At 35.6% G+C, this 136,497-nt stretch overlaps 18 protein-coding genes, 3 long non-coding RNA genes and 1 pseudogene across 36 annotated transcripts; 10 read left to right on the top strand and 12 right to left on the bottom strand.

Moving 5' to 3' along the window:
- Positions 1-1,843: 1,843 nt before the first annotated feature.
- Positions 1,844-4,939, top strand: LCD (Pyridoxal phosphate (PLP)-dependent transferases superfamily protein). Its single transcript, XM_007051228.3, has 2 exons — positions 1,844-3,483; positions 4,635-4,939. Exon 1 carries the CDS (start codon positions 2,124-2,126, stop codon positions 3,477-3,479), a length of 1,356 nt encoding a protein of 451 aa, XP_007051290.3. The 5' UTR covers positions 1,844-2,123; the 3' UTR covers positions 3,480-3,483; positions 4,635-4,939.
- A 423-nt stretch (positions 4,940-5,362) lies between these two features.
- Positions 5,363-7,127, bottom strand: DGAT3 (diacylglycerol acyltransferase). Its single transcript, XM_018128070.2, has 2 exons — positions 6,653-7,127; positions 5,363-6,398 (listed from the first exon to the last, which is right to left on the bottom strand). The coding sequence occupies exons 1-2, from the start codon at positions 7,022-7,024 to the stop codon at positions 5,565-5,567; spliced, it is 1,206 nt and encodes a 401-aa protein (XP_017983559.1). The 5' UTR covers positions 7,025-7,127; the 3' UTR covers positions 5,363-5,564.
- Positions 7,128-9,571: 2,444 nt separating this feature from the next.
- LOC18613805 (NEFA-interacting nuclear protein) lies at positions 9,572-11,964 on the top strand. Its single transcript, XM_007051226.3, has 7 exons — positions 9,572-9,759; positions 9,874-9,948; positions 10,030-10,087; positions 10,170-10,225; positions 10,533-10,595; positions 11,270-11,338; positions 11,699-11,964. The coding sequence occupies exons 1-7, from the start codon at positions 9,703-9,705 to the stop codon at positions 11,945-11,947; spliced, it is 627 nt and encodes a 208-aa protein (XP_007051288.3). The 5' UTR covers positions 9,572-9,702; the 3' UTR covers positions 11,948-11,964.
- A 108-nt stretch (positions 11,965-12,072) lies between these two features.
- LOC18613804 (ABC transporter B family member 11-like) lies at positions 12,073-21,299 on the bottom strand. The gene is made up of 14 exons (XM_088807560.1): positions 20,896-21,299; positions 20,717-20,763; positions 19,787-20,182; positions 19,484-19,538; positions 19,202-19,377; positions 18,876-19,097; positions 18,548-18,786; positions 17,925-18,450; positions 17,553-17,823; positions 16,361-17,208; positions 13,591-13,857; positions 13,224-13,487; positions 12,819-13,112; positions 12,073-12,635 (listed from the first exon to the last, which is right to left on the bottom strand). Exons 3-14 carry the CDS (start codon positions 20,114-20,116, stop codon positions 12,279-12,281), a joined length of 3,849 nt encoding a protein of 1,282 aa, XP_088663686.1. The 5' UTR covers positions 20,117-20,182; positions 20,717-20,763; positions 20,896-21,299; the 3' UTR covers positions 12,073-12,278.
- Positions 21,300-23,496: 2,197 nt separating this feature from the next.
- LOC18613803 (ABC transporter B family member 11-like) lies at positions 23,497-30,053 on the bottom strand. Its single transcript, XM_018125310.2, has 13 exons — positions 29,899-30,053; positions 28,628-29,023; positions 28,423-28,477; positions 28,138-28,313; positions 27,823-28,044; positions 27,489-27,727; positions 26,873-27,398; positions 26,495-26,768; positions 25,380-26,254; positions 24,969-25,235; positions 24,601-24,864; positions 24,200-24,493; positions 23,497-24,036 (listed from the first exon to the last, which is right to left on the bottom strand). The coding sequence occupies exons 2-13, from the start codon at positions 28,955-28,957 to the stop codon at positions 23,680-23,682; spliced, it is 3,879 nt and encodes a 1,292-aa protein (XP_017980799.2). The 5' UTR covers positions 28,958-29,023; positions 29,899-30,053; the 3' UTR covers positions 23,497-23,679.
- Positions 30,054-41,449: 11,396 nt separating this feature from the next.
- Positions 41,450-43,143, bottom strand: LOC18613802 (HXXXD-type acyl-transferase family protein). Its single transcript, XM_007051218.3, has 2 exons — positions 42,649-43,143; positions 41,450-42,536 (listed from the first exon to the last, which is right to left on the bottom strand). The coding sequence occupies exons 1-2, from the start codon at positions 43,054-43,056 to the stop codon at positions 41,679-41,681; spliced, it is 1,266 nt and encodes a 421-aa protein (XP_007051280.3). The 5' UTR covers positions 43,057-43,143; the 3' UTR covers positions 41,450-41,678.
- Positions 43,144-43,777: 634 nt separating this feature from the next.
- KCO5 (Ca2+ activated outward rectifying K+ channel 5) lies at positions 43,778-46,262 on the top strand. The gene is made up of 2 exons (XM_018114362.2): positions 43,778-44,874; positions 45,815-46,262. Exons 1-2 carry the CDS (start codon positions 43,856-43,858, stop codon positions 45,960-45,962), a joined length of 1,167 nt encoding a protein of 388 aa, XP_017969851.1. The 5' UTR covers positions 43,778-43,855; the 3' UTR covers positions 45,963-46,262.
- Positions 46,263-47,865: 1,603 nt separating this feature from the next.
- LOC18613800 (uncharacterized) lies at positions 47,866-48,769 on the bottom strand (annotated as a pseudogene).
- An 8,647-nt stretch (positions 48,770-57,416) lies between these two features.
- LOC18613799 (calcium/calcium/calmodulin-dependent Serine/Threonine-kinase) lies at positions 57,417-60,355 on the top strand. Its single transcript, XM_007051214.3, has 4 exons — positions 57,417-57,760; positions 58,035-58,621; positions 59,305-59,820; positions 59,907-60,355. Exons 1-4 carry the CDS (start codon positions 57,505-57,507, stop codon positions 60,030-60,032), a joined length of 1,485 nt encoding a protein of 494 aa, XP_007051276.1. The 5' UTR covers positions 57,417-57,504; the 3' UTR covers positions 60,033-60,355.
- A 567-nt stretch (positions 60,356-60,922) lies between these two features.
- Positions 60,923-64,324, top strand: LOC18613798 (uncharacterized). 3 transcript variants are annotated; one of them, XM_007051211.3, is made up of 3 exons: positions 60,923-61,183; positions 61,596-61,991; positions 62,197-64,324. In XM_007051211.3, the coding sequence occupies exons 2-3, from the start codon at positions 61,645-61,647 to the stop codon at positions 64,118-64,120; spliced, it is 2,271 nt and encodes a 756-aa protein (XP_007051273.3). In that variant the 5' UTR covers positions 60,923-61,183; positions 61,596-61,644; the 3' UTR covers positions 64,121-64,324. The 3 variants fall into 3 exon arrangements, with proteins under 3 accessions (XP_007051273.3, XP_017969759.2, XP_017969758.2); XM_018114270.2 differs by lacking the exon at positions 60,923-61,183 and having other exon boundaries at positions 61,848-61,987; XM_018114269.2 differs by lacking the exon at positions 60,923-61,183 and having other exon boundaries at positions 61,973-62,113.
- A 979-nt stretch (positions 64,325-65,303) lies between these two features.
- Positions 65,304-66,074, top strand: LOC148764796 (uncharacterized). The gene is made up of 2 exons (XR_016024191.1): positions 65,304-65,457; positions 65,693-66,074. It is a non-coding gene; the product is annotated as an uncharacterized LOC148764796 (long non-coding RNA).
- A 248-nt stretch (positions 66,075-66,322) lies between these two features.
- LOC18613797 (protein RADIALIS-like 3) lies at positions 66,323-69,278 on the bottom strand. Of its 5 annotated transcripts, XR_016024190.1 has the most exons (4): positions 68,492-69,278; positions 67,869-68,002; positions 67,400-67,494; positions 66,323-66,748 (listed from the first exon to the last, which is right to left on the bottom strand). XR_016024190.1 is itself a non-coding variant. In XM_018114294.2 (2 exons), the coding sequence occupies exons 1-2, from the start codon at positions 68,776-68,778 to the stop codon at positions 67,467-67,469; spliced, it is 315 nt and encodes a 104-aa protein (XP_017969783.2). In that variant the 5' UTR covers positions 68,779-69,270; the 3' UTR covers positions 67,276-67,466. The 5 variants fall into 5 exon arrangements, 1 of the variants encoding a protein (XP_017969783.2); XR_016024187.1 differs by lacking the exon at positions 67,869-68,002 and having other exon boundaries at positions 66,332-66,748; positions 68,492-69,272; XR_016024188.1 differs by lacking the exons at positions 66,323-66,748; positions 67,869-68,002 and adding an exon at positions 66,789-67,138 and having other exon boundaries at positions 68,492-69,272.
- Positions 69,279-70,762: 1,484 nt separating this feature from the next.
- LOC18613796 (Peptide chain release factor 1) lies at positions 70,763-74,458 on the bottom strand. Its single transcript, XM_007051209.3, has 11 exons — positions 74,151-74,458; positions 73,963-74,063; positions 73,768-73,866; positions 73,242-73,425; positions 73,051-73,099; positions 72,880-72,958; positions 72,610-72,684; positions 72,460-72,537; positions 72,074-72,232; positions 71,257-71,352; positions 70,763-71,158 (listed from the first exon to the last, which is right to left on the bottom strand). The coding sequence occupies exons 1-11, from the start codon at positions 74,302-74,304 to the stop codon at positions 70,964-70,966; spliced, it is 1,269 nt and encodes a 422-aa protein (XP_007051271.3). The 5' UTR covers positions 74,305-74,458; the 3' UTR covers positions 70,763-70,963.
- An 822-nt stretch (positions 74,459-75,280) lies between these two features.
- VGDH2 (VANGUARD-like protein) lies at positions 75,281-77,041 on the bottom strand. The gene is made up of 2 exons (XM_007051208.3): positions 76,072-77,041; positions 75,281-75,978 (listed from the first exon to the last, which is right to left on the bottom strand). Exons 1-2 carry the CDS (start codon positions 77,039-77,041, stop codon positions 75,281-75,283), a joined length of 1,668 nt encoding a protein of 555 aa, XP_007051270.3.
- Positions 77,042-79,587: 2,546 nt separating this feature from the next.
- LOC18613794 (Chaperone DnaJ-domain superfamily protein) lies at positions 79,588-86,740 on the top strand. 10 transcript variants are annotated; one of them, XM_088806759.1, is made up of 11 exons: positions 79,588-79,905; positions 80,165-80,257; positions 81,247-81,277; positions 81,903-83,242; positions 83,342-84,028; positions 84,133-84,216; positions 84,313-84,388; positions 84,511-84,827; positions 84,920-85,142; positions 86,087-86,113; positions 86,215-86,250. In XM_088806759.1, the coding sequence occupies exons 1-9, from the start codon at positions 79,840-79,842 to the stop codon at positions 85,109-85,111; spliced, it is 2,886 nt and encodes a 961-aa protein (XP_088662885.1). In that variant the 5' UTR covers positions 79,588-79,839; the 3' UTR covers positions 85,112-85,142; positions 86,087-86,113; positions 86,215-86,250. The 10 variants fall into 10 exon arrangements, with proteins under 10 accessions (XP_088662885.1, XP_017983850.2, XP_088662878.1 ...); XM_018128361.2 differs by having other exon boundaries at positions 79,589-79,905; positions 81,927-83,242; positions 86,193-86,250; XM_088806752.1 differs by having other exon boundaries at positions 79,589-79,905; positions 86,193-86,250.
- Positions 86,741-87,502: 762 nt separating this feature from the next.
- Positions 87,503-91,095, bottom strand: LOC18613792 (uncharacterized). The gene is made up of 3 exons (XM_007051199.3): positions 90,596-91,095; positions 88,844-90,332; positions 87,503-88,728 (listed from the first exon to the last, which is right to left on the bottom strand). Exons 1-3 carry the CDS (start codon positions 90,912-90,914, stop codon positions 88,542-88,544), a joined length of 1,995 nt encoding a protein of 664 aa, XP_007051261.1. The 5' UTR covers positions 90,915-91,095; the 3' UTR covers positions 87,503-88,541.
- A 1,048-nt stretch (positions 91,096-92,143) lies between these two features.
- LOC18613791 (pto-interacting protein 1) lies at positions 92,144-96,326 on the bottom strand. Its single transcript, XM_018125395.2, has 8 exons — positions 96,187-96,326; positions 94,916-95,044; positions 94,433-94,683; positions 94,222-94,348; positions 93,725-93,998; positions 93,278-93,410; positions 93,091-93,177; positions 92,144-92,489 (listed from the first exon to the last, which is right to left on the bottom strand). Exons 2-8 carry the CDS (start codon positions 94,998-95,000, stop codon positions 92,358-92,360), a joined length of 1,089 nt encoding a protein of 362 aa, XP_017980884.1. The 5' UTR covers positions 95,001-95,044; positions 96,187-96,326; the 3' UTR covers positions 92,144-92,357.
- A 4,236-nt stretch (positions 96,327-100,562) lies between these two features.
- SPL1 (squamosa promoter binding protein-like 1) lies at positions 100,563-106,860 on the top strand. The gene is made up of 10 exons (XM_018124039.2): positions 100,563-101,815; positions 102,039-102,220; positions 102,551-103,047; positions 103,515-103,589; positions 103,670-103,777; positions 103,872-103,989; positions 104,117-104,258; positions 104,438-104,588; positions 105,199-105,834; positions 106,246-106,860. Exons 1-10 carry the CDS (start codon positions 101,229-101,231, stop codon positions 106,693-106,695), a joined length of 2,946 nt encoding a protein of 981 aa, XP_017979528.2. The 5' UTR covers positions 100,563-101,228; the 3' UTR covers positions 106,696-106,860.
- A 533-nt stretch (positions 106,861-107,393) lies between these two features.
- On the top strand, positions 107,394-115,980 carry LOC108662664 (uncharacterized). Its single transcript, XR_016028276.1, has 11 exons — positions 107,394-107,528; positions 107,607-108,254; positions 108,408-109,043; positions 111,308-111,505; positions 112,558-112,692; positions 113,071-113,139; positions 113,688-113,804; positions 114,030-114,108; positions 114,214-115,287; positions 115,505-115,650; positions 115,740-115,980. It is a non-coding gene; the product is annotated as an uncharacterized LOC108662664 (long non-coding RNA).
- On the bottom strand, positions 107,930-118,748 carry LOC18613789 (pleiotropic drug resistance protein 3-like). The gene is made up of 24 exons (XM_018124035.2): positions 118,372-118,748; positions 116,263-116,386; positions 115,779-115,864; positions 115,555-115,639; positions 115,197-115,356; positions 115,039-115,115; positions 114,889-114,942; positions 114,714-114,804; positions 114,238-114,539; positions 113,876-114,157; positions 113,464-113,777; positions 113,209-113,369; positions 113,021-113,124; positions 112,776-112,929; positions 112,534-112,674; positions 112,330-112,400; positions 111,913-112,245; positions 111,204-111,494; positions 110,675-110,758; positions 110,334-110,467; positions 109,947-110,174; positions 108,835-109,006; positions 108,481-108,735; positions 107,930-108,240 (listed from the first exon to the last, which is right to left on the bottom strand). Exons 1-24 carry the CDS (start codon positions 118,746-118,748, stop codon positions 107,974-107,976), a joined length of 4,347 nt encoding a protein of 1,448 aa, XP_017979524.2. The 3' UTR covers positions 107,930-107,973.
- Positions 118,749-121,180: 2,432 nt separating this feature from the next.
- Positions 121,181-123,147, top strand: LOC148764795 (uncharacterized). Its single transcript, XR_016024200.1, has 3 exons — positions 121,181-121,389; positions 121,473-121,561; positions 122,910-123,147. It is a non-coding gene; the product is annotated as an uncharacterized LOC148764795 (long non-coding RNA).
- Positions 123,148-125,422: 2,275 nt separating this feature from the next.
- On the bottom strand, positions 125,423-131,371 carry LOC18613787 (pleiotropic drug resistance protein 3-like). Its single transcript, XM_018120319.2, has 14 exons — positions 131,107-131,371; positions 130,697-131,010; positions 130,464-130,624; positions 130,274-130,377; positions 130,016-130,169; positions 129,692-129,906; positions 129,271-129,603; positions 128,625-128,915; positions 128,414-128,497; positions 128,105-128,238; positions 127,254-127,481; positions 126,748-126,919; positions 126,378-126,632; positions 125,423-125,914 (listed from the first exon to the last, which is right to left on the bottom strand). The coding sequence occupies exons 1-14, from the start codon at positions 131,314-131,316 to the stop codon at positions 125,648-125,650; spliced, it is 2,922 nt and encodes a 973-aa protein (XP_017975808.2). The 5' UTR covers positions 131,317-131,371; the 3' UTR covers positions 125,423-125,647.
- Positions 131,372-136,497: the final 5,126 nt, after the last annotated feature.

Genomic DNA, 136,497 nt, shown 5'->3' with positions numbered 1-136,497 from the left:
AAACAAAGCAAGAGTTTTAGTTTTAAGGCGTGGAACACTTGACATGAGTTATATCGATAGTCGAGGGTCTAGTAAAGTTCCATTTATCTCAACCCAAGGAGAAGGATAACGATGAGGGAGAAAAAGATAGTGTGTCAAAAGAAGAGGTTGAAGAAAAGTTGATATGCCACAAGACCAAGGTAGCCGCCAAGTGGAAAGGTGAGGAAAGAAAGTCGACCAAATATTTCTTGTGCAAGAGACCACATTGGGTGAGGGATTACCTAAGCGTAATAAGCTCGTGGTTATCTTGTTGGACAAATAAGATCTAGGCAAACATAGGTTGTGACTACTGTGTAGAAAGACTTGAAAAGCAATCACAATAAAGGAGTAAAATGTTGCATAGGAAAAAAAAAACCATTAGGAAGCCTAGATAATTTGAAGGAAGAGCCAGTGTTGTGGCGGGGAATGCCACCATCTATGACCAAAAGAGTCTTGGGATACACTGAAATTGGATAACATCATGTTGTACCAAGGAGAGCAACTACAAAGTGTCGTAGGGCTCAAGAGATACCAAGGTCAATGGCGACAAGACCACCATAATCGAACCAAGAGGGTCACGATTTCAGTGCGAAACTATTGAGAACTCGTGAGACTAAGAGCTCGAGGCAATTATGGATTGGCTGCAAAAAGTGTCAAAAGAGATAGCGCATATGAGAGAAGTGTGTATGACAACAGTGTCAAAATAGTGACACTTGAGGGATCAACATGCGACGAGATAGTGTGCGAGGTAAGGTGTTCGAAGCAGAAGTACGTTGAGGCAACATGCAGCGCGAAAGAGCCTAAGCTAGAAGTGCACCGAGCAAGGTCATTCGAGGCAAAATCATGTGAGATTAGAGCACGCAATGTGGCAGTGCACAACATAAAGACGTTCGTCTGCTAGCAACAAAAGCGTTGCTAAATTAAGTGGAAGAAGGTGTCATGGACTGACTGGTTAGCAGCCCAAGTAGACTAACAAACCAAGCAAGCCAACATGCTAGTAGCCTAGGCAAGTTAGAAGCCTAAATAGGCCAGCTGGTTGGCCTGCACCAAGTGGTAAAAGCGCCTGCACACTCTTTTGAAAAATGTAGATAAATTGATGTAATTTTAAATTTAAATGTAAATAAAGTAAACATTTCAATTTGATTGTTTTTCACCATTTATTTTGATTTTAAATTGTAAATAAGCTAGGTTAAGGAGCTAACAAGTCTGTAAGTACTCTTTATATTCATTTGTTAAACACATCATTAAAACTAAATACTCTTTTCTCTCAAGCGTTTTTCTTTTCTTATTTTCGTTACTTTTATGTAACTTCAAGAACTTTAATAGTATTGGTTGATTTTAGATTGATTTGAGTTAAATGAATAACGTATTTCAGAATTGAATCAAAATCTCAACACATGCCATGAAAGCACTGAAAAAGAAAAAAGAAATCATTGAGCTTACGTGCTTCACTACAGAACCATCAATGGTTGCCTAACTAAAAACCACAAATAGTCTCTTGACTAAAGAGCTCTGATCATCACCTCCACTATGAATTGGTTTTTTGGACCCATCCATCACCAACTTGGAGCCTGGCAGGAATCAAAACCGAAAATAAAGAAAAAAGAAGGAAGGAGATTAAAAATTCCAACCAAATGACAATAAAATCGGTAGAAGTCAATAAGGAAAAGTGAAAAGAAAGGGAACAAGAGAGGCATATCGGGCTTGCCAACATGTGCGGTGAGAAAATAGCTAACATGACCCGGGATGTGCACTCCTGTTTTTACATTCCTAACAAGGATGTTCCCGTAATCTAAGGACCATGTTTATAAAATTGTTTCAAGCCGCTGATTCTTTATGTCTCGTGTATATAAGCAGCCGATGGCGACACATTTCATTCCCAGTCCAACTCTTGCCCTGTATGCGATAACCTTTGATCGTAAGTAAAAACAAAGGCAGAAAAAGGGGAAAGGGGCAAAAGAAAAAGAAAAAGAAAAAAACTGTTAAATTAGAAACTCTGAGTTCGTACTGTGTGAGCTCTGTCAAGTTCCAAAAAGTCATGCCCATTTTCCTAACGAAACCCTAATCCCCTTTCATTATCTTCCGTTCGCTTCCTATCTCGGCCCATGGAGCACGAAGACCCTCGAAACGGGGAGTCGAATCACCGAAACTCTAAAAAACCCAAAATTTCCTCCAAGTTTATATCGGAATCCGAAATCCGAGACGAGTTCTCCCACCACCAGCCAGGTGTCGCTCGAATCAACAACGGGAGTTTCGGTAGCTGCCCCGGTTCGGTTCTTGAGGCTCAACGCCAGTGGCAGCTCCAGTACCTCCGACAACCTGATGGTTTTTACTTTAATACCCTTCGTAACAGAATAACGGCGTCGCGAAAAATCATTAAGGACCTCATCAACGCCGACTACGTCGACGAGGTTTCCCTCGTGGACAACGCCACAACCGCCGCCGCCATCGTCCTCCAACAGATCGGCCGTAGTTTTGCCGAAGGAAAGTTTCAGAAAAATGACACTGTTTTAATGCTCCACTGCGCATTCCAAGCCGTTAAAAAATCAATTCAAGCGTATGTCACGCGTGCCGGTGGCTCCATCACCGAGGTACGGTTACCATTCCCGGTAAATTCTGAGGAAGAAATCATTTCGGAATTCAAAAAATCAATCGAGAAAGGCAAATCTAACGGTAGAAAGATAAGGTTAGCTATTATCGACCATATTACATCAATGCCATCGGTTGTTATTCCTGTAAAAGAATTAGTTAGGATTTGTAGAGCGGAAGGAGTGGAGCAGGTTTTTGTAGATGCGGCTCATGCGATTGGGAGCGTGAAAGTAGATGTTAAAGAAGTTGGAGCTGATTTTTATGTTAGTAATTTACATAAATGGTTTTTTTGCCCGCCTTCGGTAGCATTTTTATATTGTAAAAAGTCTAATTTATCATCTGATATGCATCACCCTGTTGTTTCACATGAGTATGGAAATGGATTGCCAATAGAAAGCGCCTGGATTGGGACGAGGGATTATAGTTCTCAGTTGGTGGTTTCTGCAGTTTTGGAGTTTGTCAACCGGTTTGAAGGAGGGATTGAGGGTATAATGAAGAGGAACCATGAGGAAGTGGTGAAAATGGGAAAGATGTTGGCAGAGTCTTGGGGGACAAATCTAGGGTCGCCTCCAGAGATGTGTGCAGGGATGATTATGGTTGGTTTGCCTTCAAGGTTGTGTCTTAATAGTGAGGAGGATGCCTTGAGGCTGAGGTCACATTTACGGGATTGTTATGAGGTTGAAGTTCCAATTTTTTATCAGGCTGTGAAGGATGGGGAGGAGGGAGTTAGGGATAAGGATGGGTTTATTACAGGATATGCGAGAATTTCTCATCAGGTTTATAATACGTTGCAGGATTATGAGAAATTTAGGGATGCTATTAATCAGTTAGTTGATGATGGGAAAACTTGCAAAATGCTTTTGATTGAATGAAGAGGTATGACTTTTGACTTTGTTGCCTGTCGGATTTTTGTATGCAGTGTTTTCTGTTAAGAAGCATTACTTGTTTGTTTAAGCTGATTGTTGTTGCCCTTTTATCTTCAATGGAAACATATAATTTTGAAACTTAAGACCCAGTTGGTAGTTCTTGTAGTAATTTCTTTGTTCCAGTAGAAAGAGAATTCTATGCTGAGTTTATTGCTAGGGAAGAACAATTTTTCTTCAATGTTGTATATTGGATCAATTATTCTGATTGTGAGTTTAATTGCATCATGATGAAACTTACACTATACTTGGTTAGAAGGAAAGAAAACAGAGGGAAGAGAAAAAGGTGAAGGAAAAAAAATGAAGGAGAGAAAGGAAAGTTGTTTTGTCTTTCTTGTGTTTGTTGTGAAGGATGGAAAAATGGAGGGAAATAAAGAGATTAGGGATAAAATTTTGAATAAAATGATTGACTTAAGTAGAAAGAAGTGTTTTCGTTTCACTTTTGGAAGATCAGATTTGAAGGGAAAGGAAATGTGCAAAATTATCTATTTTCCTTTCACCTTCCTATGTCCTTCCTGCCAATTGAAGGAAAGGAAGTAAAGAAATATTGTTTTTCCTCCATTACCTTTCTTCCTTCATCTCTCACTCCTACCAAATATGGTGTTAGTGTCTTGCTTATTAAACAATTTAACTTGCCAAATCATTTAGAATAATTTCTTGGCAACGTTATTGTTTATATCACAATACTAATGTAGGAATGGAAGTAGATTAATAGACAGTAATACTATAATTTTTATGTTATTTCTAGAATGTACAAGTGTACTACTGGTGCTGATCCATTAATAGTTCTAGGAACCAAAATTCATGGGAGGTGAAAGGACAGGGACAAAGGAGAGCTGGGGCAGTTGATGGGTACACAATCGGGTCTGTGGAATATACTATGCTTTATATGCAGTAGCCCCTTAAACAGGAGTCTTTGATGAATTATGGTTGCATTTGTTGATTTCATGCCTTTTAAGGTGTAATTTAGTAACTCCGCATGCCATCGCAATCAAATAATAGTGAAATGTACTTGAGTTTTAAGTGTGCTTTTACATTTGTACGAAACTTATTCTGATCCAGAAGATTATGTATCTTAATTTTCTTCTATTTACGGTTGGGCAGGTAGTCATAAAGATTGGAGCAGCCTTCCATGGAATAACATCTGTGTTTTGCCATTTTTCCGATGCATGTGGCTTCTCACAGTTTTTAGAGAACCAAAAATTTGGCAAGGAGCACCGCGCAATAAGTGGTTATAAGTGCTTCTTACTTCTTAGAACCGCAAAAGCGTTTGTAAGAAACTTTGGCCAATGTAGTGTGACATGCTAGTGTCTGGGGCATTGTGAGTTTGTGGTCTCAATCCCTGTAGTTATGACAATAAATCTATGAATGCCAGCATTTTTTTAGCAGTTAACCTGCTTTCAAGCTAATTTGATTTTTCATTCATAGCTCAAGTGTTTGAGTGATACGTGGTTGCAATTAGTTTGTCCTTAGTTCAGACAGATTTCATAAAGCAAGCTTGTTTACCATTTTATCAAGGCATGGTAAAAATGTGTTTTGATTATCCGTCAAAACATTGTCACTGGTGAAGATGTGGAATGTGCCACCATCAAATATCAATCTCATCTATCTGCCTCGAGCTTGAGCTGCTCTATGGCATCATTTACTCAGTTCCACCAGTCCAACTTTCTACTTGAATCGGTAAAGTGCTTACCGCCAAAAAATGCAGTACCTAGTATTAAAATTTAGCGGAGCCATGGCCCATGAGACCCTGATGTAAAACTTGAGGAGCCTAACCGAAGAAGGAAAGAAGGCTAAATATGAAATTTGGCACCAATCTCGATAGACTGACGTTTTGGATAATTTTGGATGCTTGATGCATCAATATTTCCCTTAAAAATGAAAAATAAAACATTTATATGTACATTATCAGCTAAAGCCTAGAAACAGGGGTGTTACTTCTATGCCAATATCACAGACACTCTATCCCCTATTCAAACACTTTCACTCAAATATGTGACTGCTATAAAAGAAGAAAACAAATTGACCAAAGACTCAAGGAGAGAGCATCAGGCATTCATCATCAATGCCTTTGCCCAAAAGATTTGCAACAATCAGATCCACGTCTTGCAATCCAACACTAGTGCATGTAGGGTTAATCCCAATTCTGATAGAGTCTTGAATGCTTCTTGCTTCAATTCCACTTGGAGAGTCACAGACCCTTACATTTGGAGCGGTCTTGCACTTCCCCATGCATTTGCACCCAACAACAGTGCCCTCTGCACCAACCTTCCTCTCAAATTCTTCTAACAAGGCAGCAGCTCCCAGCTTCTTACACTTGCCACCCATGCAAATTTCAATCTTCTTGGTCGATGCTCCTTCCACAATTCTGTTACTTATATCATCCTTGAAGCCATTTGAACTGCAACATTCACTACCAAATCCAGAGCAAGGTTCTTGTATCCGAATTTGGGGGCTCGAATCTGAGTTTTCCAGTTCCATGAGTGAGCTAGCTAATGTTGCTTCCTCTGTTACCATTGGTGCTTCCATGTCTGCTAGTGCTCGATGCTTGTTTCCTAGTTCCATAACTGAGTTAGCTAATGTTCCTTCCTCAGTCACCGTCGGTGCTGCTTCCATGTCTTCTGTTCGTTTCAAAGCATTGTCACTCGGTGCTTCTAAGTCTTGTAATGGTTTCAAAGCATTGCTTCTCAGCCTTTTCATGTCAACTACCTTCCCACATTCGCTGTCACTTGACTCAGAGGAGGATGATGATTCTGATTTCTCCAGAGTGGCTTTGAGCCGGGCTCGTTCCTCTTTCAATTTTCCCTTCAACTCTTTTTGTTCTGATCTCAACTGTTGCAGTTGTGCCAGCAAAACATCGCTTGCTTCCTGCAAGAACAAAAGACACATAAGTTTTTCAATCCAATATATCATAAACACCCTAATTCCAAAAAAGAAAAAGTAAGACTAGATATATTTCTCAATTCCCATAAAAACAAAGAATCATAGTTTATCTGCACCAATATTCGCTGTAAACCGACGGGCTAAGAGCAACTATGAACATGTATATCAGGCAAAAGGCTATGAACCAGATCAAAACAATAACAAAAAAAAACTAAAGAAACGCCAAATTAATTTCTTACAGAAATCATCGTCGTCTTAACTTCACCCATCAATCCAATCCCAATATCCTCTCCGTCAGCCATCCGAGGAAGCATAGACAAGTCTTTGGACAATCTCTTAATAAACTTCAACTTCGTCTTGACTCTTTTAATCTCACAGCTCTTTTCCTTCTCTTTCTTCTTGGCAGCACCAGCCCTTGGCGATACATAATACTGAATATGCCCTGAATCAGAAAACTGACAACTCAATTTCCCGCAAGAATTCCTGGGCCTAACAGAAACCCTGGAATCTCCAACACCAAGATTCAATTCCCTGGAAAACCGACCACCAAAATCAACTCTAATCCCCGCCAACCTTGGAACTCTCCTGTAAACGATGCCGGAGGTCTCCATGGTCTATGAATCCGATGCTACAAATTCCCGTTCAGCCAAGAGAAATAAGAAGGGAAGGATCAAATACCGATTCCACAACGGTCTTAGTTTCCAGGAAGGAAAGGAACTAGTATGCGTGGCTGGTTATGAGTGGTTGGTTTAAAGCTAAATCTGACGTGGAAGGTTGGTTTCGTTAGGCGGTGGCGCGCTCGTGAAGATTTCGGTTTGCCACGCTTTGAGGAGCCTTTGACATGCGTTTCTTTTTAATATCAGCGGTGCGATGACATCTTCTAAATAACGATGGCTCAGATTGTGCCAGCTCAACTTTTCTTTTCTGCCACTCTGCAATATGCTTTGCCCTTTTGTTGCCACGTAAACGCGAGCCGAGCACTTCGTGTCCTTCTTGTATAAAGGGCCGGACAAGGAAAATTAGGCAGCGCATCTTTTTCAGGTTTCTATTTGGGGCTTCCTCAGTTTGTCGCGTTTCAGTTTTTTTATTTTAACACGTGGTAGCTTACAGTGTGATTAGAAAACACAAACTGTTATTGATTGAGCCAAACAAAAATAATGAAAAATGCTTTTAAAGGGTGCCCACGCCCAACTTTAAGGAAAGGGATTTTAAATGGGGTTTTAAATTTGAGGCAAGACTTTTAAAAGAAAACCCAAATTGCAGGAGGAGAACGGTGGTTAGGCTTTTTTAGATAGAGAAGAAACTGGCCGTAGAAGGAAGGGGAAGAGAAGAAACGAGGAAAGGGAAAGAAAGAGGAAGCCACTGCCGGAAAGGCTTAAGCCAACAAGGGCGACGGTGCTGGGGACTAAGTAATGGACAGAGGGTTTAGAGAAAGGGGTTGGCTGCTGCCAGTGGAAGAAGAAGAAGAGAGCAAAAATGAAGAAATGGGAAAGGGTTGGCAATTAGGGTTAGGGTAGAATTAAAATCATGTGGTTTTGTGAAAGATACAAAAAAAATGGAAGTGGGTTGGATTCATCCAAGTCCAACCCAGTTCAGGTTTAGTTAATTTTTTTTATTTGAAATTTCTTTTTTTTATATGTGAATTAAAATTATGAAAATAGGATAAGAATAAAAACTGAAATATTTTTTTTGATAAATAATAAAAAATGAACAATTAATTGAATAAAATTAATAATGACTTATCAAAATTATCGAAAGATCCCAAAATTATTTTCACAAGGTGAATTAATTCAAAATAATTAAAAGCATAAGATAAGAAAGTTGAAATTATTGAAGATAATTTAGAAAATTTCATCATTAAACCTAAAAACATTTTTATAAGTGTAATTAATATTCATTTAATTTTGACTTTTAAAAAATATTCATTTTGTTTTAATAATTTTATTGTATAAATTATGTAGCTTATCAATAATTATTTTATAAATATTATATTTTCAAAACATGAATTTTATTTTGCTATTAGAATCATGTTCTTCAAAAAATATGATTATATCAATATAAGAATATATTAAGATATAACAAATCAAATGTTTTTTAAAAAGTTTATTTAAATAAAAAATGTTGCTTAGTAAGACATCAAAAAATATTTTTAAAATATTGAATTTTTAAGAGAATTATCTTTAATTTATCATTATTACTATTACTTCTAATATTTTTAAATTTAAAATTACTTTTCTTTTATTATTATTTTTATTTATAATACTATATAATTTAAAATTAATTTTCATAACAATTCAACACCCACGCGAAGAGGGGCACCACTCTAGTATCCTAAATACGAAACAACTCTTTACTGTAAGGCAATTTGTTTTTTTACCTCAATACTTGCCATTGTCTCTCTAATATATAACTGGAAAAGTCTAGCAAAAATTAGTTTGATAAGTTAAATATCTTTATCTATCCAGTAATTATTAGTTCATTAAATCAACCTCTCTACTAATTTGTTTGACCAATGTATCAAATACTATTATATATTTTCTTTTTAAAAGTTATCATTAAATCCAATGGAATTATAAGAAAATTGATTTTCTTTTTCCTGTAAAATAATTTGAGAATGTCTGTTACGCATTTATCAAAATAATATAAAATGAATAATAATTTACTCATGAAATTAGTTTTATATTTTCATATCAACAATTTCATGGTGTATATATCAAAATTATATTTAAAAAATTCAATTCGACTCTTGTTTTATTTTTTTAAAATTGATACATATTTTTAAATAAACACTATTTATAAAATTATTACATGTCAATTTAATAATTATTAATATTAATTAATTCTTTTATATATAGTCTAATAAACATATAATAATCCTTTAAATCTATTTGTATAGGTTTATAAAAGATAATTTTGCTTAGTATTTGTTGGAATAATGTTTTATTCGTTTTTGTTTCTATAAAAAAGCCAGCAACGTAGGGAAGGCAAGCAAGCTCGACAGAAGCTTCGCCAAGGTCCAGATTCGTTTGGGCTTAATAGGCCCAACAATATATGTCAGGGGGCCCAAAATCGATTATGTGGTTTCAACATCAGGGAAGTCAATTCCGTCACCTATAGTGTTTCGCCACGTTTCAAATAAAAACATCATTGAAGGTTTGGGAGCGAAAAACAGATTTCGATTTGTAGCAACTCACTGCTTCGAAAGGAAAATAAATAAAATAAAATTCAAGTAAATTTTAGAAGGTGTAGTGACTTGAATTTCTCTTGAGTTGGAGCTCGAAGTTAAGTAATGGCAGACGAATCATCGAGTTCAATAAAGTTGATGAACTTCGTCTCGGAGCAACAGGTGATTTGATTTTACCACTCATTCATGCTAAACCCTAATTTTTTATATTCCTTGATTATGATTAAAATCTAATTTCTCGGTTCTGATTTTGGTCTGGGTGGATAACTATGGCAGTTAGATGAAGCAAAAAGAACAAGAGGTGAACGAATTGAAGATGGCACTGCCCAAAGGGATAGGCCTCTTTACGAGGTTTTTGTTTTTTCCACCCTCCAATGGAGCTCAAAAAATGTATATTTTCTTTTATTGTTTTTAAAAACCCTTTTACTGCAGATTTTGAAGGAGAATAAAGACAAGAAAGATGCAGAATTTAATGAACGGTTCAAACATAGTGAGTGCTTAACTTTTCAAATTGCTATTGTTTCGATAATGTAGCTAAGAACAAGAACTTTAGACAATTTCTTCGTTTGCAGGGCCACCCAAAGCCTTGGATGAAGACGAAACTGAGTTTCTTGATAATTTGGAGACGGTGAGGACTGATTTGATATTGGCAATGATGTCTAATTTAATACCATGGAAGCTGTTGATGTCAATAAATTTTTTTGTTTTTTCCTTTGCAATGAATGCTGACTGTTGTTCTCTCCTTTTGGTAGCATTGACCTCTAATTTTGATGTTTCGGCTGAATGCCGGAAAAATCATAGTTTTAATTCACCAATTGTTAAAGGGTTACAACATAATTTTCTTTTTTCTATTTGGTGCTGCCCCTTCCTGAATAACTGATCACTTTCCATATCTTATGCTTTCTAATTTTCTGATATTTTTCTTGTTAATGCAGTCAAGAAGGGAATATGAACAGCAAGTGGCTGATGATGAAGCTGAACAGTTGCGAAGTTTCCAAGTAATTTCTAGCCTGTCTTGAGTCACAAATGTCACTATGAAGAAGCATTAAAAACTAAGTATCTGCAATCTTGTTGTACTCAGCTGATCAACCTGTCCCTTCTCCTTGATAATTTGAGTCTTGAAGTTTATAGTTTTGTTCTAAGATCACATATAGGACTGCCAGATTACCAATTATTTAAACTTACAAGATTGCAATTTAAAATTCAATTCTTAAGGATGAGTTGATTTTATAGTTCAAACAGCAATCATATTCAACAGAAGAATCCTGCAATTATCTCTAATGTTTGACCATTAGATTTTAAAATCCATGTGCTCACCTAAAGACTGTATATTTTCCATTCAGGTCCGTAAAGACTGAATATTTCATGAGGATATTTGATTGAAGGATTCTCAAGATTTATTGTACTCTTTATTCAAGATGTTAAATTGTGTAACTTGTATTCTTCAGATAATTACAATCTTGCATCGTGTAGTGTAAGTTTTTCAGAGTGCTGTTACCATATATGGGATTATAACTACAGCTATAGTCTTCCAAAAAAATCTTCTTGAGAAGTGTGAATGCTTATGTTGCTTGTTTAGGTTAGCCATATGGATTTTTGTAAAAGCATTTTCTGAATAGTTTACTTGATTTGTATTTCATCTCAGACAGTAGTGTCTTGTTTTCCTTTTCAGGCAGCAGTGGCAGCACAGTCAAATATTGTGCATGAACTAAAAGAAACACCACCTGTCCCTGCCGACCAGGTTGGTTTTAAATCAACCAGTAACATGCTTGTACTTAATCTCATGAATGTTATATTTGGACCTGAACTCTACTTTAGAATTAACACAGCTTTGATGCCATATGGTTGAGTAATCAGTTTCTATGAATTTCCAGGTTTCATTTCCATGAAATCCAGTTAACATTGTTTTCTGTTCTCTATGACTTGAAGTTGATTAGTAGCCTTTTGCAACTTTGCCTGAATTTTCTTATCATATATTGATCACCCAGTGAAGCCCCTAATGTCGAAGGCCGTGACTCCAATCAAGTTTTATTTAACCTTATTGTGTCGTAGTTATTAGCCTTCTCAGCAGCTTGTTAACCCTTCTTGTTTCTGCTGGCAGGAACAAAAATCAGTTGGGAGGAAGAATCCAGCAGCTCGCCCTCTAGGTATGATCATAAAAGTCAAGCCACAAGCAAAAAAGGCAAAAATTGACCAGGAGCAAGAACTGCCAAACACAATGAAAGCACCTAATGTTGATACATTGAAAACTCCAAATCCAGTGAACACACTTAATGGTGATACCAATAATCCCCCTGATGTTGTTAAGACAGGTCTTGTTTCATACAGTGATGAAAGTGAAGATGATTAGTCTTTCTATTTCTGTTATTCCGGAGTGACTATTATTGATACAGTTCATTAATCTTGTTTCTAGCCTATTGAACGCACAGCACATGCCTTGCTCTGCAAAACACACAACACATGCTTTATGACATCTTTAGTCAAGGTAGGCTGAAACCTAGGAAGTTAATGTACACTAAGTTGAAAATCAAGAACAGATTTCCGCTTAAACAAAGAACTGCTAGCTACAATTGCAAAGCTATTATACCCTTTCCCTCTATTAATCAATTAAGACATATTCGATCTGCAAATTAATTACAACAAAAAGAATAAGAAAGCGATGAAAGTGACTCTTTAGTCCTTCATGCAGTTGAAGCACTAAGGTGGAGTGCCACTAAGGAAGCATAGGAACAATCTTTGATGTTTATCAACGTTTCATGCTTTCCTTTCTCTACAATAACGCCATTTCTGACTACTGCAATCACATCTGCGTTCTTGATTGTGGATAGCCGATGAGCAACAACAACGGTGGTGCGGTTCACCATGACTCTGTCTAATGCATCCTGAACCACTTGCTCCGATTCAGCATCCAATGCACTTGTGGCTTCATCTAGTAATAATATCTTTGGACTCTTAATGATGGCACGCGCAATGGCTACTCGTTGTTTCTGCCCGCCTGACAATTGAACTCCTCTCTCCCCTACTACAGTATCATAACCCTGTATTACATAAGGGGGAAAAAGAGAGGCAGACTAGTAAGCACATCTGCAAATCAGTTATGTCTATATGTAATCTTTGAAGAGTAATTTACATAATTTAACTCCGTATTTGCATCATGAAGCCAACTGAATTGCTTCTTTTGGTATCAAAATGATATAGGAGAATGCTTTAGAATGTCTAACCTGTTGTAAGCTACTAATGAACTTGTGGGCATTGGCCAACTCTGCTGCAGCTAAAATTTCTGCCTCAGTTGCATTTCCTCCCTTTCCATATGCAATGTTGGCACGGATCGTGTCATTAAACAAAACAGGTTCTTGGCTTACAAGACCCATCTGCTGCCTCAACCACTTCAATTGGAGCTTTTGTATTTCAACTCCATCCAGAGTGATATGACCTGAACCAAGATCATAAAATCTCTGCAATAATGAGATTACGGTTGACTTCCCACTCCCACTTTCCCCAACCAGAGCAACTGTCTGCGAGAAGAGATTCACACCATAAAATTTAGACCCAAGGATTAATTTTTGAAATAGCTAACTGCGTGAAAGTTGACAGAGATTGAGCTCAAAAATGCAATTGATGATTACCTTGCCAGCAGGAATAGCCAAGCACAAGTCTTGGAAAATTTGAATGTCAGGCCTTAATGGATACTTAAAGCTCACATGACAAAGCTCAATTTCTCCCTTCACATTTTCTAATGTCACCCCTGACTCGTCACCTGGGTCTATCTTAGACTTCTGATCAATAATTGAAAATATGGAAGCAGCAGCGGTCTTTGCTTTGCTGGAATCGGAACCAAAGGAGCTTGATTGAGTAATTGCAACAGCAGCTATCGTCAAAGCAAAGAAAACCTGGAAAATGGGCATTAGCTTCAGTATCAATGAAACATATTGAAAGAATTTGGTAGTCTTGAAAAGGATTTAAGAAATTGCTTGATAGAGATAGAAGAGATACTTGAAATACATCTGAGAATGTAGCATGACCATGCTCAACAAGTTGAGCTCCTGCATAGAAGCTAGCTGCATAAACAGAATACATTAAAAAGAATGAAAGCCCAAATCCTATTCCGCTGATCAACCCCCGCCTTATCCCTGTCTTCATGGGGCGTTCACATTTCTTTTTGTACAGGCGCATCACCTTCTCCTCGGCACAGAAAGAAGAAATTGTTCTTATACCCCCAACTGCATCATTAGCAACTTGGCTGGCTTCCTCGTACATCATCTGCAGCAAATTATACTTACATTAAGAAAAAACATACTGCTTTCGTTTTATGGAGAATTTACAACTATGTCTGGTGATGCAAGTTGCAGTTTCTTGATATTGAATAAACCTCTTCCCCGTTTCCACTTTTGACACGTTTGATTCGCGGAATAGATAAGAATGAAATAGAATAATTATTACGTGAGAATAGAATGAAGTGAAAATAAAATAAAATAAGTATTACGTAATTTGGTATAATAAATAGAATAGAGTAGGAATAATTATTATGATTTATTACACTGTTTGATTGTTAACAATAACTTTACAATAAAAAAGAATAAAAAATAAAAAAACAAAAATATTTATTTTTATTTTATTTTTAAATATTAATAATTAATAATTTAAATATCAATATTTTAATATAATTTAATTATTAATATTTTAATTAATAATATTTTTTTAATTTAATATTATTATGATTAAAATAGGGTTAATTTTTATTTTTTATTTATATTCATTAAAAATTTAATATATTAATAATTTAATAAATGAAACATTAATAGTTTAAAATATTAATATTTTAATATTTTAATCATATTAATATTAATAATATTTAAATTATATATAAAATATTAATATTTTAAATTTTACAAATAATTTATTTATTTTATTCTATTTTTTTTCTTCTTCATGAGTCGGTCGCCGGAAAGGCGACCGGTGTAATGAAACGCCGATCTGGAACACCATGTGACCGGATCTGGCCACTACGACTCCAGATCGGCGCTTTTTCACGGCTGGATTTGGTCATGGAGTGCCAGATCCAACTGTGAGATCTGGTCAAGAAGCACCAGATCCGGTGCTTCCCACGGCCATATTTGGCCGTTGAGTGTCAAATCTGGCTAGATCTCCCGTTTGAATCTTTTTCGACAATATTCGATCGTGAAACCTTGGTCGTCGCCGCTTTCGCCGTCGTCACTGTCGCTACAAACGTTATCTCCAGTATTGGTGCCACTTAAAGAGAGAATAAGAGAGAAAAGAACATGAGAAGAGAGAGAAAGAAGAAGAAAACATGAGAAGAAAAAAAAAATATATATATATATATATATAGGTATAAAATTGTAATATTTTTAAGCTACAATGGAGCATTTTAATCTTATCATAATTCAGAGCTATTCCTCAATCATAGAATAGCAAATACAATGGAGAAGCTCGGGTATAGCTATGCCTGAATTTTACCCCATTTCAAAGAATAGCTATTACTGGGTAATAGCTATTCCTTGTGGCGGTGCGGTACCAAACGGAGGTAAGCAGATAACGTGGGAATAGACAGGGAATAGCTTAGCTATTCCCTGTACCAAACGTGCTATTTGGAGTTCTTATAGCATGTTTGGTTGGGGGAATGGCTAAGCCATTCTCCTTTTATTCCCAATGAATTTTTGTTCCTTTGTTTGGTTGAAAAATGATCTAAGGAATAGCCATTCTTATGAAATGACTATTCTTTAAAATCCTTCAAAACCAATGAATAGCTAATACCACCCTCTTCCATGGTATTAGCTATTCCATGGTTGAAGAATAAATTCAAAAATTAATAAAGACAAAAATATCCCTTACAAGTTTAAAAATTTACAATTTTATTAGTATAAAATATTATTTTTCTCTCTCCCCTCTTTCTCTCACTTGATTCCAACTTTTAATAAAATATTAATATTAAATTATAAATAAAATATTAATATTTAAATTATCAATTATTAATAAAATAAATTATAAATTATTCCTATTTAAAAACAAAATAAATTAAAAATAAATAAACATAATATCATTTAAATTAGATAAACAATATTAATAATTAAATAATCAATTATTAATATTTAAATAAATTACCAATTATTAATATTTAAAAAATAAAATAAAAATTTAATCATAATAAAATTTAAATTAAATAAAATATTAATATTTAAATTATCTATTATTAATATTTTAAATAAATAATCAATTATTAATTTTCAAAAATAAAATAAAATAAAATAATTGATCATCATAATATTTAAATTAAATAAAATATTAATATTTTAAAATATAAATAAATATTAATATTGAAATTATCAATTATTAATATTTTAAAAATAAAATAAAATAAAATTTAATCATAATAATATTTAAATTAAATAAATGTTAATATTTAAATAATTAATTATTAATATTTTAATTAAATTCTAGATTATTAATATTTAAAAAATCTAATAAAAATAAAATATCACATAAATAATAAAGAATGTTTTTGTCTTTTTATTTTCTATTCCTTTTTTATTCCAAAATTATTGTTACCAACCAAACACTACAATAAGTCATAATAATTATTTATGTTATATTCCCTTTGTCATACCAAACTAAGTAATAACTATTCTATTCTATTCCCACCTCATTCTATTCTCACATAATAACTATTCTATTCCATTCCTGTTTATTCCGCCAACCAAACGTACCATTAATGTTAGGTGCTGGAGGTCATTAGTTTTGAGCATACCTTTGCTTCTGCACTAAATCCCTTCATGAATTTCACTTGAATGTACCCATCGATCCCTATCAGAGGAAAAAGTGCAAGGACAATCAAAGCCAACTGCCAACTTGCAACAAAAGCAATGATTAAACCCGCAACTGCTGATACTATGCTTTGAACCATCTGAGATAGTGCATCTCCAACTAGAGCACGCAGTGTTGCTGCATCTGCTGAAAGCCTTGCTCCAAGTGAACCACTTGAGTGCTCAGGTTCATCAAACCAACCAATCTCCATGTGAACCACTTTTTCAAAACACATTGATCTTACTCGCCGGATTAATTTACATCCAGCGATAGAGAAGAGGTATGTTTCTGTTGGATATGCCAATAATGAAGCCAGGCCAAGGGCCATAAATATCAGAGCCCAGAATCTTGAGTCTGTTTTGAGTTCATTAGGTGGTTTGTAAAAGGTTTTGATGACCTCGGAGAGAAGCAGAGCATAAGTTGGAAGTATAAGTCCATTGACAATTGAAGCTATAGTTCCAATTAGAAGCACGGGGATCTCTGGCTTGTTTAGAGATGCAAGCCGACAGATTGACACTTCTGAAGCCTGTACTGATGGTATTGTAGGAGGAGCTGCTGCATCTGTCAGCACACTATCAGCGACATTCTGTCCATTAGGTAAACCAGTTGATCCCCTACAGATTGATTTCTTCAATGATATTTCCAAACTTGACTGTCTAAGCAATTTCTCTGTAATGTCTGATCCATTTTTGTCATCTGGTGCCTGTTCTAACTGTTTATTTACTTCCTGTAAACGTATAAGCTGAGAGTAAGCTCCATCAGGATCCTTGAGCAATTCTGAATGAGACCCCTGATCAATTGACAACCATGTTATCAGTCAAAATGGTTTTCTTTTGGAACAGCAAGGTATGATATGCTGATAGAAGTGCGAGAAAGAATAAAATTGATTCTGATGGAACTACTAAAACAAATTCAGAGCTTTTCAGAAATATTTTACAATATTTGTGATAAATACTTAGGTCCCACACAATCATCTGCAAAATATTTTGGCCAAAAAAAAAAACATCTGGAGAATATGCCCCAATATGCCCAACAAGACAAGTTTAGTTGATTAACAATCTATGCAATGGGTGACATACACTGGTTACATTGCTCCAGACATGAATAAGTATAGTTATATGGCCATATCATACCTTTTTCAACCATCTTTCCTTGATGAACAACAGCTATCATCTGTGCATTTCTCACTGTGCTCAGACGATGAGCAACAATGACAGTAGTTCGATTGACCATTATTCTGTCTAATGCCTCTTGCACTGTCCTCTCTGATTCTGCATCTAGCGCACTTGTAGCTTCATCTAAAAGTAAAATCCGTGGGTCTTTTAGAATTGCTCTTGCTATTGCCACTCTCTGCTTCTGTCCACCAGAAAGCTGAGTTCCATGTTCACCAACCATGGTGTCCAGTCCCTACGTATAAAGTTCAGAACGCATAAGTAAGGTACAATTCATATAGTTGTAAGAATTAAGGTATGAAATAAGCAGTAGTCATTTAGAGAAGACATTAAAACCTGAGGTAGTTTGTCAATGAACTTGGCAGCATTTGCGAGTTCAGCTGCAGCTATTATCTCTTCACTTGTTGCGCCTTCCTTTCCATACGCGATATTATCCCTAATGCTTGATGTAAACAACACAGGTTCCTGGCTGACAAGGCCAATCTTTCCTCTGATCCAGTTAAGCTGAAAGTCCTTGAGGTTAATGCCATCAATAAGAACTTCACCAGCTTGTGGATCATAAAATCTTTCTATCAGACTGATTACAGTTGATTTCCCACTTCCACTTTGTCCCACCAGAGCAGCTGTTGTGCCACTTGGAATGGAAAGTGAGAACCCACTAAAAATTTGCTCCTCTGGTCTGGCTGGATAACTGAAACAAACATCCCTAAAGTCTATATCCCCTCGAATGTCCTCCAATATTTTCCCCTTTGTGTCATACGCATCAATATTGGGCTTCCTTTCAATAGTCTCAAACATCTTAAATGCTGCTGCTTGACCGGAAGCAAATGCATTTATGCAGGGAGATGCCTGCCCCAGGGACCTGAATCATCATAGAAGGCAAATACAGAGAATTACTCCCCTTCTAGCAAATTAATGCATGTTACTAGGAACAACAAATAATTAAATGTTCAACTCACATGGAACCAGTCATAATAGCAACAATCACACTAACTACTTGACCACCAGTGTAGCCTTTTTCCAGAATCATCTTCCCACCAAACCATACAGCCAAAGCATAACTGCAGAACATGATTAACATAACCATGCCGAGACCCAATCCAGAAACAGAGCCTTGGTAAACACCTGACTTGTAAGCACTGACAAGAAACTTGTTGTAATCGCTTATGGCTTGCTTTTCACCAGTAAATGATGCAACCTGGTATCAGGCAAAATAGTGGGTCATATTTTTACGAACTTAAAGAAATAAACAACAATGCTGAATATATTTCTGGCTACAAGACCTACAGTTCTAATTGAACCAATTGTCTGTTCAACAACAGTTGCTGCTTTTGCATAAGCATTTTGTCCTTGGGATGCTGTGTTGGCTATAATGAGGGACATCACTGCACCCGCTATTACAAGAAAAGGTATAGAGGACAACAAGACAAGGGTAAGAAGCCATCCTTTGATAAATGCTACTACAAAGCCTCCAATGAATAAGGACATCAGCTGCAAAAATTTTCCAACCTGCAAAAATCAAGCAGACATCTCCATGATTACACAGACAAGATGAATGAAACTTAGTGTGGTTCTTCACCTTGCAGGGTCTAGTTGTCACAGTAACATTATACCTTCTCCCCCAGGGCATCTTGTATGAGAACAGTGTCACCAGACATTCTCCCAACAACCTCTCCTGTGTTTGTTTCCACATCAAAGAAAGCAACATCTTGTCTCAATATAGTGTTCAAGTACAAGCCCCTTATTCTTGCAGCCTGTCTCTCTCCTGTGACCATCCAGCAAGTTACTTCTGGCAAATGACAAAAACACAGGCTTCTCAGTTTCTCAATGCATAACAAACACTTATGTCTTAAATAAAATACCTGACAGAAGTTTTAAATGCAAGATGCACTTACGGAGAAATCCTGCCACAGCAGCCCCTACTCCTAGGTAGACAAATTTCAGAGCAACCTAACATTTTTCCAGGAAGAAAACTATTAAATACAACAAATTGACCCAATAAAGGTGAAAACAGACAGGTATTTAGGAGCAAACCCGGATTTGACAAACTAAATTCCAGTAAATGAAAATTTTAAGATGGCATTTATGCTTTTACAAATGGAAAGCAATTTACACTTGTATTAGTAAAAATAAAACATTTAGGAACGATGAATATTGAAATAAATCTCATAAATTTAGTTCATTATACGTATTAATACCTCGGAAACCACATCAACCACCTCGTTGTTGTTCTGGTTTTCTCCAAAAGAGTCAGTTAGCTCCCCAAACAATATCGTCATAAGAGGCATACTTAAACCATTCCCAATGGCACCGATTGTACCAACAATCATTAACAAAATATCTGTTGGATCAGCAAATGCAAATAGTTTGTAAAATGGAACTGTGTTAGTTTTCTCATCTGGTTTGCCTGTCTCTGATTTTTTATTCTCTCCATTCATGCTACAGCCTTTCTCTGGCTCTTTGCAGCTTTTTGATGTGCTCGCCACCTTGAAGTCAGTGTCACCTTTCAAGCCATTCTCAGTGGCCATTGTATGACACCCAAGATACTACTTCGGTCCTTAATTGCTTCCGAAGCTTTAGAGCTAATATTGCGTCTGCAAGGAACAATTAATGCGCCAAAACTAGCAAGTTATAGAGTAACCAACGGGCAGTTGGAAAATGCTATCCAAGGATCTAAGTCTTCTAAAAAATGGAACCAAGTGTTCAAGGTTTCTTGTTGGACGGTTGAAGGATTTATAAATACAAGAGCATTTCTAATCTAAATACAAAAAGACTTTTCATTGGCAATGAAAACATTTGATTGAATGGTATCAGGCCATCAGCAGTGCTCTTTGTTGAAAATTCAATAGGTTAACTCCAAGGTTTATATTTCTAAGCTGACAAGGAAGCTAAAGCAAAACAAATGGTATCAGGCCTTCAGCATCATCGTTGAAAATTCAACAGGTTGACTCCAAGGTCTAAATTGCTTAACTAGCAAGGAAGCAAAAGCCCTTTGAGAATTCAAGAATTCGTTAGCTCCTACAAACTCAATTTACAACAGACAAAAAAGCAAAACGCTTTGTCAATCACCCCTTGGCAAAAACCTCCATTATAACACTATGTAAATGCAATATTTCGTAAACAAATACCTGGTGCCAAGCGATACTCATTCATTCTCCATATGCGCCAATGTTTGCTACAGAAAGATAATAAACCATCCAAAAATCAGAACCAATCAGCTATCTATCTGGCAAAGGACACAAAACAGAGAGGGCAAAATACATAAATAAAACAGAATTTACTGTAAGAAAAATAACAAAAGGGATACCAATTCAACTCTTATAGAAATGAGATTCCCCCTTAGATCCACCCAGTTTCCTTGCTGTAAGATACTTGAGGAAGCAAGGGCAAGTCCTTGGACAGAAACTTCGTTTTCTTCGTCATCTTCTAATGCTCACAGCTTTTTTTTCTTTTTCCTTCCCTTTCTTGTTGGCGTCATCACAGAATCAGAGAGCTCAAAATTCAATAGCTGACATGGATTTCTGAGCCTCGCTGAAACCCAGGAATCCCCAAGACCCAGTAACTATAGAACTCCCATGTAATTGTAAACAACGCTGGTAACCTCCATTGTCCACTTAACAGTGAGAAACAGTTGGGTAACTGCACAACTGACCCAGCTAAATTCTGATAAACAATTTAGGGTTGTTGTAAAATTGTTTTAAATTTTAGTGAAAAATCTCCATCACACACCCCCCCCCCCCCCCCCCCCCCCCCCCCCACCCCCAACTAAATAGGAAAAAAAATGAAGGCAAACAATTAAATAGGATTTGTCTCTTTTATGGTTTTTCCCTAACAAAACTAACTGCTGAAAGTTGCAAATTTTACTTCCTCAACTGTTTTGGCTTTGTCATACATCACAGTCAAAGAAGGCAAGAATGAATCATAACAGTAAAGAACCTTCAGACTCCAAACAGTGAACCAAATAAACTTGCTTCGATTTTGCTAAGACAGATCTTTTTTGCATACAATAATAACGATCAGTAGTTTCACTTCTAATGTCATGGTCCCGATTACTTGACATCCTTTAGTTTCTCCTTTTTTTTCTGTTTTTTTATTCATTCCTGCAATTGCATGAACATGTTATCCGTCAAGGAGAGCTGAAACCTGAAGCTATTTTACCCGCCAAATGGGTTATGGTATTCCTGCCTCTTGGAGGGTCAATGCAGTGCTCTTGATCATTAATTTTAAAGAGTATAAGAGATTAAGGATTGATTGCGATATTGACTGTTAGCCTCAAATCTTTTTTCCTGCCAATATACAAGAATGCAAACGAAATAAATCTGTTACTCGGTCTTTGATTATAACAATCTCTATCTGGAGACCATTCGCTCATAATTCATCCCAAAGAAATATCTCAAGGAAGGCTTTTTGAGTAGTCCTACCTTGACATGCAAGGTGTGGAAAATTCAGTCAAGAAAACAAACTAAAACCGAAGTTTAAGTTTTGATATGCTAGGCTTCCATATCGGTAGGCCGCGGCGCCGTGGGCTTTTTTTCTTTGTCTCTTAAAACTTATCCCTGTTTGCATGGAATAATCAACTACGAACGACCACGATAACCGGAAGCACTTTCCTTTTCAGCTAGTAAAAAGGGCAGTGGTTGATTGTTCACGTGCGTATGTTAGACAACCAACCGCGTATAGTAGCCACAAAGGGTAACCTTGCAATGTCCAGGATTCACGAATTTACACTTTTAATTTAAAAGATTTATTTATTAGACGGAGGAAAATTCAATATTTTATTTCATCCAATTTCACCAGCTTTTTTATTCATAAATGAAAAAAATAACTTTGATTTGGACCTAATTCAATTATGATATCTCTTTTGGAGATCTCATATAAGTGAATAGTTAGATATGTTTAGTTTATGTTTTCAATTTAAAAAATATGTTTAATAAGTAAAGAAAGATTTTTATTTATAAATTCAAAATCTGTCACATTTAGAATCCGTGACACTAATATGAGATAATCGATTTGATTTTTTTTGGATTGAATCAAAGTTTTGAGTTTTAGGTAGACAATGTTGAATGAAAGGATATTTAAAAATTCAAAATTTTCAACCACTAAATCAAATTTTAATTACCTTTTGATTTGAAAAAAAGAGAAAATTGAACCTTAATTTTTAAGTAGAAGTTAGTGAATTAAATTTTTTTAGATATCAAATTTTAATTATTTAAAAATGATAAATATATATATATATTTAATTATTAATTTATTCGAAGGTGAAATGAATTAATTATGGATCTACATTTGTTACCGAATCGTCCCTTTCTAGAAGATATTAATTTAGGTTATAAGAGGATAATGTAAATTACCAAACACGTAAACATGAATTAGTATAGAATTTAACGTAAGCTGACAAATGTGGTCGACACCTACAACGGCTGTCGTTTTTGCCAAGGACAAAAAAAATATATTCAAAGCCTCTACTTGCTTCTAAGAATATATTTATTAATTGCCCATCCTTCATAGATTCCGATGGTTTTAAATATTCAGTACATCCAGCTTCGGCACTACTTAAATCTTTCCTACTGTTGTAATTAATACGCTTTTCTAAACTACAAGACAAATGGCTGTGAGAGCATTCCCAACTACTTAGCAGTTGCTTGCGGAAACTGGATTCCTGTATTAATTAAATTATGTGTAATCATTTTCTTCGATAGTCTATTTAATATGAAAAGGGTACGTATAAGAGTGGAACATGGATTTCTCATCTGTGCCATCATCCATGACGTTGGCAGCATCATCTGGCATTAATATATTGTTGACATATTCTTTTTATAATCGTGCTCAACATCAGAAAAAGTCAAATAGCAATCCTGTTGTCTGCTGCGTCAGGCTGATGTCAAGCTTAAAGGCATGCAAGTTGAACTTCAAAAGCTATAATACTTTTCGCTTTTCTCTTATTAATTCATTGCAAGATTACAAATCATACAATTGATCATACAGATTAGGTTTGCACAATAAATTGGAGCCGGAAAAGAATTAAGGAAGTGACCCTTTACTGAAATTCATGATTACAGCAGAAAAAAAAAAAAAAAACTATAGAATAAGTTTATGCAGTGGAAGCACTCATGTGGAGTGAAACCAAGGAAGCATAGAAACCATCTTTGATGTTTATCAAAGCGTCGTGCTTTCCTTTCTCTACGATGACGCCGTTCTTAACCACGGCGATGACATCTGCATTCTTGATTGTGGATAGCCTATGAGCAACTACAACGGTCGTGCGGTTGACCATGACTCTATCTAGTGCATCCTGAACCACTCTCTCTGATTCAGCATCCAACGCACTAGTAGCCTCATCTAATAGCAGTATCTTTGGACTCTTAACTATGGCACGCGCAATGGCTATGCGTTGCTTCTGTCCTCCTGACATCTGAACTCCTCGCTCTCCTACTACAGTATCATAACCCTGCATTATAGATTTTTAAGGAAACGGATTAGTATTTAGTAACTAATATAGCATATTTTCCAATTGTTTTCTGTACTATCAGAAAGGGTTTAATGGAGGTTAGATAGTTTTGTACAAGCGTTGCATTACTAAGCCAATTCGGGGACTGTTTATAGTTTCTAACCTGTTGTAAGCTACTAATGAACTTGTGAGCATTGGCCAACTCTGATGCAGCTAAGATTTCAGCCTCTGTTGCATTTCCTCCCTTTCCATATGCAATGTTGGCACGGATTGTATCATTAAACAAAACAGGTTCTTGGCTCACAAGACCCATCTGTTGCCTCAACCACTTCAACTGGAGCTTTTGGATTTCAACTCCATCAAGAGTAATACGACCTGAATCAGGATCGTAAAATCTCTGCAATAATGAGATAACTGTAGATTTCCCGCTCCCACTTTCTCCTACCAGAGCAACAGTCTGAAGAAGAAGGATTGATGTTAGTATGAATTAGTCTCTACAATATTGTTGATAAATGTTGATACGACTATTTGAAGAGAAATTTAATTCAAAATTAGGATCATTACCTTGCCGGCATGAATAGACAAACTCAAATCTCGTAAAATTTGAATATCCGGCCGTAGTGGATACTTAAAACTGACATGACGAAACTCAATATCTCCTTTCACATTCTCTAGTGTCGTCCCAGACTCATCGCTTGGGTCTATCTTAGACTTACGATCAATAATTGCAAATATGGAAGCAGCAGCAGTCTTGGCTTTGCTGGAATCAGGAGCAAAGGAGCTTGATTGAGAAATTCCAACAGCTGCCATGGTCAACGCAAAGAAAACCTGAAAAACAATGTTAATCTCAGTATCTTAGGAACATGCATAGTAAATTGAAGGTCTTAAAATGTTTTTAAGAGAAACTTGATAGAGCTGGAACTTAGACTCACTCGAAAAACATCTGAGAATGTTGCATGGCCATGCTTAACAAGTTGAGCTCCTGCATAGAAACTGGTTGCGTAAACACAAAACAGCAAGAAGAATGAAAGTCCAAATCCTGATCCACTGATCAACCCCTGCCTTATCCCTGTTTTCATAGGACCCTCGCATTTCTTTTTATAGAGCTGCATCACCTTTTCCTCAGCACAAAAGGAAGCAACTGTTCTTATACTCCCAACTGCATCATTAGCTACTTGGCTGGCCTCCTCATACATCATCTGCAACCATTTATATTTAAAACTAAATCAATAATATGCTTGACAACATATTGCTTTTACTTTTTTAAAAAAAAATTATGAAAGCAATATAGTAAAATTCAAATGGCAAATTTTAGATACCAAAGTCCTTAGTTTTGAGCATACCTTTGCATCTGCACTAAATCCCTTCATGAATTTTACTTGAACATATCCATTGACCCCTATCAGAGGGATTAGTGCTAGGATAATAAAAGCCAACTGCCAACTTGCAACAAAAGCGATGACCAAACCAGCAACTGCTGATGCAAGGTTTGAGACCATCTGAGCTAGTGCATCTCCAACCAGGGCACGTATCGTGGCTGCATCTGCTGAGAGCCTTGCACCAACTGAACCACTTGAGTGAGCTGGTTCATCAAACCAACCAACTTCCATGTGGACCACTTTCTCAAAACACATTGATCTGATTCGTTGGATTAATTTACATCCAGCGATAGAAAAGAAGTATGTTCGCGCTGGCAATGCCAATAATGATGCCAGGCCAAGGACCATAAATATCAGTGCCCAGAATCTTGAATCCTTTTTCAGTTCATCAGGTGGTTTAAAGAACGTTTGGATTACGCTGGAAATTAGGATACCAAAAATTGGAAGTATCACACCATTGGCAGCCGCGGCTACAGTTCCAAGTAAAATCACAGGAATCTCTGGCTTGTTGAGGTAAGCAAGCCGGCGGATGGGGACCTCTGGAGCCCGTTCTGATGATAGTTCAGCAGGGTCTTCTGTATCTAGCATTGCAGGATCGGTGACATTCATTCCAGTAGGCAAACCAAAAGATACAGAGAAAGAATGGCGGCTGCTATTTCCCATAGATGATCCCCTGCTGATTGAACGCTTCAATGACCTTCTTAGGCTTGACTGTCTAAACGATTCTGGATTAATGTCTGATACATCTGCCACATGTTCTGACTCTTTATTTACTTCTTGTAATCGAATAAGCTGAGAGTAAGCTCCCTCAGGATCCTTGAGTAGTTCTGAATGTGACCCTGCTCAGTTGGCAAAAATGTTATCAACGGTCATCAATGGTTTTGATGTGGAGCAAAGTATGGTAATGCTTATGCAGAGTGCAAGAAAGAATTAAGAACTATTAAGAATAAGTTGATTGTTTTACCAAACTTGTTTTATAATATTCAATATATAGACTCTAATTTACAAAATATCCAATTATTGTAGATGATGATGATGATGAAAATCTGCATGCCTTTTTGTAATATCCAATCTAATACCTTTTTCAACCATCTTTCCACGATGAATTACAGCAATCATATCTGCATTTCTCACAGTACTCAAACGATGAGCAACAATGACAGTAGTCCTATTGCCCATTATCCTGTCCAATGCCTCTTGCACTACCCTTTCAGATTCTGCATCTAGTGCACTTGTAGCTTCATCTAAAAGCAAAATCCGTGGATCCTTCAGAATTGCTCTTGCTATTGCCACTCTCTGCTTTTGTCCACCAGAAAGCTGGGTTCCATGTTCCCCAACCATGGTATCTAGTCCCTATATATGGAGTTTGAAGTTCAAAAGTAAATGTACAATTCAAATATAACTATAAGAGTTGAGATATAAAATAAGAAATAATCATGTGCACTAGAAATTAAAACCTGAGGTAGTTTATCAATGAACTTAGAAGCATTTGCAAGTTCCGCTGCAGCTCTTATCTCTTCTGTGGTTGCATTTTCCTTTCCATACGCAATATTATCCCTAATGCTTGATGTAAACAACACAGGTTCCTGGCTAACAAGACCAATCTTTCCCCTGATCCATCTAAGCTGAAAGTCCTTGAGATTAATGCCATCAATAAGAACTTCACCAGCTTGTGGATCATAAAATCTCTCTATCAGACTGATCACAGTTGATTTCCCACTTCCACTCTGTCCAACCAAAGCAGATGTTGTGCCACTTGAAATAGCAAGAGAGAATCCACTGAAAATTTGCTCATCTGGTCTGGCAGGGTAACTGAAATTAACATCCCTTAGTTCTATATCCCCACGAATGTCCTCAAAAATTTTTCCCCTGGTGTCATAGGAGTCAATCTCTGGCTTCCTTTTGATAGTCTCAAACATCTTAAATGCTGCAGCTTGACCAGCAGCAAATGCACTCATGCATGGAGATGCCTGCCCCAGGGACCTGAAACATCCATAAGTACAATGAATTTAGGCCTCAAAGCATTCATACGCATAATAGTATTAGACAAACGAAATTCAAAATTTAACTTACATGGAACCGGTTAATACAGCGATAATCACGTTAAGTACTTGACCACCAGTGTACCCTTTCTCCAAAATCATCTTCCCACCAAACCATACGGCCAAAGCATAACTGCAGAATATAATTAGCATAACAACGCCAAGACCTAGTCCAGCAGCAGCGCCCTCATGAACGCCTGATCTATAAGCAGTAACAAGAAACTTGTTGTAATTGCTGATGGCTTGCTTCTCACCAGTAAATGATGCAACCTGGAATCAGATCAAATAGTTGGTCATATTATTTTCACCCAAAAAAAAGCAAAAATTGACGAACTCTGCTGCAAATATTGTGACATAAAACATACAGTTCTGATTGAACCAATTGTCTGTTCAACTACAGTGGCTGCTTTAGCGTAAGCTGTTTGTCCACGGGATGCCATCTTGGAGATTAGAATGGCCATGACTGCACCAGATATTACAAGAAGAGGGATAGAGGACAACATGACGAGGGTAAGAAGCCATCCTTTGATAAACGCTATTATGAAGCCTCCAAAGAATGTGGATATCAGTTGTAAAAACTTCCCGACCTGCAAAACAAGGCAAATATTTCCATGATTAAATGTTTACGATGTGGTACTTTTTACTTTATAAGGATTCTAATCGTCACAAAGTCATGATACCTTCTCGCCCATGGCATCCTGTATGAGAACAGTGTCCCCAGACATTCTTCCAACAACCTCCCCTGTATTTGTTTCCACGTCAAAGAAAGCAACATCTTGCCTCAATATGGTTTTCAAGTACAATCCTCTTATTCGTGCAGCCTGTCTCTCACCAGTGACCATCCAGCAACTAACCTCTGAAAATAACAAAAACAAGCTTTTCAGGCTCGGAGCGTGCCCACATTAAATACTTCAGCTACGTGATAAAACATCAGGCGATAGGGTTCAAACAAGGTATGTACTTACGGAGAAACGCTGCCGCCGCCGCTCCCACAGCCAGGTAGACAAATTTCAAAGCAACCTAAGATTTTCCAAGTATCCAGTTATTAAAGTCTTCATTTTAGAAATTCAACAAAATAATAAACTAAAATAATTAAAAAAAAAACTTTCTATGCAAAGATTAAATTGCTATAAATCTTACAAGCTAAGTTTATGCTACATGTTATAGTACCTCGGAGACCACATCAACCACTTTGTCGTTGCTCTGGTTTTCTCCAAAAGCGTCAACAAGATCCCCAAACAGGATTGTCATAAGAGGCATACAGACACCGTTCCCAACGGCACCGATCGTGCCGATGATCATTAACAAGATATCCGTTGAATCGGCAAACGCAAACAGCTTGTAAAACGGAACCTTGTTAGTTTTCTCATCTCCTTTGCTGCTTTCTGAATCTTGATTTTCTCCATTCACGCCAGAGACTTTCTCTGGCTCTTCCTGGCTTTTTGATGTGCTGGCCTCATGCAAGTCAGTATGACCATTGAAGCCATTCTCAGCGGCCATTGTGCGGCTCCCTTGCTATTACTTTGATACTCAACAACTTCAGAATCTATACGATATATATTGTGGCTGCAAGAAACAATCGAATCAAATGGTCAAAACTGTGTAAGTAAATCCAGAATAAGCAGAACAACTGAACGGTTGTTGCAAAAATACTAGCTAAGGATCCGAAACTCTTGACAGAATGAAACTAGCCATTTGGGATTCAAGGATTTCTAATTCTGTGAGCAGCTAAAAGAATTGCTTTTGACAAAAAAAAAAGTCTAAATACTCTGTTCATTGGTATTGAAAGCTTTTGACTTAAATAACTCAACAACCTCAGTTTTTCAATTCCACAGATTCATCAAACAAACTCCAAGGGCTAACCGGCCAAAGTTTGAAATGTATAACAGAGATGAAAGCAAAAGCAGATAAAAGAAATCAATGTTTTACAACGTCCTGGAAAATCAGGCAGACAAAAAAGGCAAACCAATGGCTCAAATCAATTCACAATCAAGAAACTTTCTTGAGGACGTGCAAATTTAGTACCTCTACTAAAATTTTCCATCAGCAAAAGACAGACAACAAAGAACGCAGAGAAGGAAGAGAGAAAGAGAGAGAAAAGGTTCTTTCGTATTGTAAGAAGAAGGGAATTAAAAAAGACTTAAAAACCTTTCCCCTGTTTTTGACAAAAAAAATTTCTCTGCAACGACGACTCCCTGGCTCCCCATATAAATAGAAATAACTCTGCTAAAGCTGAAGTTTTCAATACAAAGCTTCCTCATTGTTACACTGACTGTAGAACATACCATCGACAAAGCCATCATTTGAGCATAACCAAATCCCATAAAGCCCTCAACTCACCAAAGAAAAAAGAGAAGCACAGAATAGTGAAAAGAGCCGAATAAATCTAATACTTTTCAAAAAAAAAAAATGAAAAGATTCGTGGAGAAGCATTTACCTACCAAAAGTTCAAAAGGGTTGTTGAAATGAAGCACTCTCAGTGATTCAGAGTTGTCCAATTAATTCCAACTCTGTGGCCGGCTCTGGCTTCTCTTTGCTTTTGAGCTGTTTAGAAACATATTTATATGGCTCGTTGGTGAGCCTTTCCTTGAACAACAAGTATTTTGCCTTGCAGAATAGTTAGCCTGCAACCGAGTCAAAATTTTCGAGTTTGTCACATTGTCAACCATAACCCAATTGTTTTTCTCTCTTCTCGAAGCAATACAATATGCAATTTAAGATTTACCTATGTATACGTATCTTCCTGGAATACATGCAACCATGACAATTTATTATAGAGTACACTCTATACCGGAAAACTACAATTTTGGATATTAACCCTTCAACTTCCAAGTTTTCCTTCATTTGAAACAATCTAGAACTTCAACTTTCTTGTTTCATTTTCACGTTAAACTGCAAAAAACATTTCGAAATTGTTGGGAAGTTTCGATTCTATTTATTCGGTAATTTTTTATTAGGTTGTTGGCTTGGCCTGGGCCCTGGTTTTATGACTTCGCCACTGACAAAGACAATCATAAAATAAGCGGCCGAAGGGAATCAATGATGTAGAAAAGAGCCAAAGGCTAAACCAACTTGACTTGTTAGGCTAAATCATCTCTTTTGAATTAAGTGAGATTTTGTTTCATTTTATCACTATTTAGTATTAAAGCGTAATAATGTCCAAAAAATACAAACAAAACAAAAAGGGAATATCCAAACTTTAATTTACATGCAATAAGTATCTGAAATCCAATTTCTCATATTTTATACTTCACAAATTATTATGTATTTAAAAATATGTACATGGAAAGATCTTTAAAGAAATTAAGTCAATTTCTTTTTAATTCAAGGAAACAGATTTAATCAACATTCCTGTATTTGACTCTATAATTAGTGCCTGATTCTCTGCTTAAAAGGTTAAAAAAATGAGTTCGACCACATTAACCGATAATCTTTTACAATAATTGAGTCAGTAATCTACATTAACACAATCATTTCTCATGTGAATCAGATTTTTGAGGTCCCATGTCTTTGCTTTTGAAACATTATTGCACTAAATAATCAGGAAAAAAAATCAGACTTTTGATGTAAGAGGCGTAAGTCTCCTATGTTCAATAGGAAATGAGTTTCAAGTGATACAGACGTGCATGATAGGAGACGTAAAAGAAAGTAGCCGCCCGCCTACTTCTCCATTATCTTGGTATTTGCAACAGGAAGATAATCGTTTCCTCAGTAAAACTTAACTAAGTAACCTATTGTTTTGTTGGTACTAAATTAGTAGTTGAGGGATTTTATCGGTAAAACAGGGAGAAAATAGCTGAGGGTTTTTACTAAAAGATTCTGGACCAAGGCGTATTTTGTCAATTTTGACGTCTGACTTTTGAGTCTCCTTTTGGAGGTGGCCAACTATCTTCCACGATATTCAACTTTTATGCTCACATGCTGCTTTATGAGGATTGAGTTGGAGAACAGAGAAAGTGTATGGGTTGCCTTCCATGCAACTCTCACAAGGAGTCCGGGGGTTCTGAGAAGGTCTGGTGAGAATTCCTTATCAAAGTAATATCTACTTTTGAAAATGAAGACTGGATTACAGTTCAACGACCCTAATTTCATTCTAATTTGTTTTAATTAAAATTAAGGAAAGAATGAGGATTCATTTATAATGGAGTCAAGAAACTGCAAAAGGATGCTTCACATTTTGAGTTTTTTAAGGTATATAAAATTAATTATAATTGGAAGATTAAGGTAATCAACCTTGCTAAGGTATTCCTCATGAATCGTTATTTATGAATATTGTAAAGATTAAATTAAGAATGGCATGACCAGTGCATCTTTGATTCTTTCTTTACTTTTTTTTTTTTTTGAAAAGTATGGTTCTTTCTTTATTTGAATGTATTTATTTTGGTCATACCATGGTTTGAAATCATTCAGTGTTATTGTCAAACTTAAATGTAGACCAGATTGGCTGCATAATTTGTCAAATCTTATCGATTAAGAATATGAAGTCAAACAAAATGAAATCTTTTCAATTGGTCACATATAAATAAATATATTATATATATTTCTAGATTTTTTTGCCATTAAATGGTAGTAAAAATCAAACTATTTCAACTTGAACAAAATGTTACCTTAACTACTTTGATTAAAAGCTTTCACGGGTATAAACATGTCACTCCTTTTCTTTGAATTATTCTTACTAATTTCTTGTTAATGTGAGAGATTTATTATCTTTCCGCATAAAACAAAAAATAATAATTTCTTCTCATCGGACTATACATTCGACTTCTTCACCGGCGAGTTGATATGCAACAAGAACAATTTTGTTATATATATCGTTCTTAGTTCTTGCACGGTTAGCAGCAGATCAAAACAGTTATGATTGATTCAATTTAGACAAAATATATATATATATATATATATATATATTGTATTAAATGAGAAGTAATTTGATAAGTCATGAAAATGATGTTATAGCATGGCAAATAAAGACTGGGACACGGGGGGAAGGAATAAATATATTCAAGGCATCCGTTAACCACTTGAAGGATAGATTGTGTGGTTGATGGGATCAATATTCCCATTTCCGTATCGATGTGGAGTTCTAGAACATTACAAAAACTATTTGAATAACTATAAAGTGTATCGCTATGTTGTTGGAGGGCTTGAAGCCGGCTTGGGCTTGAACATTAATGTCCATAGTTGTCAAACATTGCTACCAACATAAACATAAGAAACAGAGGAGGGGAAGTCTTTGCTTTTGGCCATACCAGAAGGGTTTGTCTCCATTTGGACCGGTTTTCATCTCGTAAATTATTGTATCCCAAGGATGAATATATATTTGGCCATTTCCTTCTGTTCAAAGACAGGGAATAAGACAGGGAACACATATAATCAAATCAAGCAAGTAATACGGAGAGCTTGCTGCCATCACTACGACCATTTGGATTAATCACCACCTGTTAAAACCTAAACACAACTGGTGTTCTATGTTTCACAATGGATGTTTGGACTTCAAAAAAGAGAAGAAGAGTATAGCAGGGAGGCTAACCTAAAATCCGCAATATTCAAAATCAATCTCCAACCAACAGGAGTCCAAGTCAAAAACATCTACAGGAACGAACGATAGCCAGAAAGCAAAATTGGGCAATCCGATATTCCCAAAAAGAAGCATGATAGGCTAAAAGGAGAGAGAGTAGATGCATGAACTATGACGCCTCCCAGATGGAGCACGACTACTTTTAATTTTTTTACGGTTAAATATGGGCAGAAAAGCTATAGAGCCGGGTCAACCGCAATCATTCTGTTCCCCAACACCACCAGGGTTAGAGATCAGAATAGTGTAAGGCACTTTCTCGTTAGGGTGGACAGAGCTAGAAAGCCAGACAAGTGGGCAAGAATTTGATTAGGGATTTGGCAGTGGCAGTGGCAGTGGCAGTGGGGACCTAAGATGAAGTTCGTTAATTTCGCAAAATTTTCTGACTTTTTGTTTTTTTGTCAGTCAGCGTACTTAATCTGTCTCCAGTGAAGAGATAAAAGTTCCTCAAATTAAGACAGAGAGCAGGTTCCCTGGCAGTGCTGGAGGGGAAAAAAAATTGCCCGTACAAGTTCTCCTTGGTTTTAAAATGTGGGTTATTTCTTAAATTAATAGGTACTAATTAATAAGTTAATGAGTTTGGTTTTTTTTTCCCTTTTAGGGACGACGTACACTAAATTAATGTTCAACTTACAAGAAAATTTGGCAATGCCTAGCCTAGGTTGGGCAATCAATTAAGGAAATATGATGGCTCCCCAATGGGTGTTGCAGGCTTGCAGCCCAAATTAACAAACAATTAGTACTATAAATAGTCGACGTTAGGCCCAATTAATGCAGAGTCCACACTTTTTCTATGGCGTTTTAAATTGTAACTAATTCAAGTCGGCAACAGCCGCAAGAGTCAAGACCTGGCATCATATATGACTATTTTCTAATCCTCTCTTTATGCAATCTAGATCTTAAAATTATGTCATTTGTAGAATTTAAAAAGCTAAGGGCATGTATGTTATGTACATTTTCCATTGGATCATTTAATTTTTGCCTGTATCTCTTAGTTAAATATTATAGTTATCAATATCGTACAATACGTTATATATATCGTATTATATGTTATTAATATAAAATTATATGTATAAATAATTATATTATATTTAATTAAGTATTGAAAACATATCATACAATAAGTGATATGTATAGTATAATATAGTTTTTTTATTAAATTATGTAATTAGTTCTTACACTTTGACAAAGTGGTAGATTTACTCTTTGTATAATAATTTGTAAAAACTGAACTTTGTATTTTTTAAAATTGATAATATTAGCCCAATTATTAACAGTATTAAATTTTTTTATATTTATGTTGAAATAGTATTATCTTGCTAATGTGACATTAAATAAGATGATCTCTTAATGATGATATGATTTTATCCATCTTACAATATTTTTTTCACTGCTTTAAATTATGAAGCACAAAAATTCAATTTTTCTTTATCTCACAACATTTTTTTCCTAAATGCTTGAAACCTATTCATATTTTTTATTTATTTTTTTTCAATATTGTTTTAAAATCATTAGCTCACATTAAATAATCCTATTACTATACTTGTAAAACCCATGTCAATACGTGGTCACGTTATATCAATACTATTGTTCCTGTCATTTTTATAATGCTATATTATTATTGTCATGTCTTTATGTTCAATGTTACATCAATAAAAAAATATCACATCAATAAAAAAATAACATATCAACACAATCAAACGTCATATTAATAAAAATAATGAAAACTTTTTAACATATTAAAATGACATTGTCACTTTTAAAAAATATAAAAGTTTAATTTTTAAAAGTTATTATACAAAGATAAAATCTATCATTGTGATAAAATATAAAAACTAATTATATTATTTGACTTTTTTTTAGAACAAGATCATTCCATTTTTTTTTACCCTTTTCTCAACTGAAGAAATCTTCAAAAGGGTGTATTAAATCAGAGCAAAAGAATAAGATGGGTAAACAAGCAGGATTCTATATATACGCATTTAACAAGCTTATTGGCCAACGACAGTACACAACACCCGTACAAGCACAAACCTCAAATGTCCCACTCTAAATTGCTGTTTGCTGATAAGAATCTTGATGTATCTTGACTGTATCTTTCTTTATCTTCAACATTACCATCTTTAAGAAAAATAAATTAAAAATATTTAAGAAAATATATCGTTTGAGTGCTGAGAATAAAGAAAAATATAGCAGTAAGTATAACGGTAAAGTAACGTTTAGTACTGGGGTGGAAGTATAATTTTTTTAATATATTTAATTAAATTATATTATGATATTTATTTTATAACAAATCACTATAATGTAATATTGTATTGTAATCACATTATAATTAATGAATATAATGTGATTGCAATATAAAACCAATATAATCAGATTGTATTGTACTCTATAATGTTTTTAAAAATATTTTTATTTTTTAATTTTGTTATTTTATTAAAAATTTTTTATAATGTTATAATTAGTTTGTTTATATAAATTTCGAGGATGTCTTCTTATTATTTCTAATAGTGACAATCAATAAAATTTATAATGTCTTTTAAAGGAAATACAAATTAAAAATATATAATGTAGAAAATTATATTAAAACATGAAAATAAAATATATAAGATTATAATAAAAAATAAAAAAATATGACATTAAAAATATATTTAAAAGATGATATTATATAAAAATTAACAATAAAAAATATAAGTATATTAAATTTATATTTTAATAAATAAAGATAATTTTAAAAATTAGTATTACATTTTTGTTAAAATACTTGTAAACCAAACGCTACAATGTTATTTTCTTTACATTTTGATTATTACTTTACTTATATATAAAATACTATAATATTATTTTTTTATAATCATATTATATTATAAAGTATCAAATATCAACTAATTGTAATAGTGATAATTAACTTCAAGCAACCCTACTCCCATTCCAACATATACTGATAAAAATAGATAAAAAAAAACCAGTAAACAGGCCCAACAACATCAGTCCATGACCTACGGCAAATTGAAGCCCAAGAAGTAGACGGAAGTATTTAATAATGCCACGTGCTAAGCGGTCCAAGGTAACTAGCAACTTCGTCAGTATTCCAGGTTGAAGCAACACATACTTATTTTCTTGGGTACCAATGAAGCCAGCCATTTCTCGACAAAGGAGAACAAATTACGCGAGAAGCGGAAAAGAAAAATTGGACCTTGCTTTAGCCAAGGGCTATCTTGCTTTGGTTTTTAAACCTGAGACATACCCAACCGAAAGCATTTACCAAAATTCAAAAACAATGCTTTACTTTAAGAAATGTTTGAAAATGATAGTTCAAATAAGAAGGTTTTTCATTAGATGGATGAAGGTTTGGAGATAGGCCTCTTCTTCAAAACACCAAGTCATCAAGGGGACAACTTTCTTTGGCAATGGAGGCGACCCTATAATACCACTGTATGGGCATGCCGATGGTGGCTGGTATTTCGCAAGGGTAAGTGAAAACCAATTGTCAAGAACAAGCTACTTAACCCCCAAAACAAGCTAAATATAAATATGAATACAAGTGGATGTTTGATATTTCAAAGTAGAAGGAAGAGTGAATGCATTCTGAACACTTTGTTTAACCCAAAATTCAGAATTAAGTTTCAACCTGAAATTTCTTTAAGTTTGACAAAAGCTAGATTCTGTCTCTAGTTACATCAAGAAATCTGAAATCGGAGACCAAAATGTAGAAAACCAGTATCTGATGAGAAGGGAGTTTATGGCCAGATGCCACAATATAGTATCAACTATCCAGTATTAGTGCCGTTTCAATTGGGGCTTGGTCTGGCATTTGTGAATTGTGACTAGGCAGGCTGTCATTAAGGATTAAGAAGCATCCAATGAGGATATGAGATTCGGAGCTCTCAGTTAATGCCATCGCCGGAAGCAAAAACAAAGGATTACTACCTTCACAAGGGAATCAAACAGCACAAGGTTTCTTTATCCTGTTAATCGTGTATTGCAGTAAAGCAATTGCTCAAGCCCTAACTTGGCAGCCTAGACCTCGATCACAATCTCAATTTATTAATGGAAAATTGAAAACCCATATATATATATATATATGTATTGTAGATACCTAAATAAAAAAAAAAATAATAATAATAATTAAATAAAATAAAATAAATAAAAAAATAATAATTAAAAAAAAAATTGGGCGTGATGGGGGTTCTGGCCACCAACTCCAGGGGTGCCAAAACCCCCTCGTCGGGTTGTCCAAATTTTTGGACAACCCGGCTTTTTAAAGAGCCTGAACCTGCAAAAGAAAGAGGGGGGAGATCTACCAGCAGTTAGCCACAGAAAAAGAAAAACAAAAGAAAGAAACAAAACAAAGAAAAACAAGGAGAGGGGGTGAGATCTGAGAGGAGAGAGAGAGAGAGAGAGAGAGGGGTGAGATCTGAGAGGAGAGAGAGAGAGGCCGACGAAAGACAGGGATCGTCCGACAGAAGGCGAAGAGATCTGCCGGGAGAGAGAGAAGACAAAGAGAAGCCGACGGGAAGAGAGGGGAGGACGTCGGTGCCGGCGAAGAAAAGGAAGAAAACTTTTTAGAGAGAAGGGAGAGGGTGCGGCTAGAGAGAGAAACAGAAATGAGAAAATGAATAAAACAGGCTAAAAAAGAGCTTTTATACCCAGAGGAAGGAGGGCAAAACGGTGTCGTTTCAGAGGAAGGAGGGCAAAACGGCGTCGTTTCAGAGAGGCAAGCAGAAGCTGAAAGGTCCAGGCCAAACGGCGTCGTTTTGAGTGGCTTTGCAGGCATCAAACAGTGCGTTTTGGGTCCTACCTCGTGGGCTTTCAGAAACAAGCCGGGTGTTAGACTTGGGCTCCCGCGGACCGTCGAGTTGGGCCAATCGCAGCCCAACAAGGTATAACCTTTTTTTGTTTTGTTTTGCTTGGGTTTCTTAGTGTTGGGTCTAGCCCATTTTAATTAAAATACATTTTTTTTTAGGAAAGAAATATTTATATAATATGTACACTTATATTTAATATTAAAAATCAAAAATAAAATAAAAAATAATGATAGTAATAAAAAATAATGGTAAAAATGCATAATCTAAAAGAACATATATATCAAATAAGTAAATAAATAAAAAAATTCATAAAAACAAAAATTAAAATATATATGTAAATAATAACAATGACAAATAATAAAAAATGTTAATATTATAAATATATTTAGAGGCTTGCAAAAAAATAAAATAATAATAATAATAATTCATGATGCAAATATATGTATATATATATTATATTATACTTTTTAAATAAAAAATATAAAATAATGATAATAATAAAATAAACAAATAAACAAATAATAATAATAAATAATATAATTGGAATAAATATTTGAGTATTACCACCAAAAAGGGGCAAAGAGTTGCCTCTTTCCGGTGGATATTTTCGGGTGCGAAGTTAGAGACGGATTTTCACCGAAGCGTCTGGATAAATCTGAACTCTAAACTCCAATACCCGTTAAGTCAAATAGTTATTGTTAAAAAATAATATATGTAAGAAAATTTTGTTACTAAATAATCCAATCGTTTAAAAATTAATTAATTATTTATTAGATAAGCTTTGTAACCAAGTAAAAAATTGGCCAACAACAAATATGGATTTAAATAGAAAACAAAAAAATAAAATATATATAAAAATAAAAATAAATAATAAATAATTCAAAATTTTTTAAACACCTAAAAACAATAAACGCGTGCATGTAGATACCATCATTTTATACTGTCATTGCATGCCACTCTTATTTTGCAAATGGCGCGGGAATCCCGATGATGGGATTTCCTCGAAGAGCTTGTAGAGACGAGTTCTTCCGGGGATATCTCTAGGTGAGGAGGACTTCGAGACTTCACCAAAGCGTTGGGATAGTCTTCGAATAATTTTCCAATAAAAGATTACCGACTCCATCATTTAAAATAAACAAGTCACGACATCATTCTACGCTTGCATCATATGCATACGTAAGACCAAGTGAAAAACTCAGTCTGACAATTCAATAAAAAAATTTAATTAATAAAATAGGGATTAAACTAAGAAAAGGCTATATTAAGATAACTTAAGATTAAATGGTACCGTTCGTAGAACGGGCGTCACGGAGGTGTTAACCCTTCTCCGTGCGTAACCGCACTCCCGAACTCATCTCTAAAAAATGTGGACCAGTTCTCGTTCTTTCGACGGACCTAAAATTAATTTAGGACTTCGTCGATCAAGAATCGGGTTAATAGGTGACCAATCACACCTTAGATAAAAAAAAAGATTGGTGGCGACTCCCACACCTTGAGATTTTTAATTTTCACCCCGCGTCTGGCGGACGAGTTCCCGGACCTGCACGTCACGACATGTATATATATAATCGATATCTAAGCAGTACACTGATTAAAACTTTTTCATGTGTTTCTTAGTAATTTTATAAATTAGTAGTGAATTATATAACTCTTTGTTCAATTAAAATATGAAGGACGAAGGTAATCACTAATTATAATATACATTTTTTCTTTTGTAATTTTCAAACCAAAAGATCAAACATAAAAAGAAGATAAATTTTTATGAGTTTCAAAATACAAAGACAGTCATATCTATATATCTATATCTATATATGTGAAAAATAATAAAAAAAATTAGATCCCATAAAAGAGATTGGAGTAATACTGAAATAAAAAATACAGTAAAGCATTGTTTTTGAGACTTATTAATATTTAGTTTTGACCTTTTAATAATTTTCGAAAACCATAATCTCAATTATTATCAAGAGAAAGGAAGCTAAAAAAGACACCACGAATTGCTTATTTTGAGCTTCTTCTTTTATTATGTAGCTGTGGTCTTCCATTTATTTCAAACCTTTAATAGCATGTTTGGTTGGCCATCCCCTTTTTATTCTTAAGGAACTTTTGCTCTTTTATTTGATTGTGAAATAGTCCAACGAATAGTCATTTCACAAAAATAATTATTCTCCAAAATCTTCTAAAACTAAAGAATAGTTAATACCATTCTCCCTATGGTATTAGTTATTTCATGATTGAAAAATAAACTCAAAAAATAATAAAAATTAAAATACTCATTACAAGTTTAAAAAATTACAACTCTATTTGTATAAAATATTACTTTTCTTCTCTCTCTTCCTCTCCTTTGATTCCAAATTTTAATAAAATATTAATAGTTTAAGATATTAAAAATTAAATTATAAATAAAATATTAATATTTAAATGATCATTTATTAATAAAATAAATTATAAATTATTACAATTTAAAAATAAAATAAAATAAAAATAAATAAGCATTATGACATTTAAATTATATATAAAATATTAATAATTAAATTATCAATTATTAATATGTTAAATAAATTACCAATTATTAATATTTAAAAAATAAAATGAAATAAAAAATTAATCACAATAATATTTAAATTAAATAAAATATTAATATTTTAAAATATCAATGATTAAATTATAACTAAAATATTAATATTTAAATGATCTATTATTAATATTTTAAATAAATAATAAATTATTAATATTTAAAACTAAAATAAAATGAAAGAATTGATCATAATAATATTTAAATTAAATAAAATATTAATATTTTAAAATATTAATGATTAAATTATAAATAAAATATTAATGATTAAATTATAAATAAAATATTAATATTTAAATGGCCAATTATTAATATTTTAAATAAATGATCAATTATTAATATTTAAAATAAATAAATAATTAATCATAATAATATTTAAATTAAATAAATTATTAATATTTTAAATATTAATAATTAAATTATAAATAAAATATCAATATTTAAATTATCAATTGTTAATATTTAAAAATAGAATAAAATAAAAAATTGATAATAATAATAATTAATAAAATAAAATGTTAATATTTTAAAATATTAATGATTAAATTATAAATAAAATATTAATATTTAAATTATAAATTATTAATATTTTAATTAAATTATAAATTATTAATATTTAAAAAATTTAATAAAAATAAATAATAATATAAATAATAAAATGTATTTTTATCTTTTTATTTTCTATTTCTTTTTTATTCTAAAATTGTTGTTACCAACCAAATACTGCAGTAAATCATAATAATTATTTATATTTTATTCTATTCGTCGTACCAAACTAATTAACAACTATTTTATTTTACTCTCGACTCATTTTATTCTTACATAATAACTATTCTAGTTTGTTTTTATCTATTTCGTCAATAAAATGTATCTTAATTTTGATCCGGCATCCAAACTCTTGTGTATCTATCTCTGGCCCAATAGTTTTCTGATCCATAAAGTCCACTAATTAATGCTAACACTCATGACTCGACCCTGAGGCCCAATATGCAGATTCCTTAGTACATTCAAAACCATTGCAGTGTGCACAGACAAAATAGTTGAACGTAATTCAATACTTTACCTTGAAACAACCTAAATTCTTCCCTACTTTTGTGTCAGTGAAGCCACCGACTACGCAGCAAACCCGAACAAAGTTGGGACAAAAAGCATAAGGGAAAAGAAAAATCACATCACTGTTTAAAACATGTCTTGCCATCTTGTTTTATTTTTACACTTTGTCCCTAAACAAAGCAATAGGAGTTCAAGCATTCTTTAGTTCTTTAATTGTTAGACTAGTTTTGCAATCAGATCCAGGAAGGGCCGGCGATGGTCCTTCTCGACACACCATGTCATCAAACGGATACCTTTCTTGGGCAATGGCAGTGACCCCATTATGCCAACAGGGATGATACCAGAGCCAGGAACTGGAACCAAGTGGACCGGAGGGCCCCATCCAAAGTCAACCTGGTTGAATCCCAGTCTACCCCATTCTGATATAAACAAAGTGGTGTACCCTAGAGGTGGTGCAAAGGGGTCTTTACCATTTCTGAAGTAGTCACCATCCTTGAATTTGGCAAAATCAACAGGTAGCTTAGTCTTTGCTTCTTGTATCAGTTTAATCACCTCAATGATTGATGCTTGTTTAAGCAACTCACATGGAGCTGCGATTGTTATTGGAAAGAAACAGTTGCCATAGAAGCCTTTAGGCAAAGGAGGGTCCAAAAGCTGGCGGCAATTTGCAAAGAAAAGAAGCCGTACTTCAGTGTTTGGCTTGAAGTTTATTGCTCTTGTTCGGAGGCTCCAAAAATTGGCAGCTACAATTTCGAAGGCAGAGCAACCTTGCCCTGTCGATTCATGGAATTCTCGCTTTAGCCGACTGATTGCATCCATGGAAATGTCTATATTCACATGCTCTAGTCGGTAGCCAGGCATTAGGGGTGGCAAGTTTGGCAGTACGTTGGTATTTGCTTGTTGCGGCGGAGTTGGGAAAAAGTCTCTATACCATACTGGCGCAGTGCTCAGATGTTCCATACCTCTAGCGAACTCTCCTACAGCGTTCAGGAATTGTGCAGATCCTAGGCCATCACATATGGTGTGACAAAATATGAGGCCTATGACAAAACCGCCACATGCAAATTGTGTCACCTGAAATAAAAATAATGCATATCCCAACAAAAACATTTCTTAGGCTTCGTCATATTATTGGTATTGTTGCGTAGAAATCAATTTTTTTATATATACAACTAGTAAGTAATACCTGCATTTGTACAAGGGGTTCCATGCCTTGACGTTTTGGAACTTGATCAGGGAGAAGTTCATCACAAGGAATGGACAAAGCATTATCAAAGTAATTAACGGAATCGAGGGTACAATCAGCTGATGCCTCAACAAACCACGCGCCTTCTCCTGAACATTCAACCTGAACTTGATTTTCACCGGACTCCTTCAGCCGTCCTGCAAGGGGGTGGTAGGGTACCAAGGCCTTTGACAAGGCTTCCCTAATGACTTTCGGTGCTTTAGGGCCATGTCTATAGACATGCAATGTGCGAGTATAGCATCTGAGAACCGGTACTTTATCAATGAATGATAACTCAAGAACGTCAGAAGGTGTTTGCCGAGATGGAGTTACTAGGCTTCGACTTGATCTGATAACAGAGAGAGCCATTGGGAAGAATATGGCTAGGAACTGAAAGGCCTAATGATGATTGTCCTGTTACAACCTTTGTAACAGAACATCTTTTTATACACACAAAGGAAATATTGAATGTCTGTATTTTAAATACTAGACAAACTTCTTGGCTTTGAAGTTCAATTTGGCAAAGAAAGAAGATAAGTTTGCCCAATATATGTTGCGTGTATAATATATTTTACTATACTATGCTATATGTTAGGTGATTTATAAATTTAATAAAAGTATGATGTACATTACTAAAGCTTGTTATAATAGGACAAATTACACGTTTGAACCTCGCTGTCAATACTGTCCATTTGATAAAGTTATTAGCACCGCAATTAGTGTTAACGCATAATAATCTTTTTTAAATTTTACTGCATTAAGGACACATACCTTGTAATTAAGCCTAGAGATGGAAATGCTCTAGTTTGTATAATCTTTCTAAACTGAAGTAAGATATTAAAATTTAGGGGACACACCAGTTGTGTCATGAAGCCTAGAGGTAGAGTCTGGATTTTGTAGTAGTAATTTTTTATTTTTCTAAACCAAGTTGCGGCCAGATAATGATTGGTCGCAAAGAGGCAGCAGACCAGGTGCCTGGTTTCTACAAGCAAGCTGTCCCTATTGGCAAACTTGGGCCCCAGTAACCAAGGTTGGACGACCCTTTAGCGTCTGACAAGATACAAAACAAAACCCCACATTGGCAGCCGAAACCAACTACCTCTCAACAGCCACCACAAACTCAAAGTTCTGTCTCCCTGGCAAAGTAAAAGGCTTTTCTTTGTCTCCGATGGAAGATGAGCCTTTTCTCTCCCCCAAAACAAAATCCCAACTTCTACCCATCCTTGAAGATGACCATCATGACTACTATTTCACAGCCCCACAAGCAATCTCCACACCAGCCATCTTCCCCTCGGAAATTCAAGACCACCCACAGATTCAACCCCCTTCCCATCTTGAATATCCCAGTACCGGGTCAAAGAAATTCGGTTCTCTCCACCGTTGTAAAACGGCTCCTGCCATGGCTGTGATGCGCGACCTGAAGCCTAAAACACCCCAAGTGCCTAAACCTCAATCTGAGTCCAGCACCATTATCAGGCAAGCTGTGTTCTTGCTATCCATTTATTTATTACTTGGTGTTGCTATTTATTCTTTTAACAGAGATGAATTCTCGGGTATTGAGACTCACCCAGTTGTTGATGCTCTTTACTTCTGTATAGTCACCATGTGTACTATTGGTTATGGTGATATAGCTCCTTTAACCCCAGCTACCAAGATTTTTGCTTGTGTTTTTGTATTGGTAGGTTTTGGTTTTATAGATATATTGTTAAGTGGGGTAGTCAGTTATGTTCTTGACTTGCAAGAGAACATGATTTTAACTGGGATTCATATGGAGAAAACACAAGAAGGGTTTTCAGCTAAGAATTACATTGTTGATGTGGAGAAGGGAAGGATGAGGATAAGACTTAAAGTTGGCTTGGCACTTGGGGTTGTGGTGTTGTGTATTGGAATTGGAACTTTGGTGTTGTACTTTGTCGAGAATTTGGACTGGATTGATGCTGTTTACTTGTCTGTTATGTCAGTTACTACAGTTGGGTATGGGGATAGGGCGTTTAAGACTCTGCCTGGAAGGTTGTTTGCTGGTATTTGGCTTCTGATTTCGACGCTAGCCGTGGCTAGGGCGTTTTTATATTTGGCAGAAGCAAGGGTTGACAAGAGGCACAGGAGGATTGCCAAGTGGGTGTTGCATAGAGATATCACTATTGAGGATTTGCTAGCTGCTGACATCAATAACAATGGTTTTATCAGGTTGAATTTCAATTTTCTAACCTACTTGTGGTATGAACTTCAGGTGTTGCTTGTTATGGAGTTCTCGTAGTCTATGAATTTATGATGAGGTCAATTACTCTCTCTATTGCAATCACACAAGCACCTAGGTTTATATTTATTATAGGTGTTAATTGTTGGGTTGGTTGAGTCGGGAACCTAGGCCATTATTGGAACTAGGAGATACTTCATAATGCATATGGAGGGTTAACTTTGATTTGGACTTGTTTATATTTTTCAGATTAAAATGATCCGTGACTAATGAATTGACTCATGGTTGTACTACTCTTGAGAGGTCATTCATCTTGCAGAATCAAAAGACAAATATATTATAGAGGCTGTATTGTAGTTTCTATTGTGTGTGTGAATTCATGCAACTTTTCTTAATGAAAATTCAATAAAGATCGTTGTAGTATAAATTTAGAGAAAGAAAAGGAAAGATAAGGGAAAACATAATACGAGTGATAATTTTCCTATTTTATTTTACTTAGAAAAGAAAGAACGAGAATAGGCACTTGATACTGTTGCTGCCAAAGGACAGAGATCTTATGAGTAATATCTAGGGAGGGTGACGAACTCATAATATTCATTTTGGTTACTGCCTAACTTTTCAAAACAAATAGATGTTATGAATACATTTTTCTACTGAACAATGGGTTTAGAACTTTAGATCATGTATTATATCAATGAAAATTCAATTACAGATTCATGCCCTCAATCTGCACCGTTGTAGTTTATCTTTAAAATTTGATACTTAAACCCCAATATCTTTCCATCTTTGCTGCATATGAGTGTACCATTTTTTTCTTTAAATTTATGATTTAAGCGTGCACTGAAGGAGACTTATGGGCTTGTTTGTGGTTCATTTCCTGGTAATGATTGCTATTTTTTTCTTTTTCCCCCTTGAAAATTCTTGTTGCAGTAAATCAGAGTATGTCATCTACAAGCTCAAAGAGATGGGAAAGATTGGGGAGAAAGATATATTGCAGATCTGCAATCAGTTCAGCAAGCTTGACCCAAATAACTCGGGGAAAATAACCCTGCCTGATCTCTTAGAAAATCGCTTGTGACATTGTGCAGACAAGGTTACTTATATTCTTTTGAGTAGAGATGGAAGATTTATCTGTCCCTTCTTGGAAATGGGCATTGCATGGGAAATTGTATATTCATTCAGGTTAGGAAATCTCAATTCTATACTTTTACAAGCTGTGGTGATGTCAGAAGAAAAAGGAATTAGCAAAGATAGAAAGGGCAACAAGATGCTTTTAATCTTATTAAAATTTTGAATTGTAAATTCTTTGTTGCCAATGTATTCATCCAGACATGCAATGAAAGCTGAAAAGTAAATATATCATGTTATTGGCTCTCTACTTTCTGTCATACTGCTAAATGATGTTTTCTGTTTTCCCGTTCTTCATTTGGCTGCAGCTAAATTATCAATTTTTGTATACAAGATGAAAAGAAATTATGCATTAAGGAATTAATGGTGGAGGAGTTTAACTTTGGTGTTAGTTGTTTGGCTTAGTTGAGTATGGAATGCAGCTCAATGTCAGAACTAGGCTGTACTTAAGTACTTGTATAGACTATGGAAGACTAACTTTGACTTAGGCTTGTTTATGTTTTTCAGCTTAAAACAAATCTGTGAATTAACTTACAGTTGTTCTACTCTTCAGATGTCATTCATCTCATAGTGAACATCAAAAGGTCAAGACTATTGATGGCACTGCAGGGCCCTATTCGTTATTGTTGCTTTTATAGTATGAGTTCATAAGACTTTTCTAATGGAAAATTCAATAAATATCTTGATAATGCAAAATCTAGAGAATAAATAAAGAGTGAGAAAGGAAAGAAGTTAATTAGGTTTATGTTATTGTAACCACAACATAAAGAACGCGCAGAGGCTCTTGCTTGTATTGCTGCTAAAGGCCAGAGATCTTGCAGGTAATATATCGAGAAATTGAGGGATTCATAATATGCATTTTCTTTATTATCTAGCTTTGTTAAAAATATAAATTAAATGATTGGTTGAGCTCGTATATGATGGACCTATTCAATTATGGATTTATATCCACAGTACTTTGTAGTTACCTTTGTGGCATATCTTTAGGATAAAGCTTGTAGTCCATCAGTGCCTTTCTTGCTTCGTATGAAACCTATTGTTGAAGTTGTGAGTTAACTTCAAAGGGCACAAAAACTGATCAGATATTGTAGCACTAGCATGCAATGCAGGTTGCAGCTCATTTCCAAGTAATAAATCTCAGTATCCTTTTCCCCCTCCACTTAAACCTATTGTTTCAGTAAAATCAGAACAGTTGTTTACAAGCTTAAAGAGATGGAAGAGACTGGAGAGAAAGAAATACGGCATATTGGCATTTGGTTCAGCAAGCATGTCCTGAACAGCTATGCCTTATCTCTTAGAAAGCTTGTTTATGATAATGACTAGGACAAGGTTGTTCATGTTCTTTCAACTAGAGATGAGATGTTCATCTTTTCGTTCTTGGAGAGGGGCATACATAACAGAGATTAAAATTAAAATGGTTGGCATCTTCCTGCATTAACTTTGCAGGAGCACATGCCAGTCATAATATTGCAGCAAACTTTCGCAAGAGGAAAGCCATATACATTTAGTTTAGGAAAGTTATTGGCAGTAATATTTGATCTTACACACTGCAAGGACTAGCAAGAAACATCCTGTTTTGAGAATTGACATACCTCAAAAGTCAAAACCATAAGCGCAAATAAATGAGCCATCAAACAAAGAGAACAGCCAAAAGTAATCCAGTTTCGGATGTGTGACTCATTCCCTGCAATGCCACTAAATGTTTTTGATCAATAAACACCCATTGAAAGGAAACCACAAAAGAGCTCGTTGCCAAGTCTACTGTGCAGTTGTTTGGTAAAAGTAATTAATTTTGTAATCTGAGTCCGTACTTCCTATTTTCACCTTCCTCCACCAAAGGGTAAAGCCCGTCCTTATTTATTGTTGACGTCTCCTAGCATATTCTTGTAAATGGCCATAGCCTGAGCCACCATGTTGGCAGGATCAGCTGCGTTGCTAGGAAGCAACACTGTCGAGCCCTCCTTGGCAAGTTTTCTGAAAGCATCAATGTACTTATCAGCAACCCTCAAACTCACTATCTCGATGCCCCCACTTTCTTGAATAGCTTGTGACACTATCTGGATTCCTTTCGCCGTTGCATTAGCCTTAGCAAGGATGGCCTCTGCTTCTCCGTCTGCCCTGTTAATCTGGTCCATCCGTGCAGCCTCAAAAGCCAAAATCACAGAGCTTTTCGTCCCATCCGCCATGTTGATATTTGCTTGCCTCTCTCCTTCTAATTCAAGAATTTGAGCCCTCTTCTTGCGCTCTGCTTCTGCTTGCATCTTCATAGCTCTCTCCACTCCACTAGGTGGCGATATGTCCCAAATCTCATATTTAAGACACTTAGGCCCCCATTTTTCAGCCGCTTCATCGATAGCCCTCACAATTTTTTCATTCAATTCATCTCTGTCGGCAAAAGTCTTGTCAAGAGTAATCATTCCCAAGCTCACTGCGCATTGTGGTCTGAGTAAGCTGAACAATAGAGAATATAGGACACTGAACACCATAAGAAACCTGAAGAGGATCAACAACTTTAACGTAAAGCACCCCATCAATCCATATGCTGACGTTATCTTTGGTGGTAGTAGTTTGGCCTGAGATAGGAAAAGCCTCTTCTTTCGAAGAATGCGCATAAGCAATTTTATCAGCAAAAGGAATCAAGAAGTGGAAACCTGGACTAAGTAGTCTCTGGAATTTACCAAACCTTTCGACGACCTATGCCTTCTTTTCAGGGACAAAGATGATCCCAAAGTTAAAAGGGTGTCGAGAGGCATACATCTATTGTTGGTCTCTGGAAAATGAGAGGTAACGACTGCGCCAATGGAGCCATGAGGGGTCAGGGTTGGAACTGTTTGAGTCCGAGGCCTACCGAATTTTTTGAGAAACAGAGAAGAATAAGAAGTTGACAGATTTGCATGTTGTTGTCGGTGTTTCAAAGATGTGAGTGCGTTAAAGTAGGTTGTGAAAGTTTTTGAAAGAAAGAACACAACGTAACCATTGGCTAAGTTAAACTATAGGAACAGATTAAGTGAATATATTATTTCCTTGCAAGTAATAGATTGTCTAATATTTGCTTATAATTAATGAGGGGAATTGAGGCTGCTTTACTTCAAAACCAGATTACAAAATATATACATACAGCTATCATCATTATGCGGAGGAAGTTTTTATTACAACTTAATCTACTTAGAGTTGTTCTAAGATATGAGACCCACATGGCTCTTGCTCAAAAGGAAAAACTATATCATTTCACTAAGTCTGCTATAGACATATATAGTTGCATTTTTTTCATCTGTTATGTACATCACTTTCAAAAAACCGTTTTACTTCCAAAAATATCTTCAATATGATCTCAAAGTTCTAACACACCTTTTTGAGATCAGTTTTGAAAACACCTAATATTGTCCTTAACTCCATAAATTTATTAGTTGGCAATCCTTTGGTCATAATGTTTGCCAGCTAGTTGTTTGAGCTACAATGCTGTAAATTGATTTCCTTATTTTCACAGCATCACAGATCATGTGAAACTTAACCTAGATATGTTTTGTTCCTCTATGATGTCCAGGGTTTTTAGCCATAGCAATGGCTGATTGCTTGTCAACCCATAAAGTGGTAGGATTGGTTTGAGGAAATCCTAGATCAGCTAATATTTTTCTCAACCAGAGGGCATGGTTTGTTGTTGAAGTTGTTGAGATATACTCAACTTCTGCAAATGATTGAGCAACTACTCTTTGTTTTCTTGAGTTCCATGAGAAAACTCCACTGCCAAGAGAGAAAACAAAACTAGATGTGTTTTTAGGATCTTTAAAACTCCCTATCCAATCGCTGCCAACACACCCTTGAAAAACTTGGTTTTGCTCTTGCTAAATTTAATTTCAAAATCAATAGTGCCTTTAACATATCTTAAAATTCTTTTAGTTGCAGATAAATAACTCACTATTGGGTTATGTATGTATCTTGACAGCAAACTAGTGCTAAACGTAATATTAGGGTGTGATGAGGACAAACATAGAAGGTTGCCAATTAAACTCCTATAATAAGTATCATGAACCTAGTTTTCACCATCAGTTGAAGAAAACTTCAAATTTGCAGCAATAGGAGTAAATGTTGCCTTACAACTTGATATCTTGACTCTTCCTAGAAGCTCTAATGCATATTTCTTCTGATGAACCATAATAAAATTCTTTGATTGAATGAATTCCAGCCCCAAAAAATATGTCATGAGACCAAGATCTATTATTTCAAATTCTTTCATCAGATCTTTCTTAAATTTAATCATTAACTCTGAGTTTGCACCAGTTAGGAGAATATCATCTACATGCAATGAAACTATAAGTTGAGAACTTCTAGAAGAGCACCTGACGTATAGTGTGGGCTCACTTTCACTCCTGGTGAAGCCTTTGCTGCAAAGATAGGCTTCTATGTTGCCATACTAAGCCCTTGGGGCTTGCTTGAGTCCGTACAAAGCCTTTTTCAATTTGCAAACTTTGTTCTCCAAACCTGGTGCCACAAATCCTTCAAATTGCTCAATAAAATGCCCCCTCCAAACAATCCATTGAAGAATGCTGACTTGATATCCATGTGCCAAAGGTTCCACCCTTTTTTAACAATAATTGCAGCTAGCAATTGAATCGTATCGAGCCAAGTAGCAAGTGCAAATATTTCTAAACAATCCACACCATAAGTCCGAGCATAGCCCTTGACTACCAATCGGGTCTTCAAAATTTTTTTATATTTTTTTTAATTAAGAGAAGAAGAATTCGAATTCTACTTTTTAAGTAAAAGATCATGTACCAACTAATAAATCAAATTCTCAAATGCATTTATTTATGGAGCCATCACTGTTTAGCTTGGTCCTGTATCCATTTTACTCCAATGACTTTCTAGTTTGTAGGTCGATCGATCAATGCCCAAGTTTCACTATTTTTTATTATATCAATTTCCTGTTACATGGCTTTCTGCCATTCAATATTCTTTGCAGCACCACTAAAGCACTCAGGTTCTGTTATAACAACATTACACCTATTGTAGACATCAGTCAAGCTCTTCGTACCTCTGATTGCGAAATCATCAATCAACATTATCATCATTTACAGCATCATCATCAACTGGTTTTTGATCATAAGAAAGTTTCTGAGCTTTCAATCTCAAGTTTGGACTAGTTCCATCGTTTATCTTCATCGAAATCAACATCCCGACTAACAAAAACTTTGTTAGTTGATACATCAAACAACCTATACCCCTTGTTGGTCTCACTAAACCCGAGATGAATAGCCACTTTTGATTTTTCATCAAGCTTTCCTCGCTTAACATGTGAAATTTTGGCATAAGCTATGCATCCAAATATCTTCAGATGAGAAAGAGAGGGCTTGGATCCATACTAGACTTCATGAGGAGTCTTGTTTGCTAGGGCATTGGTTGGTGCAATATTTTGAAGACTATTGGCTGTGTTAACAGCCTCTGCCCAAAAGCTTAATGGCATTTTCTTCTCAAACAGAAGGCAACAAGCCATTGCCATTAGTGTTTTATTTTCTCTTTCTGAGACTCCATTTTGTTGAGGGTTGTAGAAGACAGTAAGCTGATTCTTTATTCCAAACTAAGTCAAGTATTTTTCAAACTCCAAAGTAGTGTATTCTATCCCATTGTCACTCTTTTAAGTCTTTATGGTCATGCTTGCTTGATTCTCAACAAATGCTTTAAATTTCAAAAAAAATTGTGGAGGGCATCAAATTTGTGCTTAAAAAAATAGACCAAGCAATATCTCGATAAATCATCTATGAACAGAAGATAAAGCTTTGTTTTCACTTAAATACATGGTTCTCATTGGTCCTGCTTTATGTCTGTATGCACAAGCTGGAATTTTTGTGCAGCCTTCCACCTTGCTTGCTTTGGAAACAGCTTTTTTGTCTGCTTTCCAAACTTGCAAGTGTCGCAAACATAATTCACAGTAGAAATAGCAGGTATATCTTCACCTAAATGATTATTATGCATATTTTTCAGAGATGCAAAATTCAAATGCCCTATTCTTTTATGCCATGCAATTGTATCATGTCAGATACATGCATATGCATGATGTTTCATATATTTCCAGTTAAGTGGGAAGCACATATGGTTCATTCCCACTGTCATAAGCTCTTTACCATATGGATCAAAAATTCTACAAGACGTGTCTTTAAATAAAAAAGCATAACCATGTGCAACCAACTATCCTACACTCAAGAGGTTCTGATTTAGAGTGGAAACAAATAAAACATCCTGAATTTGCTTCTTACCTGATCAAGTTTCTACCTCAACAACGTCCATCCATCTGCTTTCAAATATTCCCCGTTTCCTATCTCAACACTTGACTTGTAGCTGTCATTAAGTGCCACAAAGAGTGTTTTATAGCATGTCATATGATTTGAACATGCGTTATCCAGTATCTTTCCTTCTTTTTTCTGTTTTACAGCTAGCTACGAATAACACTTCTTCCTTCTATTCAACTTGCTCTGCTACTGCAGCTTTTTGGTCATTTGTGCTCTCCTTGTTCTTGCAAACTTTTTCTATATGTCCAAGTTGATTACAGGCTCGACACTTGATTTTAGGTCGAAACCAACTGAATTGTTCTTAATGGTTTCTCTTTTTACAACACCGACATGGTAGGATTCTGGCATTACCATATCTCTTCTTGTTCTTATCTACATCAAGCTTCCTGGTAGTTGTAACACCTCTTCTTTGTCTGGCCACCAAGACATTTTCATTACTTACCTCACCTCTAATGGCTCTTCTTCGCTTTGAAGCTTAAAAAGCATTTACAAGCTCTTACAAAGACATAGCAGTGAAGTCTTTTGATTCCTCCAAAGCTAAGATTTTTTACTCAAATCTCTCAAGAATACTTACCAACACCTTTTCCACAACCCTTACATTAAATAGCTCAGCTCTTAAAAGCCTGAATTAATTGACTGTCTTCATAAGCTTATCAACATAGTCCTTTACAACTTCATCTTCCTTCATTTTCAACACTTCAAACTGTCTCATTAAATTTAAAACTTGCATCGTTCTAGTTCTATCTGACCCTTAAAACTCCTCTTTGAGCTTATCCCAAGCTTCCTTAGCTATTTCACAAGGCATGACTCTTGTGAATGGTGTATCTATCACAGCACATTGAATATATGACAAGGCCTTGTGTTTTTTGGCCACTTCCTCACTATGTTATCTCATTTGGTTTATGGTGGGATTGGCTTTCAGTTTAAGAGGCTCTTCTCTTTATTCAACTACCTCCCAAAGGTCGAAAGCTCTGAAGAAAGTCTTCATTTTCACCATTAAAGGTTGGTGGTGAGAAGGATGAAGTGCTACCATTTAATGTCATTTTATAGTAAAGGTTGTTTTGTTTTCTTTTTTATTTAGGAAAGGGAAGAAATGGCTTAGCCGGTCTCTTAAAAGCTTAGAGAAGCTTTGATACCATGTGAGAGTTTTTGAAAGAAAGGACACAACGTAACTAGTAGCTAAGCTAAACTATGGAAACAGAGTAAGTGAATAATATTTTTGATAAAAGTGATGGCGGTCTATAGTTTCCTAATATTTCCTTACAATTAATGGGGAACTGAGGCTCATTCATTTCAAAACCAGATTACAATATATATACATACATCTATCATCATTACATGGAGGGATTTTTTAATACAACTTAGTCTACCTAGAGTTGCCCTAAGATATGGGAGCCACATAGCTCTTACACAAAAAATATATATATATATATATATATATATATATCATTTCACTAAATCTGCTATAAACATATATAATTATATTGTTTCATCTGTTATGTATATCACTTTTAATGATATATTTTACTTTTAAAAATATTTTTGATATGATCTCAAAATTCTGACAAAGATTGAATTGAAGATATTTCTCATCATCTTGCTTCACTTTGCTTTTTCTTTATTGAAAAAAACAATAGGGTTTTAAGAAAAATAAGAAGATGTACGAAAGGGGTTTTATGTCTTAGTTAAACCTTTCTGCAAGAAACTTGATTGCCAAGTTTTCTTTAAGGTGTCGAGTGATTGCAATGTATCAGACTCCTACTGTGGACAGGCTAAGTACGATTTCGAAAGCCTATTCATATGATCGAATGGGTTTATCTTAAAGCTGATCTATTTTGTAAGAAATTGGGCTGTTAACAGTGACCCAATCAATTAATGGGTTGGTTTTTGAATTGATTAACATCCCTATACCAAGCTCTCATGATAAATAGTATACTATTTATTATGCCAACAAATTTGCAACATAATAGTATTCTTAAGTCTGAATGTCAAGCAAATCAGATAAGATTTGTTCTTGTTATAATAAAGGAAGAATAGAATTACAGAACAATTATATGTCCTTGTAATTTTAACTTATTAGAATAGAGTTACAGAACAATTATATGTCCTTGTAATTGTGAGTTACTAGAAAAATAATACCTCTAGTTATGATTTACTAACAAAGAAATTCTTTTAACTAGAATATCTGTATCCTCCATCAAGCTAAAGATGAAGAGTTTGCTGATAATTTTTCCTCCAACCAACAACAAATTTTATTTCAGAACCATGTGAACACATACCAACTGTTTCTTTACAGGTAAGTTTGAAAGCCGTGTTCATGGCCACCATCACAATGATATCAATCATTTCGAAGGAACTCAGAAAAGAATGAAGTAGTTTGGTGAGTCATTGCAAGCTTATATTTTTGCTAGGGTACAAAAGCAATTCCTCCCCCAACGGACAGCTTTCACTTCAACTTTACTGCCTCAAAAACTAAATAGATATATAGTTATTAAATAAAACAGATATTTATTAATGGGGCAAAAATAACCCTTTTTATATTTTTAACTATTTTTAATTAAATTAGACAAAATTACCTTTAATGAAGTTACACGCTATAATGTTACACGCCATGTACAAAAATCTGTGACAAGCCATGATTAACGTGTTACATGTCATGTATAAAAATCTGTCACATGTCATGTACAAAAACTTGTGACAAGTTATAGTTAGCGTGTGACACGTCATGTACAAAAACATGTGACAAACCATAGTTAGCGTATTACATACTATGTACAAAAACATGTGACACGCCATGAATAAAAACATGTGACAAGCCATGATTAGCGTGTAACACACTATGTACAAAAACCTGTGACAAACCATGGTTAGCGTGTTACACGTCATATACAAAAGCCTATGACAAGCCATAGTTAGTGTGTGACACGTCATATACGAAAGCCTGTGACAAGCCATGTGCAAAAAACCTGTAAAACTTCAAATCCTCTCAACTTTTTTTTTTTGATAATTTGGCAAAGATTAAAGTGTTTCTAACATGTTTTCATAAATCAAAATACAAATGTTTTTTTATCTAAAACACCTACTTTGACTAAAATAAAAAAAAATTCTTTAAAAACCCAGATTTATAAATTTCAAAATTTTGAGTTTATTAATATCTAGGTCCCGAATATATTCAATTAAAAGCTATTTCATACATTTGTGATTATTTCTACCGTTTTAGTTTTATTAAAAATCGAATTTTCCAAACAGCCACCCACCCAAACACGTCAAAATCATTGCTTGGTGTCTTGAAAGCGTAAGAAAGAGAAATCTGAAAATGTGAGAGAGAGAAATCAGAAGCATAGCAGACGAATGCCGAACTGATAAATCGATAAAATTTGAGAGACTGGGATGGTGAGAGAGAAATTCGAAGCACAAATGGAAAGAAATGGGAAAAAATTGTGATGAATGGTTTAATTTATTTGAAATAGTTTAAAAAGTATTTTCATCAAGTCATAATTAAATATAGTTAAAAACTGTTAAATTTATTTTGATAGTTACTTTTAAAATATTTTTATCAAGAAAGGTCATTTCTCACAATTTTCTCTTTATTAATTATGTTATAATAATTATACTTATTTAATTAGAATTGTAATACAATACTATTATCTACTTAGATTACAAAATGAGTTAACTATGAATAAGATTAGGAGATATATATATATATATATATATATATATATAAATTAGATTTCTCAATACATAAGTTAAAAAAAATTTTCTTACATTATATAACTCTATATACGTTACATAAAAATCTAAATTGTCCTAACTTGTGTATGTAATATAAAGCTAATTTTAACTTTATTCACAGTCTAATTTTAATTAAAATATCCATAATTTAACTCCAATTAAGATATTATAATCTAACTTTAACTAAATAATTTATATAATTATCTTAACTCATTGATTTCATACAATAAAGTTTCCTTTCCTAGCTAGTTCCTATCCTCGTCAACAGTAAGGAACTTGCTCAATTTATCAATTGGTTCAAAGTTGAGGAACAAATAAAGGAAAAGGAGCCGTTAACAATTTAAAATAAGACAGCTGCTTGTGGAGGAATGGTCATTTTCGTTTCTGGTGTCATAACCATAATTCTCTTGTATGTGCAGATAGGGACAGTCCTGTAGAAAGAAAAAGATGACGGTGGTCACACTATATGCCTTATTTATGTTGCTTGCCTCTGTATCGTAGGACTCAGCTATGTCAGTTGGGGGGAATATATAGCTAGCCAAATGTCCATCATAGTCGGCATTAGCCGTTTGCACTTTGTATTCATTATTTGTTTTACTTAATAATAACAAATAATAAATAACGTTACCTGATCCTTTTATGGAAAGGATAATTGGGTTTGGTACCTAACAGCTATCATTTGATGGAAAAGGGTAAAATGATAAGATGTGTGTGCAATGCTAAGACTAGGATAAGACAATCTTTTTCCTCTTATCATGTTTAGTCTGTACAAGATTAAGAGTAAGATGAGATTATTCTTCATCACTAGTCAAGATGTGCTTCAACCTACATTACGATAATTCTCACCATTAACATAAATGATTAATATTGGCAAGAAGGTTGAGCAGATTGTCTATTTAAGATAGTATTCAAGATATTTATAGAAAGTTTAATTGGGTAAAAATCTTCAAATTTATCGATAAAAAAAAAAGGCATTTTCTTTTGCTTTCTTGTTCTACATTTGGCTGTTGGGCTTTTTGACCGAGCCCCACTCGTAACTAATTGTGCTGGGACCAGATGGCCTAGAGTTTACTTGAAAGGGAACTACTTTTGAAAGTTAAAATCTGAAGGGTAGCTGTGATCTACCTGCTTCGGCTTTAGAGCAACAGGAAGTCAGGGTAGCAAGGAACCAAGGATCTTAGGCCGTTAAAGACGTGGTTAAGGATAACATCAAAGTTATAACTAATGTATAAGAATACTAGTGATATAAATCTTTAAAAATATAAAATAAAATAAAATCTAGTGATCCTTTAATTTGTTACGAGGCAAAAGCTCAACCTTACCTGATAAATGATGCAACCTCAGACCCCACCCTTTTAAAATCTCTATATATACCTGTTACCCTACAGGGGAATAACGAACCATAAAAGATCGCAACGACTCAGCTGGGAGCGATTTTTTTTTCCCTTTGATTTCTTTTTGAAAAAGCAGAGTACCATGGGAAAGGCCATGGAGAAGTCGTTGCCATTGCATATGATGTTTCTGTGGGTAAATTTGCTCTTGTGGACAGTTAGTGGTAGACTTGGGAAGTCAGTAGAAAATGCCGAAGCAGAAATCTCAGCAGTCGGTGATCCAGGAATGAAAAGAGATGGGTTGAGAGTGGCCTTTGAAGCTTGGAACTTCTGCAATGAAGTCGGCTATGAAGCTCCTGGCATGGGGAGCCCCAGAGCTGCTGATTGTTTTGATGTTGTTAGTAAGTACCAGCATAACTTGAAAACATACAGTAAAGCGAACTGGGATTTTCTTCCAACTTTCTCATGTTTATTAAATCTTTTACGATACGTCAAGTCTGTAAAGAAATAGAACTATCTTTTTTAGAGTTTAGTATGATTTTATCAAAATGGGTGTAGTAAAACACAAACTACTATTCTGATTAGTACGAACTACCTAACAAAAGAATATAATTTCTATTGCATGTGACAGTTGTTTAGTATTTGATCTAATAATTATTCTTGTAAATGGGGCAGATTCAACTCTGATACACAAGGTATCAGAGGCTGATAACAGACTTTCGGTAGGCCAACCATTCAAAGGATTGAGTCCTGAAGCACTGAACAGCCCAGATCTTTATGCCGTTGAGAAGGAGCTATATTTGGGTTCTTTATGTGAAGTTGCAGAAAACGGCTCAGAGCCATGGCAATATTGGATGGTTATGCTAAAAAATGGCAACATGGACACAAGGACCGGTTTGTGTCCTGAAAATGGGAAAGTGGTACCTCCTTTTACTACAGATAGGTTTCCTTGCTTTGGAGAAGGGTGCATGAATCAGCCCACTTTTAATCATCAACCGACAGAACTCTTAGCTGATGGTACAATGAGAGGATGGTTCAATGGAACTTATGATTTGGATGCTGATATTGGGAGAGGACTTGGTGATAATACCTCCTATTATGAGGTGATTTGGGAGAAGAAACTTGGTTCTGGAAGTTGGGTCTTTAAGCATAAGGTCAGGACTACAAAGAAGTATCCATGGTTGATGCTCTACCTCAGAGCTGATGCAACTAAAGGATACTCTGGAGGGTACCATTATGACACAAGAGGAATGCTCAAAACTGTAAGTTGAAACTCTTTGGAACAAGTATTGCTTTACTTGGTTAATTAGTTTATGATCCCATTCACAAATTTTTTTATCTTGATTTTGTTTGCCTAACAAAAATGAAGATTATTCTAGTATCCCATCTTTTTCTGACACTAAATTTTGCCTAATTACCCCCTTCCCTGGTTTGGAGGAAGAAAAGAAAACGAAAAGGTCTAACCATGGTGCTCTAAAATTCTCGAGGACAAAAATGTAGTCCTGTAATTTCTGGCTTCCTGAAAGAACCAGTCATAGGGTAGGTGAGTGAAAGATATCATTATTTGGGAGGCAAATTTTGTTACTGCAATATTAATCACGGATGATTCAATTTCTGGCCTAACTATGTTGTTGGTCAAGACATGAATAATTAGTTTTTACCGTCTTTATTAGAAATTAAAATCAGACATCTTAATTACTTTACAACTAATTCGTACCAAATCCATGTCCTTACTTTGTGCGTGAACTGGACATTGGTTGAACTGGTACTGAGTTGACAGGCCTTGAAACAGATTCAATGAAGATCAACAGGGTCATACGATTAGTTTTCTTAATAAGACGACGGTGGGGGCTATAACTGTGATTTGGTCTGCGTTTATATTTGAATATCTTTTGATACCCATATTCTCACTTTGAAAGAGTAAACAAATTTGATTTGCTTTCAGCTCCCACAATCCGCTGATTTTAAGGTCAGGATAACTTTGGATGTGAAACAAGGAGGAGGAAGCAAGAGCCAGTTCTACCTCATAGATATCGGCAGCTGCTGGAAGAACAATGGTCAGCCTTGTGATGGAGATGTGACCACAGACGTTACAAGATACAGTGAGATGATCATCAACCCTGATACTGCAGCTTGGTGCAGCAAGGATCATTTGATTAACTGTCCACCATGGCATATTACTCCAGACGACAAAAAGATTTACAGGAATGACACTAAGAATTTCCCATATGGGGCTTATCACTATTACTGTGCTCCTGGCAATGGTAAATACTTGGAGAAACCTGTTAGCATTTGTGATCCTTATAGCAATCCGCAGGCACAAGAACTAGTTCAGTTGCTGCCTCACCCCATATGGGGTGAATATGGCTACCCAACCAAACCGGGTGATGGATGGATTGGGGATCCAAGAACTTGGACGCTTGACACCGGCGGTCTAGCCAGCAGACTCTACTTCTATCAGGTGATTGTTTGATTAATCCGTGTAACTCATGTTAGAATGTGTTACTACTAAATAATTAATGGTTTATGGCTCTTGTTCAATTTCAGGATCCAGGTACCCCTCCTGCTAAAAGAATATGGACATCTATCGACATGGGTACAGAAATTTTTGTCAGTGACAACGATGAAGTGGCAGAATGGGACATCAGCGACTTCGACGTTCTTCTCACATGATTCTTTGATTCAGTCCTTCACCTTTTGGTTCCATTTATTTTCATTATTTTTAGCTGATTAGAAATAGCACAAGAAAGAAACAGGGTATAGTAGGAGCATTTCTGATACCGATTCTTTAAGAATGCAAGGATATAGGAGGCAACCAAGTTCCAAGGGCATGCTTTACTAATCCTTGAAATATAGTCATTTCGTTACCTTGTCGAATCACCATGTCATCAGATTCCAGGTTTCATAGTCAATAATTTATTAACTGCATAGTTTTTGACATATTTGAAATGATTTTGAGGTTGAGTTTTGCTTAAGAAATGGCTTGATTGCAGCAATCTTGGATGCCTTTTGTTTAGATATTGACTAACCAACCTGAACATCCACTATGTCCAGACATAAAAACAAAGGTCCCCCTCAACCCCCACTAATACCATATGACAATCTGATAGGAGCTTGATGGTTTCCAAATTCCAATTATGGGCACTTTTTGACAAAAGTTCACATAAAGTTGTGGACCATAACATAATCATGCTGGGGGTCCTACCATGTGGATTTGGCTGAAACATCTAAATTGTACCAAAATTTTCCTCTCAAAACACACACATAACAGTTGTACAAGCTATCACGGGATATAGCCAAAATTGATTCTGAGATGATGCATTACAGCTAGAGCAGGTGCAGGCCCTCACGCTTTAAACTAATTGCTTTGCACCTTTCTGTCTAAATATGAAATACTACAAATTAAATTATACCAAGAACTTTTATTTAATAAAAGAGAAAAAAAAAAAAGAAGGTTGTGCCAAGGACTTCAAATGCCCAATCCAGGCTTAACTCGTGGCCCAGCTCGGTTAACGTTTTGTAATAGTCTCAAAGCCCAGACCCACTCCTCTTTATCCTTCAAACGAGGTCTGGAAAAGGCCCATGATGAACCCCACACACTTCCTACAGATGATGTCGCATTTTACGAACACCTAATCTCACATGGTACTGCCGATCGGCGATCATTTTCCCTCCGAAATTGCCCTCCAAAAGAAACAAAGAAGAAAAATCAAACCAAAATTTGGCCAAAAACTTATTCGAAGATGGAAATTCTATTCCGTCAACCCCATTGCAAATGCGCTTCTAAGCCGATCTTGGAATTAGGGTTTTTAATCTTTAAGAAGGTAACGGCTTTCTCTTAACTCTGAAAATAGGGTTTTTTTTTTTTAATTTGTAATCTATTTTATTTAGTTTACAAGCTGAGACTAATATTTGTTCTTATTTTTTCGATTTCCATTAAAAACTCTTCCTTTCTTTTCTTTCTTTTTGTTTTTTATTTTGGGCAAAGGAAGGTTTTTGTTTTCCTCTTTTTTTTTTACAATGAAAACTCTTACTTGTTTGCAAGTTGGCATTTTACAGTAGATTTTAGTGGGTTGTACATGAAAATCCTGCAAAATCTAAGTGTTTTTTTTTTTTCAAAACTTAATTCTACATGATTTGAGCTTGTTTTAAGCTGAATATGTGCAATTTTATTTTTGTTTTGGATTTATTTACATTTTCTAATCTTCCACCTTCTTCTTATTCATTTTTGCACAGGTGGAGGGGTTCTTTTAGGTTCTGTTTTTCTTATATTGCTGGGAAAGGCATGGCTAAGGGAAAGCTTATTGCTGTCTGCCAGTCGGGTGGAAAGTTTACACCAGGTAGTGATGGTTCGTTGTCATATACTGGCGGAGATGCTCATGCTATCAGAATAAACACTGATAGCAAATTTGATGAGCTGAAGGCAGAAGTGGCAGAGATGTGGAAGTATGATCCTGATTCCTTCACCATTAAATATTTCCTTCCTCACAACAATAAGACGCTCATCACAATTTCCAACGATCAAGACCTGCAACACTTGCTGGATTTTCATGGAAACTCTGCAACCGTGGATGTTTATGTCTTAACAAATGTGAATCAAATCAGTGACCAGTTGACAATGTCCCACAGTAGGTAGTATGAACTTCGCAATTTTTGGATGATGAAGAATTATGTTGTTTCCTATGTGGAATAAATAATATGTTTTGTGGTTATAGCTAACTTCGTCATCATGCTAATATCATTGAGGCAACTAGGTAAAATACGAGGGTTCATCCATGTTGTTATTTTGCATCACCCTTGTAAACTATATGGTTTAAATGGATTCTTATCATTGCAGGTCCAGAATGGTGGATGAGCCTGTGACTTCTCCTGATAGTTTTACTCATGCTGCTTCTGTTTCTGGAGACACTGAGCAACTTGATTGGTTGGCTTCTATTGCTTCTGTTTCCAGAGATATGAACCATCCCAATAACTTGACCCCTGAAGCTCCTAACGATAAGGATAAGGGGCTGCAGAAACTTGTTAAATCTTGGGAAAATTGCTTAACTGGTCTGGATCAGCAGTTCAATAATGTTTATGATTTCCGTGTTGCTCTGAATAGATTCTCCATAGCTCATGGCTTTAAGTATACCTTTAAGACCAATAATGCTAGGTATGTGATTGCGACTTGCAAAGCTGAAGGCTGTCCTTGGAGCATTCAAGCTGCTAGGTTGTCCACCACAAAGTTGTTTCTAATTAAAAAGATGAGTGAAACTCATAGCTGCGGAGCAGGAAAAAGTTCTGCTAGATGTCCCCAGGTCTCTAGTAAGTTGGTCAAAATTCTTGTAAAGGAAAAGTTGCGAGATGCCCCACATGCTAAACCGAGAGAAATTGCTGATGAAATTCTTCAGGATTATGGATTTAAAGCAAGATATTCACAGGTATGGCGTGGAGTAGAGACGGTCAAGGAGAAGCATCAAGTTCCATATGAAGAGGGTTACAATCAATTACCTAGTCTAGTTAAGCAGATGGTAGAGAACAATCCAGGTAGCATAGCAACTCTATTCACCAGGGAGGACTTAAGCTTCCATCGTCTATTTGTTTCCCTTCAGGCTTCATTACATGGTTTCAAGAATGGTTGCCGCCCCCTTCTTTTCCTTGACACTATGACCATAAAATCGAACTATCAGTCTGAGCTGCTGACTGCTACAGCTTTGGATGGAAATGACGGCGTTTTCCCTGTTGCATTTGCTGTAGTTGATGTTGTGAATGATGATAATTGGCATTGGTTTTTGGTGCAACTAAAATCTGCAATTTCAACATTCCAACCACTAACATTTGTGGCAGATAGACAGATTGGGTTTAAAAAGCCTATTTCCATGATATTTAAGAATTCGCACCATAGTTATTGTCTCCGTCGTCTGACTGATAAATTAAAAAAGGATCTAGATATCTTATATACTGAAGAAGTACTTCAAGTAATTGTCACGCATTTCTATGATGCTGCTTGTGCAACCACACTTGATGGATTCAGTAAGTGTATTGAGAACATCAGAAATATTTCACTTGAGGCCTGTGAATGGATCTTGCAAAGTGGACCTGAACACTGGGCAAATGCTCTTTTTCATGGTTCACGATACGGACACTTTAAAGCAGATGTTGCTGAGACATTTTATACTTGGGTAACTGAACTTCCAGTCTTACCAATTGTTAAATTGATTGAGACTATCTGCCATAAGATGATGGAGTTGGTGAAAACTCAGCTTTCAGATTCAGGTCAGTGGTTGACAAAATTAACTCCCCTCGTGGAGTATAAATTACAGCAAGATATTCTGAAAGCTAACATGCTTAAAGTGTCAGTATCACACGCGAGCACTTTTGAGGTCTGTGACAGTTTGGGTGCAATGGATGTAGTGAACATTGATCTCTGGGACTGTAGCTGCAGGGAATGGCAATTGAAAGGGTTTCCGTGTTGCCATGCTGTTGCTGTCCTTCAGTGGTCAGAAAGGAGTTTATATGATTATTGCTCCGAGTACTATACAGTTGATGCTTTCCGGTTGACATATTCAAACTCCATATATCCAGTTGCAACAGCAGATAGGCCAGTGCAAAAGAAATCTTCAAAAATTGAAGTACGCCCTCCTCCTCTCTATCCTGCCTCTGGCCCTCCTAAGAAGAGAAGGATACGAAATAGACATAAAGGACCCTTTAAGCGGCCTCTGCATTGCAGCAAGTGCCAAGGAGCTGGACATAATAGAGCAACATGCCGTATATTTTCATAGTCGCACTAGTGTTCCTGAGGGGATGTAATATAACTGCAGATACTCTCTTGGGAGTTGGGGATGGAATAAGTTAGAAATGCCTAACCCCATTGAAATGTAATACAAGTATTGGCGGGTCTCACAATTTTGGGTGGGACACCCATGTTCATCTAACTTTAGCATTGCCAATGGTTATCAATCAGAAGTATGTTTTTTGGTGATAAAGCCATTTTCTTCTTTATAATTTTCAAGAATGGTGTACTCTTTTTACTGGTCTCAATATGTTGGTATAGATTGCTGAGTTGGATTCTTTGAAGGTTTTCTATGTAGCCTCCTGTTTTTCTTTTTCTTTTTTTCTGTTTTTGGTCCCTTAATTGGTAAGTAATTCGACCATCCAATATTTAATAAGCTCAAAAGGCTCATATCTGTAGGCTTCGACGATACCCTCCTCCCAGATCGCCTCCCAAGAGACTTTCAGCGGGGAAAAGACGGGGGAAAAACTACAATAAACTTGTACGAGTCCCAATTTCCTTTTATTTAACCATAATCACAGAATGTACATCTGATTTTCATAGAAGGATTGCTGACTTTTCTTATTTGGGTTGGTTTGGTGGTTGAGTTTGCTCAGCCTCATTCTAGTTGTCGATTTCTTAGATCGAGAGGCGACATTTCATCTGATTTCCACCACCAGCTACCCTTTCCAAGTTAAACCAAGACCTCAATCTCTTTTGCTTAAATAAACCAATTTCTCCTCTTTTCAATCGATTTTCTGTTGCTTTGCTGCATCTGCCTGAAAAAGGATAGTACTGGAATACACATTTCTCCTACCAGATCCACCCATACTTACTCGGCTTTCATGATTAAATGGAACATACGATTTGAAATCCACAACATGATAACCTGAATCTATTTATACAAAGATTCCGTGGACATGCTCGTTCAGTTCTTTAAATACTGACATATTTTATTCATTTTTCTGGTAAGGGTAAAGTATCAGTGTCATTGGAGAATATGACAGTAGTACCAGCAGAAGGGTAGTACACATTCGTCCTACCGGAAATACTCAAGAACTTGTATTTACAATTAGCACTCAAAGTTGCTAGTACAGAGTCAATTTGTCCAACGAGAATTTTATAGTACATTTTGTACTGTAATCCTTTTGGGTTTGTAGCATAAATAGCTCATATGACAGCGTAGGCTCAGAACCAAGTTTCTTGGTCGCTGAAAAGTGTATTATGACTTGATGAGTTTGTCATAAAAGAAGGATGGGGACCTAAGCCCAGAGGTCATTGTGCAAGTGCCAGGTTTTTTAGGGCTTTGACAGATACACTGAAACAAGGTGATAGCAAGAAAGTGAGGTAAAAGTCAATAGGGAGAGAGCGAGAAAGATGTGAGAGACAGACAAAGACAGGGAACAGGCTGAGCATGGATGAATCTACCAACAGGTTTCTGTTGTCGATCCGCCCATGCACTGCCTCTTCCCTGGCTCTGCCTCTTCCGTTTTCTCCTCGCTCTTTTTTCATCTTCATTATTTTTGGGATTATTCTTTCCCTGTTTTGTTATAATTAGTAATAACCAAGTGATTGAATTCAGATCCAGGTTCATGATAGCTACATTTAACAAGAAGCCAAGATAAACGTGGTTAGCTATACCTCCACCCCCCCACCCGACCCCAGCTCCTTTTCTCCCTTATTGTACATTTTCTTTTGTTTTGTTGAAGATAAACTATTCTCTCAATCCAAGTGGACCCACCTTCTAAATCTGGTGACCTGGCATTAGATTCCTGGTAGTGGTTTCAGATGTGAACATGATCGCCTTGTCCAGCAGATTTTTTTTCTTTTATTTATTTATTTATTTTATTTTATTTTATTTTTTGCATGACTCTGGAATATATTCATTTCATTATCCTTTGAATGAAGTTTCTCTCGATATTTAGAATTTCAAGATAATTAATAAGAAGCGATTCTTAACTCCATTTATACAACATCTGTACCATAAATGGGAATGTAATAAAAACAAGCATTAGCAACCTGTAGTCATACTTGTCATTGACAGAATCAGGCGAGGAGAATTGGCTGGAAACGTTTCATAGCTTGGAGATTAATTGTTTCACTAATTACGGAAAATGCATTGTGATTTTGCAAGCATTTCTGAGAACTTGATTGCCTTTGTTCTTATTCTTCCACGATCACCATTGGTAGGGGAAAAACGATGCAATTAAGACTTACATGCCTCATTACTTTTAAGTGACTGAAGATAGAAGGCACAGATGATTTCCGGTTTTGCCAAAGCTGCCATTCCTGTTTTGAATTTGTCCCATAACTCCATAAGCATTTGGTGTTACATGGAAAACGAAGAGATGAATTCTTCATTGAGATTGATACTCCCTTTACAAGGGTGTAGTATAGCAGGGCTGTTTTTTTTTTTTTTTAAATATATATGTATTTTTCCTTTCTCAATTAGGTAATTGTAAAATACAATCTCATGTGCTAGGAAGGGAAGATTTCTGTAGTTTGATCATTCTATAAAGAGAAACAAAGATAAATTAGGATCTCGGATTGATCTTCATGTCATTGTTTCTTTCCAGGCAATAATGCCGGAATCTTTGCACGCAGAAGCCACACACAGCTTAAAGTTCACTGGATAAGGCTGCAATAATGATATTAGTTTCTCAGGTGTTACGCTACGCTTTGCTCAGAATAATTTATAATGATAAAACACATTAATACGAAACTAATCTTTCAAGCTCCTCTTCTATCTCATGATACAGAGAACATACCCCCGGAAAAAAGTATCATCCTTGTGGATACCCAAATTTCTCTGACTAATGAAATCAAGTTCATTTACAGCTAGAGTGGCATAATTATGCTGGTAAAAGTAACCAACTTTAATGGATTTTGAAAAAGCAGAGAATCATGTTCATATTAAGCAATGTAAATGAGTGGTGGCAAAGAGTTCTCCTAGCAAGTCAGATCTTGGACGTTGCCGGCACTGTGCCCTGATGGAGACTTTAGATCATCGGGAGATGGTTCTAAGTTTCTGAGTGTGATTAAGATTAGTACTCATAATCATTAAAAGGCCAGCAAAAATAAGCCTAACACATCATGCTACTCAACTTCCAATTAAACAAGGCTCCAGACCCATTTTCTACTATCTACAAATTGAAATGTTAAAAATCTTTCCAACAGTTTCTGTTTCATAATGAAGAGATTGATTACATCTAGGAGCAGCGGATATAGCATCAGGATTGATACAATAATAATAACAACCAGCCTTGTTAAATATGCCCTGCATTCTTACCGGGACATGGGTTCTGGCAGCCACCAGTAACCAATCTGCTTTCATAAACCAGAACTAGCTCAGGAGATCAACTTATGTCCAATCGAACCAGCAAGCTGCGTTAGCAAAAAGACTATAAAAATCAGAAGAGATTACACTATTTCAACCAAATAAGTTTCATAACAATGTTTACTAGGCAGAAATATACAGAATCTGAAACTTTATATCGCCTAGGGTAAATGGGTAATGGCTTGCTAGAAATGAAGATATTGATAACCTTCATTTAAGATGTAGAATCGCATAAATAGCAGAATCATTCATCCGATTATAGACCCTGATCTAAAGCTTACTCGAATAACAGTGTAAAAGAAAATGAAAGCCAGAAAACAAAGTGGAAAAGGGAAAGCACCCTTTAGAAGTTGACTTTGTTTCAGGCTTTCAGCTAAGGAATAGATTGGTGCCGAGGGTTACTCGAGCTGAAATTGCTTACTCTGCATCTATTAGCAGAACAAAACCAGAAACAAACTTCGAAAAAGAATTTGTCGGTATTTCTTTGGATATCTTTCTTAGCACCGCAGATGATGTTCAATTTAAAGCCAGTGTCCTGGTGGCCTACACTGCTAGCTAAAGAGAAATATATCCTGAATTAGAATAGAAAAATAATTTGCTATGAAATTGGCTATTATGATGGAGGAAAGGCCAACAAGAAAAAAAAAACAGAACATAAAAGGCAAGTATAAACAATGAAAGGTCCTAGATTGAGAGGCATAGCAAAATAGGATTCTTCTACTTGTCCCTAATGAATGGCCAAGTCAAGGTTGAGCTGGGAATTAGCCCAGATGTCTACGCATGCGTGAATCAAGTTCCTTGATCAGTTGAATCCCAAAAACACTCAGAGCAAACTGTACAGTTTCCAGAGTCAACAAATTCAGATGAACAAGTATTATAATTTACTTCCGCTCTAGCTATAAATTGTAATGATCCTAATGAATTACGAGTTATGACTCATCAATCATCAATATAGACCAGAAAGGTTTCATGAAACATGATGGGCTAGAGGGGGAAAGAATATAAAGAATTGGTAGAAGAGAGGCAAAAAAGAAAGTTACGTACTTGTTATCTTCATCAGTCCAGCATACAGATTGATTGCAGTCGACTTGAATACAAGACTGAGCTTCGACAAGTTTATGGTCCAGTTTACCAGACTCTATAAACTGCAAATCTTCCAAAAGTATCACATAATGTTTCTCAACTTCTTCGGCACTTTTTTCCCCTCCAACCATGGCTGCAACCACTTCCCAGCGATCTGGGTGTTGCTCATCAACCAATGCTAGAGCCAGCTCAAACAACTTGTTCTCCTCCCAGCTCCACTCACACAAAACTTTTGGAAAGTTATCCATACGTCACCTATGAAAAAACGTTTTCCTTTGATTGATTGATAAGGCTCTTTTGAGGGAAATAAGGAAGACTTAATAATTGCTTCCCATTCTAGGATTCATCGAAGAAGAAGAAGAAGAGCTGAAGAGGAATCTTTTTAGGTGACTTGTTTGATTCTCTAGACCAGATTCTAACACCCCTGTCCTTTGGGTGGGGGTGTCAGATATCTGTTGTGAGCAGCAAATCTACCCTTTTTGTTTGTTTTTTCCAGGGAGTCCTTTTGTCAGAGACAACAGGGCTTTCCTTAGTTGTAGATCTAACCATGGGCAATCAAATAGTAAAAAAAAGGAATTATCAACCCAACATAAAAGTATATACAAATTTAATCCATCTGGTCTAAAACAGGAAAACTGCAGGTCAAAAACAGACAAAACTTTCAGACTTCACTAACCATATCTTGCAATACCTAGAATGCCACTTTCCTCCAAGTCTAGCATCGGATTCTTAATGTTGTTAGATCCGGAAAGGTAGCATTACATGCAATTTTAAAGTAATTTAAACCAACAAAGGGAAAAGAATCCAACATGATTTTATCTTAACCCAATCAATCTTTTCCACGTTTTTCCAAATTTCTACCTTGAAACTAAAGAAAGAGACTTTTGAGGGTAGGATCACACCTTACCTGATATTTCCAGGTTTCCAAGCAATTTACAGTTCAGACCTGGGTCATTTTCAAGGACTTTTTAATGGGTGGAAAAGACTTGGTTGCAGAAGGAAAACATTTTTTTATCTCACTAGTTTTTGCCTGATTGGACACCGTCGTGGGCAGTGAAATCTGATCCAAACCAACTTTTCCTTTTTTTTTTTATTTCGCATTTATGGAGTTTCCTAGGGTAAGGTTGCTTTTTAATAGATGTGTTAACCTGTCTCCTTCGGTCCGGACAATGGACCCCAAAGGGATTTAAACCAATGTCTCTGGGCTTCTCCTATAGCCTTAAAATAGATCGTCATATATTCAATTGTGAGTGGTTACGTAAATGCATTTTCAACAACTGTTACGAGAAAATCACCACTACCTATTTTCTAGGTCAGAAAATAGTGAACAATTGAAGAAAAAAGTGGCAACATTTTCCACGCCAACTTGATCTCAGCCAAAAGAGCGGAAAGAGTACACCCGCCTGCCGTACCCCACGGTCCACGCATCAACCAATCTCATCCGGTCATATTCGTCTTAGGCTTTTATTTCTTTTTGAAGGTAAACTATACACTTATTCTAGGCAATTGATCATATGATTTTATCGTCTTTGTTTTTTCTTAAAGGAGCTGGTGGATTGCAATCATAGCTTTCTGACTGTTTACTGGCATGAGCCATTACTTTTCTTGGGCGGAAGCAACACGATTAGTGGTATCTCACCAGCTCATATAGGGTCGGTGTCTAGGTGGGGTCACTCTGCTCGAATGGCTAAGATGGCAGCAAAGGCGACTAATTAACAGATATTCCAAGAACCCTCCTTCCCCTGTAATAAGCTTAGAGATATTTGGGACACCTCAAAACAGTAAGATCCATATATGCATTTTCTTATTCGAACAAAAATCATCTTCTGGGACTCTCAACACCCTTTGAGATGAAACACAACCATTGGGTCATGGATCAAAAATAGGGGAAAAATACAGACTACTGACCCAAAACTTACAAGCCAATTTCCTAACCTGGATTTTGACAAGATAAATTTCACATTAATACTGTTGGCATTAGAAGTTGTAGCTCCTATGACTCCAGAGCCCGAGGGCTGCAAAACTAACTCAGAAAGTAATCTCACAGCTTTTGTATGAAAAATGATATTAGAAGCACTATCAGGTCGGGGGACATTGTGACGGAGTTATCCCCTACAAAACAAATCTAAACTCTAACTAAGTTCATAAAAAATTGTGTATGCAATATCATAAATTTGTAGTTTCTTCCAGGATACCAAGTAAGAGACACAACAGGCGATGACACATGTCATGGAAGTATAAAGGCCTCTCTGTGTTAACACATGGATTCCCAATAAGAAGTAGAATATTCTACAGGTCCAAATTGCAAGAGAACAAAAAATAATAAGCCAAAAAGTATAACGTGAAATCCAACCACTTTCATGCTAGAAAATGATGATTAATGGAAAAAAAAAAATCTGCAACTTGCCAGACACCACAACCACCAAAACAAGGTCATTGAGCAGACCTGAACGATGCAATTGCATCCATTTCCTGTTGCAAAAGAAGAGCATCAACAAAGATATCCAGATTCTCTCCCTGCATCACATCATCTATTGCATGATATGTGATGCCAACACGATGATCGGTCACACGCCCTTGAGGAAAGTTATAGGTTCGAATGCGCTCAGATCTGTCCCCACTACCAATCTGTTCATACTTCAAAGCGATCAGTATCCAATCATCTGGAACAAAGTAGATAAACAGTAACAAAATAACTAAATCTTCATCTCATAGTAGGCCCATACCTGTTGAGATCTAAGTTTTGATCGGCTCATCTGAATCCTAGACCTCTCCAATTCATACAGCTTTGCACAAAGCACCTTAAGTGCTTTGGCTTTGTTCTATTATTCAAGCAAAAGGGGAGAACAAGGTAAAGTTACGGGAAGCACCAGAAGAGTATAAGCATGGATGATAAGAGGCATAATACTGTTAGAAAACCATCCAAATTCATATTTCAATGCTTTCAGGTTAAAAACCCATCGCTCACATACTTTACTTAAGAGACTGAAAATATGGAATATATATGAGAGTATTCAGCTAGTTACAAAGACTAGACATGGATGCAATCATGTCAGCAGAGAAGATACCTAGCCATTCACGCAAAGCTTATTTTCTCTATTGATACATGCAGAAACCTATTGAGCTTTGAACTACACAAATGGATATAATTATCTCACATCCCAAGATTCAAACCTAAGACCTCCAGGTTCAGGTTCTAACTGTTAAAAGTGTAATCCTAAGGACTAATAAGCATGTTAGTTTCTAAAGATAGTGGAGCAGTAAAATTGACAAAAAGCTGATACTAGCATGTAGGGCTTAGCAATATAAATTTAAAAGCAAGCATGCATCATTAACTTTTCAAATGAAAAACTTCTTGTCCATGATTGGATCATTTTGAAACATATAGGATCACTCCAGGGTAAAAAAAACCAGGAAAGGCTGCAAAATTAACAAGTCAGCCTTGGCAATAACTATCAGAAACTATGGGTTAAAAAATGAAGTTTTGTTCAAAAGATCTTAGGACAAAAGAATGCAAAACCACAACATTTGAGTGCTCTTTACCATATGCTGTGATCGTTCATCCTGTATAGATACTGTTACACCAGTGAGCAAATGAGTGACTCTAACAGCACTGTTGGTGGTGTTTGCATGTTGTCCACCAGAACCACCAGACCTGTAAGTATCAATTCTCAAATCTTCATTCCTTAACTGGACATCTACCTGCAGATACCCAACATGAACATCAATCAAAGCAGGCAAAAAGGATATAGTAATTAAAAACTTGTACCAGAGAAAATAAGATTGTAAGAGTGTCAAATATTAAGGTGAAAGCAAACTACTGTAAGCAGTCTGAGCACTCGACAAAAACTCTCAACTAAATAAATCTCAAACTCTTTCAAACAGAAAAAAGAACCACTGATGAAACACAAATTTGTATCCTTAAGCACCTCATCAGCCTGAGGGAGAATAGCAACTGATACAGCACTAGTGTGGATACGTCCAGACTTCTCTGTCACAGGAACACGCTGCCAAAAGAAAACTCCATGTAACTTATGCTTTAAGCAATATATTACATGTTAAAGAGTCAGAAATGAAACCTGAACTCTGTGAATTCCACTCTCAAATTTAAGTTTCCCATAAACACCAGCTCCTGAGATTGCTGCACTAGCTTCCTGGTTAGGAGAAGAAGAAGTCAAAGTTCTGTGATGCAGACACAAGATAAACTCCACAAGTTAATCCCAAAAACTTTAAAAATGACCAAGACACTATCTATAGACTGCAAATGTACAAGTTGAACAAGCAACCAGAAACCATCTAAAATCAGACATAAGATAAATAAAACACTCAATAAAAGATGGAAGACATACCTTATATCCTTTCAGATCAGACTCTGTTATACCTACCACTTCAAACTTCCAACCCTTCTTATGTGAGTACCTCTCATACCTGTTGTAGCCCAAGCAAGGAAACAATTCTCAGATAATCAGCTTCTAAACAAAATTTGCGATTCACAGACAGACGATGCTGTACTGACTTACATTTTAAACACATCCATTGCAAACAAAGAAGCCTCCTCCCCACCAGTTCCTGATCAAACTTTTTTGTCAAATACAATACTACAAAGTGGGAGAAAAAGGGAGGGGGGGGGGGGGGGGGGGGGGGGGGAAATAATGAACAAAAACAATGACAACAACCCGCATTCAAGTGTCAATCACATACACTTTGTTACCTGCTCTCACCTCCAAAATGCAGTCCCTCTCATCAGCATCATCCCTAGGAAGTAATGACTTGAGCAGCAAGTTTTGCAGCCTTTTCTCTTCTTCCAAAGCCTGACCCAAATCCTCAGTTGCCATATCAAGCATGTCTTTATCATCCAGGCATTCAGTCATCAATGACCTCAAACCATCTATCTCCTATGTAAAAAGAAAAAAGAAGGGCATTCAGCCATCAATGACCTCAAACCTCAATCTCCTACGTTAAAAGAAAAAGGAAAGCCTAAAACAGCGTCCTCATTGGACAAAATAGCATAATAATAGCAACTAGAGAAAGCATTAGGATAACGCACAAAGAACCCCGTAGTATATAATTATATTATCAACACACCAACTTAAGTGAAAGACTTAGATTAGCAAAACTACGGAAGTAAACAAGATAAATGATACCATCACAAGGTAGACAAAAAGTTCATTCTTCGATTTAGACAAATTGGAAGACAGAACAATAGTCAAAGACAGAAAATGAAGACATAAGTATACCTTCTGTTTGGTTCTCAGCTCATTGATAAGTTCCATTGAGTCCTTAAGTTTTCGAAGCTCTTTGTTAGCCTTTGAATACTCTGCCGGTGAGGCTTCTGGCTGTCTTCAATCAACACGAACAAGCTTAATTATGAAAACAAATTCAAAACAGAAGAAATTAAAAACCATTAAAAAAAGAATAAAAAAATATACTACCTGGTTCATGAGATTCTCGAGATAAGCACTCCTATGCTCAATAGCGGATAATCTTTGCTCCATGATTTTAAGAAGATCAGTTGAAAGCTGAGGTTGCAGCTCTGCCCAAACCCAAAATATTATTTCAATCACTCGAAAACAACTCTTTTTTTTGTCTGAAAAAGAAACTAAGAAATAAAAAGGCTTACCGGTGGAATAATACCGAGAAAAAGAGAGAGTACTGTTGACAATTTCGGGTAGAAGAAACGATCTTTGATTATAACGATTGGCATTTGATTTTGCTAGTTGAAGTTGCCTCGACGAATTGATCCACCAAATAAACGTTCGATTCAGTCTTCTCATTTTTTTTTTTCTTCTTTATCAATTGCTGAGCTCTTTCTTTCTCCACTTCTCGGTGGAAGAATTGCTACGGCTCGTGCGAACTTGTTTCCGGCGCTGCAACTTGGAATTGCTACGCATGCAGCAAACCGGTGCGCTTTGGAAGCCCCCATAATAGAAAGGCCCATTTGAGTTTTGGAAAATGAAGGCGAGCAGCAGGCGGCCCAGTCTTGCTATACGACTGGGTAAGAGTCAGAAACCCAAGCTAACGAAAGCTAAAGCCATGTCGGAATTAGAAATTTAGAGCCCAATGACACTATATATATTTACACAAGCCTACCTAATTTTTTTTTTAAAAAAAATTGAATAATAGCATAAAGTATTTTCATTCAGTTGGAAGTAAATTAGACTATCATGAAGAAAATTTCCTAGCTATATTTTCAAAACTTGGAATAACAGGCAAAGATACAACTTGACCATCAATGGTGGAAGTAAAACTACAGCAAAAACTCTTTTTTTCAAATTAACGTTTCACTTGTCAATTTTGGGCGTTAAAATTTCAGCAAAACCTTGAAGAGAAGCTTGTGGTAAAGAGATTACAGATAGCACTGCATATATAGTAATTACTATTGTCCATATATAGGATGTAGATAATATGATTAGAAGAAAAGATAGAGAGTATTAATTGACATGTTTATAATATGGAAATATATTATTTGAATTATGAGCTTCTTGTGTGTTTTATTATTATTATTTTTTTTTTTTTGGATCAATAAAAGAATTACCATACCACAACAAAGACAAAGACGGACGTAAGAGCCCTGAAAGAGATCCCTAAACATAAACTTACAAAAGGAAAATCAAAATGAGATGAGATGCGCCTCCATTTGCTAGCGACCACTATAAAGTTCTCTCTATGTAGGTTTTTGTGCAGTTGATCTCTTTTCTTTTCTTTATGTTTTTTGGACTCTCATTCCACATTTTCTTCATTAACATGTGTTCAATATCTCAAGCCAGCTGTGAAAGGAATGCCAGTGGCGGGCAACCAATTCTCACGGCCCAAAAGGAAGGATTGAACAGTGAATCTCATGGCAGTCCGCCTGTCAATCCTGTGGTAACCCTTCCAGTTAACCCTCTTAGCGGTGTTAGCACCAGGGCCACGGTTGTTGTACTCAGCATAGTAGAGAGTGTTGAGAAAATTGCTTCCAGCCCAGGGCAACCATCCAGCAGGCTGAATGAAGTCTCCCAAGGTGGACTCCATGATAACAGTTGTAGAGTATTGCTTCCACGGCCTGCCCAAGTATGTTGGGATCTTGAACCTGTCAGCGAAGAGCTTCTGCTCGGGGACTATCCTGCAGTTCTGGATCACGGTACCAGTGTTCTCATGCGCATTGGTCTTGCCCTGTGCAGTCACTGTGTTCTGTTGATTATCCATTGGCCTCCTGACGATGATCAGTGAGTTCTGGATAATGGTAGGGGAGTCACCGAAGATGAAGTCAATGGTGCCAGAGATGACACAGTTGCGGAAGAACTGACGGTTGGCTTGATTGTACAAGGTGTCTTGGTAGCCATCCATTCTGCAGTTGAAGAAGGCTGACTTATCGGATTGGATGCGAAGAGCCACGGCCTGGTGCTTTTGAGGACCAGCAGTGTTTTGGAATCCCATGGATTTGGCAATGAAACCATCTCCAATAGCGGCTGTACCATTAAAAAAATATGGAATTATATATATAAGAAAATTAATTGAGGAGAATTATGATGAATTCATGGTCCTAAGTGTTAGAAACTTACAGAAAGTGGCAGTCTGCCAGGTGGATGTGCCATCAACGAAGTTCTTGTGGCCAGTGACAATGGTCTTTCTTGGGCCGTCACCATACATGAGGATGTTGGTAGTTTTTTTGTCCACGGTGATGTACTCGTTGTAGATTCCAGCCTTGACATAAATCACATGTCGGACCTTGGAATTCTTAGGAGCGGCAGCAAGGGCAGCAGCAATGGTCCTGAACTGGCCACTGCCATCCTTAGCCACAACAGCATTTGGTCTCAAGTTGCGGTTATCAATCCTAGCCAAAAGCTTGCGGTCTGCAGCCGAGAACCATGAGGGATAGCCATCCTTCTCAACAGAAAGAAGCCTACGGGCGGTAGGAATAGCCAACTGGAGACCGAATTTGGAAAGAATGTCGGACAACTTTGTCACAATTGCCAAGGCATTGGCTGTGAGTTCGCTAGCATCAGCAATACCGGTTGTCATGGTTTGATGCATGGTGGTCTCCGGTTCGAAACCATCCAAGCATGACTGCTGGTATGAGATAACAGCGCTCAACCAGGTCCTGAGATCGGCTATGCGGTCATTGATGCTGCGCAATTCACCATCACCCACCTCGGAGAACGATGCCTGGAGGGACTGAATGGCGTAGTCCATCATCTCCTTACAATCATCCAAGGCCATCTTTGTTCGGCTATCGTTCTTGGCCTGAACGATCAGGGAGTCAGAATAGTTGAAGAATTTCTTCACTGCTTCCTGAGAGGCTAAGATAGCCTGGGCAACGTAATCTTTGGGATCAGTGCTGTTGACAGAGCTGAGGGTCTTCTTGCAGGCTTCTTGATAATCAGTAGATGAACAGAAGTTGGACACGGCCTTCATCTGTGGAGACAAGTCGGCCTTATCGTCGCCGTTGCGATGAACCACAGCAACAACTCCAATGACGACTCCCACCACAAGAATGATGGAAATCCCCGAAACAACTACTTTACCCATCATCTTTGCTAATTTTTTCCTTTTTCAGCCACTATTTTTAGATTTTTGTTTTTTTAAGGATCTTCCTCCGGCTGGCTTTGGCCAATATAGCACACGATCCGATTCCCAATCAACTTGAAGGGACTCGGGCGGGAGAAAGACTTTATTGGAAAGCGCACTTCCCTTCTGCCTTTGCTTTGTTGCTTGATGGCAAGGATTATGCATGGCGGGTTTTATAGCAAAATGGAACGTCTAAAATTAGGGTTCTTGCATGGTAATGGACGTTAAAATTGAATGGCTTGTCTGGTTTTGCAGTGGATATATGTAAGGTAGAATTTGTGGTTTGAGACAAGCGTTTGACGAGGATGCTCTGTTAAATTTAGACAAAACATATATACAAAGTCTCTCTTTTTTCAAATATTTTTGTCTTTACTAGATCTCCACGTCCGCACTATCGCCACCTCATGTACGAACGTTATTAAACAAGTTCCTTATCCAATATATTGTATATTGAATAAGTTAACTTAGAAACACATTTGATAACCTATTTTACTTTATATATATATAAATATATAACTAACACTTAAAATTTTTTGTCAATTATTTAAGAAAATTCAAACAGATCCTTATTATTCTATTACGTTTAATTAAGCTCTAAACCCCTATAATTAATTATTATTAGTTAAATTATCACTTGTCATTTACTATCACAAGATATCAACATAACATATTAATATGTTACAATAAATGATAATGTGACATGATGATATAGTCATATGACATTTTTCATCATTCATGTTAGTGTCGTATCAATGCTATATGATATAAAAATGATAAGTGAAATTTTAATTAATAACAAATTTTTTTATTTGGGGAAGGGGATTCAAATTCTGCTATTTAAGTAGGAGATCATACACTAACCAATTAGTCAAATGTTTAAGTGTGACATTTTAATTAATAACAGTTAGTTAACCATTAGTAATAAAATCTTATTTGTGTTAAAATAAAATATAATAACTTAATTGAACATAATAGAAGAACAAAAACTTATTTAATTTTTTTTAAATAGTTGAAGATTTTTTAAAGTATTATATATACATATACCTTAATTCTAGTATTGATTTTTTTTCTTTTTGTTAATTATTTGAAAGGAGTAATTTTTGCTCCCATGCACATGTACTTTTCAAAATTATAAAAGTTTAAAGTGATTCTAGTGTTTTATTTATATTTTTAAATTAAAATTAATTCAAAAAACAATCATCTTTATTATTATATATATGTATAGAATATAACATTAATATTCATGTTAATAACATAAAATTCCATATATATATATATATATTTATCAGCATATATGGCAGATAATTATTAGTACCATATTTCCGTATAAATGTTAAAACTTTTCAATCAAACTTTTAATATAAATATTTTTATTCAAATAATCTTAGATTGAGAAAGTGAAATTCATAGGATAAAAGATGAATTGAGTTTGAAAAGTCATACTTTTCTGTATATTGAATTTTTATGGAGAGAATTACGGAGCAAAGATAAAACGGGTGGCAAGCGCCTTCCATTGCTTCATAGTTTGATTACATGGCCTCACGTCAGGAGAGTAGCTAGTGGCACACGCCTTATGCATTTGTCGCATTATGATTTGGCTGATAGGCGTCTTCTGTATCAATTGCTGTCCCAACTTTCTATTTCCCAATAGCTCTTGCTACCTCAATGCCTCTGTCCATTAGTCTCTGTCTGTTAATAAGGCAACATTTTTCTTGTCAAAAGAATAATTTATTGATGATCAATCTTTGACTAGAACCACTACAGTGAAAATAATTGTGATTGCAATCATCAAATATAAAAATAATTATGTACACGCTAATTGCAGTTGGAAATTTTAATCTACTGTAAATTTTAGGATTTATGGCCAAATTTGCCGTTATGCTATATATAGATTTAATATTAAAATTTTTCATTATTTTTCAATTTCTTTAAATTTCATCATTATACAATTTTCATTATTTTTTTTATAAAAATAAGAAAGAATGAATTTTCAATTGTGTAACTTTTTTTTTTTAAATCAACAAAATTAAAATTATAACAGAAAATATTAAATAAAATTAAAATTTAATGATAAATTTAATACTGAATTTTAGTACAGCAACAAATATTTGTGGTTTGATCTAACTCTAGTCATAATATCACAGTGGATCTAATAGTTGAGAGTATACTTTAGTTATATGTCTCTTCTAAAGCACTTATTTCACTTTAATAATTAAATACCATGTTCATGCATATTTCCATAGTATTTAATTTAGTCAAGTTAAATAATATATATATGGTCACAATCATGTATTGTGTTATCCAGGAATATAGTATATAAATACCGACGAAGAGAATAAAATATATTTTTTTATGCAAAGAAATACTAACAATTCGTGAAATCGGTCAAAAGGCTTTTTATAAAATAGGGAAAAAGAATGTAGCCGTTCAGAAAAGGTAAAGCGAAAACCTTTCAGGAAATAGGGTACCAGTGGAACACATCACATGCCAATTTCTCCACCTCTTTCATCAATCAATAGTAAAATGTATATTCCAACTGTTCTGCTGCATACTATGCAATCACTGCGGATTGGAATTTTTTATCTCATCGATGATCAGGAAATTGATGATCGTCCATTAGGCATTCAACACCTGTAAATTACCCGAGCGTGCCACACCCAAAAACTTTCCTAATCGTACCAGAAAATTTAAAAAATAAAAAATACTTAAAAACCACCGGAAGCTAAAAACATGAGGCGACTCAACCCCACCAATTTACAGAAATGCAGGGCGATGAAGCCAGACTCTTGCTAGGCTTCCCCCCTAATTCTCGCCCTACTCCTTCTCAGGTCATTTTCTCTTGATTTTTTATTTTTATTATAATTCCTTGTTCACCTTTATTTTTCGCTTTTAAATCTTGATCTTTTAGGGTTTTTTTTTAACCTCTTTTTTGTTGACTGGGGATTGAAATTTATAAATTCGGTTTGTTTCGCTTTTAGAGGTTCTAGAGCTTTGATTGCTTGCTTTTGATCGACTAACAAGCTTCCTCGATTTTCCTTTTTCTTTTTTAATTATGACCTTTTTTTTTTATGAATTTTGATTCGTTAGGTAAAAGCAGCTTATAGAAAGAAAGTATGGGAGTCGCATCCTGACTTGTTTCCTGTTCACGAAAAACCTAAGGCGGAGTCTAAGTTCAAGTTGGTAAGTGCTGATATGCCTTTAAACATTTGGTCAGTCTTTCCATTGCTTTGATTGGAATGCACAAATTCCTTGATGCTGGCTTTGAGCATCAAATTAGGTTTGTATAATCGGCTTGCTGTTATATTGTTTTTAGCTCATTAGCAGCACGCTTTGTAGGGAAATTAAAACGGAACGGTTGGAGCATGTTGTGATGAGTTTTAAGCCTTTTAGAGGTTTTTGAACAAATAAAGCATATTTTCATGTAAGGTTGGAGTGATTTGAGGGCTTAGAGTAGTTTAGTAATGCTAGTAATTCTACTCTATCTAGAATCTACTAACTGGGTAGTCTTTCTTGGTACTTTTGGTATGAAAAATTCATCGAGGGAGCTTGGCTGCTTAGAGACTTGTATATTATTTTGGTTAAATATATGGTGCAAGCAATAATTTGTAATAGTATGTTCTGGTGAGTAATTAAATCTGTTAGTATGTTGTATTCTTTTAGACGTTCTTTGGATTTATAGCAGTTTAACCTATCAAATTCTGACCATGGATTCGGGAGATAAACTAAAATTTACCTGATAAAGGCTAGGATTAGTCTTCTGAAATAGGAATTTTTATAATTGGAATTAGTTTTCTCGCTGCCAAAGAAACTTATCACTTTAGACTGGCATCAGTACTTCAATGCCTTTTCATATAAAAAGCTAAGTGGGGAACTTTGTTCCTTGAATGGGACTATTTTCAGCCATTTTCTGTCTAAAATGTGATATGTCATATGGAGGTTGCCATTTTCAATAAGAGCCAACTTACCTGGGAACATAACTAACCAATGCAGTATGAAGATCCCGTGTTTTCCACTTAATTGAGTTCGTATATTGTACCTGAACATAAGATTTTTCCTTCTTTCGGGAACATTCAAATGAGATAATCGTCATGTATTCTGCAATTCAAAAATAATTTAGTTGGATTAATGGTTGTGAGATAATCTAACCTGTAGATATGCATTTTTTGCAGATTTTTGAAGCTTATACTTGCCTACAGTCTGGTAATTCTTCTATCTTCATATACTTTTGTGAAATTATAACAGTATTCCAAGAAATCATGGTTTGCAAACTCTTGAATAGACTATACAGTCTCACATGGAAAAAATTCTCTTGTTTAACATTCTTCAAGGGCAGCATATTTGTTGAAGACATAATAACTTGTTGTCTAAACTTAGGAAGCAGTAGATTATGCCTTCTTCCCACTTTATGGTGTCTCCTCTGGCTGTCAAAATGACTTTGATTGGTGTATTTATCACTTTGGGTGTTTCTCAATGAATTTTTTTTCTTTTTGTCTTTTTGCATTGCCTTCCTTGAGGGTTCCCAACTCACCTGTTACTTAAGTTTTGATAATTAGCTCAGGCTTGCTTTTAAGGACTCGTGCAATGGTTTTGAGGAATAATCATAAGCAAGCTCAATCTTTGAGGGATATGTAACAGGAGATTTGCAGTTGGAAAGGGATTTCCAGCGTGTCAAACAGGAAAATTCACTGTATGGCTTAAATTTATGTCTAGTGTACTGATTTTAAAAATTTCCATTCACTTTTATTTATTTTAACTTTTAATTCAATCATAAACAGCTTTGTGATATAAAGTTTCTGCTCTTGTGCTACTTATCAAATGGTTGAAGAGATGGCCCCACTTCGGTCCACAGGATATGTTGACCCTGGATGGGAGCATGGGATTGCTCAAGATGAAAGGAAAAAGAAGGTTAAATGCAACTACTGTGGGAAAATAGTCAGTGGTGGAATATTCAGATTGAAGCAACATTTAGCCAGATTGTCTGGAGAAGTTACTCACTGTGAAAAGGTTCCTGAAGAAGTATGCTTGAATATGAGAAAAAACCTTGAAGGATGCCGTTCTGGTCGAAAACGAAGGCAATCAGAATATGAACAGGCTGCTCTAAATTTCCAATCTAATGAGTACAATGATGCAGAAGAAGCATCGGCAGGTTATAAACACAAAGGCAAGAAAGTGATGGGTGACAAGAACTTGGTCATCAAGTTTACCCCTCTTCGATCATTAGGATATGTGGACCCGGGATGGGAACATTGCGTTGCTCAAGATGAGAAGAAGAAAAGAGTAAAATGCAACTATTGCGAAAAAATAATAAGTGGGGGCATAAATCGGTTTAAGCAACATCTTGCTAGGATCCCTGGAGAAGTTGCATATTGTGAAAAGGCACCTGAGGAGGTATATCTCAAAATCAAAGAAAATATGAAATGGCACCGTACTGGCAGAAGGCATCGAAAACCTGATACCAAGGAGATATCTGCTTTCTACTTGCACTCAGATAACGAGGATGAAGGTGGAGAGGAGGATGGGTATTTGCAATGTATAAGTAAGGACATACTGGCTATTGACGATAAAGTTTCTGATAGTGACATTAGAAATAATAATGTCAGAGGTAGATCTCCTGGTAGTAGTGGTAATGGTGCTGAACCACTACTTAAAAGATCAAGACTGGATTCGGTATTTTTAAAGTCGCTGAAAAGCCAGACATCAGCACACTACAAACAAACAAGAGCAAAAATAGGTTTCGAGAAGAAAACTCGCAGGGAAGTGATATCTGCTATATGCAAATTCTTTTATCATGCAGGAATCCCTTCTAATGCAGCAAACTCTCCGTACTTCCATAAAATGCTGGAAGTGGTTGGTCAGTATGGGCAGGGTTTGCATGGTCCTTCAAGTCGAATCATATCTGGTCGTCTCCTTCAGGAAGAGATTGCTAATATTAAAGAGTATCTGGCGGAGTTTAAGGCATCTTGGGCTATTACTGGTTGTTCTGTCATGGCTGACAGTTGGAATGATGCACAAGGAAGGACCCTGATTAACTTTTTGGTCTCTTGTCCTCGCGGTGTTTGTTTTCTCTCTTCTGTTGATGCAACTGATATGATAGAAGATGCAGCTAATCTCTTCAAGTTGTTAGACAAAGCAGTGGATGAGGTTGGCGAGGAATATGTAGTCCAGGTTAATATATCTTTACATTTGTTTCTCTGTGAGTTCTACTTTGATATCTGCATGAGTGTGCATCCTGCTGAGATGTTTTCCTTATAATTTCCATTCCAGGTAATCACTAGGAACACTTTGAGTTTCAGGAATGCTGGAAAGATGCTTGAAGAGAAAAGGAGAAATTTATTTTGGACACCATGTGCTGTCTATTGCATTGATAGAATGCTTGAGGATTTTTTGAATATAAAATGGGTGGGAGAATGCATAGATAAAGCAAAAAAGGTGACAAGGTTTATTTATAACAATACCTGGTTGTTGAATTTTATGAAGAAAGAATTTACGAAGGGACAGGAACTTCTTAAGCCAGCTGTCACCAAGTTTGGCACTAATTTTTTCACTTTACAGAGTATGTTGGACCAGAGGGTTGGTCTTAAGAAAATGTTCCAATCAAATCGATGGCTTTCCTCCCGCTTTTCCAAATTAGATGAAGGTAAAGAGGTTGAAAAAATTGTCTTAAATGTCACCTTTTGGAAGAAGATGCAGTATGTGAAGAAATCCTTAGAGCCAGTTGCTGAAGTTCTTCAAAAGATAGGTAGTGATGAAATCCGATCAATGCCATTTATCTATAATGACATATGTAGAACAAAGCTTGCAATTAAAGCCATTCATGGTGATGATGTGCGTAAATTTGGACCTTTCTGGAGTGTGATTGAAAACAATTGGAGTTCATTGTTCCATCATCCTCTTTATGTTGCTGCATACTTTCTCAATCCATCCTTCCGTTACTGCCCAGATTTTCTGATGGTACAAAACTATGAATACAGTGACTTCACCCTTATCTTTTCCTGATTGTCTTTTTTTTCCATGCTTAATTTCTACTCTCTTTTTTTTTTTTTTTGTTACTGAAGAATCCTGAAGTAATTCGTGGTCTAAATGAGTGTATTGTTCGATTGGAGTCAGACAATGGGAAAAGGATTTCTGCATCCATGCAGGTATCAGTTTCTCATCTCTGCTAGACTGCTAGATTTAATTTATGCTATGTTATTATTATTTCTTTTTGGGCTGATGCTCTGATGTGATTTTATCAGATACCTGATTTTGTGTCGGCAAAAGCTGATTTTGGAACTGATTTGGCCATAAGTACTAGAAGTGAGCTTGATCCAGGTGATTCAACTAAGATTTTATGCAGCCTGTTTGCTCAAGAACTTGTATTTGATAAATTCAATTTTGTGGCCATGCAAAATTCATGTTAAGTGAAATTTTGTTAATCATTGTTTCATCATTAGCTTCATGGTGGCAACAACATGGGATAAGTTGCTTAGAGCTGCAACGAATTGCCATACGCATACTAAGCCAGAGATGTTCATCGATTGGATGTCAGCATACCTGGAGTGTGTTTGATCAAGTTCACAGCAAAAGACGCAACTGTTTGTCTCGGAAGAGATTGAATGACCACACCTATGTTCATTACAACTTGCGACTGAGAGAACGCCAACTAGGAAGGAAGCCTGATGATTTGGTTTCCTTTGACAGTGCCATGTTAGAAAGTGTATTAGATGACTGGCTTGTGGAGTCAGAGAAGCAAGCCATGCAAGAAGATGAGGTAAAACTGAAATAACTATATTTTATCTAAATTGTTCTCATTAACTAAAGTTTTGAGAAATAACTATATTTTTATTTGAATTCCTGATTTAGGAGATTATTTATAATGAGGTGGAACAATTTTATGGAGATGATATGGATGAACATGTGAGTGAAGAAAAGAGACCTACAGAAATGGTCACGTTAGCTAGTTTGGTTGAACCATTGGATGTTAATCCTGCTGCTGGAGGTGTTACCACTGATGATGATGGTCTCGATTTTCTTGATGATGATTTGACGGATTAGTTTATCTTCGATGTCCCTCATCAAACATGGAGTAAGCCATGAGATACCTATTTCCACTAACTGGGTATTGATTTAAAAAAAGGAATTGATGTTGTCAAAGACCAATTCTTATATTGTAATTTGTTGTGCCATATATCATTATAAGGTATAAATATGTCATCGATATTATTTCAGTTTTACTTCTTTTTTGATGCTAATTCTTTAGTAGGGAGTGCATCTGTCTGCATCAATCACCACAATTGGTACTATCTAGCTTATACCTCTTCTTTGCATTTTTTTAATCTTTTAGAATTTGACTGGTCAGTATTTTTGGATTACTTCATTAAAATTTGTGTTATTTTGATGACGGTAATTGCTCTGCTTGATATATTGCAGTATTCTCTTTAGGCAGTTCTTTTTTTTTTTTTGCCATTTACCTTTTATAGATTAGTCATCTGTTATCCTAAATCCTAAATTCCCACTAGTTGGGATTGGATCTAGTAGGTGAGCACATCTGTGTCTGCATCAATCACCGTAATTGGTACTATCTAAGCCTATACCCTCTTCTTTGCATCATCATGACATCTATTTTTTCTTCTTATAGTACTTGGTGAGTTGTTATTTTTTGGATTTAATTTATTAAAATTGGTGTTATTTAACAAAGCTCTGCTTGATTAATTGCAGCATTCCCTTTCAAGTTTGCAGCCTTTTTTTTTTCATTTACTTTTATAGGATCTTCATCTTTGATCTTAAATTCTAAATTCCCTCTAGATGGGATTGGATCTCATGAGAATAGAACTACTGGCCAGAAACTGGTTAAAAGTTAATCTAGCAGATGTGGATGTCATTATTCTCAAACATAAGGTGTAGAATTGAGTTTGCAAACCATGATTGGAATCCTACTATCATCTTTCAATAATTACATTAGATGAGTGAAAACATAGCGATAATTATTTTTACATGCTATTGAAATCCGACATAATATGATTATCTCAGGTGCAGAAGGAGAAGGTTCAGTTTCAGGTAATTTCTTGTTTGAAAGTGCAAGTGACTGTATATTCTTTCTTTATTTTGCTATTTAGACATTGTCTTTCTTCTTTAGCTACATATTCACACGTTGTCAGAACGGGAGTACCAAAGGCTCATGGGGGAAGAAGAAATCGTGCATTTATTCAGATACCTTTCCTCATTATTGTTCTGGGAACGATTGGACTTGGAGGATTAAATGGTACAAGGTAGACAGCAGCATGATGAAGATCCTCACCTTTTGCTTTTGGCATGAATATTACATTTTAGGGCCTAAATAGTCTGTGTGTTCATCTTCTCAGGGCTTATAGAAAGCAAAAAGAGGAATGTCCTTCCCACAATCCATTCCTTCCCTGACCAAGATTCCAAGCTGGAAATTATGCTGTTTTTGATGTGGAAGCTTCAGTTACTTTGAACCTTAAGTCTGTGTATTGGATGTGCTAAAAGTATGACAGATATAAACCGTGCCTTGACCTTATGCTGTTTATATATGCTGACATGCAAATAATTTTTTTGGCTAGCGGGATCTCAATGTACATGCATCCATTCCAAGCACCTGATGCTGAACCTTGGAACGTGTAATTGTAAGTTATGTCTTGTTAAAGCAACTATCACTACTTTGAAGTTGGGATGTAGCATCAACGGAGAATGGCAGCCTTTGCTCCATTGCAAATGGCTTGAGACTTTGACTGAAACGGCAACGTAGTATTGCAATAGATCCCAATACCAAGGGAAACAGAGAAGGTTGTATTATATGATACCAAATAGCCGATTTTTCTCTCCATCGTTAAAGAGAAGTGATTGAGACAACGTCGCCAACTTGTCATTCTATTCTATGGACAGAGAAGTTGTTTATTCGACAAAGAAAACTCCACTGGCGCCGTGAATCAACTTGGCTGTAGCATTTTAATGGGGAAAATTTTAATTATTATTAGTTAATTCTCGAGGTTATTTATTATTCAACGACTCCAGCGCTTGCATCTCCCAACGGACGGGGACGGGCAAAAGCATAACAATGAAAGGTGATAGACGAGCTCGAAGGGTCCGACCTTATTAACGGTGAAGAAAAATTAATTTCTAACATGAAAAATTAAAATAAAGATTTTAATATGCAAAATGGAAAAAAAAAATAAAAATAAAATTGTTATTTTGAAAAGAAATGAAAATGTTTTTTTTTCTCAAATTAAAAAAAAAAAGTAAAAAGATATTCAAATCCATATATTTCTTTTCCTTAAATCAAAGGGGAAAAAAAAAACCATTTTTCGTCAAACCCTTTTCCTTCTTTTCTCTTGTCCTGCTATCAAACATATTTGATAAGCGTAAATCCGATGAAATAACAAGAGTTAACCTAGCGCAGAAATTACATGATTAAGTAAAGTGAAAGGCTACAAGACAAGCAAAGTTTTAACTTCAACACAAAACATTTACAAGTGTGTTCAAGATAAAATCGAGGATACAACCATTAGCCACAGTAACAACACAAGGTTCAAGCTAAAACATTCACTTTAGTTGATAAGTATGGCCATCAATTCCATGGCCCATAAATGCATAGTGTGCTTAAACTGTACTACCAGGAATAAAGCTCCCTAATCATACTTCCCTGCGATGTGTACTGATTGCCAAGAGCTTAGCAACCTCCAAATAAAATCCAACATGAAAATGCTTTGGAAGCTTCTATAATGTCTATAATTGTGTCAATCTTGGCCAGGTCCGTGACATCCGTCAGTATTAAGCCCCATTATGCAGCAGTTGAACAAGAACCCGTCCAACAGGTTCTGGAAGCCTCAGTACATCTTCGAAAAGATTACACAAGAGTCTGATGATATGGGTGGAGATACTGCAGATGGTATATACATGTTGAAACTAGTCCAAGCTCATACAGCAACATGGAATTATCTGCTGAAACAAAAAGATTACCGCTATCCCGAGCAGTTAAATTCTGAACATATTGTGCTGGAGTGAAGAAAGCCTTTTGCATGTAACTAAATAAGCAATACCAGCAACAACCAAACATATTAGGGATAGCTTGTAATATACCAAATCCACATAGCACAGCCTCAAAAAATCTTCGCAAAGCAGGCTTATGACGCAGAGAATGAACTTATTACTTAACTCTGCTCCTGATCCTGAAAATTTCCGATCTAACTCCATCATCTTAAGATTTTCTTTCCCCTTCTGCAGATCCCCATTATAGTCTCGCAGCAAACAATAACAGAAAAAAGAAATGAAAATAATATAAAAGAGAAAGACCTATCCTACTTACTTGACTCATGATCCAAAAATCACAGTCTCCCACTAACTTTCTTCATACTCGATGATTGTATTTTCTTTCTACGTGACCCTTTTTTCTTACCCCCAAATACACTTCTTACCATCTTTCATCACCCTAGGGCCACTTTGACTACCAGAACCACTCTTGATCAGGTCAAGCAGCAGTTCCAGTACCCATTTCCATCTTAGTCTCTGGAAGGGTAACTGTAATCGGTTGCCATCCTGACTGATGATGTATAATCCATTTCTTCATGGCAATTATCATATTCAAGATCTGAAGAACATCACCTAGAGCAAATTCCTCCAAGCATGCATCTTTTAAAGCCAAAGCCGCTTCATATCTGCAGAGTTGATAACAAACTTAAGCTAAGGGAACCCCCCAGTAAAAGTTAGCACCACTAAAATAGGAAACATAAGAGAGAGGCAGAGAGAGAGAAGATCATCAAGCATCATTACCTGCATTGAGAAGCCATCATTGCTGATTGTCCAGCAGGGGATGATAAAAACTTTTGTATTCCATCCCACGTTGTCTTCGAGAACTGATTAGGATTCCCACCAATAGGATTCACACACTTCCATAGTTTCTCATTTCTACCAACATACAACTGCAATGCACCTAAACTTTGCTTCAATACCATATGTTGCTCAATTGCACTATCCAAAGCCTTCCTTACATCAGTATTGCGGTGTTTTGGATCTCCATAACGAATGCAATCAGTAATGTTTGCTTCAGTAGGCATAATTTTTTCAATTTTGAGTGTGTTTAATGCAAGTAAAATAACACCAATAAGACCTTGCACATATTCAGAAGGTGGTGAGCGTCCTTGAGTTCCCCAAGTACCATTGCTTGGAGAATTAGAAATTGCTGAGGATGATGGAGGTGGAAATTCAGGACTCCGTGGATACCTATTATTAAAAGTATCATGCTGACTTGCTTGGCCACCGTGCAACACAAGACTCTTTTGTGGTGCATTTAGGCTAGCTTGATTAGGCAATGACTCGATAGAACTTGTTTTAAACTCTTCTCCAATTCGATGATGAAAATTAGAAGGATTTTGAGCATAGGTGGAGTGTTCAGAGATATTTAACTTACCAATATCAGGCATATTTGATGGTGGAGCCGGAAATCTAGGCCCCTCCACTCTAGGAGGCATTGGACGGAAACCATGATTTTGAGAATTAGGAGGTAGCAAATTTTCCTGTGCAAAAGCAGGTTGCAAAGGAAGGTTATTCGGCCTCAAGGAATGAGGATGATTCTGATGAATGCCCATGAAATTACCATTGTTACTCCCCGGAGGGTTAGGATTACTAGGAAAGAAGTTTGGAGTAGATTTGCTTGCAGAGACAGCCGCTTCACTGCCACCAAAAAACTCATGTGGTGCTTTCTTAAACGATTTTGCCTGTGCATACTCTGGCTGGTAAGAGTAACCATTGTTCATATTTTCTTGAATGCTAGATGTTGGCACACTAGAGGCTCTTGATATGCTTGGCTGATTCGGGGTTTTCCTGATATATTTCCCTTTATATTTGCTATCACCATTCCTTCCAGCATTAGAAACATTTTGATTCCCCAATGCAACATTTTCAGAACTAAAAACCATTGGTTGACTATACAGAACCGTTTCGGGAATCGGGTTGTACAACATTTCGGAGTTAAAACTACTGTGACCATTAGCAAGTTTAGATGATTCACCACTTGAAAGAGGAGGACCACCAGCTGAGAGACTTGTCCAAAGCCACACACTCTTGGCTGCAGCAACAAGGGGTGCAGATGCCTTCTGAGGCTGTGCCAAAAGAATATTATATCTCCTCATACGTAACTGATGTAGCGCATTAGAAAAATCCCTATCGCCAGAAATCAACAGATAATTCGCAGGAGCAGGATTGTCCACTGCCCAAAACAGCATATCTACAAGAATCTTTTTATCACTTGCATCTTTCACACCTGCTCATATATAAACGTCAACGAATCAACATCCTTTTTCTATAACATCTTAATTTGAATTTCCAAACAAAAAGTTAAAACCCTAGATCACAGCACAGTAAGTCAATTTTAAAGATCAGTAAACGAATAACAACAATAAATTTCTCAAAAATTCCGTAACACCTCGTAATCATTCCACAATTAACACAATTAAAAAAAATCATTCATGATTAATTTACAGTTATTCAAGAAATATAGGAAGTTAGGGATTTAGATTAAGTTACCGGCGGGGACATGATTGAGTGCGATGCCGGTGCTTGAAAGAGCCTGCTGTACAGAAGAAGGAATCCGATTGGTATCGCCGTAGGCGGAGATGGAAACGGGCCCACAGTAGTTCATCTTAACCAACGCCGAACTAATGTTCTGCGCGATCGCATGCGGGTCGCAGCTTTTGGGGACCTGGCAGTTTTCAATGTCCCACCAAACCGACGTCTTCGCCGCAACGTACTGAGCTTCAGGCGTGCCTCCACCGTAAGGTGGGGCTCCCGTGGTGGCGGCGGCAGCGGCGGTGGTGGTGATGGCTCCGGTTACATCTCCTCCCATGTGTGGCGCACGATAGAATGATACAAGTGGTTAGGCGCAGGATAGCATTTACCAAAGTTTTGCTTTGATTCTTTGCTTGGCTCTCCAATTTTTCTTCTTTCGTTCTCCGTTGGAGTGAGTTAGAGGAGTTAGAGGAAACAAAAAATTAGAATTAGTACACCACTAGTCGAAATGGCTCCGGAGGGTCTAATATAGAAGGGGTTTCTTGCATTTACTTTTCTAACCCTTTGTTTACGCCGTGGTGAGGTAGAAATTAGGGGTATGTACAGTCAACGCTGCATTAAGTTAACTTCACGAAGCAGTTGAGGGTGAAACGTCGGGTTAGGGAAATCCTCGTCGTCTGTCTCTTTTTCTTTTTTATTATTTTTGCTTATAACTTTTTTTTTTTTTATTACAGTACTAGTATTTTATTTTCTTTATTCACTGTTTGGGTCTTGCCAGGACTGCATATATGGAAGTCAAGCAAAAAGAGCAAATGAATGACTAGACATGCGTGTTTCAATCACTCTGCGCGTCAATTGCTACCAACCTCTCAAAAGTCCAAATTGGCGTGTTACTGTTTTAGCATCTTAATTGTGGGAAGTTAATTAGTGCCCAATATCTCCCAACTCCGAATAATTTTCCTATACTTTCATGATTTATAGTATTAATATAGAAAGCCTCAATTGATTCACCTGCTCAGTTATCAGCTAGTGGTTTAGGTTTAAATTATAGCCGGCCCAATGAAAGTTAATTATGTCACTAGTGATTAACAAGCCAGGGCCGGTCCTGGGATTTCCATTAACTTCACTTTAATAATTGACTGTTATTAAAAGTTGTGTTGCCCATGACATATAAAGATCGGACAAGTAGACCTAAAGCCAACAAATCCCATTATTCTTTTCTCAAGTGTTCAACGCATTTGGACCTGTCCATATCTAGCCTTTCCATCTGTAAAGTGATCTTTCTAAATCTTTACTCGCTAAACGTCTTTTTTTCAACTATTTTTCATTCTTTTCTTCCGACACAGACCAATGCATAAGATGTTCAACGCGAAGGAGAAAGATGCTTCTATATGCCATATGGCATTTCAGGAAAACCATGAAGCCGCCATTTCCTTTCTTTCTTGGTGATGGCCTGTTATCCAGGCAATCAAAGGTGCATTACTATTTGCTCACAAAAGGAATGATATCCATTCCATCAAAGTTAAGAAACGTCAGGGTGAAAAGGAAGGCGACCATCGACATACATGCAAGAAAGAAACAACCTCACACATTATGAACAAATCGAATACAAAGTGTATAATGGATGCATATGGAACTTTGAATAAACAAATTTATCATCACCTTCTAAAATTGTCCCCTCATTATATATTTTTGGACACTTGAATGTGTGAACACTTCCCGCACACGCAGGCACAGAGAGATAGAAAGAGAGGGAGGAGTGAGAGAGAAATAGATATCGTTATGTGCTTGGTGTTTCACCAGCAGGTCCAGGTCGTGCATTTAACAGGGGCTGAAGAGCTTTGACAACGATGCTCATATTTGGCCGAAAATCAGCTTCATATTGCACACACAACGCAGCAACAGCAGCCATCTGTAATAAAAACAACAAAATACTTTAGGCACGGCTAACATTGACATTCAGTGAGGGCACCAGTCTGGGAAAGTCAGGCCAGGATAAGTTTAAGCTTTAAAACAAAGTTGTATTTGAGAGGAGCTAGAGAGGCCATCCAGAAGATTGTATTTTTTTCCCAATTCTCTATTATTCTGATTCACCTTACTGGCAAATCAGTCATTACCACTCTATGCCACTCCTATCCTACTGGGAGATGTCAATTTTCAAAATGAAAAACTGTACCTTTCTATGCTCAAACAACTCTCTGGAGCTGTCAAATAACATCTTTTTTTCCATCTAGACTTCCATCTTATCACTTATGTGGTATACTTTTACTTAAAGCTTAAAAATTATCTTAAAAAAGAAAAGGGGGCGTCTAGAATCTAATTACCAATGTACACAATGTGTGCCACCTCTTTTTCTTTTCTAGCAAATAAGAATACAATTAAGAATGAATTTGGATCAATGCAGCCTCTTATAATTAGCATTACTTGAAAACTTGAGGGGAAGGAGAAACATTAACAGAAAAAATGTGCTAACAAAAACAGACATCACCATGCACAACCAAGCATATTAATACCTTTGCGACAGCCTTGGGAGGATACTCTCCTCCTAGTCTTTGATCAACACACTGCCTAACCTTGTCTTCACTAAGTTTTGGCGTAGCCTAAAACAATTCAATACTCTCATTAATCAGCCAGGTCTGAAAATTTTAACAGTGAAACACAGGCTGGATTAAAAAAAAACCTATAGTCGCAGAAAAGTACCCATGTCACAAGACTTTGCTGTCCACGGGGTAAAGTATGATCAACAGGTTTCCTCCCAGTTAGAAGCTCAAGCAGCACAACACCAAAGCTGTAAACGTCACTCTTGGCATTTAATTGCCCAGTCATTGCATATCTGCCAACAACAAGAACAGACAGCCAATGTTCAAGGCATGCATTCTGAAGTCAAGCTTTATAGGAGGAGAAATATAGTATATTAAACTTATGCTCAAAATTTCCAACCGTTCCCTGAAACATCTCAGAAATCAAAAGAAAATCTACTCTATTTTAGTTTCAAAAGTGCAATCCATGATTGCTTCATAAAATATTACGTCATTAGTTGTTCAGCAACTACGTGTGCCCAAAGCCACATGTTACCAACAAAGAAAGGATCTCTGACAAAATAAATGTAAAAGACGGTAGTATGAAGGGAATGCACTAATGACTTACTCAGGAGCATGATAACCAAAGGTTCCAAGAACACGAGTGGAATGAAGACGGGCTGCCATATCAGGAGCCTGATTAGATAAATCGAAGTCTGCGATCTTGGCCACATCATCATCAAAAATTAGCACATTGCTGGACTTAATGTCACGATGAATGATGTGAGGATCAGCCTTCTCGTGCAAGTACTCAAGCCCTTTTGCAGCTCCTACAGCAATTTTTACTCTTTGTGCCCATGTCAGAACAGGGCCTGGCTGAGCTCCCTTAACACCTTTTCTCCCTGCATTAAAGGAATAATAATTTTGCAATATTAACAGCACAACATGTAAATATTACAAACCACAGTTTGTTTTTCTTTTTTTTTGTGGTCAATGGAGGAAGAAACTTTATCCTTAATTCTTATAATAGGATAAGAAGAGATCCTTGCTTCAAGCATGACTATGCTCCTCAATGGTAATAGCTTTGTGTAACTGGGGCAATAAGTGATGCATCATCAAACATACCATGTAGAATATCATGCAGCGATCCATTAGATGCAAACTCATAGGCAAGTATACGGGAGCTCCCATCAACACAGTAACCAAGCAATTGAACAAAGTTTTCATGCTTCAACCTTGATACCATGGAAACCTGAATATCAATGCATCAGTAGATATAAATCTGAATAAATATCACAGATCCAGTCAATGAGGTGATTATAGCTGTCAACCAAACCTGGGCTAAAAACTCATCATCAGGTTGCTTGCTGGCATCTAACTTTTTGATTGCTGCAGCCTGCCCACTTTTAAGAACTCCATAATAAACTCTACCATATGAACCTTCACCAATCAGAGAATTTGTCCCAAAGTTATCTGTGATTTCCTTTAATTCATCTGCTGGAATAGCAGGGACTTCAATAGGCTGAACCTTCACAGTTTGAGCACTCTTTGATGCAGTTTCAGATGTATGGTAGCCTCCATCATTTCCTGAGTGGGCAAATTCAACCCAGATTACACCAATAGATAAACAAACTATAAGTAAAGTCCATTTGACTATGGTCTATGGACACAAAGACCAAAGGAGTTGATGCCATCCTACTAATCATAATTCATTCAACTAGTTCACTATATTGATGATGCAGAACTATTTAAGCAAGATTCACAAAGATGTTATATGCAATCTTATCAGCCTCGATGTGAATATCAACCACAGGATTACCCGCCGAATTTTTAACCATGTATTGGCCTCCATTATCAGCAGCTTTGTGGAAATCATCCTCTTCGCAACAGCCAAAGCAACTCATGGTTCAATCCTTTGAGAATTTTCTCTAATTTGTAAACTCCAAATCTAGAAATTCAAGGAAGCGTAATAAATACAAGTGTCTAAAAATAATTCGATGAAAAAACAGCTTAACAAAAGCTTTACGAGCATTGTAGGTATTGAGGCTGCAAATTAATACAACAAAAATGCAAACAGGCAGAGCACAATTATTTGGTTTAGATAGATGAAAGTAATTGCCAGAACAAAAAACAGAAGCAAAATGCATTTCGTTTTTCCACTATATGTTGGTTTGAGGTCCGAATGTTATGAACCACAAATCTTTTGATTGTGTCTTACCAGGCATTTGTCTAGTCTTCTAAACCAGTAACATATATTGTCATCTAATTTTTTTGTATTTAAATCTAAAAAGCTGGCTCCAAAGCAGACTCTCATTTCTTTTGCATATGAGTATTTCCATTCAAGATTTGAATATGGCATGTGAAGGAAGAAAAAAAAGCTCTAGGAATGCCCTGATGACCATCATCATCATCATTGCCATGATATCAATTTCATAAATTCATAGAATTGCAGCATTTAAGTGAGAGGTAAGGTAATTTAAAATTTTCATTGGATCATCCAAATGCAGCCTGGCATGCACAAAAACCTTGCAAAGAAATCACAGGGAATTCATGCTCATAACCAACTTGAAATGGCACATGCATCAAAACACATTGGAAATAAAGTTTGCTAAGCTTTTTTAACCACGGCAACTATTAGTAAAACAAAACGGCATAAATCTACAATTTCACCAACTTTATACACCAAAAAATTTCCCAGCAGACAAATTCAGTTCCAAGTAGCTTACAATCCTGATATAATCACAAATTCTTTCAATAAACATTTTCAAGTACACCGATGCACAGTTCTCCAAGTTAAATCTTGTTATATGTAAAAGTTCAACCACTCCATCGAGCAGATCAACCACTCACCAAAGGGATATAACTTATAAGGTCAAGTTTTGAGGAGGAACAATTTCACGCATAAAAGCACAGTCAAACTCAACAACCACTTTCGTGATCAAAATTTTCCAAAATCCAACTGATTCACGAATCCCTAAAATTAAACAAGTTACATCCGCATGCATATTAATCAAAAGCTACTAGTAGAATCAAAGGAGAAGAGAAAATCAACGAAAAATAAAAATTATGTGTATAAGTAGAAAACATCACCTGAAATTTAGCGCCGATGAAGTGGAGCAAGCACTTATACTTGGATCAGTCCAACAAGAGACTGTGCTTATTAGTTGAGCTGGAGATCTAAAACGGTGAAGCCGGCCAAATGTGCGCAGGTTAAGAAAACCGAGGGGTGCGTAGGATAAAAGGGAAAATCGAAGACTTGACTTTGTTGGCACTTGGCAGTTCCCTTAGGTTGCATTATTACAGGATTTTTTTAATTTTACGTTATTTATATTAATTACGTTTTGTTCTTTTTTTCTTTTCAAATTTTGGTGTTGTTCCGCACTGAGCTAGCTAGCCAGACTTGACTCCACCACCGTCAGGTTGAATTTCGAACCGAGTTGTGATTGGAGGGATTCAAGCCCACAGAGTTAGGTTACGTGGCTCCTTTTAATTGGAACGAATTATAAAAAAGGAAAAAGAAAAAACGAGTTGTTTCTTTTTTTATTTAGAAAAGAAAAAGCTGTTAGAGAAAAAGAAAAAAAAAAAAAGAAAATTCTTGTTTTTGAAGCGATCTTTCAATGCCATGCCAGGTCAGCTCACGTGAGATTGAATTTGTCTCCTTGTGACTCTACGATTCCCTTACAGTTTTTTTTTTAACCCGGTAAAAGATCTTTCATATACCAGAATTAAAAAAAAAAAGAAAAAATAGTTTATTTGTGCGCAGTTTAAGATCATATTTTATACCGTATTGTAAAATTCACCCATAGCACTCTTTTTTTACTTTAATCTTATAAAGTGATTTCTTTCTTGATTTATTTGTAAATGTATCTATCTGTTTAAAAGTTTTGTCTTTACTGGTTTTTGTATTTCATCCCAATATTCTCATGTGAATTTTGTTAGCATCTTGACCTTTTCTCAATTATTTGTCCATTCCGATTATCCCTTTAGCTTTACTTTCACGTGAATCAACCCATCCACCAAAGTTATACTCCATATTCAATGCCAAATTCAATGTTGTGATGGCCAACTTTTTCATTATCCAATAAAAGCACTTCAAATTCTATTCCACCTTTTTCTTCTATTTGTTATATATACATATTCATTTCATTCCATCTGTATAGTTAATTTGACACGATAAACATGCGTATATGGTAAAGAACTTTCCACTACTTAAAAGCATTGATGTATATAAAACGTTACGATTAGGTATCCAAAGCTGCTGTAAAGTAATTATATTACTGAAATTCGAATAAGCAAATCATTTTTTGCTAGCGACAATATTCAGATTAATTAACTCGTAACAAAATGATTGCAGTTATACATGATATAAAGACAACATGTTCACATGAATAATGTTGTCTTAGCTAGAAAAAAATATATATTCTAATTTCTCTGTCTCATCATATGATTGTCCTGATTGGTTTTCGGAAGCAGTTTGTCAAGTTGTAGGGAATCACTATACGAATCATGACACTTCTCTGTTTCTTGTAAGACTTAAAGAGGTGCTAACTGAACAAAAAGATGAGTATTGATTATTTCTTGGTTAAGATACAAATCAAAAGACTAAATTGTTTCTTAGTTTGTTATTCAGCATTGATAATATTCCTCTGGTCTGGAGATTTCTCCGGAGAGGCAGAAGAGTGTTAAGCAGAGAATATATGCAGGCTTATGTGGTTAGATTTGGGGGCGCTGCTGATCCATGTGGGTGGTTATGGACATAACGACATATACAGGTTGGAGAGGAACTGGCCGAAGATTTGCCCCTTTTGGTTGATTTGTGGGCTCATGTGCCCACCATCAACCCGTAACCCAACCATATTAGACCCAAGCTTTATATCTATAGCCCTTCTCCTTACTTCTTTATATTCTCATAAAATAACTGTGTTTAATTAAATTTCATAAAAGAAATTAAACTATCAAATTTTGCATATGGAGGTAATTTTAATATAATTAATTTTATATTTTTGTTAATACAATTAGGATATTCTTCAATTTTTTTATTTAGTTTTTTTAAATAATTTTTAAAAACATACTTTTTCACGTCAATCAAATTCATTCAAAATTTTATGTTTGAAATGTTAGCCACAAGATAATTAATTCTATATATAATATAATTTGTTTTTTAATTAATATCAATTAATTAAATTAATTTTATTTTTAAGTTTTATCAAAATGTTCCATGAAATTCATTTAAAAACTTTACTTAATATTTTTCAATTATTTTGTAAAGATTGTAAGACTTGCATATTATTGTTTAAATTCCTCAACAAAATTTACAGTAAATGTTAAAACCATTAGCTCAATAAACAGAAGTGAGGTTGACGAAGATGGTAATTTTTAAAAATTGCAAAAAAGATATTTAATTAAAAAAATTAAATTCTTTAAAAACTCCTTGAAATTAATTTGAATACTATTTATAGTAATATTTTAATATTAAATATAGTAATTAACAATTAATATGATGAGTCTAATGCATTAAAAGAAAATTAATATACTTAAGGAGTATACTAGAAACATTCATTAAAAGAATCTTTACTAAACACTAGTGCTGAAAAAGTAAAAATCACGAGCTCCAAATTTTACCAATGCCAACAAAAAAATATGCTTCTTTTAGTCATAGGCTCATGTCAGACTTTTTTGTCTGCTTCTCTCTGCTTTGCCAGCCGATATCCAAGTTGCTGATTGATAGGCCCACTTACGCGGCAGATGGCGGATCCCGACAAGACTTCGCCTTCAGGCCCGAAGACTCACCCGCGCTTTTTATAACGTGACCACCTGAGTTTGACCGTGCGACTACTCAGCAAATCTCTTTCTCGGTTTCGGTGAAGGTCAAAGTCAATGCAACTTGGCTTCTTGATTGGTCCGACGGTATTTTATTCTTAGGTAAAATTTTGTTCCCTCCCGGACATTATTGAATCCAGATGCACTGAATCACCCCCTCTATTTGTAACCGACTTCTTTCTTTGTGGGGCGAAGGTGCCAAACTGCCAATTAATTCGATAAATAATGTCTTTTTCCAAGGACAAAATAGTACTTATCCCTATATAATAGTATTAAATAAGTCATGCGTTATTTAAATAATGGGAATGCCTATTTCTCTAATCGTCTTAACATTTTTAAATACTTATATAGAATAGTACTATGAATAAGTCATAACGTATTCTATAAATTAATAATGAAAAATACATACTATATATTATCAAAAAAATGCCTTATACCTTTAATTAGCATAATAGAAGCTAACGAGCAAATTTAAAGTATTTATTTATAAAATGAAAGAGTTAATAAGAGTAAAAACGACACTACATCGTTCACTATAAATTGGTATCAAGGTTTAGGTTTTTCCCCCCCATTTATGACACACGATTTCTATTTATGATTCAAGTGACATTGTCTTGTTTTTTAACATGAATGTTTTCAAATAAAAAAAATACTTGTTATGTAATTATAGATATTTTAATGAATTCAATGATGGGAATGAATATAATTTAAAAGTATATATAATTATCTTATTTAATTAATTATTGTTTTGATAAATGTACGCTTGATTTCACATTTTAATAAATTTAATAACTAACTTTAATTTCTTGGCAAGTTTTATATTTGGGTATGTCAATTTAGATAAAAATCGACTAAGTTAGCGTAATGGGTTTTGCCTTTGTTAACAATGCAACAACTTGGTTCATTGACTATTACGCACAATGATAAAATAGTAAAATTGTCAGTGTGATGGGCCTGATGGCCTATTGAAGCAATGTTGCAATGATTATAAATGTAACACAATGATCATCGCGGGTCAAACGTTCATAACCACCAAGGGGCAGCGCCGTTACACACAATTACAATCTCTTGTTTCTTTTTACTCAAATCAAAAAGACTAGATTACTAGAGAGAATCTAGTGATCCTACGTCCTAGTAAACCGTTAGAAACGGAGGGAGTCGGTTGTTACAGTGTGACAAAGGAAAGTTAAGAAATTGCAGATAAGTCAATAGAACAAAGGGGTTGTGATGCAGTGCATTTCCCATCACGGAATCTCAAATCAAAATCCTATTCTAGACTCACTGGCAGTGGAACGAGGCTCTACTTTTTCGTACAGGGCCACCGCATCGATTGCCAAATTGCTCCAAGCACCAGAACGAAGCTTGACTGAGATGGGGGATTAGGGGGAAGTTAGAAAAGAAAAGGCAGGGGGAGGTGGTGGGGGTGGGGGGCATCTTTTTAATATCATTATCGAGAGCCAAGTGAGCGAGACACGCGGTGTGCACATGGGCCCACCATTTTGGTTTAATGGGTGTACTGTTCCCTTCCCTTCCCCTCTTCTTTTTCCTTTCCTGGCCCTTTCTCCCTCACGCATTTCATCAAACAAGTAAAAATTACAAGGGAATTTTTTCATCAATAATTTTTTAAAATCAATAAAATTATATATTTATGATTTTTTGTGTACCATACCACACCAAACCACTACCCAAACAACTTTCTCACAGAAACCAACAAAAAAATAAACAAACACGTTCCCATATTCATCACCATCATCAGTCATCATTCATCATTCATCATTGATCATCCATCATCATCCACCTTCCATCATCAGGGAAGCCTTTCGCAACTCATCTCAACTGCCGTTCACTTTCCGGCAAACACTTTCCCTACTCTTCTCGCCGTCTGTTATCTGAGCTAGTAACCGTTAAGTCTGTCAATCTTTAACTTTGACTATTTCAGCTTGTTTAAGTTTTAGTTAATTTTCACCTTTTATGTGGATTTGTTGTTTTAAGATGTGAAAAAAAAAAGCTCAGTGCTTTGAATTTGAAACTCATGGAAAAATAGGCGCTTATTTTTTTGTAAAGTTGATTTGGTTTAAGGGCTATTTGGTATGTGGGTTGCTGTTAATTGGAATCATGGATGTGTTGGTGTACTGTTTTTGGACTTTTGGGGAAGAACTGAAGCTGATTAGTTGTAATTATTAGGATAGTTTTTCTTTTTGGGGGTTTTGGAGCTCTGATCTGTAGCTGGGATAGGGTTAAAGTTCTAGTTTGTTGTTGTTAAATTGTCTTTTTTGAGGTTAAATTACTGGGTTTGGATCTCTTGGTTAACTATGGAGGCTAGATTTGGAAGTGATGCTCATCATTTTTACGGTATGAATCCGGCCAATTTGCGGGCAGTAGGGAAGAGGACATTGGAGTGGGATTTGAATGACTGGAAATGGGATGGTGACCTTTTCATTGCTAGCTCGATAAATCCGGTGTCAGCTGATAGCACGGGAAGGCAGTTTTTCCCACTGGGGTCTGGGATTCCTGGGAATTCGTCCAATAGTTCATCATCATGCTCTGATGAAGTGAATCTGGAAACTGAAAAAGGGAAAAGGGAATTGGAGAAGAAGAGGAGGGTTATTGTGGTTGAAGATGACAGTCCGAATGAAGAAGCAGGTAGCCTTACTTTGAAGCTGGGTGGCCAGGGTGGTCATGGTTATCCAATTAGCCAAAGGGAGGGAACTAGTGGGAAGAAGACTAAGTTGAGTGGAGGTTCTGGAAATCGTGCAGTTTGTCAGGTTGAGGACTGTGGGGCTGATCTGAGCTGTTCCAAGGATTATCATAGACGACATAAGGTTTGTGAGATGCATTCCAAGGCTAGTAAGGCACTGGTCGGAAATGTCATGCAGCGATTTTGTCAGCAGTGTAGTAGGTAAGCGTTTAAGACTTGCAGTGCTTTGCCAAACTCTGGCTTTCTAGAATTTTTCCTCATTCCTGTGTTGCTTTAATCCTTCTGTCTCACTGACTTTTTAATGCAATGAAAGAGGGGCTAATAAAACTTTTAGAAACTTTGATAGAAGGAAATTCTTGGTAATTTTGTGTAGTTCAGGCTGAAAATTATATTGTTGGATGATATGTTGTTTGGTTTTTGTTAGGTTTCATGTCCTTCAAGAGTTTGATGAAGGTAAGAGAAGCTGTCGCAGACGTTTGGCTGGCCACAATAAAAGGAGGAGGAAAACAAATCCTGACACTGTTGTCAATGGCAATTCACTGAATGATGAGCAGACGAGTGGTTATCTTCTGTTAAGTCTTTTGAAGATACTTTCTAACATGCATTGTAAGTAACTTGATGGCTTTCATACTACAACCAATTCTAGTGGGTATATATATGTTGGTTATAACCTTTAATTTTTTCTCTGAACAATGGGGCTCGTTTTGCTGTTGATATTTCATATTACGCAATTATTTTCCCTAATGTTTTGGGGACATAAGGCGATATGATGGCTATGTTTATCATGCACCTTCTCTGAAATCTATACTTTATGTGAACTTAGAAGTTAGACATATAATAGCTGGCATGAATTATGTATAATATTTTTGCCTGGAATATTTTGTTTTTCTTTATGCATTACACAGGGTGAATGATTCTGCGTTTCTTAAATTACAGCTAACAGATCTGACCAGACTACAGATCAGGATGTGCTATCTCATCTTCTAAGGAGCCTTGCAAACCATACTGGTGAACAAGGGGGAAGAAACATATCTGGGCTGTTGCCTGAACCTCAAGATTCAGAAGCTGTTTCGGCTTTGTTTTTGAATGGCCAAGGCCCTCCTCGGCCTTTCAAGCAACACCATACTGGAGCTGCATCAGAGATGGCAGAGAAAGGAGTAAGTTCTCACGGTACTAGGGGTGTCGAAGTCCAAGGCAATACAGCTGGAGCTGTCAAGATGAATAATTTTGATTTGAATGACATATACATTGACTCAGATGAGGGGACAGATGACATAGAGAGGTCACCTGCAGCTGTGAATACAGGGACTAGCTCTCTTGATTGCCCTTTGTGGATCCAACAGGACTCTCATCAGTCAAGTCCACCTCAGACCAGTGGGAATTCAGATTCAGCATCTGCACAATCACCTTCTAGTTCCAGCGGTGATGCTCAGGTATCTTGATGTTGCATAATATGCATGATTGCTTGGCATTTATCAATTAAAACTCCATGAATTACTCTGAGTTATAGGACATTTGCTAGATGGCTTGATTTGTGGAGGAGGTTCAAATTTCGCCACAAGTTTATGCTCTAGGAGTGCTAATAGTTAGGTAGTCAAGCCTCAATCTCTGAACAACTCCTCAAACTGGTCAGAATGGACCAGGTTATGGCCTCAGTAAGAATCATGTATGGCAAAGTTTAACATGATTATGCTATCCTCAACTAGTGACTTCAAAGAATTCCAGACAGTGTCTAATAAATATAACATAGGCAGAGAGTTTATCTCGTGTCATGACAAGCGATTACAACTGAATATTTTGATGATCGATCTTCTCTGTTGAATAATATATCTAGTGTCAAAATTATATGTTATTCAATTTTTAACCACTGATGATTTGTTTTTGACTTTGACCATTGCAGAGCCGTACGGATAGGATTGTGTTTAAATTATTTGGAAAAGAACCAAATGATTTTCCAATGGTCTTGCGAGCACAGGTAATTAAAGTTTTTGAATGTGAGTGTTTTGTGTTTGCTTCCTCAGAAAGTATGCTTATGTAAAATGTTTGAACTTTCAGATTCTTGACTGGCTATCTCATAGTCCCACTGACATTGAGAGCTATATTAGGCCTGGTTGCATTGTTCTGACAATTTACCTTCGTCAAGCGGAGGCTGCATGGGATGAAGTAAGATTGGCTTGTGTGAAACTATGGATTTTTATCTTCTTTGCTTTTAAATTCTATTTTCATAATTTTAATCCCCTGTCATCTCTTTTGTCAGCTTTGCTGTGATCTGAGTTTCACTTTGAGTCGGCTTCTGGATTGTTCAGATGACACTTTCTGGAGGAGTGGATGGATTTATATAAGAGTGCAAGATCAGATAGCATTCATTTATAATGGTCTGTTTGGTCTTTTATCTTTATTATTAATGGTACCTATTTAATTACTACGACCAAATAATTGGCAAGCAAGAGCACTTTTATATGCAGAATTGAATATTCTGACCAGTTTATTTTTATGCTGCAGGTCAGGTTGTTGTAGATACATCTTTACCTCTCAGAAGCAACCATTATAGCAAAATTACAAGTGTCAAACCAATTGCAATATCTGCAACTGAGAGAGCTCAATTTTCAGTTAAAGGTATCAATCTGTCTCGGCCAGCCACAAGGTATTCTTTGCTCTTTTCTTGCAGTCAATCTTTCTTGTGTCATTTTAACCCTCAATGGCTTGAATTGGTCCTTAAGAGTGCATATAAAATTAGATTTAATTTTAGTGTATTTTATGTTTTGAATTGGATTTCTATGGTTGCTCTAGAGCCTTTTTATATTCTTGGATTTCCTATCCCAGGTTGCTTTGTGCTGTAGAAGGGAAGTGTCTGTTACAGGAAACTACTAATGAGTTGATGGATGGCAATGACGATTACAAGGAGCAAGATGAGCTTCAGTGTGTTAACTTTTCTTGCTCTGTCCCTACTGTGACTGGAAGAGGATTCATTGAGGTGGTCATTTCTTCTACTACTTATTACTGAGCTCCTCCTCCTCCCTTGCTGTTATGTTTGACACAGATTATATGTGAATTCTAGTAAAGTTCCTTTGACGTATTGTAGTGAGAGGTTACAATGTAGATTGTTGCTAATTGGCGTAGTGTAAATACATCTCAGTTGGTATCAACTTTATCACTTCATTGAGGTTATCTGTTGTAATTTTCCCTTACATGAAATTCCATCTTACTTTGGGGGACTGCCATGGGTGGGGGTGGGGGGAGGAGGGACCTAGGATAATGAGTGTGAGACAAATGGCGTGAATTTTGATGCTTAGCTGCTTCCACAACTTTTATAAATTTATGGCTGCTCTAATATAATTGTATTTATGGTGAAACTGTAGAGAAAGATTTAGAAGCATGACTCTTTCTGGTTTTCCACTTGCACTGTATTCTCCAGTCGCCATACTCTTTTCATGGATTGGGAAAAAATATAGAATCTACTGTAATTTCTGTCTTTGCTTCCTTTTCTTTTTCTAAATGCATGTGATAAAAGATGCATTTTATATAATTTATTCTGAGTATGCCTTTCATTTAGCTGAAGGTAGCATTTCCTTGATATTCTCCAGATTGAAGATCATGGTTTCAGTAGCAGTTTCTTCCCTTTCATAGTTGCTGAGGAAGATGTTTGTTCAGAGGTTCGTATGCTTGAGAGTGTGTTGGAGATTTCTGACACTGATGCAGATGTTGGCGGAACTGGAAAATTGGAAGCCAAACATCGAGCCATGGACTTCATTCATGAAGTTGGTTGGCTTCTTCATAGATGCCAATTGAAGTCTAGATTGGGGCACTTGGATCCCAACCCAGAACCCTTTCCTTTAAGTCGGTTCAAGTGGCTTATGGAATTCTCAATGGACCACGAATGGTGTGCTGTAGTGAAGAAACTCTTAAATATTCTTCTTAATGGAGTAGTGGGTTCAGGGGAGCACCCTTCCCTTAACATTGCATTGACAGAGATGGGTCTTCTTCACAGAGCTGTTAGGAAAAATTGTAGACCTCTAGTGGAGCTCCTTTTAAGATTTGTCCCTGAGAAAGCTTCAGATAAATTAGGATTTGAAAACGAGACATTAACTGGTGTCGATCATAAAAGCTTCTTGTTTAGACCTGATGTTTTAGGCCCTGCAGGTTTGACTCCTCTTCACATTGCGGCCGGTAAAGATGGTTCTGAGGACGTGCTGGATGCATTGACTGATGATCCTGGAAAGGTAATCCCTTACCTTAGTAATTTATTTCTGAGCATGACAGGAAGGGAGTTACAGGAATTTTATTTCCATTATCTAGCATGAATTTTGATGATCTTCTCAAATGCATTTGTCCGTATCTCGTTCAATCTGGAATCTGTCTGCCATGGTCTATTCTAAGTTTGGATTGTAAAGTGTAAACTGCCCACCATGAATACAATTGCTTGATTCAAAATTGCTAGGAGTACATTTTTGTGATAAACCAAACACACTCCCCCAACACTTCCACAAGAATTTGAACATGGGCTCTTTGCTTTGAAATGTCCTCTGAAGTTAAGACTGAAAGTGGTTAACCGATAAATCTGAACACAGTTCTATTCTTTTCTTTTTTGGGTTAAATTTCTTTTGAAAAACAATTGTTTATTCTCAATTAAGGTTGGCATTGATGCTTGGAAGAGTGCTCGAGACAGCACTGGCTCTACACCTGAAGATTATGCTCGCTTACGTGGCCACTACTCATACATCCACCTGGTACAGAAGAAAATTAATAAGAGAACAGCTTCTGGGCATGTGGTGGTTGACATTCCTGGTGCCCTCTCAGAGTGCAGCATGAACCAGAAGCAGAATAATGAGTCAACCTCCAGCTTTGAGATTGGCCGGCTTGAATTGAGATCCATGCAACAACATTGCAAGCTTTGTGATCAGAAGCTGGCTTATGGCTGTGGAACAACCAGCAAGTCATTGGTTTACAGGCCTGCAATGCTCTCCATGGTAGCCATTGCTGCAGTCTGCGTCTGTGTTGCTCTACTATTTAAGAGCTGCCCTGAGGTTCTTTACGTATTCCGACCCTTCAGGTGGGAATTGTTGGACTACGGAACAAGCTGAGGTCCAGTAACTCCCAAAATCGGTCGCGTATAATAGGTGGTTTGTATTTGTATCCGTTTATAATAGACTGTAAAGTTGAGATCGGTGTACAACACCAGAGTTTGGACTGAGTTTTCTGATGCAGTAATATTATTGACATCTATATATATATTTATTTGTTGTTCAGTCATCGATGTAATGTTATCTGGGTATTAACATAATAACATATGCATAGGTCTCTCTCTGGGGTCTGAGGTTCCTGACTTTGACATTTGACAGCGGGAGAGGTAGCATTGTAACCATTATTTTATGTCGTTACAATAATGAAAGTCTGTGTTGCTGCAGAACAAGGAACTCCTGCAGGAGGATGATTAATTCCCCCCCCCCCCCCCCCATCTTTTTCGTATTTCTCCATATCATGACTGATTTTTTGCTCTTTTCAAGGATATTAAGTGCCCAAGATAATTGTTTGTCTTAAAGTGATTCTTAACCAACCAACAATTTCGTCATATTGTGTTTTCCTTAGGGTAAAAACGAAGAAGGGTTTCAACAGTCATTGGTTACTTACAGTAAATGCTATGGATCCTTATTCGTTTTTAGACAGGTTGGGGTGGTTAGTTTTACCAACGGTCGACATTTTTCTCTCGTGAATGGTTTGATAATTGTGTACAAAATAACCAAAGTACATTAAGAAGAAACCGACGGCTAGAGTCCCCCCGAATGTCCGCTCGAAGTTCTAACATGTCTGGAGAAAAATCTCATCTTCCTCGACGAACGCAGCTGAGCTACTTTGTGAAGAATGACCCACTGATTGCCAGAGCGATAATTCGCGTGAAGACAAAGCCTCTTCTCCTGTGAGCACTTTTCCACTCCTTTTCTTTTATACTTTTTCCCTTACATTACAAAAAAAAATAATTCGTGCCTTTTAACAGATCGCTTAATGCCAAATTGCCAATGCCCCGACGATTGATTAAACGTGTTTCAGTGGCATAATGTTCGGTTTTCTAAGTGGCTCTCTGGTTCTTAGTACAAATTTTAAGTGAAAACCAATGGATAAACTCTACTTAAAGCAGAATAGGATGACACTGACACTGGTTGACAAGTGCTCAATGGCAGAAACTGTCTTTGTTAGACTAACAGTTGATATATATATATATATATATATATATAGACGATAGAATTGTTTGATATGGTTACAGGACCTGACTGTATGGATATATACACAATCAATTGGCAAAATAAATTTACATTTTACAGAAACTTGCCTGAGAGGTTAGAAATTCAAGCAGAAGCAGGTTTTTATCTCCTTTGAAAGTTTAGTTTAGCTATACCATATGTAAAAACAGATGCAAAGACAAGTGGAAAAGCAAGTAATGCAATTGCTATGATGGGTAAATCTTGGTGTTTATACCCATACTGGCTGTCCAAGAAGGCGTTGAGTGCTTTTTGCTCTCCGAATGCTATGATTTCATCCTTTATATCTCCATATTGTGAAGTCAGGAGACCTTTCAGGGACCACGAAGTTGGGCAAATCCAGTAGCCCCAAACCCACCATTTAGGAAATTTCTGCAAGTAAAAAGGTAGCAGATATGAGTTTCTTTAGATATATCTGTAAAAATGAATGAACTATTGATGGTTTCTGAAATGCAAATGAAGCACCAATTTAGTTTGTGAAGTGTTTAAGCTTAATCATGTGCTCCTTATCATTATTCTAATCATCCTGCAATTTACAGGTGTCTAGTTGATGAATTTTATTGGAAATTTTAATTGAGTTTGGCTCAGCAAGTCATGAGAGAATTGGCTTACCGGTCCTGGTATGAGGTACCCTGAGAACAAGCTCAGCAATGTGTAAGAGAAGCTTGCAAATATTGTAGCCACTTGATACGTTGGAGTCAATGAAACCAGCATCATGCCTAAATATTTGTAGTAAAGCAGTGTACAAAACATGGTGTAAAAGTACCAAAATACTTTGTAAGCTGATCCATAGAAGTTTACAGCTGGATAGGTTATTGTCAGGAATAATACTGCTTCAAGAAAGATATATGGAATCTCAATAATCACCTGCAAATATGAAGGAGCGAATTTTTACTAAGATATATGACCTTCAAGATCTCATATTAACCCTTGTAAATGCTTCAAAGGCTTTATTAATTGTTGGACCTGTGCCAATGAATATGCCCATGAGGAGTACATCCTGGCAAATCTTTCACGGTAGAAGACTGTCCGTTGAGTGGCTACAAATGGAAGAACAGATGAACAATTGCTTATTCCAGTGAATATCATGAAAATATACATCGATCCCATTATGTTGAAAAAATCCTGCTCATCTTGCCTACAGAAAGGGGAATAGAATGTCAGCATGTCATTTGGTAAGTTTATAATCTAATATACTGCAAGCAATTTAGTTTTGTAGTTTTAAATGTAGTTTCTCAATACATGTGATTTTAGTTTGGAGTAAAATTCATATAAAATCAGATTCTTTCTCTTTCCACCAAGCAGCTTTCTTTTTATGGAGTTAGGAGATTTAACTATGTAATATGGTATTCAATGCATCCTTTTGGGACATGAGTTGTTAGGGTATGCTAATTGCTAAATGACACTTACTAATTATCTTGATATGATGAGTCATGACTTAATCCCATTGCTTAATTTTATTGTTAATCTGTTATATTCTAGTTTGTACGTCCTTACTGCCTTCTCTTACTCTTGCCTCCTCAATCCTCTTTAAATTGAAGCATGAGGAGACATTAGCACTACTTTTTCCTTGTCTCTTTTAGCATTGTATTCTATCCTTGTAAAATAAAGCCACCAATTTGAACAGGAAAGTTGACGTCCACTGCAAAATGGTTCAAGAAGAAGACATGTTCTAGTGAATGTTTTTGAAATGATAAGTCTAATGCTTTCCTTATCAAAGGAGAATACATTCATGGGCATGTATATATTGATGTAGTTAGATTGGTAGAATGCTTGGGAGTAGTTAGACTGACAAAATGATACAATAAAATTTCATTTTGGGTACAATAATTTTATTTAGTTAGACAAGGCAAAAATGTGCAAATTTAAGTAGTACTATGAGAATATCCTACAACCATATTTCTTAGGAGCTTCTCAATGATCAAATTACTAAAGATACATTTTATGTTAATTCTATAACATAACTCTTGTTGAAGGTTCATAAATGAACGTTTCTTAGCATAGCTATGTGATCATGGTGTTTATATGATTGGCAATAATAGTAAATGGAAAAAAAAGAGGGGTCAAAAGCAGCTTACAAGTTCTGTCCTTTCTGCCAAAGTAATGCTCCATATAACCAAGAAGATAAAATAGTAAATGCCAAGCGTACTAAATTGTATTTGGGACTTCTCCAATAGGACAAGTGTTGTTTCCAAAGACATGCTTTGACTTGCTCCCATCCATTTTGTGGAAAGGGTGTAGAAAAATGTAGTTGCTCTGAACCCCGTGCTGGAAGGCTTAGGCCTTTGACTATTTCTTTATTTCTCCTACAGATAAAGGAACGTGTATCACTTGTTATGATAAACAAAAGTTAGGCACCAGAAACCTTATTTGATAAGGCTTTGTTATCCAAAAATAACCCTGGTTAGTGGTGAAACCTTGACATCTAAATAGTTTTTTGAACTCATTTGGAATAATGAACTTACTGGTAGAGATGAGATTCTTTGTAGAAATGGGCAAAGTCTATTCCAAGTTGCGCCTCTACAGAAGGAGTAGTGACTTCTAACATCCATGTTGCTGGGTTATGGTTTTCTTTAATTTTTGGTACTCCAGGTATACCCTGCTAGAAGGGTGTCAAATGTTGTCATGAGCAATGGATGAGTTAAAGAAAGTTGCTACAGAAAGGCCATTATATTTACTTAGGTGCTATTCCTTCATTGTAATATCATTTTCATGACTAGCATGGCAACAATCGTACTAGCAAGAAAGCAAGTAGACATGTAATGCAAAATAATCTTTACATAGTGATATTGTTTGTTAGGATTACCTCAAAGTATTGAATAAGCCTACTTGAATGCTGACCCAGTTCTCCAGAATATATCATTTGTCCTCCTCTTTTCATTAAAATGAGCTGTGAAGATATACACATGTTATGTAAAGTTAAATATAGCACCCAATAATATTTGCTTAGGTCTGAATGCTTCCATTCTAATAAGTTGACATATTTTCTCCACTTCTAGTAATTTCATAAGTGGAAGGAAGATGAAAATTAACTTGCATCTAATTAATAAACTTTTGGTGAGAGTTTTTCTAGTAATGTAATAATTGGCCCAACCATTGGATTTTTCATGTTCTTTAGCTTATGAGGATCTAAACATAATAGGAGTAAGCTTTGACAGCCTTTCTTTTGTGTTTATGGTCTTGCTGCCTGATTAAATCATGTCTAATAACATATAATAGTACATATAAAATATTTAAAATGTGGAAAAAAATCAGAATAATACTTTTGAAAGACTAAGTTTTAATTTTTATTGGAAGAAATAGTTGTTATGTATGTGAATCTGCTGGTTAATTACCTCATCAAATGCTTCAAATATGTCAATACTTGGCTGATGAATGGTGCATACAATTGTCCTGTTTGTGTTAACAATATTCTTCACAACCCGCATGACAATTGCAGCTGCTCTGGCATCTAAACCAGAGGTGGGCTCATCCATAAATATTATGGATGGATTAGAAACAAGTTCTACTGCTATAGTTAGCCGTTTACGCTGCTCTGCTGATATTCCACTTACAAGAGGGATGCCAACTAAAGCATCCTTGATATCATCCAGTTCAATCACTTGAAGAACCTCTGCTACAAATTCCTGTTAGATAGGTAAGTTGAGTTAGACATTTTGAAGCAGTTTATTTTCATAATCATGACATAATTCTAGCATGTATGCAAGTCCTAGGGACATTTTAAGCCAATATGACACCTTTCTGGGTGATGACTCGGTGTTTATGGATTAATTTTTTACACATTCTTTTTGCTTCATCAAATGAGAATACTGTCTTATCAGTCAAAAAATTCACGTGTATGACTATATCTAAGTTTATATATACATTTTCCAGTTCAATGCTATAGTCTAAGAGCACTGCCTCAACAGTCAACAGATCCTTTCTAGATATAAAGATGATGCAGTGGGTAGGGACAGGTCTTGAGTTTTGGATCTTTGCTTAGCAATTGTATGCTATTTAATGATTAACCTATGTAAAACTGAATAAAGTTTGAACATGTCTTACCGATCTTTTATGCTCATCAATCTCAGTTGGTAGACGTAACCAAGCTGAGTACCTCACTGATTCCTCTACTGTAATCAGTGGAGAATGGATGTCAGTTTGCTCACAATAAGCTGATATTCTAGCATATGTCTCCTGGGCTTTGGGGTACCCTCCAATTCTTATCTCCCCTTCAATATTACCACCAGTTTTTCTCCCTGAAAGTACATCCATTAGTGTTGTTTTCCCAGCTCCACTAACACCCATCAAAGCTGTAAGAATTCCAGGCCTAAATGCACCGTTAATATCTTGAAGAAGCTGTAGTCTTTTTTGTGGAAACCCTTTCTCTCTCAGTTTCTGGAAATACATAGAAGATGTTTGAAAATATTGTAGTTATATTTTGAAATTGTGGGGAAATGTCTTGAGGAATAACATAGTTACCTTAGGAGTATCAACAAAGTATTGCACGTTCTCAAATGATATCGTTATGGGCTCAAAAGGTAAAACCATCCCTGTAGTAAAGGAATGTGATTGTTGTATTACAGTACAGAAAAATTACATACTAACCTATATTGTTTGTTTATAGTATATGACATCTGGCAAATGCTCTGATCATATTAAGTGCTACACAGAAGAGCTTCTCACCCATAGTTTTTGTTTCTGGTACAGCTTTTAGAGAGTCAACACTAGGCAATTCTTTTTCCTGAACTCTGTCAGTCAAATCCTCTTTTCCCTTTAGATAGGAAAATCTTTCATGAGAAATAATAGCCCGAGAACTCCCTGGAGCTGCATCAGCATAGACAGGTTAGTACTTATAAATTTGATTTCCTTTATGCTTGTTTTTGTATCATTCTTTTCTTGCATGTGCATGTTAGTGTAAAGCTTACACTTTAAAAGGCTCAATGCGAAGGTGAATCCAATGTTAAAAATCATCCAGAATCCTATTAATGCTCCTATTGATATCCAGTAATAGTAGTCGCTGAAGTTTAATCCACGTTTACTTAGAACTTGCTGTCCTAAGGTGGCATTTGAAGTTGAAACCTGTAGTGAACAATGACCCGAAAACATGGAGTGTAAGTAGAGATATGCTGATCTGCATTTGACCAACAGATATAAGTAGTTTTTCTTTCACCTTTTGCCACCTTGGAGCCAGAAATTCATTTACTGCAATACCTATTTCAGAATATGCAAGTGGTGAAAGCCAAAATCCCCATTCAACCCAAGCTGGTAGTAAAGCTGCAGCGAGGAAAGGTTTGTAATATTAATACGAGTACTTTTGTATCTTTAGAATTTCTTCATATAAGTAATGAATGGCCTTACGTCTTGGAATTATGAAGCCACTGAATAAAAATATCACCAATAATGTAAAAAGACCAAAATTTGCTGCAAAAGATGGATCCCTAACAACTGAAGCAATTAAACGGAATAGTGATACTGCCACTTGATGAACAAGGAAAAGGAGGAGGAGTTGACGGAAGAACCTGATAATAGTACTTGGCTTAGAAGATGACATTCATTACATATTTATCTAATTTAACATATTTTTCAAAGAAAATTCTGTTTAACAAAACAAACCTTTCTGGTTCAGGACTGTAACCAATCACATAGTATGTAACAGCTGTCCAGAGAAAAGCATCTAGCAATGAAAATGGAATCTTTAGAATAGCAGCTGGAATGGAATAAGCCCATGCTGGGTAGAAGTAGAAATCTCTTTGCTTATAGAAAACGGAAAGTCTGGAAACAGTTATTGCCAACTCTGCAATTCCATTACACATAAGTCTTATGAGAGCATAAAACAGGGAACCCAGGTAATAGCTTGCATGGACCATGTCAAGTTTCATCCGAGTGCGAATAAAAATTGTCATTGCTATCAGTGCAACAACAACAAGCTGCATATAGAAAGCATCCAAGGCCATGTAAGTATGTTGGATTGTCAATGTTAGATATTGTACAGTCAATACTTAATTGTTATAAGTGGTATTATTACCTGTGCTGATTTAAAGACATAAACAAATGAGTTTCTCTTCATGAGAAGCCATTCTCTAGCCATACATGCTTTAAATAATTCCCATTTTCCCAATGAGTAGATTTTGAATGACAAAGCACTTTTATGACTCTCACATTTATTGAAGGGTGTGCAGAGTTCTTCATTTAGCTTCTGCCCTGCGTGAAACTTCTTGAATGCAACTATGAACTTGTCTACAGAAACATAACTATGAGGTCGGTCTTTATGATACCAGTACTGTGCTTGATCCTTTTTAGAAAGTACCTATTATATCAATTTATTTTTAAACATCAGTTTGAGGAAAATGCCATCCATGCTAGGTATATTAAAAAATGGATACATACTTCTTGGAGGAAGTCAGCAACGCCTTTTCGTGGAGGGCACCTAAAACCGCAATGTTCAAAGAACTCTTGAACAGAACTGCGCGGTCCACTGTACACAATCTTTCCTTCTGCCATTAGAATAATGTCATCAAAGAGATCAAAGGTCTCTGGTGCCGGTTGAAGAAGTGATATTAAAAGTGTGGCCTCTGTTATGTGCGTTAGTTGCTGTAGGCAGGTAACTATTTGGAAGGTGGTGGAGCTGTCTAAGCCAGTTGATATTTCATCCATAAAGAGAGCTTTCTTTGGACCAATTATCATTTCCCCTGTCAAAAGTAAACATAGAAAATCTATTAGAGTGACGTGATTTTGTAATGCTCTGGGATTTATACTGACCATTAGGCTTTCATCAAGGTCTCTTGTCATTTTATAAGGGATTTATGGAACATTAATCTTGGTTCTATTTAAATTTCTATCTTTATTGCAATGTGAAGCACAACCTGTTGTCAGTCTTCTCTTTTGACCACCCGAGATTCCTCTGTTCATTGCATCTCCTACTATAGTATCAGCACAAATGTCCAGTCCAAGAATCTGAATGGTAATGAATGGTTGCAGATTTGTTAGAGAAGGATATGGATTTCATTTTATACATTTCTTTTCTTTTGAGAAAATCACCTTCAATATATAGTCAGTCTGGAGAGTTCTTTTTAATCCTTCAATAGAAATTGCCTGTTAAAGCAGATTATAGTCAGAAATGGCTTCAAAGAAATCGTATCAGGCCCTGGAAAGTGGTAACAGGATAACTATTTCTTGTGAATTGATTACCTTCATGTATGTGTCTATATCTGGTTCTGGGACAATGCCGGATTGCTTCTCCCTTCGACTGACTTCTTTTAACATATCTTCATTGGTAGAAAACTTTGAAGATCAGTTTATTATTGCAAAGGTATGATTGTTGGTACAAGATGCAAAGTGATATCTACCTGCTCTGCTTCCAATGCCCTGGCAACGAGCTGAGAAGTCCAGTATTTCTCTTACAGTCATTTCAGCAATGTGTAGGTCATATTGACTAATGTAAGCAGATGTTTTCTGAGGGACAAAGTCTGTGAACTTGTAACCATTGTAGGATATTTCCCCTGTGACCTGAAAAAAAAAATATGCTCCAAGATTGATTGTTGTTCAATCCACAAATTTATGTTATTATTTTAACACTTATGAGATATCATTTGGTTGTAGTTTTCTAATCTATCATTAAAATTTTTCCATTTATTGCTGATGTTAACTGATGCAGATTAGTCACATTGCTACTCCCAGGAGGGCTTTGATGGACAGGTACAAAACCTTGAGAGATGGGTTAAGCTTCCCTGCAAGTGCCTGCAACAAAGTGGTCTTTCCACAGCCTGGAGGGCCAAGCAAGAGAGTCATCCTGCATAAAAAGTGAGTTTATGACAGCTTATCGATTACTGTGTTGGTACTATTGTTCTCCAAAAAAAGGACCGTAAACTCATCGGCCTAATCATGCACAGATGACATGAATGTGTATAAGTCAATATCCAGGGTGAAACCTTGAGGGCTTGATGATGCCGCTGACATCTTTGAGAATTTTTATCTTGTATGATTGGGACTTGCATCTGCTAACATTTGTCAAAGCCTGTTCATCATAACTCTCCTTCGTTATTGGATGACATTAAGCTGTCATGTATTTGACAATTATATACGGCCATGAAGGTCAAACCAATATATTGCTACTTTCAATGTAATGAAAGCGAAGTGCTTTTAGTCAAAAAGAAAAGATTATTCCAGTTGTTTAATTTTCTGAAGCAAAGAATTTCCCTGTGTTTTAGCATAGGTAAACAATCCTATCATGATTTGGGTTAGGAAGCAATATCTTCTTTTAGTAGGTAAGCGATTAAGATATAGAAAATTCAGTGTTTTGGAAACATCATCTATCAATTTGGATTAATGAAAATTGCCTTTTTTTCAAAAATTATTTTCAGTGCCAAACACAGAAGTTGTGGGACGAGTTGCAAAGAAGTGATTAAAACTTACAGAGAATGCACTGCGGATGGTGTTCCAAAGAGTAGGGAGGGGCTTTCCATGAGCTACTTCACATTCTGCTTCCACTGACAAATTCTGGAATCTCACTTCTATAGTTGGCAATTCCAACCCCACTCTAATCACAAAATGTCACTCTCAGTTGGAAGTCATGCTTGCCATAGAATAATTTCTTTGGATGATTTGTTCATAAATCAATTGCACATTGATATATAAATCATTAGATACATCATACATGCATGAGCATCGATCATGCTTATATAGTTTTGCTTCAGTCAGCATTAATTAAATACAAGTCTGACGTTTTAACTTTTATCACTTGTTGAACAAAGGATCGAAGCTTAAAAGATCTCCTTTTTTGTTCGAATGCAAGTCTTATTGCAAACGTTGGTGAAATTTTGTTAACTATTGAACTTTGCTGCTTTGTGTAGTTATTTTGGGTTTAAGCACATAGTTTCAAAGGAAAAATACACTGACGTTTAATTTTTGATTATAATGTTTAAATGTGAAATATTTAAAATACTTTTACACAAACTGATCATTCACGATTGTATTTAGTTTTTCTCCAAAAGATGTGAGATTTGAGAGAGATGCATACGATCGAGCATCCCGATCTCGTGCTTTGCCAAATCCAATCATGGTGGTCGACAAAAAAAGATTTTTTTTAATAAAAGATAAAAAATTTTAAAAATAAAAAATTATAATTTATATAATAATAATTTTTAAAATTAATAAAAAATAAAATTATTCTAAAAATATTATAATGTCATCAAAGTAGAAAACATGGACAGTTAATTAATGGCAGAATTTATAAGTTTAAGAGCATGTTTGGCCTAATTTTTTTTAATTTAAAAGCTATTATAAAGTTCTTATAAAAAATAATAACTTTTAAAATTAAGCTAAAGTGGTTTAGTAAATTTTCTTTTTATAAGCTTTATTTTATAAATAAACTAGTTGGCAAGACAATTTATATAAACTCTAATTTTAATTAAAATTACTACAAAAGGTATTTAATAAATAACTTTTTATTAATAACTAATTTCTTTATTCAAAATAAAAAAATTAACTTTATTTTTTATCTATTAAAAATAAAATTTTGAAAATATAAAAAAGATTTTTATATAACATAAATTTTATAATTAATAATAAATCATAAAAAAAGAGATGAAAAATACAGGGAGTCGACTAATAGAACCCTTAATCCTAACAATAAAGGAGAACCCAAAAAAGAAGAAGAGAAGTATAAAGTGGGAGTAATAATTTAGGACAATTACGCTTAACTATTGATATCCTTACCAACAAAGTTCATTTCCATAAACAATATTATCTTAACAACCATAAGCAACAAATATTATCTCAATTTTCATTTAATTTATCTCAATAACTATTGACCTATTTGATTAATTATTTCAATAATAATCATCAAATAATATATACATCGTAAAAAGTTAAGAATAAATAAAAATCATAAAATTGTTATATTAAACAATAAGCTGAGAAATATCAACTAATAAAGAGAGCTTTCAAAATCTAAAAAAAATGATAAAAAATAAAATAAAAAATAAAATAGAAAGAAATAAAAGAAATAATACTTGAATACAGTTTTGAATTTTAGATATTTTTTTTCTTAATTTTTGTAAGAACAAAAAAAACCTAGAATAATGATTTGCAGAAAAGGAGAGAAGAGAGAGATCAATAGGGAGAGAGAGGGAGTATTTTTTGAGAGAAGATTTTTTTGAAAAAAATAGTCATTTTAATAAGTTAGCATGTTTTTTTAAAAAAAAAGAAAAGAGAAAGCTCTTAATTAGAGTTTTTTTTAAGCTTTTTTTTTAGATTTTATTTTTTTAAAAAAAGTTAATTTTTTAAAGAGTTTTTTCACAAAATTTTATTTGATTCAGCTTTTACTTTTAAGCAGTAAATAAATTAAAAATAAATCAAGTCAAACGGACACTAAGGATAATATTATTAAAAATAAATTGTTTATTTTAAATATTAATAAATTAATTATAACCAAAAGTTAGAGGGTGAGTGTAATATACTTAATTTTCAATGCTTATGCATGCGTGAGTACTGAAGACATACAAGATCAGTCAAGGTTCTTGCCTGTCTATTCTTTCTTTCAGTTTCTTCAAAAGGCGGAGATTATCGTCCTCGATTTTGGTGATCAGTTTCTCGATAAAAACGCGGCGTTCTAAAGCTCCAAGCTCCGCAACATCGATCACCTTCCTGCCATCGTTATCTTCTTTGCCGTCATTTAAAAGCTTGTGATCGAACAATGACGTTCTTAGGCGCTTGCAGGTGGGCAATCTCTCAATCGCCGCCCACTGCAATTCGACTTCGTCATCGTTGTTTTCTCTAAACGACACTGCACCCGAAGTACTGCCCCTGAAGCTCGAAGAAAACTGGCGGAAAGATGACCTGAGATTTCGGCCTGTCTCAGCCAGTTCCATGTCATCGTTCCCTATTATTTCAGGTCCCATCCTTTTCTCATGTAGAGAGAGTTTTCCAGGGTTGGTTAGAGAATGTATCGTGCATGCCCTGGAGGAAATATATAGAAAGTAATTAGTTTTTTCTTTTTTTTTTAATTTCTTCTTTTTTGTTTCGGTCAAATTTTTACACAAAATAATGGAAGCGATGAACGCAATTGGGGGCTGCTTAGCTTGCTCCATAGTTGGTCAAATTGATACAAATAAAAACGAAGCATAGGGTTTTTCAAGACTTGTTTTCTCATGCATTGGTCAAAGAAAAAGATTTGTATCCGTTGTCTTCTCGTGCTTGCCGTTTTCTATGGAACCAGTTTTCTCAGATATTATATATAGTGAAGCCAATCTTCTTTGAATCTTTTATTTATTTTTACGGGACACGTGACACGTGAGCATGTCAAGAGTTCTTATTTACTAGAAGTACACTTTTCTATAGTTGCAACAAAATTCTTAATTTATATCTCATCATGAATATTACGTGTACGGATTAATTTTTTATTTAGATAAAATTTACCTAAATAAACGAAAATATATAGATATACATGAATAATTACTACTATATGAATATGTATATATATATATAAGAGTCAAAAGACAAGTTGTGTTGAATTATTTTATTTGATCCCTTAAATCTTCATAAAAGGCATGCAAAGCGTGTTCGATTTTCTTTACCCTCTCTTAATCACGTTTACTTGTTCGTTCACACTTCCGACAATGCAAGAAAGTTTTAACGAAAGAGGTTGATGAGGTGGCGCTAGGGTAGCAATGGCAGGGTGCCGGTTATATGCATCTAGGATTTCAATTGGCTGCCTTATCAGTCCAGGGTTAGAGATATACTAGTCATGGACAAGCTAGAAATTTCGTATTGGAGGTTAGGCATGATCTATGTACCTAAATCATTACTAATTTTGTTTATGCTGATAAAAACACTCAGATAAAGAAAATTAAGCCAAACAATGGATAGGAATGGCCCCCGTTGATATCAAGGGGATTAAAACGTGCACAATATTTATTACCAATTTTTCAATTGACGGCCGGCTGTACATCGTCTTAATTTGTAATGGCTTGCTGCCAAACCTAGCTATCAAGGGATGTCCCTACATATCCTTCGTTTACTTTTACTTCATGGATATAGTTTGTATTTTAGTCTTGTTTCTACACTAATAATTCGATTGATGAAATGACTCTATGTCCTTCTATATATAAGAACACTGAGTTAAGTTGAAGAGGAACAGCGAACCATCATTCCTCAAATGGTGACTCCCCACACATGGGGGGTCACGCATGACATGAGATTGTAGAAATCTTTTGATTTGATTACTTAATATATATTCAACGGTCATGATAAACGTTTCAAAAGTTTGGTTTCAAAAATCTGGATATGATTACTTAAAAATAATATCCTAATGATAATAATATCTTAATGATGTATGTATGCATCACCTAAAAGATTTCCTTTGCATTTTTCTTTTCTTAATTTGCATAAATTATTTCTCCACGTTCAAGTTTGATATCACAAATTAGATGCGAATATGAATATATCTACGTTAAATGTTATAGTGTATGTCTCAATTACAAGCATATATGGTTATCATAAAAGCAAAAATACAAAGTAATAAGATAAAATTTATTTGCAAATTAAAAGAAAGTAGGTGCTCAACCTAACTAGTTATTTCATTAATTAATTAACCAATACTTAGTTAAGGGCGTGATAGCATTAGTGTAATATCCCATACTTTGATATGATGACTAATAAAGCTTATTGGATGTCAATTGAGGTTAATTATAATGTTTAGAAATGATGAAAGATGAAAGGAATAGTTTGAGATAAAATATTTTACATACGAGGAAATAATAATAAAACAATGATTTTTTATCAGAGAAGAATTTGCAAGATAAAAAGTGATTCGGAAGTCAATTGATGCATAATAAGGTATTTTGGGTACCAAGGTGACAAGAGGAGACAAGAGGAAATTTTTGGAACAAAATAATATTAAATTATTAATATTTTATTCAGTATCAAAATTTTTCATGAAGAAGGAGTATATGGTCAATCTAAGTGGGAGAGAAGAAGCATGAAAGGATTTTTGAAGAAAAATGACGCTAATGGGACCGCGTGTCTTTATTAAGTAAAGATAGTACGGGCAAATAAATATTTTAAATATTATGAGGACATCGAGTTGGAGTACAAACTTCATACTTTGTTTATGCATGTGTAGGACAAGGTAATAGAAGGAAATTTGAGTTAAATGAGTATTGGGAGGACTAAATTAAAATGGAAGGAAACAAAAAAAGGTAAAACGGTAATTTTATGTGAAGTTTGGTCAAAGCTTCCAAAAAAAGCTTTGACTCTGATTTTTTTAGGCCAACCGACCTTATCCTTTCCCCCAGTAGATTTTTTCTTCTTCTTCATCCATGCTCCACGCCATTCTTGAAGCTTTCATGCCATTTTCTCTTTGTCCATCATGAAATCAAGTTTTCTTCACTTTCCTTTCCATGTTTTCTTTTCTTTTCTTCTCCAAACTTCTTGAGCATTAAATTTACAACCTTTAACCCCAATTTCCAGCATACCAAAACCCTAAGAGGAGAAGAAAGAAAAAGAGAGAAAGGAAGAAAAAGCTTGGTTTTGGTGATTCAAGTAAGGAACAGTAAGAATTCTAGTTTTTGGCTTGAGTAGTCTTTGAAAATGAGTTAGTGACTTAGAGAAATGTCTTATGGCAGCAAAGATTGGCTTGATTGGAGAAAAATTGTAACATGTAAGCCAATAAATCCATGGGTACATGAAGGACTCAAAGTGGAAAAGGAAAACGGTAAGCTTAACACTATATATTACAACCTATGGTTAGTTGAATATTGCGAGGGATTATGATTGTTGAAAGGTTTTATTTGCCTAACCTAGTTGAAAATTATTAAGATTGTATGGCATGTTGTTTGAAAGAAATGAAAAAGGAATATTGTGGATCGAGGATTGAGAAACAAAGTATTGAAAGTTAGATAGATAACAATACATGTAAACTAGGAAATAATCGAGTGAAAGTGAGAATGATTGTTGCTGCCATATATGTGGATTATGTGTGGAAGTATAAGATGGATTTAGGTGGAACTTATTTAGAAAGGTTGAAGTAGACACGTGACATCATAATTAAGTTGCTAGTGCTATAATTTAAGGAATTACATAAGCAATGGATATAAGTAATTTTAGTAAAAATGTATTAAGATGTGAGTTAATTGAAGATGGTTTCATGATAGGATGAAAAATATAAATTTGAGTAAGGATTAATTGATTGAAGTGTTGCTCGTATACGTATATAATTAAATATATTGAGTTCGTATTATTGTTAAGAAGTGCAAAGATAAGGTTAGAGTATTGTGGTGGCGTGTCGGAGTAAATAACGAGCGACCAGCCAGTGAAAATAGTTAGAGACACCTTCAAACAAATAGCGACTTAATATCTCGTTGTTGTCAGGTGAGTGAACTTGCATTAAAATGTTTTGGGATATACATGTTTATGTTTGATTGAATCCTCTAAAACGTTTTATTGGTTTTTCTTCAACAACTTGCACGAGAACAAACTTTTATGAAATGTTTTTATGTTAGGAAATGGATAGTGTGATGAATTCATATGTTTCTGTATAATGTGGATATATATATATATATATACTATGTCATAAATGATACCATTGTGTGACAAATGCAACCATGCATGTGCGGAGTGGGCAGTGCACATGCCGATGATGATATACATGAGCTAGATGAGGTGTGGTGGTATATTAATTGATATATGCTTAAGCATATGTATATGCAATAGAAATATTATTATTATAATATGTGATTATATGGCATGATAAATCTTGAAAATTTTCCATTTACATGTGAATTAATTTTATTGCAACAAGAACATTCTGTTTATACTACCTTACTTGGATGATTGCTGGAAATTTTCTCTCTTTCCGATTTCCTGCTAAATATGGTTCCTTCATTATGAAATGATTTAATAACCCGGAGTTGATGGAAGGATTTTAATAAGAACTTGAACTAGGTTGCACTGTTTCGAATTTAAGTGCATCATGATTTCTAAATCATTCCTTGTAATTGCTTGTTCCCTTCCCATGTTCACTCACTGAGTTTATACTCACGTTTTTAAAATTTATGTTTTAGGTTTCTTAAGTTAAAGGTGATTGGATCCTAAGACGAGGTGCTCCTCCCTATCTATTGCTCAGTAGGTTTAACATGACACTAAACGTTAGCCACTGTGCCCAGAGTCACTCCGTTGACGGTCAAGTTCTAATTACGTGTAGATGACTATTTGTTGTGAAATGCTGAGATTCACTTGTCAAATTATATATATGTATATAATGGTTGATGATGCCATTATGAATACATGACTGGATTTTATGAGTCGTTTTCAAAGGAATTGTAATTGAATATTTTGAATTTCGAATTTTAAAAGAATATGGATTAACATATAAGATCATGTAAGTAAGCTTACTTGGACTTGGTGGGCTGAGTCCATTGGTCCCTTGCGCCGGTCATGACTCTGAAATTGAGTTGTAACAATTAGCATCTCATTAGTAGTTACAGCAGCAACACCCATTAAACAGAGATTAAAATTGGGGTTTATCATCTAAGTAAGCCCCTATCCCTTGCATGGAAAAACAATAACATTGGCAGTTGGGTTTGGTTGAGTTTTTCTCGGAGTACATAGTGACAACACGCCAGCAAAATATGGAAGTATGAGGAAGGAGAATGGAATTCATTTTTTGTTATAGAAATAGCCGGCTGGTGATAATCTATTGAACGTCCATAGAATTGATCAGCAGGTTCTTGCTGTCACCAAAATTAAAGAATACCCCAAGCATTAGTAATTAAGTTCACGACTCATATTTTTCGTGGGAGATATGACTTCTTCCAGTTCATGTGACCAAAGTTGTTATAAAACTAAGCAATTAAGCCAGAAAATCTTTTCCATATCTTGTCATTTTGTCGATTCCAAGAACACTTCTAGACTGCAACTTTTTCTGTTTTCTTGTTAAATAACTAGTACTTTATTTAATTTTTTATATTAATTAATGTATGAAATTCATGCATGCCCTGCCTGCAATGCAAATCTTCTCTGATTGGCATGCACAGATTTCCTTTTTCCAGGGCTGACGATTTTTTCTCCTGAGGAAGCGGTCTCGAATTCAAAAAAAATTGAACCTTCATTGAACTTTCAGTTCAGTTTGACCTCAGTAAAGTACAAAATAAGCACAACAAAATTTAAGCATGTCCGAATTAATTTGCTTTCAGTGACAGGGTTCTGGGGCCTGAACCAGCAAGCCAACTCGACTTTGTTCTGTTTGCAAAGATAATAACAGAAATAATTAAATCTCAAGAGATACGCAAAATCAATTGCTTTTATTGCTATATCGTGAATTCATGCTTTGACTTCCTTTTCTTAAGCCGAGGGATTTGGCTTTTGATAGAATAAAATCAAAAGTTTCTGCGATTCGTGCGTTGATTTCAAGCAAACCCTTTGGTTGATTCCGTCTGCAATAGTAAGGAAGCGGGCTATATATTTCCTATGTTAGTGCGGGAATCGATCGGTGTGTGGATTAATTTTGAACCTTTTCTCTAATTTGGCCCCTTTAAGTTATTTCTAAGAAAGTTCCCTCATTGAAAGTTGAGATATCAGCACTTGAGATATAGAGATAAATTAAATTATTGTAAAGAGATGCTTTTATTATTGCAATACAGGATCTGATCTTGCCGGAAGAGTTGAGCTGATCACAAAGAAAATTAAAAGGAGAAAGAAAAAAAAAAGAAAGAAACATTGGACCTAGTAAAACTAAAAACCAACAATGTAATATAATTTATATTGATTACAGCAATTACAACCACACCGGCCAAGCTTTCTCGTCATTAGCATTTCGACGGAATTCGAAATGTCAGTTGCTCAACGACGGGCTTTAGTTTGTCAGTACATTGTAATGGTGCCTAGACGAAACAGATTATTTTAAAAAAATTAAGCAGGTAGAGTTCATTACACACAGTTGCTGGACTCCAATTTTCAAGTTAAAAGATGATAAATTTGTTAGCGTCAAGAGATTTTTATTCTTAAATTATTTTAAAAATTTTAAATAAAATTTTTATCTTTTTATTATATTTAATCAAAATTTTATATTTTTATTTTGAATCAAATAAACTGTTATAATTAATGGTAGATTAATTATTATTAATTAAAATATCACATGTCATTTTTATATAATATGATGTTAATATGTTATATTAACATATCATAATGAATAATAACGTGACATACTGATAAAATATGAAAACATGACCGCTTGCTATTTTTATCCTTCATGCTAACATTAAGTGCACATAAAAAGATCAAGTAATATTTGACTAAATTATAAAAATATATTTTAACTCAAGATAAAAATATAAGAACTTGATTAATCTAATTAAAAAATAAATACTTATTTAAATTTTTTTAAATAATAAATTCATTTTTTAAAACATTATGCTTTTTTGTTCCTCAAAGTTCAACAAAATTTAGTATCCTAAAGTAATAATAGGAAGTATTTCCACAATTTAGGGTTTCAGGATACATTCAAATTAGAGCAGGAAGATCAGCTTATGGTAAATATATTTCAAGTCAAATTACACATTGAGAAAAAGAAAAAATTGAGAGGCAGAGGCCAGGTTGATAGGCCATTATTCTACATCAAGAATTTAAGGTGCAGGGAGCCTATTCATTTGGGGGCTTTGACAAGTAAACAGTGTTTTATTAGTAAGAAACATTGATATATATGATGAATTTTCTTTCAGGGTAATACACATAATACAGGATGGTAGAATGAGTCTGGAAATGGTGATTCAAAATTTAGAAACTGAAACAGAAGTGCATGCGTTTACCTCCTTTGAAAATTTAGCTTGGCTATACAATAAGCAAATATAAATGCAAAGAAAATTGGATAAGCAATAAGGACAATGGCTATGATGGGTAAATCTTGATGTTTGTATCCATAGTGACTCTCTAAGAAGGCGCTCACTGATTTGCGCTCTCCAAATGCAATCATTTCCTGCTTTATATCTCCATACTGTGGAGTAAGGAAACCTTTCAGGGACCATGACATTGGAGAAATCCAGTAACACCATCCCCACCACTTAGGTAATTTCTGCAAGGGTGAAAACCAACGTGTAAATTACTATGCTGAATCAACTTTATTTCACCGTAACAAAAGAAAAAATGGAAATCTACTTTGGGCTTTCCAGCAAAAAGCAAATTATTCTGTATCATAATTCCAGGTTTGCTACTTTAGGCATCTATGATAACAAGTTATTCGAATCTACGGCTTTCTTCTCGTTTTAAAGATTAAAGTCATTTAAATACTTACAAATATTCAGATAAAAAGTGGAAAAGTCTCTTTTTTGTAAGTTGGAGGCCAATCAATTTAAGATATAGGGAGCCTGATGATATAATTGTCCAAAGGTGAATGTAAAGACTGAGGAATTATATACCAAATGCAATTTGATCATTATTCTGATTCACAGGCCTAGTTGATGGACTTAGTGCCAAATATACAGTAATTAACTGGAATTTTTTGTTCTGGTGAGAAAGAAAGGAGAGAGTTGGCTTACAGGCCCTGGTATGAGGTATCCACAGAACAAACCCATCAACGGGTAAGAGAAACTCGCGCATATCGCGGCCATTTGATGAGTTGGAGTCAAAGAGACAAGCATCATGCCAAAATATTTGTAGTAGAGCAGCGTACAAAACATGGCGTAGAAGTACCAAAACACTTTGTAAACTGATCCATAGAAGTTGACAAGCGGATATGTAATAGTCGAGAACAAAGCTGCTTCAAGGAAGACATATGGAAGTTCAACAATCACCTGTGTTAAAAATAAAAGTGCAAGTTTAAATATTTGTAATGTGAGCTTCAGGATCTCTTACAGAGTATAGACTTCTTGGAAATGCTAAGAAATGCTATAGAAAATGTTTTTAGACCTGTGCTATTGAATATGCCCAGGAGGAGTACATTCCGGCAAACCTCTCTCGGTACACAATAGTACGCTGAGTAGTTATGATGGGAAGAACAGATGCACAGTTGCTTATTCCGATGATTATCACGATACCAAACAGCGAACCTATTATGCTGAAAAAGTCCTGTTCATCATCCCTAGAAAGAGGATCAAAGTTTCAGTGTAGTACTAGATGGTAAATCTTTCTAAAGTTTGAGGTGCAGTTTTCTGATGGAACTGAACTTTAGTGAGGTAAATTCTATAATAAATGTACTCCACACAGTTTGCTCCTCACTCCAAACGTTTAGAGTACTGATCCACGGACACAATTCATCATGGAATGTGTCCCGCAATAGTTTGTAAGGAATAACTGTGACCTTCATCCATGAGTTTGAGTACTTAAGTACATGAACTCTGTCAACTCTGTGACATGAATTTTGCTGATGCTTAATGAAGCAAGTCTTATCTGATATAGTGAAGTAAGCAGCTTACATTTTCCGCCCTTTCCGCCGAAGAAGCCCTCCATATAACAAAGAAGATGCAGTAAGCAATATCAACCGTGATAAGTTATATCCAGGACTTCTCCAGTAGGACAAATGTTGCTTCCACAGGCATGCTTTGAATTGCTGCCATCCATTTTGTGGAAAGCGTGTAGCAAAATGTAGCTCCTCTGAGCCCTCTACAGGAAGACTCAGCTCTTTGACTAGTTCCTCGTTTCTCCTACACAAAAAGTATTGTGGAAATTGCCCAAGAATCAACAAAGATAAAATCTAGAGAAAATAAGCAAGCAGAAAAACACAAAAATTTACGTGGTTCGACCTCCACGGAGTGAAACTGTTCTTCTATTATTGAGAATTTAAAGTACAATAAATTGACCTTTATGGTTCCCTAAAGCAACCCAAGATCCCTTGCACACTCTTCCTCAATAACCTCCCAAGAACATTCACTCAAACCACTCTAGCTCCACCTAGAGCAAAAAATAGAGTTACAAGATGTTTACTCTCTTGAGCTCTCAAAGCATTCCTTGCAATTCTAAAACCTCAAAATCCACTTTTATAGTATAAAAGTTCAAAGTAGACTGTGATTAGGATTCGATTTGGAATAAGAAGTTTAAAATCATACAACTACTCAATGTTGTACACAAACAAAAAATTATAATCAAATAAGATTTAAAATTCTAGTCAACCTAAAACTCAACAAAAAGGAACATGTATATTACTTGGTATGACAGACAACTATGCAGGAGAAACATTTTCTGTTAGGCTTTATTTTGTGGTGTGATCACAGGTCTCCAGTATATCAATTAAAACGTGCTTTGGAGTCATTTATCATGGCAAACATACCGGTATAGATGAGATTCTTTGTAGAGATGGGCAAAATCCACCCCGAGTTGAGCTTCAGCAGATGGACTAGTGACGTCTAACATCCATGTTGCTGGATTGTGGTTTTCTTTTATTCTTGGTACCCCTGGTATACCCTGACAAAAGGATGCCAAATTTATTATAGTTTCTTATGAGTTGAAAGCATGGAGGATGTATTAAGTGAGCCTTTGCTTCTACAATTTGTCTAACTACTTAGGGAAAAAGAAAATACTAATAACACGTAAATAATGTCATAAAACAGAACTTGTGTATTGATGTTTTCAAGCTCACCTCAAAATATTCTATAAGCCTGCTTGAATGCTGACCCAGCTCTCCAGAATATATCATCTGTCCTCCTCTTTTCATCAAAATGAGCTGTAGGATGCATTGGTATTATGTAAAACAGAATAAACAGGATCATCACTTTGTTGGTTAGCTTTGGTGCGTTTGTTACTGCAGGAAATGACTATCACACATCATAAGTACGTGTCATATTAATTACCTCATCAAATGACTCAAATATGTCAATACTTGGCTGATGAATGGTGCACACAATTGTCCTATTTGTATTAACAATATTCTTCACAACTCGCATGACAATTGCAGCTGCTCTGGCATCTAATCCAGAGGTGGGTTCATCCATAAATATTATGGATGGATTAGAAACGAGCTCTACTGCTATAGTTAGCCGTTTACGCTGTTCAGGTGATATTCCACTAACACCAGGGATGCCAACTAAAGCGTCTTTGATTTCATCTAGCTCAATCATTTGAAGAACCTCTGCCACAAATTCCTGTTAGAAAAGGAAGACAAGTGAAATATTCTGATAAAGCAGTTCCCTTTCCATTATTACAGGAAATGATACAAGCATGTCTTCAAGTCATAGAGGTACTTTAGGCTAACTTTACAAAAGTATACCTTCCTCTATGCTTCCTTAGTTTTTATGTTCTTCTTTTTAACTATATAAATTAGATCCTCTTATCAGTAAATAAAGACACATTTGTAACTAAATGTTTGATGCCATTAACAAGGAGAAATCATTTTGTTCTAATCATCTTAGAATTACCATATTGTTATCCAGTTTGATCATAAAAGTCTAATACACGTCCTCAAGTTCTTCATAGATATAAAGTTGGAGAACTTCTTACCAATCTTTTATGCTTATCAACCTGTTCTGGTAAGCGTAACCAAGCTGAGTACTTTACAGATTCCTCAATTGTAATTTGGGGAGAATGTATATCAGTTTGCTCACAATAAGCAGATATTCTGGCATATGTCTCTTGAATCTTTGGATATCCTCCAATTTTTATCTCCCCGTCTATATGACCACCAGTTTTTCTTCCAGAAAGAACATCCATCAAGGTTGTTTTCCCAGCTCCACTGGCACCCATCAAAGCTGTAAGAATTCCAGGCCTAAATGCGCCTGTAATATCTTGAAGGAGCTGTAATTTTCTGTGTGGGAACCCTTGTTCTCTTACTTTCTGCAAACACAGAGCAAGACATTAGAAAAGGCATTTGACATTCAAAATTATGAGGAATGCATTGATGATTAATGAATAACATGGCTACCTTTGGAGTATCAACAAAGTATTGCACATTCTCAAATGATATTGTTATGGGCTCAAAAGGTAAAACCATCCCTATAGTTTTTGCATCTGTAACAGCTTTTAGAGCACCAACAGGGAACAATTCTTTTTCCTGATGAACTACATTGCTTGAATCTTCTTTCTCCTTCAAATGATGAAACCTTTCATGAGAAATAATAGCCCGAGATCTTCCTGGAGCTGCACAGATTTGAGTTTTTGACATATTCAGTTTAGAATGATTGATTCATAACTTCAAATTTGTTTTCCTATGTTTCTTTTTTGTGTCTGCATGCATGCTACAACTTACGCTTGAAGTAACTGAGTGCAAAGGTGAATCCGACGTTAAAAATCATCCAAAATCCTATTAGAGCTCCAACAGATATCCAATAAAAGTAGTCACTGTAGTCTAAGCCACGTTTCCTTAGGATTTGATGCCCTAAAGTAACATTTGAAGGTGAAACCTGCACCTTTCAATGTCCAGCACCAGCAAGCATGTGCTGTCAGAAACTACATATACATTGATCATCATTCATTTGAAGGATAGAGATTAATAGTTTGTTTTCACCTGTTGCCACCTTGGGGCCAGAAATTCATTTACTGAGACTCCTATTTCTGCATACGTGATTGGGGAAATCCAAAAGCCCCATTTTATCCAATCAGGTAAAGATGCTGCAGTGAGCAAAGCTTTATTACTATCTTGGCATGAATACTCGGCATTTTCAGAATTTCTTAACATAAGTGAAGGATGGCCTTACGTCCTGGAATTAAAAAGCCACCAAATAAAAATAGCACCAATATAGTAAATTGACCAAAGTCTGCTGCAACGGATTGGTTTCGAATTACTGAAGCAATGAAGCGGAATAGTGATGTTGACACTTGATGAACAAGGAAAAGGAGTAGGAGTTGACGGAAAAACCTGGCAGCAAAACTAGGACTTAGAAAGGATAGAATTTAGTATTTGCATTTAACATATCCTTGGAAAACAAACCTTCCTGGTTCAGGACTGTAACCAATCACGTAATATGTGAGACATGTCCAAAGAACAGCATCCAGCAATGAAAGAGGAATCTTTAGAATTGTTGAAGGAATTGAATAAGCCCATGCTGGATAGAAGTAGAAATCTCTTTGCTTGTAGAATATGGGAAGTCTAGAACCAGATAATGGCAACTCTGCAATTCCATTGCACACCAGTCTTATAAGAGCATAAAACAAAGACCCCATGAAGTAGCTTGCATGGACCTCATCAATTTTCATTCTACTGCGTATAAATACTGTCATTGTTATCAGTGCAATAAGAACAAGCTGCATCCAGAAAATATTTAAGGTTGTGTAAGTAGTCTATGTTGATTTAAGTTCTGTGTGCTACCTAATAAATTGCAGATAGTGATTATTTGTCACCTGTGCTGATTTAAAGACATAAACAAATGAGTTCCGCTTCATGAGAAGCCATTCTCTAGCTGTGCATGCCTTGAGTAATTCCAATTTTCCTAATGAATAAATACTAAGCGACAGAGCATTTTTGTGGCTCTCAGATTTGTTGAAAGCCGTGCAGAGTTCTTCGTTTAGCTTCTGTCCTGCATGAAACTCCTTGAATGCGGCGTTGAACATGTCAATAGAAACATAACTATGAGGTCTGTCTTTATGATACCAGTACTGTGCTTGATCCTTTTCAGAGAGCACCTGTTGAAGAAATCGACATTAAAACCTGAATTCAAAGGAAAAATACCATTTACGTGCTCGATAGATTAAACATGGATACAAACTTCTTGGAGGAAGTCAGCAACTCCTTTTCGTGGTGGACAGCTAAAACCACAATGTTCAAAGAACTCTTGAACATAAATGCGGGGTCCATGGTACACAGTCTTTCCTTCTGCCATTAAAATTATGTCATCGAAGAGATCAAAGGTCTCTGGAGCTGGTTGAAGAAGTGATATCAAAATTGTAGCTCCTGTTATGTGTGTCAATTGCTGTAGACAGGTAACAATTTGAAAGGTAGTGGAGCTGTCTAAGCCAGTGGATATTTCATCCATAAACAGAACTTTGGTAGGACCAATTATCATTTCCCCTGCGAGAGGTGAACATCAAGCATTTTATAACAACTACTTTTTGCTGCAAATGTGTTTTCTGCAAATGATTTAGTATTTCAATGTTATAATTATAATATAAATTTGTAGATTGTTATTTGATGAATTCTCAATTAGTTAACATTTGAAATATAAGAATATAAATGTATGTAAGTAAAAACAAAAGATGTATTTTCAAGAAAAATACTAAAATTAAATAAATTTTACGTCTAAAATAAAATTTTTTAATAAAAAACAATATACTATAATCAATTAAAATTTAATAAATAAAACTTTCTAATCCATTGAAAATTTTCCTAATCATGTTTGTCAAATGGTTTTCACTAGTTGAATGTTTTTCATCATCAGCAGAGATTCTTATAAGTTTTTAACTCATTACGTTACTAGAAAGGTGGCAGAGTACAAGTACAAAACCTGTTGTCAGCCTTTTCTTTTCTCCGCCTGAGATTCCTCTGTTCATTGCATCTCCCACAATTGTATCAGCGCAAATGTCCAGTCCAAGGATCTGAAAACAGCCACAAATTGTACCAGAATTATTAGAAACGAATATGTGCTACGAGATTTGAATCCTCTGATGGACGTCCGAATGGTGAGGACCCAAATCAGTAAAGTGCTTATTCTACATTTATTTTCCTTTTGAGAGAATCACCTTCAATATATAATCTGTCTGGAGAGTTCTTTTCAATCCTTCAACTGAAATTGCCTGTTAACACAGATTATCGTCAGGGATGTCAGTGATTAGCCCTCTTTCAACATGATTGATATAAAAGTGAACTGTTTCTTGCAAATTGATTACCTTCATGTAAGTGTCTATATCTGGTTCAGGGATGATGCCATGTAGTTTCTCCCTTTTACTAACTTCTTTCAAGATATCTTCATTAGAAGACAAGTTTTAATAATCAAACGGGTGTTATGAATTGTACAATCGTTAGTATAAATGCAGTAAGAAAATCTACCTGCTCTGCTTCCAATGCCCTGACAGCGCGCTGAGAAGTCAAGTGTCTCTCTTACAGTCATTTCAGAAATATGCAGGTCATATTGACTTATGTAAGCTGATGTCTTCTGAGGAACAAACTCTGTGAACTTGTAACCATTATAATATGTTTCTCCTGTGGCCTGAAAATTGTTGTAATTTTCTAATTGTTTAATTTATATCATATTTAAGGTTAAAATATCCTCATACTCTTAACTTTTAATTATAATTACATACAAATTTATTAATTTTTAAAATAAATAGTCTGTTTCGAAAAAATATTTTTATTAGATATATAAGTCTTACTATTAATCAATCGTTAATGTTTCTATTAGTTTGATGACATTATAATATTTTTAAAATAATTTTACTCTTCATTAATTTTAAAAATTATGACATATAAATTATAATTTTTATTTTAAAATTTATTTTCTTTCTTTTCAAAAAAAAAAAAACCCTCTCAATCTGGCCACATTTCCCTGAGGAACGCACCAAGGGAGCACCAGATCTGGTGCTTCCAAGAGAGCTGGAGATCTGGGCTGCGTGACTAGATCTCACACTCTCATAAGGAGATTTGATCGAATTTGACATTTCACAACCAGATAGAATCACGAGGTGATCAGTCGATGTAAAAAAGTGCAATACGTCGACTTGAGAGAAAGGAAAAGAGAGTGAAAAAAAAAAGATATTTTACATTTCACGTTTATGGATTAACATCATTTACACATTTACAGCAATCTGTCAATTTTGAAAATTAATAAACTCGCATATAATTATGATAAAGGAGTTAAAAGTGTGAGGGTATTTTACCTACATTTAAACTCCTAATAAATACAATCTATTTGTTGTTCTTAAAACTATTAATATTAAAATTGTAACTTCAATTGTCGATGACAGGTTATATACCTTGAGAGATGGGCTAAGCTTCCCTGCAAGTGCCTGTAACAATGTGGTTTTCCCACAGCCTGGAGGACCAAGCAATAGAGTCATCCTGCAACAAAAGGGAGTTCGTGAAAGATTATCAACTAATTGATTTGGTCATTAGTATAAGCTACTATCCCTTTTTTCAATGGAAAGTTAAATAAATTCAGATTTCACAATGAACTGATGACAAGCTTGTGTGGTGGACCTTGAAGGCTTGATGATGCCACTGACGTCTTTGAGAATTTTTATCTTGGTTGCTTGAGACTTGCATCTGCTAACTTTCGTCACAGCCTGTTCAACATCAAATATTTTTTCACTTTCTGAGCTTTGCATAAACATTTTAACGTTTAGGGAATAAACATATTAATTTGAAGTTCTTTTTTTTAAAAAAAAATTCTAAATAGGAAATTGCAACTTCTATGCATTAATGGAAAAGGAAAAACAATATCAAATAATTGCTGAGCTGACAATTGCAGTGTTACTTCTAAATAATTACTGCTATGGATAGAAGATTTCTCATTTGCCTAAAGGAAAATTTTCTCATCATTGATTTAGAGAATTATCCCTTATCTCAAAGTTTCATTCTGGGCCACATAGAAGTGTCTGCAAGCTTATTTGGCATTCTGAATCATGTTACAAACTTACAGAACATATGCTTTTAATGGTGTTCCAAAGTGTAGGGAGGGGCTTTCCATGAACTACTTCACATTCTGCTTCCGCACACAGATTCTCGTATCTCACTTCAATGGTTGGCAATTTCAACCCCACTCTGATAGCAAGCATAACTTTCCATCAGTTAAGAGTTACCAAATCTTCGTCAATACATTTTACGTGCACTGTTGAAAATGTGCTTTTGGGTAAAAACAAAAAAAAAAACAAAAATAGACTAGGTTAAGTTTCTTGCCTGTCCATTCTTTCTTTTAGTTTCTTCAAAAGCTCGAGATTATCCTCCTCAATCTTTGTTATCAGTTTCTCAATAAAAACGCGGCGTTCCAGTGCTCCAAGCTTCGTAACGTCTATCATCTCCATCTTCCTTCTGCCCTGATCTTCTTTCCCATCATTTAACAACTTGTGATCAAACAATGACGTTCTTAGCCGCTCGAAAGTTGGCAGTCTCTCAATTGCAGCCCACTGCAACTCTACTTCATCGTCGTCTTTCTCTTTAAACGACACCGCATCTGAAGTAGCACTCCTGAAGCTTGAAGCAAGGTGACGGAAAGAGTATCTTAAGCTTCTACCTGTCTCATCAGCTTCATCTTCCCCTACCGCACGAGCCATCTGTAGTCTTTTGCTGTCAAGATGGCTCCAAATTAAATTTGTGGTGCATGTATTCTTTTAAATGCATAAAGGGGAACTTATAGCTCTTGACTCGATTCACTCCGTTGCGTTGAGTCTTCTTTAATCCCCTTGTTCTGGGTCAACGAATGCAAAATTTATGCAGGCAGTAACTCTTTAGATGAGTATGAAAAGCAATATTATTGATCATTACTCGATTTAATTTACAAGATTCAAATGTATGATCTGCTTTGATTTCTATTAGATGTACCGGAGACATATGCATGTTCATAGATTTCATGCCAGGCTTGGAGTAATCTGTTTATGATCACACCCTTTGATTGGAGAGAACTGTCCTCTTATTTATTTGTTTATATATTTTGTTCAACATTTGACTTAATCACGAATAATAAAATGCAAACTTAAGAAAAGAAACCATCCCAGAATCTGCAGGTTGTCCATTGACGAAGCAGAAGTTTAATTTTTAGACTAACTAGCGAACCCTGAAAAGTTGGGGAAAAGAGATGGAGATCTCAATAATTAGTAATTTTTCTATGTATCTTGTTGTGTTTATAATGCAGGTGCCAGCCTATCCATGGATGCCTTCTGGTCTTTCTTTATTAGAGGCCACCAAATTAATTTTCTTGAAGATTGGTAATACTAAAACCCAAGAATACAGAGTATTTCTCTGAACAGAACAAACAGAGTTTTCTATCTTCCAGGGCATAACCATATCTCGCCAGGAATTGGTCTAGAATTGATCAACAAACGGGATGGGCTACACAATCAGATTTCAGTTTGACATCAGTAAATTATAAAGGGTGAAGTTCAACTATATTTCCTTCAGCGTTGACATTTGAGAGGTTAATGACTTGCTAATGCAGCATGATTAACTTGTTTAGCTTTGGGGATTGAAGCTGTGAGACAACCCAGGCACACTTTTTTTTGAGATGCGACAATCAAGTGCATTACATTATTGTTAAAATTTCGATTGTGATTCTTGCTTCGACTTCTTAAGCAAGTCTTTTGGCCTTCGATAATTTAAATCAATAGTTTCTTCATTGTCCACGAGGCTTCGGAATTTGGATGATTTTATCTGCTAAGGTAGTGCCGATTACCATGTGTATGCATGCATTATAAAATTCGTTTATTGGCAAGTTCTACGATGGAGAAACTTTAAATATAAATAAGAAAGATCTCTTCCTAGTCAGACGAGATCGGATTGTCGGAAAAGAACATCTCTTGAGATCTGTCTATTTCTCAAAGTCAGATCTCCCTTCTGTATCTACAGGGTTTTCTTGCCTGAATGAATACACAAAAGTTAAAAAAAAAAAATCAACAGAATCTCAAAGATTTATAGAATGACATATTTGATTTGTAAAATAAAATAAAATAATTATTATGTGAGAATAAAATAAAATTATAATTATGTAATTGAGATGATGAAATGGAATAATGTAGGAATTATTATTATAATTTATTCTAATATTTAGTTGGTAAAAATAGTTTTAGAATAATGAAAGAATAATTAAT

Source organism: Theobroma cacao, chromosome 1 (genome assembly GCF_053813885.1).
Source record: "Theobroma cacao isolate CCN51 chromosome 1, ASM5381388v1, whole genome shotgun sequence".
NCBI lineage: Eukaryota > Viridiplantae > Streptophyta > Magnoliopsida > Malvales > Malvaceae > Theobroma > Theobroma cacao.
This window is presented reverse-complemented; position numbering and strand designations above follow the sequence as displayed.

Excerpts from the sequence above, each read along its gene's own strand:
- LOC18613791 (XM_018125395.2), bottom strand. The coding sequence starts at position 95,000 with ATGAGTTGCTTTGGCTGTTGCGAAGAGGATGATTTCCACAAAGCTGCT. Across the intron at positions 94,349-94,432 it reads ATGATGAGTTTTTAGCCCAG|GTTTCCATGGTATCAAGGTT; the intron begins GTTTGGTTGACA and ends ATTGATATTCAG. Across the intron at positions 93,999-94,221 it reads GCTGCATGATATTCTACATG|GGAGAAAAGGTGTTAAGGGA; the intron begins GTATGTTTGATG and ends CCTTTAATGCAG.
- LOC18613804 (XM_088807560.1), bottom strand. The coding sequence starts at position 20,116 with ATGGCCACTGAGAATGGCTTGAAAGGTGACACTGACTTCAAGGTGGCG. Across the intron at positions 18,451-18,547 it reads GCTATTATGACTGGTTCCAT|GTCCCTGGGGCAGGCATCTC; the intron begins GTGAGTTGAACA and ends ATGATGATTCAG. Across the intron at positions 17,209-17,552 it reads TCAAGGAAAGATGGTTGAAA|AGGGGTCTCATTCAGAATTG; the intron begins AAGGTATGATAT and ends TGTCAATTGATC.
- LOC18613787 (XM_018120319.2), bottom strand. The coding sequence starts at position 131,316 with ATGTTCAACGCCGCATTCAAGGAGTTTCATGCAGGACAGAAGCTAAAC. Across the intron at positions 128,916-129,270 it reads TTGATAAGCATAAAAGATTG|GAATTTGTGGCAGAGGTTCT; the intron begins GTAAGAAGTTCT and ends CTTTTCTAACAG. Across the intron at positions 125,915-126,377 it reads GATACCTCATACCAGGGCCT|AAATTACCTAAGTGGTGGGG; the intron begins GTAAGCCAACTC and ends TCACCCTTGCAG.
- SPL1 (XM_018124039.2), top strand. The coding sequence starts at position 101,229 with ATGGAGGCTAGATTTGGAAGTGATGCTCATCATTTTTACGGTATGAAT. Across the intron at positions 103,778-103,871 it reads CGGAGGCTGCATGGGATGAA|CTTTGCTGTGATCTGAGTTT; the intron begins GTAAGATTGGCT and ends CTCTTTTGTCAG. Across the intron at positions 104,259-104,437 it reads CTGTCTCGGCCAGCCACAAG|GTTGCTTTGTGCTGTAGAAG; the intron begins GTATTCTTTGCT and ends TTCCTATCCCAG.
- LOC18613797 (XM_018114294.2), bottom strand. The coding sequence starts at position 68,778 with ATGGATAACTTTCCAAAAGTTTTGTGTGAGTGGAGCTGGGAGGAGAAC. Across the intron at positions 67,495-68,491 it reads TGGACTGATGAAGATAACAA|CTTGCTGGTTCGATTGGACA; the intron begins GTACGTAACTTT and ends TTGCTAACGCAG.
- LOC18613794 (XM_088806759.1), top strand. The coding sequence starts at position 79,840 with ATGCAGGGCGATGAAGCCAGACTCTTGCTAGGCTTCCCCCCTAATTCT. Across the intron at positions 80,258-81,246 it reads CGGAGTCTAAGTTCAAGTTG|ATTTTTGAAGCTTATACTTG; the intron begins GTAAGTGCTGAT and ends CATTTTTTGCAG. Across the intron at positions 84,828-84,919 it reads AAGCCATGCAAGAAGATGAG|GAGATTATTTATAATGAGGT; the intron begins GTAAAACTGAAA and ends TTCCTGATTTAG.
- LOC18613798 (XM_007051211.3), top strand. The coding sequence starts at position 61,645 with ATGGCTAAGGGAAAGCTTATTGCTGTCTGCCAGTCGGGTGGAAAGTTT. Across the intron at positions 61,992-62,196 it reads TTGACAATGTCCCACAGTAG|GTCCAGAATGGTGGATGAGC; the intron begins GTAGTATGAACT and ends TTATCATTGCAG.
- KCO5 (XM_018114362.2), top strand. The coding sequence starts at position 43,856 with ATGGAAGATGAGCCTTTTCTCTCCCCCAAAACAAAATCCCAACTTCTA. Across the intron at positions 44,875-45,814 it reads AATAACAATGGTTTTATCAG|TAAATCAGAGTATGTCATCT; the intron begins GTTGAATTTCAA and ends TTCTTGTTGCAG.
- LOC18613799 (XM_007051214.3), top strand. The coding sequence starts at position 57,505 with ATGGGAAAGGCCATGGAGAAGTCGTTGCCATTGCATATGATGTTTCTG. Across the intron at positions 57,761-58,034 it reads TGATTGTTTTGATGTTGTTA|ATTCAACTCTGATACACAAG; the intron begins GTAAGTACCAGC and ends TAAATGGGGCAG. Across the intron at positions 59,821-59,906 it reads GCAGACTCTACTTCTATCAG|GATCCAGGTACCCCTCCTGC; the intron begins GTGATTGTTTGA and ends GTTCAATTTCAG.
- VGDH2 (XM_007051208.3), bottom strand. The coding sequence starts at position 77,041 with ATGATGGGTAAAGTAGTTGTTTCGGGGATTTCCATCATTCTTGTGGTG. Across the intron at positions 75,979-76,071 it reads CTGGCAGACTGCCACTTTCT|CCGCTATTGGAGATGGTTTC; the intron begins GTAAGTTTCTAA and ends TTAATGGTACAG.
- DGAT3 (XM_018128070.2), bottom strand. The coding sequence starts at position 7,024 with ATGGAGACCTCCGGCATCGTTTACAGGAGAGTTCCAAGGTTGGCGGGG. Across the intron at positions 6,399-6,652 it reads TTAAGACGACGATGATTTCT|GAAGCAAGCGATGTTTTGCT; the intron begins GTAAGAAATTAA and ends TTGTTCTTGCAG.
- LOC18613803 (XM_018125310.2), bottom strand. The coding sequence starts at position 28,957 with ATGGCCGCTGAGAATGGCTTCAATGGTCATACTGACTTGCATGAGGCC. Across the intron at positions 25,236-25,379 it reads GATTTAGTGCAGATGCAAAG|ATGATGTATGAGGAGGCCAG; the intron begins GTATGCTCAAAA and ends AAATGGTTGCAG. Across the intron at positions 24,037-24,199 it reads TCATTAGTAGCTTACAACAG|GGTTATGATACTGTAGTAGG; the intron begins GTTAGAAACTAT and ends TCTATAATGCAG.
- LCD (XM_007051228.3), top strand. The coding sequence starts at position 2,124 with ATGGAGCACGAAGACCCTCGAAACGGGGAGTCGAATCACCGAAACTCT.
- LOC18613802 (XM_007051218.3), bottom strand. The coding sequence starts at position 43,056 with ATGGCTCTCTCTGTTATCAGATCAAGTCGAAGCCTAGTAACTCCATCT. Across the intron at positions 42,537-42,648 it reads AACCCCTTGTACAAATGCAG|GTGACACAATTTGCATGTGG; the intron begins GTATTACTTACT and ends TTTTTATTTCAG.
- LOC18613805 (XM_007051226.3), top strand. The coding sequence starts at position 9,703 with ATGGCAGACGAATCATCGAGTTCAATAAAGTTGATGAACTTCGTCTCG. Across the intron at positions 9,949-10,029 it reads GGGATAGGCCTCTTTACGAG|ATTTTGAAGGAGAATAAAGA; the intron begins GTTTTTGTTTTT and ends CTTTTACTGCAG. Across the intron at positions 10,596-11,269 it reads AACAGTTGCGAAGTTTCCAA|GCAGCAGTGGCAGCACAGTC; the intron begins GTAATTTCTAGC and ends TTTCCTTTTCAG.
- LOC18613792 (XM_007051199.3), bottom strand. The coding sequence starts at position 90,914 with ATGGGAGGAGATGTAACCGGAGCCATCACCACCACCGCCGCTGCCGCC. Across the intron at positions 90,333-90,595 it reads ACTCAATCATGTCCCCGCCG|GTGTGAAAGATGCAAGTGAT; the intron begins GTAACTTAATCT and ends ATATATGAGCAG. Across the intron at positions 88,729-88,843 it reads ATGATGGCTTCTCAATGCAG|ATATGAAGCGGCTTTGGCTT; the intron begins GTAATGATGCTT and ends TCAACTCTGCAG.
- LOC18613796 (XM_007051209.3), bottom strand. The coding sequence starts at position 74,304 with ATGAGAAGACTGAATCGAACGTTTATTTGGTGGATCAATTCGTCGAGG. Across the intron at positions 73,426-73,767 it reads AGCTGAGAACCAAACAGAAG|GAGATAGATGGTTTGAGGTC; the intron begins GTATACTTATGT and ends CTTTTTACATAG. Across the intron at positions 72,959-73,050 it reads GCAATGGATGTGTTTAAAAT|GTATGAGAGGTACTCACATA; the intron begins GTAAGTCAGTAC and ends GGGCTACAACAG.
- LOC18613789 (XM_018124035.2), bottom strand. The coding sequence starts at position 118,748 with ATGGGACCTGAAATAATAGGGAACGATGACATGGAACTGGCTGAGACA. Across the intron at positions 112,675-112,775 it reads CGCATTGAGCCTTTTAAAGT|CTCCAGGGAGTTCTCGGGCT; the intron begins GTAAGCTTTACA and ends ATGCTGATGCAG. Across the intron at positions 109,007-109,946 it reads TGGCAGAAAGGACAGAACTT|GCAAGATGAGCAGGATTTTT; the intron begins GTAAGCTGCTTT and ends CCCTTTCTGTAG.